General features: G+C 36.6%; 2 protein-coding genes across 2 annotated transcripts; one reads left to right on the forward strand and one right to left on the reverse strand.

The window, feature by feature from the left end:
* Nucleotides 1–30,819: 30,819 nt before the first annotated feature.
* On the reverse strand, nucleotides 30,820–96,338 carry LOC149777680 (pappalysin-1-like). Its single transcript, XM_089938725.1, has 21 exons — nucleotides 95,693–96,338; nucleotides 87,579–88,635; nucleotides 85,583–85,728; nucleotides 81,104–81,406; nucleotides 78,995–79,116; nucleotides 77,767–77,950; nucleotides 72,746–72,866; nucleotides 71,743–71,896; nucleotides 70,757–70,926; nucleotides 69,730–69,858; nucleotides 67,195–67,286; nucleotides 66,027–66,226; nucleotides 65,450–65,530; nucleotides 63,628–63,853; nucleotides 44,920–45,166; nucleotides 43,459–43,649; nucleotides 42,423–42,633; nucleotides 41,630–41,795; nucleotides 40,605–40,734; nucleotides 32,507–32,673; nucleotides 30,820–31,532 (listed from the first exon to the last, which is right to left on the reverse strand). The coding sequence occupies exons 1-21, from the start codon at nucleotides 96,165–96,167 to the stop codon at nucleotides 31,293–31,295; spliced, it is 4,812 nt and encodes a 1,603-aa protein (XP_089794851.1). The 5' UTR covers nucleotides 96,168–96,338; the 3' UTR covers nucleotides 30,820–31,292.
* Nucleotides 96,339–132,615: 36,277 nt separating this feature from the next.
* Nucleotides 132,616–140,029, forward strand: LOC149777681 (uncharacterized). The gene is made up of 3 exons (XM_089938235.1): nucleotides 132,616–133,145; nucleotides 134,814–134,909; nucleotides 137,112–140,029. Exons 1-3 carry the CDS (start codon nucleotides 132,635–132,637, stop codon nucleotides 137,198–137,200), a joined length of 696 nt encoding a protein of 231 aa, XP_089794361.1. The 5' UTR covers nucleotides 132,616–132,634; the 3' UTR covers nucleotides 137,201–140,029.
* Nucleotides 140,030–144,179: the final 4,150 nt, after the last annotated feature.

Consider the following 144,179-nt stretch of genomic DNA (forward strand, 5'->3'; position numbering starts at 1 on the left):
AGTAACAAATAAATATGAAAACATATGTAAAATGTTTCTTATGTCAATGACGGCCAAAGAGTTCAAATAACTGAGCATTGCGTACTGAACGAACCCGCATACATTCGCGGAGTAAAAAAACTAGCTCTACAATCATTGTTCTCAATGTATACACTGCCTTCGATGTAGATTCACTCAGTGACGACTCAGTCAACGTCAGCGACTTGGGTTTTTCTTGCACAATATCCTACAATGATGTTTGACGTTTCTTGTCATACACTAAGCTTGGTCGAGGTTACGTCGGTGTTCTTCTAATAGAATTTCTAATTCGATTAGTTTATCACGAATCTCCGGAAACGTAGTTCAAAAATATCATTCAACATTTTTTGACTCTCTTTGACAAATCTGTGTATGACGCATTAAAGCGAAATATTTGTATCATACATTTATGTGATGTTACAAACATTCCATTGTTCGAGCAATATATGTTTCCCGCATTAGATACGCTCATAAATTCATTCGAAATACGATACACATTATTTCGTCAATATATATATATATATATATATATATATATATATATATATATATATATATATATATATATATATATATATATATATATATATATATATATATATATACGTACGTAGGAAAATACATACTTACATACATACATACATACATACACACACTACGGTAATTGTTTAATAGAATATTCGCAAACAATCTCGGCAAGGTACAAATTATTGCCATAGAGTATATAAACAAAAAATCAATATCATCATAATAGTATATACACAGTATGGTAGCGATCAATAATTCGCTTCAAGCAGTATATTTTAGTCTCACATAGTAGAAAGAGTAATAATTCGTACCAGTTCGCTAGGTTATTAATCTTCGAAAGGAGAAAATCAAGATGGAATGAATGAATGAGCGTTAATACAAATCACGATTGTTTTCGTGTACGTGAACGTGTGTGTATTTGTATATATACTCACGTTGTACTCATGTAGTACTCGCGTTGTACCCGTGTAGTAATCGCGTTGTACTCATGTAGTAATCGCGTCTTACCAGTTTAGTACTCGCGTTGTACCCGTGCATTATTCGTGCATACTTGTGACAGCAACGGAGTTTATGTCCCAATCTCAAAAACAGACACACCATGGAAGCCGACTCGAGCTGATCAGATGGCGGATTCGAACCCGCATCTTTTTCGGACACGAGTCCAGGATACTAACCAAATGAGCACGTGGACTTTAGTATGAATATAAATAAATATGAACTTAATTTTAGTTTGATTACTTAAAGGTACAATGTCAGCTTGCTGTAAAAGTGAAACGTCACTGAACAAACCACAAGAAAATAATAATATGGGAATCCCTTGTTATGTCTAACTCCCTTATGAGTTGCAAATATTCACAAAGAGAAAAGCTTTCATTGTAGTAATGTTTACCTTTCTTTCACACTTCACCTAAACGAATATGTGATGGGAGAAGAAACTTTAAGATATACGACAAGGACAAACAAAGCAATGATACGAGGGTCACATTTTGTGATTGAACAAACAGCAATCTCATACCATGGGATGGAACGTTAATGCCAGGTCGTAACATAGCCTGGAATCATGGTTCCAGGCCGAAGCATGTGCTGGGATTATACAGCAATTTCACTTCAGGACTGAACGAAAAATGAAATCTGACATCGCATAGAACGTGAATTTAATTATTAATTTATCACTAAATCGTTTGTCATGGAAATCCTTCATTTCATAATGTGATCGATCAAATCCCGTCCGTTATATTTAATTGCCTTATTTTGTTAGCATCACATAAAACTTGTAAAAAACAAAGCTGTAAATTTTGTCTCACATTACTAATATTGTATGCCTAATTTGATCTTTGCTTGGCATAGATGAAAATCCGATGTATCCTGGTGCACGTATGCCAGATAATTCCCTAATTTGCATTCTCATTAATGTAAGATTAACGATTGTCATTCAAACATAGCACGTACTTAAAGCGTATTGCAGTCCAGTTTTAAGCGCTTACATGTGGGCAGATTTCATTACTGTTAGAATTATGTTCACCAAAGGTGGTCTGCACTACTAATTGGATCATTTTATCAAAGCCTATTGTAAGCAAATATTTATTCCTTTAATAACATCGGGTGGTCAACAGGAATGGAATGTATTCAATGTGGTTGTTTGCTATAATACTCCTTCAAAACATGACGTTTTATATAATGAATTAAATTGTTTGTATTGAAGTAACTTCTGGCACGAATTGCTTACATAATAAAGTCCAGAACATGGCTGCGAGATATTTCAAGTGAAGTGATTACGAAGCACTTGACGCTGTGTAAAAGTAACATAATGGAGAAGGCTTCGTTGCATTACTAAAATTAAATACACACGTTACTACATGAAAACGAAACTTGTTATCCGCATGTGTAGAATAATTCTCGACAAATTTAGAAACGCAAAATTCCCCCAAAAGGATTTTTTTTGTAGTTTTGAAATATTTGACAGACTGTTGCATTTCAACGTTTGAAGTGGACGATGTCCACCATATTGTTATACTTAATTTTGCATTTCCATTCATCTGCCTTTCTTACATCTCCGTTTCTAACTCATATGATCCAGCAATGATTTTGTTTGAGATCTTGCACAATGATAGCAACATAAATATTTTAACAGAAATACTGGATCTTGATAATTAATCAATTATATTCCTATAATTTTGTTATTTGATAATAAATGTCTTTGCATCTACGAACACTCCCAATTTAAAATTAATTTACATACACCTTGTAATTAAAATTTATTATGAAAGAAATAAAAAGGGAACAGTAAAGTTTTTGCCCTGAAAAACTTGGTTTGGAATCTTTGCATGTGGTGGGTGGTTAAAACGAAGTTTTCCGATTGATGATATAAATGGTTCCCTGCAAAATATGTCACTCCTTGTCACTCACCTAAGGCTGACAAGGTGAAACTTTTCATTCGGATTGCTCTTTCGGTTATCTGGAGAAAGGATCAACGAACATTTCAATCTGTTTATTGCGTTTAAATTAAAGGGACAAAACCTGTTAGACGAACGTATCAAAATATTATCGCAGTTTCCACACACATTGAAACTTCTCGGACAACCACATCCTGTCTCGGAGGAAGCACTTAATAGTATATTGATGGCTACACGTTATATTAGTCACTATCCACGTTATATTAGTCACTATGTCACATCAAATTACACCTACACCAGTACATATAGAATATATGTTGGGGTTTGGACCAAGACAAGGAAATCGCAGTTAAGGGGTTATATTATTTGTCTCCCAATGAGGCTTGCCCGAGTGGGGAGACATATAATGTAACCCCGCGACTGGGATTTCCTTTTCTCAGTCCAAACCCCAACGTAGAATATTTTTCTCACCCAACAGTTTCCTTTAAAGTTAAAAGAATTCTTCACTAGTGTTCTCGTCCAATGTTTACATGCGGCGCATGAATATAAATATGTTAATGAGGGCTGTGGTGTGACCGTTACGTCCGAAGTACACAGTTTATACTCGTGAACAAAGAAAAATAACAACATACAACGTCGCATAGTAATGAGGTATTATTGACAATAAATAATTAATATTTATTACATGAAACTGTTTTATTTTCATTAGTTCCAATTTTGAAATTTTATATTGTAAATAATAAAACGATATTGGCTACTCAGCTCTACTGTAGTTATACTTAGTACAAGCTGTATTCATCGGTAATAGAGATCTGTGTCACTATCGTATATAATTATTCTTATCTTTGGAGGAGGTGAAACTGGGTGTAACATACTTGTGTTGTCCTTAATATTGATTGTAAATTTATCCCCGTGTATAGTAGACCCTCAAAAAACGGGCTCTAGCGGATAACCATGTGCTAAACTTTCAAGTTCACGGATTCTTTGAACATTTATTTTTCTGTCCTGGAAATATGGCAAGCGCTACAGTGAAATCTGCTTATGGATTGATGTGTTGATGGATAAATGATTCCTTCTGGCTGGTAAGTGCAATTTTTGTCTTTAAATATTGTAGGTATATTTTTGATTCCGCCGGGGCACAATGGAGATGCTTAACAAAATTAGAATAAAGCATGTTTGATATAACACTTTTCTGGCTGTTACTAAGTTTACCGTAGTTGTTAAGAGAGTTGGGAGGCTATGAAATGTATTGGTCTATAGTCTATGTGCATGGATCAGTGTTTTGTCATAGTTCATTTCACACAGCAATGAGAATTTTATCCTATCTGTAGCAGTCATTTTTCAGGTCAGCGGCATTAAATGTAGCTAACAGTATATAATTATTTTCACACGAAGTATTTAAAACTAGTTAGGTAGCTTTAGCTACATTAATGAGGCTGACCTGAAAATATACTGAGCTAGTCCTGTATATAGCATAAAACTGGCCATGCTGTGTGGAAGGAACTAGCATAATACCAAAAAGCTAGACATCGTATGCGTTTGTGTCTTGTTGTTGTTGTTGTTGTGGGGTTTAAGGCCATTTTTCAGCACACGATAGGCTATGCATGGCGGCCAGTATCAATGGTGGAAAAAGAACCCGGGAAAACCCCGGGAAGAACCACCGACCCACGAAAAGCTACTGGCAAGCTTTCTCATATACCCACATCGGCCGAATCCTAGACTCGAACCAACGCAGACTGAGGTGAGATGGCAGTGATCTGTAACGGAGAGAGCTTTAGACCACTCGCCCGTTCGGGTTCCCGCGTTTGTTCTTTGTCTTTCTCAAAATGCTTTTTATGGTGTTTTCTCAAAGACGGATTTACCTTAAGTTATTATGTTTTTGTTATAGATTTGTTGTTGTTGTTGTTGTTGTTATTTGATTTTAGTACAATTACGTAAGGCAGAGCAGAAGACAACAAGAGTTTCTTTTTTAAAAGTAGTTCTGAGCGCGTGGACACTTTGACTGAGACGACTGGTCTGAGATAAGAAAAGTAAGGTTAGCAAAACAGCTAGATTTCTCTGTCGCATGGGTGAGAAATTATAATGTAATGATGTCATGAACATGGGCTCATATTGTAATTTAGGCGGACTACCATATCCCATAAGAAAAGTAAGGTTAGCAAAACAGCTAGATTTCTCTGTCGCATGGGTGAGAAATTATAATGTAATGATGTCATGAACATGGGCTCATATTGTAATTTAGGCGGACTACCATATCCCACCGACGCTCCTCACAGTTTATGGTCTTGCAGAAAAACATGGCTACCTGAAGTCTGTTTTGACTGCGGAGTCATATGTGCCTTAATATGTTTAGTACATGTCCCCGAGCTTTAGTACACAATCAGTGTGACTGGTTCTTATATCAATTTTTATTACAAAGAATGAAATGCCGTCATAATAAAGTGTACAAGAACCAGACTGTGTATGGTAGCACCTAAACGGGTCGCTGTAACGTTGTTGTTATATATTGTGAACCCTTACATGTCTGCCCGCTCGTCTCTACATAGTCTCTGCCGTTGTTCAATATTGAACATTCCACTGAGTCCAAATACAAATAAATTATATGTTAAATTAAAATATCATCAAACTCAAGGTGAAGTTCTTGTCTTGGGTTAACTGCACTTTTTGAAAGATCCGTGGAAATTTAGCATTACGTTTGGAAGGGAACGGTTTAGTTCTTTATGGAAATTCAAAATGACAGGTAGGACTTTGGAGACCTATGAATATTTAACGTTACCCTCTTATTAGAGAAATAACCATATTTAAATTTACTAATATTTCGTCGTCAACTAATCGCTGATACACTTAGCTGAAACAAAGGACACAATATATAAATTTACTCTAACGCTTATGTATGGCATGTCATGGTGCTAATTGTTTCACAGAGAGAGAGAGAGAGAGAGAGAGAGAATTCAGCCAACTCAATAATTCCAACTAACAAGTAATGAAGACTAAAGCTTAGGACGAATCCTGATTATAATCTACAAGGCTTAAAGTAAGTCAGTCTATGGGTTAGAGGGTATCGTAAATAAAGAAAATACGCACGATATTGTTTACAGGCTTATTTTAGTGTATTTTGTTTTACTTTGTAAAGTGCCCCTTTTTATGGCTTCTAATATAATCGCCTATAAAAATTACAAAAGGCGATGCGTTTTTGGTTTCTTCTTAGAAACCATACTTCAATGTGCCCCTACTCAACTTATTCACTTACTAACAAATAACGAAGACTGTGGATACGGCAAATTCCTTGTTTTCATGTATAAGGCATACGTTCTAATTAGGAAAGTGAATGGAGATACTATATGTACAATACTTAAGTTCTAAATAAGAATATGAACGGATATACTATGTACAAGCCCAGAGTTCAAAATGGAAAAATAAACTGAGATACTATGTACAAGGCCAGAGTTCAAAACGGCAAAATAAACTGAGATACTATGAACAAGGCCAGAGTTCGAAACGGAAAAATAAACTGAGATACTATGTACAAGGCCAGAGTTCAAAACGGAAAAATAAACTGAGATACTATGAACAAGGCCAGAGTTCAAAACGGAAAAATAATCTGAGATACTATGTACAAGGCCAGAGTTCAAAGTGGAAAAATAAACTGAGATACTATGTACAAGGCCAGAGTTCAAAGTGGAAAAATAAACTGAGATACTATGTACAAGGCCAGAGTTCAAAGTGGAAAAATAAACTGAGATACTATGTACAAGCCCAGAGTTAAAAATGGAAAAATAAACTGTGATACTATTTACAGGACCAGAGTTCAAAATGGAAAAATAAACTGAGATATTATGTACAAGACCAGAGTTCTGAAGAGAAAATTGAAACAAGATAATATGATATGCACAATGCCAAAGTTCTAAATAGCTAAAAAAAATGAATGGAGATACTATGTACAAGGTCAAAGGTCGAAATGGAAAAATAAATTGAGATACTATGTACAAGGTCAGAGTTCAAACAGAAAAATAAACTGAGATACTATGTACAAGGTCAAAGGTCGAAATAGGAAAATGAGCGAAGAGATTTGTACAATGCCAAAGTTCTAAATAGCTAAAAATAAAATGAATGGAGATAGTATGTACAAGGTCAAAGGTCGAAATGGGAAAACTAAATGATACCTTGTACGACATTTAATGGATGCACATGTTTGATGAGTTGACAATGTTGGTTACTGAGACATAAATTCCAATATTCGTCCATGATTTCGTCTTTCCATCGAACTACGCTGTCAAGCTAAAGTTGCGACGTAAATTTATATATCCGACCACTATTTCCTCTTACCACTGACTAAATAATCTACGTTGTCAAGCCAAAGAAAAGCGATTGTCATAACGATGAAGAAACATTTCAGTGACTTGTGATTGAGGGAGTCGAAAGCTTCTGTAATGGAGAAAAACACAATGCATGTTAACATCAGCTTTCTGGTAGCTATGGTGTCTTAGAAAATATAACATTAGTGTTGGGATCTCGGAGTATACGGGAGTTTAAAATTATGTTTCGGTCGGTATCGAGTCTCTGGAAAGTTAACATTACGGTTGGGACGATTTGCGGCCTTACGAAAAATTAATCTTACGGATGACACTATATGTGGTCATTTGAAAAATTAACCTTATGGATGACAGTATTATGATACTACTGACATTAAACATTGCCGTCTAATTACAGCCCACGACCACAATGAAATTCACTCACACTTTTTAGTCGCGATAGCATTCATTGATTTTTCAGAAATAAGGTAACAAATTATAAATTCGCCAAAATGTATATGCTCTTTTCACGTCCAATAAGAATTAAATTAATTTTTCGAAGTATATTGTTTCTATTTTCAAGATCAGTATAGTTTAGATGAAGAATATTTATACTTGCAAAGAAAATAAAATTTGTATTCAAAGTTGGATAAAATGGGAAGGAACGAAATCAGCAAACTAATGAAAACTTGGAAATTGAATAGACAAATACACAACTAGTATACATATAATCAAACACAACAACTAGACAACTAGTATACATATAATCAAACACAACAACTAGACAACTAGTATAAATATAATCAAAGTAGTTAAGTGGGCCACCATAGGGACAATGGGACTTAGCATTAAAAACACCCCTGGGCAACTCTAGGGACAATGGAAATTTAACATGGAGAAAAACGCTGGGTCACTTTAGGGACAATGGGAATTTAACATAGAGTTTGGGTCTGTCTAGGGACAAGGGAAATTAACATGGGAATAGAGTTTGGGTTTGTCTAGGGACAAGGGGAATTGAATATGGGATTTTTTTTTTTTAAAGTTTTTTTAAATTTAAATTTAAATTTAAATTTAGAAAAGGGGTAGGCAATGGAAAGGCTATCTCTTTTCGAGAAATATGGCTGGCCCTGAAAAGGGCCTTTGGGTTTATGTTAATATTAATATTAACATAGATGGCATCTGTCACATCTTCTTCTTCTTCTTCTTAAACTCCTTCTAACTACCGGTCCATACACAAGTACCCTCTTGAGACATCCTTGTCTTTCTATGTAAACTCTCCTCATCCATTGACTAGTATCTGTCCTATCAACAACAGTCCACTTGGACCTGACATACATGAGCATGTCCGTCCTAAACATCATGGAAGACACAAGGGTGGATGACTCAATGAGCGGGTACAAACACAAACACACAAACACAAACACACAAACACAAATACACAAACACATACGCTAAGAAACAATAAACAAATCCATAATCTACTATCCACACAATCGTACGTGAGCGGGTACAAACACAAACACACAAACACAAATACACAAACACATACGCTAAGAAACAATAAACAAATCCATAATCTACTATCCACACAATCGTACGTGAGCGGGTACAAACACAAACACACAAACACAAATACACAAACACATACGCTAAGAAACAATAAACAAATCCATAATCTACTATCCACACAATTGTACGTGAGCGGGTACAAACACAAACACACAAACACAAACACACAAACACAAATGCACAAACACATACGCTAAGAAACAATAAACAAATCCATAATCTACTATCCACACAATCTTACGTGAGCGGGTACAAACACAAACACACAAACACAAATACACAAACACATACGCTAAGAAACGATAAACAAATCCATAATCTACTATCCACACAATCGTACGTGAGCGGGTACAAACACAAACACACAAACACAAACACACAAACACATACCCTCACACTATCTTAAAAAAGAGTTAGTGTTTATATTCACACTACTCTACCTACACATTGGCAAATTGATGGTTATTTCTTTTCTAGAGTATTGGGTAGCCCTGAAAAGGGCTGTTTTTTGGAACTTCATGGACATCTGGTTAATGGTGGCACCTTCCAGGCCTGGCGCCACATACACATCTTATCCCCCAGTTACTTTTTACTTTTTGGGGGGAGAGAGCAGAGGCAGGATATGTCGCTTCAGAATCCCAATTTTCGCTCTCTGGGATTCTGAAATTTATTCTTCTTCTCTTCTTTTCCTTCTCCTCCTCCTCTTCTTTGTTTCTTCTCTCCTCCTCTTTGTATCTTCTTTCCTCTTCTTCTTCTTCTTTATATCTTCTCTCCTCCTCTTCTTTTTTCTTCTTTCCTCCTCCTCTCTTATCCTTCCCTCCTCCACAATGGCTTCCGCGGCCAGTTCATTCAACAGGCGCCTGGCATATTCCAGATGCACATGAAGTTCCAACAGTTTAGACAGTCTCGTGTTCATTTTTGGTGTTGATCAATCAACAAGGGTAGCTAGACTGCCCAGCGAGTTTCAATTTATAGTGAAAGCGCGGACGTGAAGGAAAACATCCCCCTAAAACAACATAAAATTGATGTTACCTACATCATGACCAAAAACAACAACGCGCGGACCTAAAAGAAACACTCACTCACTTTTTTATGCTACCCATCACTATTTTAAAATTTTTTATAAATCACTTCAATAGACTTTCCACATACGCAAAGCAATCCAATCTAACTCCAAATATACACCTCAAACACCAAAAAAACATGATTTTAATCTACTATTCATACCAACTTACTTAAGCACTTACTAACACACAAACACATACCCTCATATTTTTTAAAAAAGAGTTAGTGTTTATTTTCACACTACTCTACCTACACACATTGGCAAATCGATCGTTATTTCTTTTCTAGAGTATTGGGGTAGCCCTGAAAAGGGCTGTTTTTTTTTGTTTGCTATGGCATTCTTTTTTTAGTTTCTAAGAATGCGATGTCCTCTGAGGATAGACTTTCTGGCGATAGGTCTGCTTCTTCGGAAAGAAAAGAAGAACTCTTTGGTGTCGATACGGCAATCGACAAAGCCTCTGTCAGGTTCAGGTTGCTGCTGCTGCTGCTGTTGTTGCTGCTGTTGCTGCTGTCTCTGAAGTCTGTACTTCTCTGTCCATTCTTCCTTCTCCCTGTTCATTTCTTCTCTGAAGAGCTCTTCTATCAGGTCTTCAGTGATTTTTAACATTCTCACATTCTCTATTTCTTCTGGCTTCGGTATCAGACTGTGTCTGACCCTATGCAAATTCACGTAGGCTTCGTTGAGTTTAGCTAGTTTGGAGCACATCTTCTTAGGAGGATGAGTCGACAATGGATGGTTAGACTGGAATCAACCCGGTTCTTAAATTCAAAGCGCGGACGTGAAGGAAAACATCCCCCACACGGTTTTTGAGTCGCAACGTTTAGTGAGTGTCATGAGAGGGATAGTAAGAAATGAAAGAGCATCAATCCAACATTCTTATAGCTAAACAAAAGACAAAGGCATTTTTTTCAAAACACAACATTTTTTATTCAAAAATCACTTAACACTAAACAACAACTCTAACATTTTTAACAATAATCCAACATCATAACATCAAACAATTTTTTTCAAAACACAACATTTTTTTCCACAGTCTCATCACATTCCATCTTTAAAGTTTCTCCACTAGGTATAGAGGGATAACAGTCTTCCATGGTTTCTAGTAATCTAGGATGACTTCTCTCAAACTGTTGATTTCTATGGTATTATCGAATTCTGCATACAGGATGACGTTCACCGTTTCATCAGGGTCTCGGTCTTTAAACTGAATTTCCACACGAATCTGGCCGGATTTTATAGGGTGGAAATGTCCCTCGTCGCTGCCTCGGTCTGGAGTGAAATCGAAAGCCCACAAAGCGTAGCCTCCTGCATAATCCTCGTACGTAATGCCGTGACTGGTATTGGTTCCTAACTGTCCGGTGGCTTCGTACAGGGACAAGTACGATCTCAAGTAGTTCTTCTTGGTAAAGTCAGGTTCGAAAGGTCGGGTACACAAGGTCTTGCCATCGCGACTGACTTCGATTTTGGACACGCCAAAGTGTTGAAAGTAGAAAGGATTTTTTTCGGCAGCTCCGTTGAAGGCTGTATTCTCGACGATACCAACGATCAAACGTTTGGGTAACTGTCCTTGGAACAGATGATCTTCGATCATGGATCGCTGTCCCTTGGGAATGGTGAAGGTTTTCACTTCCACGCGTCGTATGGGATACTTGGCGGTCGTTCTGCTCAACGTCTGACTGATGTCGTTTCCCACTTTAGGTAACACTTCCACACGGCGTACGTAGAGTCTGGCTTCTAGGATTTTGGTTTTGTAACCGTCACTATCAGCCATCAAATGGAAAGCGGCACTGCTACGATTCAGTCTCAGGCGGACATCCACCCCGTTCAGCAAATACTTTTCTTGCAACCACATGTCCAAATGCAAACGATCCATCAGTTCTAAACTTGTGTCGGCTCCCGTGATTCTCTTTCTTCGTTCTACAAATCCATCATTGTTGTCTTTCTTTTCATCAGTTTCCAATATTTCAAACTTGGTAGGTTCGTCAGCTTCCCATACCACACAGGCATTGAGATGAGTGTTCTTGGCATCTATTCCGTACGTCAAGAGATTTTCCAGGTAGGAACGATAAGGGTAAGTATCCATGCTGCTACTGACCAGTTTGTTATTCAAGTACAAGTCCACTCCACTGAACAAGGAATGCATGAAATTGTTGACGGGAGCTACTGCTTCATCGTCTATAGCACCTCCAGTCTTATCTAGAATTTTGACTTTCAGGTACAAGTAACTGCTATTCAGATCGATGTAATCTTCGGGCTGTCCTTTGATTTCAAACTCGATGGGAGCGGAATCGGTCAGTGAGGAGACGGGGTGAAATTCCACCCACTGGGATTCTTGCATGGTCATCATGGTAGGGGGCATGGCAAACAGATCCAGTTCCGTCTTGGAACAAGCTCGGTGCATCATTTTTTTGGTCTCTTTTCTCAATAATCGAAAACGTCTAAGTCTCGAACGGTTCTTCTTTTCTTGGCCTTTCTAGCTTGAAGTCTGGTGAAAGGGTGTTTTCTTCGTCGTCTCTTTCTGCCTTGTCCTTGCTGAATGCCTGACTCGGTAGCGTGCAGGGCAATTATAGGTGTTTCTCGTTGGCCTAAAATGTCTTTGCCCGTTTGCAGCAAGACATTTTTGCCTGCCCTCATGAAGGCTTCTTTAGGGTTTTGTTTGTCGATGATGACATTTTGGAGAAATTCTTTGCCTTGCGTCAGTGCCGCATCTTTCAAGGCGTGCAATCCGCGTGTCACCATCGGTTTCAACACCGGGGCCACCGAACGAAAGGCCGATTTTAACATGTCTCCTAAGCCGTGTCCTCGCTGTCGAGCAACCCCTCGGTACACTGGATACATGACTTAAGAGTCGTGAGAGAACCGTTTTCGAAAATGGAGTTTCACCGTGACTTTTCCTTTGGTGAATGGAATATTTTGTCCCAAATCTCCTTTTATAGCAATGTTGACCGTGTCCAAATACGACTTGCTGACCGGCAAATAGTGAGGATGGACAAATTCGCGGTGGACGTGGTAAGTGTTTCCACCTTCCTCGTCAGTGTTCGTGGCAGAATCCACTTTGAAAGGAATGACACGCAGTAACGGTACGGAGGTGTGTCCCACCACGTTGTACTCCACCACATCGGAATACACGAACATCAAATTCAGTCCTTGGTTCAGTTCTACCGGGGCACGAAATAACTTGCTAAAAGACTCGTTGTCGTAAACGATGGGTAATTCGTTTTTCTTGAGCATGGTCTTTCTCATGTCCATGTCTCCGCCCAACATGTCAAACAATTCAGGACAAAATAAAATGGACAGGATTTTACTCCGTTCAAATTTCATCATGAAGCGACGAGCTGCTTTGTGGTACTCCATGGTGACACTTTTGTTGACATGCTCCAAAGCTTTCAGAAACACGACATTAAACCTGGAGGCTATGGTGCTGACCAAATGTTGACCACTAAAATAATAGCTTGGGGGAATGAACAAGTGATAGGTGGTGTACTTTTGTGTACGGGTTTTCTTGTCATATTTGACATTGCTATCCATCCACGGTTGCATTTGCTCGTCATGAACTTCCACATCAAAAAAATTTTGATTGGGAAGGACATTGAGGACTTGGGTCGGGTGAATCATTTCTACTAAAGCCACTTCCCAATGGGCTTCGTGATCTAACTGGATGGCTTGAGGTAATTTGACCGTGTAACAGCACAACGTGTTCTTGGGAAACACCTCCATGGAACTGTCACTGGGTAAAGTTAAGTAAAATTGGTTTTGGTGACTCATAATTCCAGAGTTCTGTGGCTGTCCGAGGGGTTACTGGACGTCAGAGGCGTGTCTCCACCCAAAATGGGGTTCTGGTTGTGATTGAAGTGGTGACTGGCACTGGCACTGGACACAAGGTTCCCGGGGTTCCCGTTCGAGGTGAATTTCAGGGAGGGATTAGGAAGCAGGTAACCGATGCAACTGCTCAATAAAATGGTCCACAATTGTTTGTCTCCTTGTTGCAAACTCAAATTGGCGATGGCTGCCCCGATGACACAATACACCACGAAGATTTGGCAGAAAAAGACGATTTGCGTTTTAGGCACACGTTCTCCACACCACACCCACAAGGATTGTTTTTGTAAATCTTGCACAGAAGAACTAGGTGAAGGAGGAGTGGTCGACGTAGCTGCGTCTGCTGTGTGAAAGGGCATGATGGTCACTTCTTTTTATAGTCGATGACTTGCGAAGCGTCGATCCAAGAATCGAAACTGGGTGGATATCCTTTCCAACGTACTTTGACTTCTTTGACACGTCGTTTGCCCACTTTACGGGTTCTGCGTTCGAGAATGCTTTCGATGTCGTACACGTCGTCTTCTTTTTTGGTGACACGTTGTAACTCGGGCAAATAAAACGTTCCTTTGAGCACTTCTCCGTTCATGTTTTCCAATTTATAGACGGCAGGATGACGGCCATGCACTCGTCCAGTGACGCGAAACAATTCGGTCGTCCAGGTAGGTAAGTAACCTTTGTCGAAAGTGCGTTTGGTTTTGCCAATGCGCACCCAATCTCCTACGACCAACATTCCACTTTTCTCGGGGACAGCCCTCGTCGGGGACGTACCAAACAGACGCTCAAACACCAACACTTCGTTCTCGGGAGTCACGTCTTGCGGGGCACGTCCGATGCTTCGATGGTAAGATTGGTTGTACGCTTGCACCAGGTGCGGTAAGATGTCGATGTACTTCAGAGTGTGGTGATGCGTAAAATATTTCCACATGCGTTCTTTCAAAGTGCGTTGAAAACGTTCCACGATGCTGGCTTTGGTTTCGGAATTCTCGGTGGTAAAAAAATGAATGTCACGTTTCTTTAATTCTTTTTGGAAAGCTTGGTTCAGAAATTCGGTGCCTTTGTCCGTTTGCCATCGAAGAGGGTGACGACCGCTTTGTTTCAACACCCGTTGCAGGGCTCGCACTAACTCGCTGCTCGATTTGGAAGTCAAGGGCACGACCCAGGCAAATCTGGAAAAGACGTCGATGACACAAAACAAATATTTGTAGCCACGATTGTAGCTGGCCAAATGAGAGGCATCGGCTAAATCGGCTTGCCATTGATGATCGATGCCTTCCACTCGGGTGCGACTTCTAGCAAACTTGCGTCGAATGGGTTTGTGTAAAGTGTAGGTAGCTTGTTCTTGTAACCATCGTTGCACTTGAGGTAAACGGAGACTTTTCAGTCGAGTTTTGGCAGCACGATACAATTTTTGAACTCCTGCGTAACCTGCAGGATGGGAGGGATCGTAGTAAATGCTGGCTAAGACTTTTTCCATTTTTTTGTGTTGGTTGGTGTGTTAATAAGACACCCACTCTTGAAGGATGCTACTCTTTTTCTCTTGGGGTATTTTCTTGGATTGCAATGCTTTGCGTGTGCGGCCAGCAATAGGTGTCGAAGAGGAGAAGGATGTCTGAGCGGGGGATATCGGTTCTTGTTTCACTTCTGTCTTCACTTCTGTCTTCACTTTCTTTTTCTCTTGTGATGAAGAAGGGGTGGCTATCATCTTTTTAATCCATCCAATTCTGGAGGTAGGTGGTGTTGTTAACTTGCGTACTTTTTCTGGTGGAGTTTGAAACCCTTCCTCTTCTTCTCCTTTTTCTGTCTTGGTCACGGGTACTGGTGGTACTGGTACTGGTACTGGTGCTGGTGATGGTGCTGGACTTTTCATCAAGGTCTTAAAATCTTTCAGAGTGGGTAGAGCTGTTTCGTCTAAAGCTTTCTGGTGAAAGAGTTGCAGTCGTTGCAAGAGTTGACCGTACTTTTGCGATTTTTCTGTTTCGGACAAATCTTGGCGATCCATCAAGGACTGCAATTCGTGTTGTAACTGGGACATCTCGCTCAAATGGGGATTGGGAGGTAAATGCGGGGTGTGTTGTTCTTGCCACCGATGGTATTCGATCCATCGTTTGTAAGGCACTAAAGCTAGTTTTCGTCCTTCCATGGGGTTGTCAGGGGTCGATTCTGAGATCTTGGGACTTCCGAAGGCCTTTTTATCTTGCTCCCACCAGTCCTCCCAACATGGTTCCCAAGACTCCTTTCAGTATGGGGCCTAACAAGAGAGGTAAAATACCTCCACGTTGCACTAACATCTTTTTTTGACGAATGGGAATTTTCTTTCGAACCATTTGGCGAAGAACGTGACGATGTTTGCTTAAGCATTGTTTCTGGTGTTTGGACAAAGGGATCGTGCCTTTCAAAACGTTCAAACAACATTCGCACACGGTATCGATGACCTCTTTGGAGGCTGTTTGAATGAGTTTTTTTCGTAGGGGTGGAGAAGCTTTGGACAGGACAGATAACATGTCCCCATGTTTGGCTAAACGTGGTGGCAGTCCTTTCCTTTTCTTTCCTTGGGGTTTTCTGGAGGGTGACATCTTTGAGTCTTCAGGAGCACCAAAAAAACACTGATACCCGACTTGGTCACAGGCCTTTTTTATACTGGAACGCGTCGCCACTGATTGTCTTGACGTAGTATCAGTTTGAGGACAGGCATGACACGTCGTGCAGGGGTACGTAACGGACTAAATCGAGCCAGATCTTGCTTGGACAAATCCAGTAAACTTTGTAACATGCCCGATCTTTCTTGAACTTTGATTTTGGGAGAAGGTACTTTGTGAGCAGCAGCCACTGCCACTAAATTGGAAGGTCCTGCCACTGGGGAAGTTCTTTTGGGGGTCATCAACGGAGAAGTTCTTGGTGTGATCAACGTCTCCAAGTACTCTTCAGTTCTGGGTGTCATTAACGGAGAAGTGGAGAAACGTGAAGCTGCCGGAGACGCAGTCACCGCCGTGGCAGGTCGTGGTTTGCGAGTGTAAGGTTGCGTCCTGGCCGAAGTGCCTCTCTTGCGACTAGTTTTCTGTGGACTTTTCTTTTTCTGGGGTGGTGGTGGTGTCTGGTCAGAGGAGGGTCCTGCCACTGGAGAAGTTCTCCTTGGGGACCTGGTCTTTTTCTTCTTGGGGCTTCGTTGGACTTTTGTCTTGGGGATAACTTTGGGGGTATTAGGATCCCATCTTAAGAGTGAGCGAATGATGACCCCTCCTAGAGTACCGCTCCCTCCAGGTTTCAAAATGATTTGTTTTTTGGTTTGAGTGTCGATGCGGGGATCAGCCAGTTGGACCAAAGCGACTTTGTTTCGATCGAAAAAGCGTTTGGTTTGATGAGGAATCTGAATGATTCCTTGGAGTAATTGACGTGCCGTCACCGTGAACCATCGTAAGACTTCTTTGAGACTAGCTTCTAAGACACGAGCTCGTGTTTGAGGATCTTTTTCTCGACTGATGCCATACAAGGCACGAATCAATTTGACGGGAAGATGCGACTGAAGGGACGTCATGTTCACACTGTGTGAGACAGACGAAAAAGGGTCTGAGGTTTTTATAGATTTTTTGATGGGGAGTGAAATGAAGTCGAGGACGGAGACGTGTACAGGACAGGCCCTCCGTCTTGGCACCAGTGGTGAAACAAGTGGGTACGAAATCGCAAATCCTCAGGAGTCGTAGGTTTCAAATCGACGAGTAAATAGGCGTGTGGCGTTTGAGTGGCATCGTCGTACGCCTGAGTCAGCCAAGGCGTTCCTAACTGTTTGGCTAAGACTTGCACTTGCGATTTATCTCGAGGGCTTTTAAACAAGACCACGTAATGCGCATTGAGACTGATGGTGCGATGGGCTTTACTTTGTTGAAACAAATTTTGGGTGATGTAAACGACACTGGCATTACGGTGATGCCCTTTGCGCGTGAACCACAATTTAATTTCTTCTTCGTCTTCTCCTAACATGTCGTCGAAAATGACCAAATGGGTTTGACGGGAGTCAGAGACGATGCCGTCGTCTTCTTTAGGAATGCCTTCCACAAACACGATGGAATCGCCTTGACTTTCTCGCAAGAGGCTGTACGCCGATTGCCACTCTTTGTAACACCACACGATTCGTTGAGGGGGTCGATCGATCAAATGATGTTTATGTTCGATCAAACGTTTGACGAATTCGGTTTTGCCTGAGCCGCTAGGTCCAGCAATGAGCATGTTAAAGGGATGGCGAAGATACAAAGCCTCCCAACCGGCACGATTTAAGTGTTCGTCGATGACTTTGACAGTAGAGGAAGAGGGAGCAGAGACAGCAGAGGTAGCCATGGTGTGAGAAATGTCACTTGTGACACGAAAAACAAACAAGACAAGAGTTTATATACTTTTTCAGAACACGTTTATTGAATGTTTCAAACATGAATACGAAAAACAAAAATGCATAAAAGCCAAAGGCTTAAGTACAAGAATAAAAGGCACATGATAACCATGAACGTGGAATAAACACAAGTGTCTGTACAACATGTTTTGGGTAAAGTTCTAACCAGTTCTATGGTAGGGGTAAGGTCACACAAGTGTCCTCCCGAAAGGGTCTTTCAGGCCTGTCCACGACAGTCCTGTCCTGGGTGACGGGTTCTTCTGGCACCGTCACTAACACAGGTTGAAAAGTAACTTTTTTTCCTTGAATAACTCTCGTGCATACTGGGCCACCTCTTGTGTCCAAGCCTCAAAACCCTGATCTCGGTGATGTCCAACATTTGACTCCTAACCAATCTGGTTTCTTCTTCGTCAACGACATGGTAAGTTACTTCAATGAACAATGAACTATCGATCTTGGCTAGGGTTCCTTTTCATATACAGACCAATACCGACGTGACCGTACGGTAAGGTGAAGTGATTGGGAAGTCGCACTCGCTTCTGGTATACAATTTGATAGACTTTTTCCAAGGGTCGACTGACGATGTGGTGAGTGGGTAAACGTACAATCTTGTTCGGTTGATAGGTGGTCACTTTAAGGTTTCCATCCTCTCCCGATTGCAAGGCTTCTTTCAATACCCCAAAGTTGACCACTCGACTGGTACGATGATTCAGAGTCAGTCCTTTCACTTTGCACGTCGTGTGCAATTCTCCTTGTTTGTCCCGGTATTCGTAGCCGTAATTTTTGGGACCACCACTGACGAAACTTAGAATCTTGTCGTCGGGATGCTCGTCTGTCCAGGCTCCTAAACGGTCTCCTTCGATGTCAGGGTGCTGTTGAATCGGGTGATGGATGTAAATGCAACTGTCCGTGTCAAAGTACAGGACGCGTTCTTCTAACAGTTCTAAAGCTTCGTACAATTTTAAGCGAGCATGAGCTGTCACGTAAGCCGCAATGATGACGTTTCCAAAAGGGTCGTCTTGTACAAAGTCCAGATCTTCTTCGTAATTGACCAAGATCAAATCCTCGCGAACGACGTCCACGTGTTTCATGTATTTGGTTTTGTCATCTGAAAGTAGCGGGAGGGTTCTGTCAAATATTCCGTCTTGGGTAAACACGGTCGTTGTGCCATTTTACCCCACAAGCAATTTAACATCACTTTGGCAAACGATCGCCTGCCTTCGTTTTCCTCGATGTGGTCTAAAGAGATGCCTTCTTGTGCGTAGTATTTCTCTTTGAATTGTATTTGGTCTTCGGGAGTGTGACACCAGGAAGGATAGCCGCTGGCTTCTTGTTTCAGTTTCAAAAAGGCATCCACGTAGTCGGCGAAAATGCCTTTCTGAGTAGGGTCACCCTTGTGGTACTGTTGTGTCTTGGGAAAGTGGCAAATTTCGTACACTTCTAACAGTTGGTATCCCATGTCCAGAGCTTTGAACAATTCCACACTGACCCAGGTTCCCGTCAAGGCACGTTCTTCCTGGCTGTGATGGCAAGGTTGGTCCTGGTTGCACGTTTCGGCACAAGTACGGCACAAGGGAAACATCAGTTTGCCTTGACAATGGTGAGGTAAGACGGGATGGTATAGGTTCGTGGGAGGCAAAACTTTACACTTGATTTTTAGTGTCACGGTCAGGGTAACAGACGGGACATCCGTGAAATAAGCAACCGTTAAACTCGTACACGATCTTGGGGTTTTCTAAGTCCCAGCCATCTACCGAATACGTTCCGATGGTCTTTTCGCCTCCTCCGTTGCGGGCATGCTGAATCCATTTGTCTTCCTTGTCGCACAAGTAATGTAACCAACGTAGGACTTTGACCGAGTATTGACGCTTGACATAGTGGGTCGTTTGAGGACTGATGACAGCCACGGTGTTTTCAGGCATGAATCGTTTGCGGTACACTAAGGAACACGCTTTGGCAATGGTGCAAGCTTCTTTCAAAGGATCGACCCCTCCGTGTTCCATGAACAGTTCTCGAAATTTTCCACAGCAACGCCGTAAAATGTCCACGTCGGAACGACAATACTTTAACATTTCTTCCTGAAAGTCGAAAGGGTCCGAGGCGTGAGCTTGGTGCCAAGCGTAGAAAGCTTCTCGTTGTTCGGTACGCATGTTGTCGGGGTCGTAATAGTGAGCCTCAGATAAATGGGGTAGAACGGCATGTTGATTGGCTTCCGTATTGAAAAAGTGTGGAAAGTACCCTTTAGCCATTTCTGTCATTCCAAACGTTTTAGGCATTCGACTCAAAGGCATGGCCAAGTAACTCATCGAATCTTTAAACTGTACTTGTCCCACTTGCATGAAAATGATTTTGGCTCCGTTCAAAATCACTTTAGGACGTTCGGTGCCATGTTCCGTATAGTACCTCAAAAGAAACTGTCCATCGTATCCGGAGAAATTGTGAGCCATCACCGTGGCATGACGATGACAATCTCCGTAACGTTCGATGTCCTCTTGGCTCCACGTCTTGTCGATGGGGTCTAAGACCCATTGGGCAAAATCGGCTAACGTGTTCGGTCCCCGAAAGATTTTTTCACGTCCTCCAGGAATCTTGCTGCAGTGAGGGCAATGACTGAAGATAGGTTCTTGAATGCACTTCTCGCACGCTCGATGAGCCACGCAGAAATTAGGGATGTGAATGCCAGTCTCTTGCATGCATTCGAAATCGAAAAAGATGAAATTGCCTTTCTTCTTGTGACCGTCCTCTTTCTCTGGTGGGGGTTGGTATTTTTGCACGTAACATTCGTGTTCCAAGTCCACGATGTGGTGACAAATGTGACATTTTTTCTTTCCTCGACATACGTGTGCCTTGGCATTGTTGGTACGTATGCCTTGTCTACACGTAGGGCACAATCTCAGGAGTTGACAAGCACATTTCTTCTGTGAACCTTGTGTTTTCAAATGTTGTTGGTAACAGGTAGGGCTGACAAACGTGCGCAGACAAGTCGAACAAGGCACTGGTTCTTCGCTCAGACAGGGTGGAGAGGCCAAACATCCTGGGCATTTCCATCCACAATGCTTGTGTTGCTCTCGATTATTATAACCATAGTCACATTTCTCACAGCAATATCTGTATCCCAGGAATCCGGTGATACTGGTAATGGTATCGAAATGGTCATCGTGATGATAAACATGAATGTATTTTCCGTCCTTAAAGTCTTGGCCTCGAAACAACAGAGACCCGCGCATTTCTTGAGGGGGCACTTTCAAGGTGTAGCGTGGAGCTAGGGCATCTTGCAATTTTTGCATCTCAGGAATGCCACAGGGTGTGTCTTTGGACAGGCCAGCTTGTTGCAACAGGAGTTCTGCTTCGTTTCGTTGTTTGGTTCGGTTCGATTTTCGAATGTTCTCCCAGGTTCTTTTCCATTCTGTCGTGTCGTTCTTGTTGGCATAGGTTCGTCCCACCACGATGGCACGGGCTAAACACATCTGGTCATGAGGATTGTGAATTTGGACAAGACTTCGCTTAATGCTGCGAAGCTCGTTCACCAATAACATCTTTTTGCGTCCAGTCCCTTGAGGAAGAGAGACGTGGGCCATTTTCAGTGTGGCTTTACCATCGGTGATGTCAAACTGGTCATTAGATTGTTGTACGTGTTGAATCTTGTCCATGATTTTGGAAGGGGTTAGTTCTGCAGGTCTGCTAAACTCGATCCAAACAGGGGATTTCAAACCGTCGTGATCTATGGATAGTGTCAAGCGATCGTCTTCTTTGGGTTGACATTGTCGCTTGAGTGCGGTGAGCAAAGAATCCCACATCTCGGTGATGAACCCTTCTGCTTTCTCCAAGGGTACGTCGGCCTTGAAATCTTTAAACTTCACCGTGTAGGTGTAAGCCGTGGTTCTAAATTTTCTAGAGGAGCGCTTTTCCGTCTCTCGAATGGAATAGTATTTTTCAGGGTTGACTAAGGGTGACGAACTTGGTTTAGAGGTTTCAAATTCTGGTTCACTCATGTCCTCTTCAAAATCACTGGCATGAATCTGTGCCAAGATTTCATCCCTGGTACGAGGCGATAGATCACGTTTCTGCCTCTTACTTTCTTCTTCTTCTTTCTTCTCGAATGAATGGGATCGTTTCAAAACGTCAAATGACTCAAGTTTAAACACCATAGACTAATTTATAGTCTTGGCAAACCAGCGTATATAAAAAGGGTGTGTGTCTTGTCCTTTCACTATTCATTTCACTCTCAAGCTGAGCACAACGATGGAAGAGACTAACCAGATGGAACGTTTCGTCAGAGCTTTGCGAGGGGTCATTAGAAAATTCTCTTCAGACCAGCCGACGGACTACTCTCCTTCCTTTCGAGATAAAAGTCAAGATACTTGCTATATCTGTCAGAAGAAAGGGCATTGGCCTTCAGAGTGTCCAGACCGTCAAAAAAGAACAAAAATAGGGACTAAAAAAGACAAAAGTCAAGATACCTGTTATTATTGTAAAGAAAAAGGACATTGGTCTCCAGATTGCCCAAAAAAGAAACAAGAGGAGTCAGAAGAAAAGAAGGATTCTTCAAAAGAAGAGAGGGATTCTTCGGAAGAAGAGAGGGATTCTTAGTAAGAAGAGGAAGAAAGAAGACAATTCTATTTAAAAGAGGCAAAGAAACAGGAGAAGAAAAGAAGAAGGGAAGAAAACGAGGAAAAAACGGTGAAGAAATTCAAAAAACAGAGAGACTAAATAATGAAAAAGAAGAAGTGTACGAACTTTTTAAAGTGTTCTGTGGTGAATTGTGAATTGGATTGTAAAAAAATGGATAAAAGAATACATGAATGATATAAGGTAAGTGTCTTTGAGTTTTGATTTTAAAATAAGAAGCTACACTCACGCACTGATACACAGACACGTACTATAAGGGTAAAATGGGTGGGTTTATTTTTGAGTTATTGGCAAATTGAAATTGTATTTCTTTTCGAGAAATGTGGGTGGCCCTGAAAAGGGCCTTTTTTCTTTATGGTGTAGGAGTGAGTTTAACCAATCAACTTTAACTGCCTTAAGCCTTTGCCACGGCCAAGGCCTACTTCTGATGATTGGGTTGAAATCACTAAGGGTGGTACGACAGGCTTAGTCACAGGGTTGGCGTGTTTAGCTCGGGAAGGTCGTATTCTCTTCGGTCGTGATAAAGAAGTCTGATACATTTGTTTCAGACTTCTTAACTCCGCTAAAATGTCCAACAGTACCGTAGCCGTTTGATTTTCACCCTCTTGTTTCTTTGCTGCTACTTCTTCTTGCTGTTGTTGCTGTTGTTTTTTTCTTACCTGTTCTTGTTGCTGTTGCTGTTGCTGTAGGAGAAAAGCTTGTTCCGCTTCCTTTTGTCGTTGCATAAATTTCTCCAATTCTTCTTTCTGTCTCTGTCTAAAATTCTCCACTTGCGGTAATGAAGAAGGTAACGAAGGTTCCGGAACAAATTCTTGCGAGGTAAGAAAATCCACAAAATCCCAATGTACCTCTTCTGAAAGTAAGTCAGGGTTTCCTTGGGCAGTCTCTCCTGCTGGTGCACCCCAATGGATCGTTTTCTGAGTTTCCGTCATGTTGAATCACTGTCGCATAGATTGACTGCACACAAGCGCTAGCGAATCTATATAGACCAACTGACGTCACAGACTACTCTCTTCGGATTGGATGCGGGCTGACTGAATTTTGTAACGCGTGTTTGGATTGGTGAATGAACTCAATCCGTTTCAATCCTGCCTCTACCTATAAATAAGCGCAGTTCAGTGCATTGATTCACCTGTTCTCGTCGCTTCAAGATGTGGACCGATGTGCAATCTTCTACGCTTGTGTCTTCCATGATGTTCCGGACGGACATACCCATGTATGTCCGATCCAAGTGGGCCGTTGTCCACAGGACAAACACCAGCCTGTGGATACGTAGGATCTACGTAGAAAGACAAGGATGCCTGAAAAGAGTGCTGATTTACGGACCAACAGTGAGACGTAGCCTAAGGACAAGAAGAAGACCAATGCGGTACCATTTATGTTAATGAATACATTAACATAAACCCAAAAGCCCTTTTCAGGGCCAGCCATATTTCTCGAAAAGAGATAGCCTTTTCATTGCCTACCCCTTTTCTAAATTTAAATTTAAATTTAAATTTAAAAAAACTTTTAAAAAAAAAATCCCATATTCAATTCCCCTAGTCCCTAGACAAACCCAAACTCTATTCCCATGTTAATTTCCCTTGTCCCTAGACAGACCCAAACTCTATGTTAAATTCCCATTGTCCCTAAAGTAGCCCAGCGTTTTTCTCCATGTTAAATTTCCATTGTCCCTAGAGTTGCCCAGGGGTGTTTTTAATGCTAAGTCCCATTGTCCCTATGGTGGCCCACTTAACTACTAATCAAACACAACAACTACGCATGAAAATAGTTTTATATTATTTCAATATGCTCAGTGACCAACTTTATTATGTATTTTGACAATCCTGAAAAATTATTTCATACTTTAAGATGTAATTTCGTGCATACTTTAAGATACATAATTACTGAATACTATAAGATACAATAGTATTGCATAGTATAAGATACAATGTTATTGCATACTATATGATACAATATCGTGCATACTTTAAGATACAATATCGTTAATAATTATTAGATTATTACATACTATAAGATACAATAGTATGACATACTTTAAGATACAATATCGTGCATACTTTAAGACACAATATTATTGCATACTATAAGATACACTAGTATGGCATACTTTAAGATACAATATCGTGCATTTTTAAGACACAATATTATTGCATACTTTAAGATAAACTATTATGGTATACTTTAAGATACAATATCGTGCATTTTTAAGATACAATATTATTGCATAATATAAGATACAATATTATGACATATTTTAAGATACAATATCGTGCATATTTTAAGATACAATAGTATTGCATACTATAAGAAACAATACTGTGCATATTGTAAGATACAATATCGTGCATACTTTAAGATACAATATTATTACATACTTAAAAGATACAATATCGCGCATACTTTAAGATACATTATTATTGCATACTATTAGATACAATATTATGGCATACTTTAAGATACATTATCGTGCATACTTGAAGATACAATTTTATTGTATGCTATAAGATACAATATTATTGCATACTATAAGATACAATATTGTGCATATTTTTAAGATACAATATCGTGCATATATTAAGATACAACATCGTGTATACTTTGTGATACAATATTATTGCATACTTAAATATACAATATCGTGCATACCTTAAGATACACTATTATTGCATACGATAAGATGCAATATTTTTGCATACTTTGAAATACATTAGTACTGCATACTTTTAAGATACGACGTGTGATTTGTTTTTCAATTTATAAAGAGTATTACTATTTTTTGACATTCTGGAGTTCATTTTTGTAACTTGTTCTTTTCCTCTTTAATTTTTTCAATGCATAATTTTATACTGAAATAATTGTCAAATTACTTAAAAATTGGTTTCTTTAATGGCAGTCTTTTTTAAGGAAGCGAGATATAACAAAAAGGGTTTTCATGCTATTTTTACAATCGTCAAGTACATTTCACATGTAAAGATTGCAAGCACTACTCTAAATCAGTTGTAATTGTCTTTGCAAGTGGTTTGCTTTTTGTTTTAGCGATGCCATTGTTTTTCATCTTGAGCTTTGCCAACGATACGTCATAAAGCGCCGTCATCTCTAATTTCAGCCAGGATTTGATCTAGTCTACACACACTGTTGATGAATTCAGTCTTTCCCATCTCATTTTTACCGATGAGATCATAATTTTCGTAATTTTCTTCGTCCCTCTTTTCTTTCTGTTCGTTTCATCGTTTCCTCTTTAAAAGAATTGTCAGTAACTCTTCTTTTTGTTTCCTTTGATTTACGTAACCCTGTAACCCTTCTCTTTGTTTCTTTTGAAAATCACCGTATGCTATCTACGGTGCTCTCAGTGACTCGTAAAATTCAGGTGAAGACAACATACCGCTGATAGCCTCATGTCCAATAAACCTGGTTTAACTGATGATGCCACCGGTTGAGCCGCAGCAGCAGCATCGTTGCCATCAATATCGGCATAAGTTATGATCACAGATCCACCCCTACAGATAACGTTAACACATTAACCACTGGAGGTTTTTGTCGTTTTCGTCTGAAATTCGAGTAGGAAACACAATTTGAAAGCTATTTCTGAATACATCCTAAAACACCAACTTCCAGGTGATCTTCCTTTAACATACTGCCTAGTTGTGTTAGAAACATCGTTTTTCATTGGCTATTTGGCTCGCGCATGAGCAGAAGGGTACAAGTTGGGGTTCTTTTTTCTTTTTGCTTAACGGACCCATTATTTTCGTATCGAGACCACTCTTTATTCCTAATGCCCATCTTATCCTACTTTTTTGCAAAGGTTCATCTGTCTGTTTGCAGTTCATACCAGTCTGCCTTAAATCTGAGACCAAAAAGTCTAAAATTCGGACACAAAAATCAGATTCCGAACACGGGCGAATTTTGGGTATAACAAAATCGGGACCAAAAATGAAGTTTTTCGTCTGTATTTTGTAGTGCAACTAGAAATTCCAGATCATTTGGTATCACTGTAGAGCTATCTACCTTTCTATAATACCACCCACTTTAGTGTATCATACATGACCTTGACGCTACAGAGCTCAGAAGGCTACTACCTCCTACCACGTAAACTCGTCACCAGGGGTTAATGTGTTAATCTTCATCGAGGCCCTTGTACGATGTTATACTGTGCTATAATACGCTTCCATCTGTCAATGTTATTGGTGGAAATAGTATTTTTTAATACCAAATAAAAAAAAACACGATACCCCGCGTTTTGATTGATATAAACCATGCTCATATTCAACCAGAGGTGTTCAGGTTGACGGGGCCAGGAAAAATACGCTCAGGTTGGCAACTGAGCAAAACTAATACCGATATAAAGTGAGATTTTTCTCTCGTTTTACTATGCTTAGTTTACCTGTGAAAATATGTACCACTGATAGATTATACCCTACCTTAACACATTTGGAAAAGGTGAATTACACCCTCCCTTCATTGCTTTGAAGATTGGACCTGATAAAATCAAACTGAACGACAATGGCCAGTATAGTATTAGTCCATATTAAAATATGCTTGAACTTACGTTTAGACATGCTAGGAGAGGAAACAGAGAAAGAAAGGCAGCGGAACGCACTTTTAGCATCAGTAATTAGCACAAGAAGAAACTTGGGAGGTAAGGCATTCCAGCCTCGTTTTAGTCCCCTTTTCTTCAAAAGGGCTTTAGAATCGAGAGAACTGGTGTAACAGCTGCCCGTACCACAATGCCCCACCCAAGACGCGCAGCTGCCCAAATAATTAAATCATCAGCCCTTTTCATTGGCACCCAATTCAGGACCGGATTATCCATAGGGCAAAGTAGGCAACGTGCACAGGGCCCCCGGGGCTCAAAGGGGCCCCGTATATTATCGTCTGATTTCACAGGCAGTGTTGTTAATAGTACTGTAACCATATCTATGGACAAGGAAGGATAGCTATGGGCCCCTGTGTTGGCTTTTCAGGGCCCCAAAGGCCTTATTCCAGCCCTGACCCCAGTATTCCAGCAAAGAGAATATTCAACATTTTTGTCAGATGGGTTTGTGTTTCTCTGTTTTATTGTGTAATTGTATGTGATTGGCATGAAAACATATAATAGTCTACTGACATTTCCATGCACTACTACCCTTTTGTATATGTAATTCTGGGTTAGTATAAAAAAAATGATTTGATTGGGAAAAAAAACATCAGGCCACACCCACATTTCATATGTGTAATGGTGTCTGTATGAAAAGGTATTCTCCCTTGGTAACTTTTGTAAGTGAAAAGTGTTTTTATGAAAAATATATACGCTCGTCCATTGCTCTACCCACATTTGTACGCGAGATTGTGCTTAATATGAAAAAATATCAAACTCTATTCGCTTATTACATGTGACATTGTGTTTAATATGGAAAAATATCAAACTCTATTCGCTTATTACATGTGAGATTATATAAAAACAAAATCAAAGCCTACCCACCTTTTTATATGTAATCGTTTCTAGGTGCGAACGAATTCGTATGCCATAAGGTCGAATGAAATTTGGTTTCTGAGTATGCAAGGTTTGATATTTGGTCCTAAACCGTACAACATTACATAAGGGATTATATGTATAGGAACTACTTTTGGTAGTGAACTTCTTTTGGTAGTATACTTAACAGCCAATTTCATTGGAACTACTTTTGGTAGTACACCTAACAGCCAGTTTCATAGAAACTACTTTTGGTAGTATACCTAACAGTCAAGTTCATAGAAACTACTTTTGGTAGTGAACTACTTTTGGTAGTACACCTAACAGCCAATTACATAGAAACTACTTTTGGTAGTATACCAAACAGCCAATTTCATAGGAACTACTTTTGGTAGTGAACTACTTTTGGTAGTACACCTAACAGCCAATTTCACAGAACTACTTTGGTAGTATACCTAACAGCCAATTAGGGGCCCCGAGTGGCCGAGTGGTCTAAAGCGCTCACCGTTACGGACCACTTCCATCTCACCGCTGTCTGCGTGGGTTCGAGTCTTGGGCTAGGCCAATGTGAGAAAGCTTGCCGGTAGCTTCTTGTGGGTCGGTGGTTCTTTCCGGGTTTTCACGGGTTCTTCCTCCACCATTAATACTGGCCGCCATGTATAGCCTATCTTGTACTGAAAACCCTACAACAACAACAACAACAACAGCCAATTAAAATCGTCTGAGATAAAGTGATGGTTCATTTGCCCCAAGACAAGACGCTTTCGGAAGGAAACGTTCTACATGTACCCTGACGGAGTTCTATATGTACCCAGACAGACAGAATTCTAAATGTACCCTGACAGCCAGAGTTAAATGTACCCATACAGAGTTCTAAATGCACCCATACAGAGTTCTAATGTATCCTGACAGACAGCGTTCAGAATGTACCCAGAGTTCTAAATGTACACAGACAGAGTCCACGTCATTTGTTGTATACAGAACCAAGCATCTGCTGGCAAAAGTTACAAACTATGCAAAGATTAAAATTTTGCTGAAACCAGAAACAAATGCACGATGACACAAGCACGTTAATTAAATGTTATAGTGATATATTGATTGATTGATTGGTAGGTAGGTACATTCGTACATATATTCATAGAACTTTGATAAAAAGATAAAAGGATAGATAAATAGACATAGCAGATAGACGTTTATCCAGATAGGTAATCATATGACAGACAGACATATATATAGATAGATAGATAGATAGATTAATTGATCGATCGATTGGTCGGTTGATTGGCTGGATGGTTGACAAACATATATAGAATGGAAGATACATTTAGATTAGTGATAAAACGTTTATGACTATTTTGGATTTAATAATAAATGCTGTAAGTTCCCCTTAAATGTTTACTTTGTAAATTAGGAAAATAAATTTATTTGTAGATTTTACAAAACTTGTTGATTTCGCTACTTTCTGTTATTTAGTTTAAGATCAGATAGTCGTAACACTAGTATGTATGTATGTATGTATGTGTGTGTGTGTGTGTGTGTGTGTGTGCAAATTGACTGATAGATAAGAAAGAAAACAATATGTATGCAGGCATGAAAGCATCGAGTAGTTCATCGGATAGATAGATGGATGAACAGACTGACAAAGTAATATTTAATATTTTGCTTATGATAAAGGAGAAATCAATCATGAACCAGTCAAATAACTAGGTTCATTAAAGAATTACCGCCTACTTCCTTTTGTACCTATGTCTATAGTCACTGACTGAATTCCAGACTAGGCTCTACAAAGAGAAATCTCAAGAGTTATTTGACTGTTTGTCCTACGTCACTTGCATTTGCAAGACGTCTGGTGGTCAGTGATGTCTTGATAAAAGCACATAATGATTTTTGTTTAATTAACATTACAGTTTATCCTAATGACGCTTTTGGACGCCAGGGTCGTATAAAGTTTAAACAGATTTCCGATCAATGCTTTGGCGCCAAGGTTGTCAAAACATTAGTCAATTTCTTGTTACTGCTTTGTGTTCAGGGTTGTAAAAAGATTATACGATTTCTGTTTAATGCTTTGACGCCAGGGTTGTAAAAAGATAAGACGATTTCTTGTTTACCAGATTTGTGGTTATCCGTAATCTAAGATTTGTTGTTGTTATTGTTGTGGGTTTAACGCCATATTTAAGCACACGATAGGCTATACATGATGGAGGAAGAACCCGGGAAAACCCCAGAAATAACCACCGACCCACGAGAAGCTACTGGCAAGCTATCTCACATACCCACATTGACCGAATCCGAGACTCGAACCCACGCAGGCAGAGGTGAGATGGCAGTGATCCGTCACGAAGAGCGCTTTAGAACACTCGGCCACTCGGGGCCCCGTAATCTAAGATAAAGTCTTGATCAAAATTGGTATATTTGGGACACGTTCTGAATATAGAAAAATTATACATATCGTTAGACTGTATTCGATCCAGATTTAAGATAATAATTTTTCAAGGCTAATCAAAGGTCGTCTCCAACTTCAACGAGCAGAAATTATTAGAAAACTATTTACTGACATTGATTTATTTTCAGCAGCATCGTTAGACAAAACGCGACCCATATTTAGGTTAATAATTTTATAAGGTTAATCAAAGGTCGTTCCCAATTTCGACGAGCAAAAATAAATAGAAAACTACTCACTGAAACTGATTTATTTCCATCAACATCACGACATTTGAGTTTCCCTTGGCACAAACTATCATCACAATCTGGGTATACAAGCTATAAATAAAACGGTGTTTTTTTATAAGGACAAACAATCTATAATCAAGAACTATGACTTAAACCAATCGTACAGTAAACATTTTTTTCACAATTTTCACATAACTAGTGATCATCATATATTCACCCACCCACCCACCTCTTTTACGCTGGTGGAGAAGACATAAAAGGATGAAATAATCTTAAATTTACCAGAAATTTAGCTTTAATTTTGTAGTAAAAAGAAAATATGCAACTAAAAAAATCAAAATTGCAATTTAACATGATTAAAACCAGTACACAAAAACAATTCTTTACGTGATACGCGTCTTTAGTATTTTCTGATTAGAGAAAATCATTAATTACCAATGAAAACAAAAGCATTTCGACTACTGCATTAATATTTATATTACTCATCATTATCAAAGTCCTTATCAAAGTTTAGTCGTATAAATTTCAATTTGTCATGACGACGGCGTCGGCGTTTATTCTCTATTGCCATTGGATCTTTACATTTGCAGTCAGTCGTACAAGAGTCATCAAGGGAAATAACTCTCGCCCCACTTGTTGATGGACAACAATCTCCACCATCCCAGTCACAGAATTCTCGGTTGTTGATTCCATCACAGAATTTGTCCCCCATGGCTCCCTTAAACAAACAAAGAAATTATAGAATAATGCACGGGTAGCAGGACGGTAAGGCGCACGCTTTGCACGTCTCCGTCTGTAATTCTATCCTAGCGTACAACACGTGCAAGGATAAATGTATTTGCTTCTCCAGGTCTGCGATTGTTTAAGGGTTTCACGCTTTTCTTCTTCATAAAATGAGAGCTAACATCGAAGGCACATTTGTATCAGTTGGTGTATACTTTTATTCAAAAGACGTGCAACAAAATAAAGTTATACACCATCTCCTCTCAATAAAATTAAAAACAAAACCAGAAATAAAATAAAATGATGCTTGGTATGTTTTTCTGTGTTCGTATTACCGAAACAGATTGAAAAGGCTGGTTAATAAAAAATACATAATTAAGCGATGTCAGAGCAAACGATATCATGCAGCAGAAGGTGACGAAACGAAATGTTGTTAATTGTGACCTTGATGAAAATGTTCAATATCAGAGACAATGAAAACTTTGATTTTGTTTTTGTCTGTGGTACCCGAAATTTTTAAATGAACTTAGAAACCATCATATGTCATTAGTGAGCAAGAAAATGTGGTTGTTTAGTACTATTCGAAGCGCAATTACCATCCTGTTATATTCCAAAATAAAGTCTTACAGACAACTTTCATGCCAGCTGGGCATTCAGTCTCAACTTCAACCAAGAACACCAAAGTTACCCGCATGGATAAACAAATTTGGTGAAAAAATGGCAAACAAATTTGTGGTTTTTATTTGGTTCCTAATCTCTCTATGATGTTTGGATATCAACTAAACTTACAACACAGGCAAAAACACAACGATTTACTTATTTGTCACGAGAACGATACATTTCTGAAAGGTTGTAATTCATAGAGTATCAAAACTTACAACACAGGCAAAAACACAACGATTTACTTATTTGTCACGAGAACGACACATTTCTGAAAGGTTGTAATTCATAGAGTATCAAAAGTATTACCTTAACACAAGTGCGTTCGCAAACAATATCTGATGGGGCTGGTAACCATGACAATGATGAGGTGCACGTTATGACGTCAACCTTATCACCGGCGTCTACACTGAAATCGGTTCCATCGTATGTCGGGACGGAATCGTAACCTTCGCAACGCACACTGCATGTTGAACCTTAAAAAAGACAGGGCTCGAAAACATACATTTAAAATTACAAAAAGTTCTTTCTTGAAATATTTATAATTAGAACTCTGTCTATCTGTGTCTGTCTGTCTCTCTCTCTCTCTCTCTCTATATATATATATACATACAAGAAGTTCTTTATTGGAATATTTGTCTCTGTGTCTGTCTGTTTGTCTCTATATATAATGAGAGAGAGATACAGACAGAGACAGACAGACAGACAAAGAGACAGAGAGATACACTAAATAGAACATAATGTCCTCTTTCGTGGTTACTACAGAAGGATCCGTGATTATATGAGATGAATGTTTAAATATGTAGTAAAAATGTTTTATCAAACAAGTTATATAAATTTTAATTATTACTCAACTAAAATTCGAACCCTATCTATTTTTTTTATAGTATTGTTCATTTATAAGGATTTGGACACACTGAAAAGTCTAGTGCTGAGAAACATGCTGTGAACACATGTCGAAAAGAACGCATTATTATAATTTGTTATAAAATCTGGAAACGTACGAATCTTTGTTCATTTTTTCACCGACATCCTTTCTAGGAAAAATCTATTACTTTAAACGCTTCGCAAAGAAATTTAGCAACCATATATTTTTTACTCTCACATAAGTTAGTATATACTGGACACACTAAAATAAACTCATAGTCATCCTTAATAACGTAGCTGTCACGTGACATAACATATCTCGCACCTGTATTGATTCTATTGTTTCCATACCGCCACCCCAACCCCCAGTTTCAGTTATCGAAGTTTGAGATTACACTGGAAGTTTTGTCAAAGATCATCTCTGTAAATGGTTACACAAGCATTTGAAATCATCTTCGTGGCAAAATTCAGTTTTAATATGTTTATATAGACACAATTTATCCGGATTTTGCAATTTATTCTTCCAGTCTGATAGAAAAGCATCAGTAATCTTTTGTTCGAAATTTGGAATAAACTCTGAGCCATTCACAGGATCAGAAAACAACAGTATCGCCGATTTGACGATATGCCAGCTGATGTTTTCAAACAGTCTATTTTAATATGCCAGCTGATGATTTCAAAGTCTTAATTTAATATGCCAGCTGATGATTTCAAAGTCTTATTTTAATATGACAGCTGATGACTTCAAAGTCTTATTTTAATATGCCATCTGATGATTTCAAACAGTCTATTTTAATATGCCAGCTGATGATTTCAAAGTCATTTTTTAATATGACAGCTGATGATTTCAAAGTCTTATTTTAATATGTCAGCTGATGATTTCAAAGTCTTATTTTAATGTCAGTCGATGATTTCAAAGTCTTTTTTTAATATGCCAGTTGATGAGTTCAAACAGTCTTTTTTAAGATGCCAGCTGATGATTTCAAAGTCTTATTTTAATATGCCAGCTGATAATTTCAAACAGTCTTGTTTAAGATGTCAGCTGATGATTTCAAACAGTCTATTTTAATATGCCAGCTGATGATTTCAAAGTTTTATTTTAATATGCCAGTTGATGATTTCAAAGTCTTAATTTAATATGCCAGCTGATGATTTCAAACAGTCTATTTTAATATGCCAGCTGATGATTTCAAAGTCTTATTTTAATATTCCAGCTGATGATTTTAGACAGTCTTTTTTAAGATGCCATCTGATGATTTCAAAGTCTTATTTTAATATGCGAGCTGATGATTTCAAACAGTCTATTTTAATATGCCAGCTGATGATTTCAAACAGTCTGATTTTAATATGGCAATCGGTGAATTTAATCAGAACGATTCCTATGTAAACAGTAGTAGTTGTTACTGCTACTACTACTACTAAAATTGTATCTTGGAAACTTGCAAACAAACAGCGGTTAACTATAAGAATGACGTCATTAACTATCAGAATTACGTCACTTTTTCAATCGAATTGAAACAACGTTTACTTGTTTATACAAACTTGGGAAGATGTCGGACAAGTAGGTTTCCATGGAAACATGTATGAAGCATTTAATTTTAAGAGTAAACGTTCAAAACTTAAAGATGGACATGAAAAAGACTCCAGCTAAAAATTTATTTAAACAAATTTTAGTGACTAGATTTGTTATTAGGACGTAAATGAAATCATACTGAATTTAAACTGGTCACAAAATGCTTTTAACACACTTGTAGAATTAGACCGTCAAAATGCGCAGTCATGAGTTGGTATATACTTGTTTTCGTTTCATTTATCTAGTAATTAACGACGTAAATAAAATAAATTGAAGTTTAATGTAAAATAAGTAAATTTTCTGAGACAAAAAAAGTTCATAAAATGCTGTTGTATCATTCAGCGTTCATCTTATTGCACGTTTATTTAACTTGCATGATCCAATATATATATATGATCAAAAATATGTGTTTAAATTGAATGGTCCAATTTTAAAATTATGGTCGAAAACATAATTCGCTTATAATACAAAGCCGTTAACTTAGGACTATGTTGTATTTAGGCGAACATATAATTTTAATTTTTATCTTTGCTATCAATGCTCTGATGTGTGAAAATTGTTTGTTTTATCTCTGTCTCCGTTTCTTCTTTGGCCATTTATAATATAGAGTGTGTTTGTGTGTGATAAGCTAACTTATAAATTAATATTTTCGTGCAGTCTCTTCCATAGATGACCCTGAAAAAGATTAACTAGAATCTAACACCGCTAAAATATGACACTCTCAAAATTAGCGAAAGTGAAATTGTAGCATTAATTTAGTCACTACAGACAAATATCGCATTTAGTCCAGGCAATATCTGCAAAACGTTTTTGAATTATACAATGCTTTTAGTCTAGACTATATATATATATATATATATATATATATATATATATATATATATATATATATATATATATATATATATATATCATCATCATCATCATCATTGGCCACTCGGTCTCGAAAGACCATGCGAATAGCGCCCTTGGGGTGTTGTCTGTCTCTGTTGGCATCGTCTGCTGGGGCTGTGCATGCCTATACGTGAGTGACAGTCCCTATTGCAGTAGGTGCAGACATACTGGGAAGTCTGCGTTACTGTGGTTGCTGCTGCGTTCTTCTTTCTCTTACGTTTCTCTGCCGCCAACTGGCCTCTCCTCGCATCAGCGACTGATATGCCATTGTTTACCATCAGTCTCCAGGTGCCTCGGTCCTCAGCCAGCTCTTCCCAGCCATCGGGTGAAATGTTGCATGCCTTCATGTCCCTCTTGCACACATCTTTGAAACGGAGTGAGGGGCGTCCGACTCTTCTCATGCCAGTGGCCAGCTGTCCATATAGGATGTCCTTTGGCAGCCTTCCATCCTCCATGCGTCGGACGTGACCCAGCCATCGAAGGCGGCGTTTAATTAGCAGGGAGTACATGCTGGGGGTACTTGCACGCTGCAGGATCTCGCTGTGTGGAACACGGTCTTGCCAGCTGATTTTCAGGATGCGTTTTAGGCACCGTATATGGAAGGAGTTGAGCCGGCGTTCTTGCCTCATGTAGGTACTCCAGGTCTCACTTCAATATAGAAGGGTGCTGAGAACGCAGGCCTGGTAGACTCGGACCTTGGTGTGCTCTGTCAGCGCGTTGTTTTCCCACACCCTCTTCGTTAATCGAGCCATGATGGTGTTTGCCTTTCCAAGCCTTCTGTCCAGCTCCATATCAATCGAGAGAGTGCTGCTGATGGTTGACTCTAGGTAGGTAAAGTTGTTGACTGCTTCCAGGGTGACACCGTTGATTTTGATTGAAGGGGCAATGGTGGTATCTTGCACGCTGACATTTGTTTTTTCCAACCTGATGGTGAGACCAAACTGCGTGCAGGAAACAGCAAAACGGTCTCCCAGTCTCTGGAGGGCTTCCTCGGTGTGGGCCACAAGAGCTGCGTCATCTGCAAAAAGCATCTCCCTGATGAGCACAGCTCTCACTTTGGTCTTTGAGCGCAGTCGTGCCAGGTTGAATAGCCTCCCGTCAGACCTGGTGTGTAGATATATGCCATCCGTGGACGTGTCGAAGGCGTAGGACAGGAGCAGGGAGAAGAAGATCCCAAAAAGTGTTGGTGCCAGCACGCAGCCCTGCTTCACACCACTGTTAATTGGGAAGGAGGTTGAGGAGGATCCATCATACAGGACTGTTCCCTTCATATCTGCATGGAAAGAGATTATCATGCTGAGGAGTTTTGGGGGGCAACCGATCTTACTCAGAAGTTCAAAAAGGCCCTTCCTGCTGACCAAGTCAAAGGCCTTGGTGAGGTCAATGAACATCATGTAGAGTGGTTGACCTTGCTGTCTGCTCTTCTCTTGGAGTTGTCGTAGGGAGAAGATCATGTCTGTCGTCGACCTGCCTGCTCTGAAGCCGCACTGTGATTCCGGGTACACACGGTCTGCCAGCAACTGCAGCCTGTTGAGTATCATGCGGGCGTACACTTTACCAACAATACTCAAAAGGGAGATCCCTCTGTAATTATTACAGTCACTGCGGTCGCCCTTGTTTTTGTAAAGGGTCACAATTGTGGCATCACGCATGTCTTGGGGGACTACTCCTTCCTCCCACCAGCGGCAAAGTAGCTCGTGCAGTGGTTTAATCAATGCTAGATTTCCACGTTTGATAGCTTCGGGCGGGATGCTGTCACTACCTGGTGCTTTGTCGTTAGGAAGGCAGTCGATTGCTTTGCTGAGCTCCTCTAAGGTTGGCACTTTGTCGAGCTCTTCCATGGTGGGCAGATTCTTTATGCTGCTGAGGGCTGCATCAGTGACTGACGTTTCTCGGGAGTATAGTTCTGAGTAGTGCTCCACCCATCTGGCCATCTGTTGCCCACGGTCTGTGATCTTCTCTCCCATCAGGGATTTCAGGGGAGCGACCCCTTTCACTGTAGGGCCTAGAGCCTTCTTGATGCCACTGTACATACCTTGGATGTGTCCGGACTCGGCACTGCGCTGGATCCCTTCACACAGTTGTTGCCAGTACTCGTTCGCACACTGTCTAGCAATACGTTGGGTGTTACTTCGGGCACTTCTGAGAGCAGCGAGCGTCCGTTCATTAGGGCATTTTTTGTAAGCTATGAAGGCTTTTCGTTTCTCCTCGATTTGTGGTTCCATCCTTGATAGGTGTGCATTGAACCAGTCCTGGCTGGGTCGTTCCTTCTTGCCAAACGTTGACATAGCTGTACTGTAGATGGCACCCTTCATAGCGTTCCACTTGGCTGTAGCGTCGTACTCAGGCAGGTCCTGGAGAGCCTTGTTCAGGGCAGACACATACTCCTCCACCTTGGCAGGGACTGACATCTGCGCAGTGTTTATGCGAGGACGTCCTTTTGGTTTTGAGCGGTGGAGCATGTGTGGCTGTAGTCGCACTCTGCTGCTCACAAGGGCATGATCGGAGTCACAGTCTGCACTGTGGTAGGTTCTGGTGGAGAGGACGCTGTTAAGGGCAGAGCGCCTGGTGATGACCAAGTCGAGTTGGTGCCAGTGATGAGATCTGGGGTGTTTCCATGACACTTTGTGTTGTGGCTTACACTTGAAGAAGGTGTTTGTGATGCACAGGCCATGGTAGGTGCATAGCTCCAGCAGTCTCTGGCCGTTTTCGTTGGTCTTTCCAGTGCCATGATATCCGAGGCAGGTAGGCCATGACTCGTGGTCCGCACCTACTCTGGCATTAAAGTCGCCGAGGAGGAATAGTGGTTCATATTTGGGGCATCCTTTGATCTGTTCGTCCAGCTGCCCATAGAACTGATCCTTCACTTCTTCTGATGACGTGAGGGTTGGGGCGTAGACACTGATGATGTTGACAGGACCTGAAGCAGTGGTGAGGCGGATGGACAAGAGACGCTCAGTGCCCCCTGTGGGAGGTTCAGCCGAGGCCAGGAGATTGTTTTTGATGGCAAAGCCCACTCCGTGCTGACGGGGCTCCTCAGGTTCTCGACCCTTCCAGAAGAAGGTGTAGTTTTCCTCTCTGAGGGAGCCACTAGAGGCGAGCCTGGTTTCCTGGAGGGCAGCTATGCTGATATTTAGTCTGGTGAGTTCTCTATCGATGATGGCCGTCTTTCTGGTGTCGTCCACTTCTCTGAGGTCGTCGGAGATGCCTGTACACATGGTGCGCACATTCCAGCTTGCAAATCGAAGAGCTGGAGTCTTCTTTATTGGTTTCTTGTTTCTTTTGTCTGGTGTGGAATTACCGTCTGCTTGTCATGCTGAACAACACACTGAGCTCCAGACACCCACTGGAGCAGGCAGACGATGGCGGGTCAACACCTTATTGACCGGGGGCTGCCCGGCTTGAGGCGGGCGATAGTTGGCCAGTGGGACACGATGATCCCTCCCACCGTCAAAGTTGACCCGTGGCGCCCCTTCCCTACACCAATCGGGTGGGACTTATAACCCGTAAACTGTCAGCTTCCGTGTTGTTTCCTCACTCAGTAGCGAGACTGGAGTGTCCGATTATTCATGATAATCGATATATATCGCTCGCCTACACGCTCACACTTATTTAACGGTGGCGAACCAGTAAGTTGGAAACCTTGTTTACGATCCGTTTACTATGCATAATATTTCTCTATGGCAAACACTGTTTTTCATAGTTGTAACCATGGTGATGATTTCCTTATGGTGAATCTATTGCTCGCTATAGCCTTTAATAGTTGTAATGATTGCGTACCTTTAATCTTTTTCACATGTACTTGTAATACTGGATATATCCCTTTTTACGCCCACATTGTACTCACAAGATGAACTTTTTATCTCATGCATTGTCTTTTTAGAAAGACCAACACATGAATTTAAGGCCCACCTGAAAGTAATAATGACTAAAAATGCAATGTTGACGTCTGATTCACGGAACTCCTGAAAGTAATGCTGACCTAACATGCAAGGCCGGAATTACCATTTCTTTGATGACGTTTATCCATGGGTTTAGCTTTCGTGTTACAGCTCTGCTTATGGCATCTAGTCTTTTATTGTATAATATGCCTTTAAACCTCCACAATACAACCGTCTAGCGCTAAAAAAAATTGCATTTTATTTCCATTCAAAGTTGAAGACTCAAAGGAACTACGTGAATAATCTCTTCGAAAGAAAAAGAAAATGCAAAGAGCGGTCTCTCATAGGTTGAAAACCAGTGATGACGTTCTGTTAAAATTGTGGATTGAAAGCAGACATTGCCCACGTCAAAAGTTTGTATACCGTTCAAGTTACGTAACATTATTTTCTGAGTGTAAGATAGTTAGCAATCACAATACTGATTATTATTTGTTTTTCGCTATTATCTTTGGAAAACCAAACACTGAAAGTTGGATATTTAGCAGTCACTATACTGATTTTGCTTTTGCTATTTTCTTTGGAAAACCAATATTACTATAATTGTTCAGAAAACAAGATATAAAAGAATGGTCTCATAAAAAATACTTTAATCTAAACACGTCAGAGATGGCGTGTTTAGGATCGTTCCTGGTATACATTTTGCATGCGAGTTCTAAATCAGACATGCGATATATGCATATCGTTTGATATATGGAATACCGTGCTATACTGATTCGCGTTATAGTGAGTGCCCACTGTAATTTAATTTGCTTTTCTTTTACGACAAGGTCATTTGATCACATTGCTTTCTCGTTGTATTTTTAAAACTAAAGCTATGTATAATAGCCGTACTTTTCTCCATATTCTGCAAAAGTGTCTCTTCCTAAGAGCTGGATAATAGTTTTAACCCTACCCAAAACCTCCTCTGCCAGGGGATGGATACAAATTATAAAACTGTTGTGTTCATTTAAAGATCATACAGCTCCCACGTCTAAGAGTGTAGATGGAGATAATCGACATAAAACACGCACGGACGAACATGATCACATAATCCTCAATGCATTTTCTTTAGAAATCACTGGTTTAAATTAAAATAAATCACGTTTGGTTGGTAAATTCCCCTGTCATAACATTTGAGACTAAGTTTACTTACCAACTCTGTGACTATCACAAGAAAAGATCAGGTCAGAAGGTGATGAAATTCGTGGACAATTATTGAATGCTACAGCTGGACACAAAACAAACTTTCCGTCCCAATCGCCATCCGGGTCACATTTGATTGTCTACAAAAATATTTAAATCCGATTGATCTAACTTACATATTGTATCGTTTGGATATATGTACAAACTATACTGTATAATATAATGTACTTATGGAACAGGTGCGTGGTCCTTTTCCTTTAATACTATTTTTAAAAATGAAAGTCTCAGTCGAAAAGTATCACCCAAACCCCAGACAATGTACACTGGATTTGAGGCACAATATACGATGATAAATATGCGATGACTATTAAATTATGCGATGACTTAAATTATGCTATGTCTATTAAAATATGCGATGATTATTAAAATATGCGATCACTATTAAATATGTAGACAGAAAATGACAAAGGTATCTTATTTCTTTTTTTCTATGTTTTGTTGAAAAAGCAATTTCCACTGGAAAAGACAATGCCAGCCAATACACATATTTGAAGCGAAAGCTGCCAATACACATATTTGAAGCGAAAGCTACTAGTCGCATTCAACAATGACACAATGAAAACAACATTGAAATAGTAATCACAGCTGCTTACTGACACAACTCATAACGTATGACAATAAGTACAACATTGCAATAATACTCACATCCGCTTATTGACACAATCTATAAACTTATGACAAGATGTACAGCACTGAAATAGTACTCACAGCTGCTTATTGACAAAATCTATAAGCGTATGACATTTAGTACGGCGTTGAATTAATACTCACAACGGCTAATTGACGCAGAACATAAAACTATGGCAAGTAGTACAAAATATAACACTATGACAAGTACAACATTGAAATAATAATACCAACTGTTAATTGACGCAAAAAATAAAACTGAAGACAAAAAGTTCAACATTGAAATAGTAATCACAGGTACTCACTGACACAAAACGTAAATATAGTTAATTTTTATTTCATAATTACCTGAAGGTTTCCAGGGCAGCTCATTGAGCATATGCTTCCGACAAAAAGCCCGTCAGTGCACGTGTAGGCGCCACTGAAGAGTATAGGAACCATCGGGCAAGAGTTTCGTACACAGCGTGGACCATACCAGTAACCATCGCTTCCACATACAAATTTAGATGTTTTCCTGTAATGAAAATGCGCTTATGTTGCAAAAACATCGAAAGATTAAAATTTAATATTTTGTTTGACACAAAACATGACGACATTCGAGAGACAATTTTGTATATGAAGCCATATAACTGTAGATAACAGTAACTGAGATGTTTAGAGTTACATCCCTTCCCTCATTCCTTGGCAGTCAACGGTTTTATTTTCAATGAGACGGTTTTTTCGTGTGTTCCATGGTATGTTTAGGGGGCGTAGATTCCCACTGATCAAAACTACAGAAATTCTGAGTGATGCTGTGCATTTTCTGGTAAATAAGGCGATGACAGATATAAATTCCGGATTTCACCGGTTACTTACACAATAAGTTTAACGATAGCTAAATATTCATTGCATAAATAAGCACAGTGCAAGACAGGATAATCTCTATAAAAACAAGTAGGGCGAATCCCATTCACAAAACAAATTGGCGAAAATGTCAATCTGTTAAGTTCTATCTACATATCTAAAAAGTAATACGTACAGAAAAATTGTATTTAAATCTAATATAAAATTCAGTCAGCAAATTATTAAAATCATTTTGTTCCGAAAAGTTTGTGTTTATAATTGCCTCTTAAAGCCTGCAAATCGATACAGAAATGTTTACTTTTTCATCGACTCTTCCTCAATATGATATCCCTCCAGGCATCTGATCCGACAATGTTGTCCAACCAGCTGTTCTCCGGAACTGCAGGATAGAGTTCGGAGTTCGGCCTGGACCAATGCATAAACCGGAAGAGGGTCGCACACCACTTGACAGAATGCTCTGCTTAGTGACCATGTGCCATTAGCCAGACAGGTAAGCGTTGTGCCTGTACCTAAAAAAGATATACAGAACTAATATTTCTGGACATATACCAAATGTACTTTATTTGTCTCAGTATTATATTCAACTAATTAGGTATAGCGCGAACGAACTGTGAAGTCGCTTAGGCTCCACGTGCAAGTACCCAAATGTGACGACGAAAAAGTGTGACACTTCGTAAAGGCAGAACTTTTGTCATGACAGAAAGAGAGAAAAAGTTGAAAATATAGAGGAGTATACTTTCCTATGAAGTGAAAAAAAACTCCTCCAACTTGAAGTGACATATCTTCCACGTAGCCTTGGCTTTGCGAGGTCTCTCGTGACGACATCATGCTTCTTGGCACGAGCGGAAGTCATAACTAACATATCCTTACGCATTGCCGCCAAGTCTTATATGTAAGGGGATATCATTCTGCCCACCGCCAATGGATCGGCATTCAACTTTTACCTCTCTTGAGCTAAAATTAGCATCAGGGAGGGCTGGATTTGCGAGGTAGTGGTAGTTCTCCTAAGATATTATGATTGTTAATGTATTCGAAGAAGAAAAGAAAGGACTCCTAAGAAACTAAAGGCAGGATAGATTCATTATGACGTTCCCCTACCCACTGCCCCAGAAGAAATTAAAGAAAAAAGAAGAAAGGACCAGTTTGTTGGTGTAACTAGAGTTACTGTTACCATCTGCAGAAAGTTACTGATGATACAACATTTACATCCCCAGCACAATTACAGATTGTCTAAATGTGGTCTGTATCGTTATGAACAAAATGATGAACATTTACAGATGAGTCGAAACTTTCCGATAGATTGTTTACATCTGTTGGCGAAAATCAAAACTCACCCCTTAAAACTGCTGGCTGGTCGCACTTAAAGTTGCACTCTTTTCCGAACGTTGTACCGTCGGGACATGACACAGTGGCCAGAGGGATAGAAGGTTTTTTGCAGTCCTTAGGGGAACAGTGGTGTGGACCTGATGACTGCCATTTTCCCTGAGAACATATTGCTTCGTTATTACCACCCTGGACAAAATACCTGTATAGAAGGAAGGTAAAAAGGATTGGTTACCCTGGACAAAATACCTGTATAGAAGGAAGGTAAAAAGGATTGGTTACCCTTGACAAAATATCCGTACCGAGGAACGGTAAAAATGGATTGGTTTCCCTGGACAAAATACCTGTACACAAGGAAGGTTAATTAAAAAAGACTGGTTACTAGCGCAGTTTGGCTGATGCATTGATAAACTAATGTTAAAACGTAATGATGAAATCTTTAGAAATTCAAAACTCAGCGGATATGACCAGTATTATGAAATATATTCAAAAAAGCATTTACTCTGTCTCATGGCAGCAATGGGCTGGGGTTATTATTGTTTGGTTTTGTTTTATCCACACGTTTTTTTAAATTTGATTACTCTAAAGAGAAGTCATGTGGTTTTTGTACAGCAGTAATTTTGGCAAAGTTCAAGTTACAATAAATTACTGATACTTACCTCAGAAATATCATTTTCAAAGAGAAAACATCTCAAAATATTTTCTTTATTTAGAGAAAACAATTGACTCTTGAGTTGAATGGCATCATAACTGTCAATTTTCAAACCGTTGAAAAGTTGAAATATTGCGCATGCGTTTATATAAATATACATTTGCAGTGTACAGGATATCACTTTACATAAATTGCACATATGCATGTTCCGTGCTGATCAACCCAACGCTGCGATCAAGTGCACGTTGGTCCCGTGCTGGTCAAACAAAGTTGATGCAGGCAAGCTGCTAGGTTTTTAAAGAATTATTAAACAAAAGATTAATTAGTGAAGATGAAAATAAGTAGGACATAATCTTGAACAAAACGTGAAACAAACAGCAATTATTTTTTTAAATTTCGGCCAAACAAGAATTAAATGTGTAATTTGTAAATATTAAAGTAAACGTAGTTTTATGCTATAATATGAATTTCGGTTCAGTACAAAATACAGCCATTTCCAAAACGAGGCAGGAATGTTTGAGTTTTAAATTAAGTTGGACAAATTCAAAGTGTCCTGCACTAACAACGTACATCAGAGTTAGAGAACATCCATCACTCGATATATTGGCATTCATTTCTTAGTGGAACAGAACCGAACACAATTTAACACAATATATCCTTAAGATTAATACAGTGAAATCCAATTTTTGTTATAGCAAAACAGGATTTTAAGAAAAAGAAACAAAATTACTGATAACATTACAAATATAATTCTGAACGCACAGATTTATTTATGAAGTAGTCATGGCACTATCACGTTTTGAAACTCGTTAATACTGACCCATCGTTGCATGTGATCTTACACACAGCGCCATCGTGGTTTCCGGAGCAATCTGCTACTCCGTACTTGATCAAAAAGTCGTCACATCTGGACTGCGAGCACGTACTTGGTATGCACCGCCCAGCTCTGGGGTCATATAGTTCCTTGTCGCTGCATGAAGAGATCATCACTGGATTTAAAGCGTTGGAGGACCGCACTCTCAGGCCTGATATACTGATATTAAAGTAACTGAACCGGATTCTAACACCTATGAGGAAAAATAAATAAATAAATAAATAAATAAATAAATAAATAAATAAATAAATATATTAGCATGTAAGTGTAGGTGAGAAATGTTAATCATGGCATGGATTCCAGAAAATAATACTTTGATATGTGACTTTTGAAAGGTACCAATTGCGTATTTTTATTTTATTTTATTTTAACACAGTGAACTAGATTCTTAAAAAATGTAAAACAATGTTTCTTCAATGCATCATGACAAGTCGTTCACTATTTTTGGATACAAACGTACAAGGGTTGGTCGTGTACGAGTTGATATGCTAAATAATGGGTAACTTGGCCTTATGAACTATTGGATAAATTGTATCCTAGTAGAGACCTCGCATGTTCGGTTGAGGAGAAAGAACGGTTTATTCAGCAGAGCCTGAGGTAACAGTAAAGATTTCTATCCAGATAAAAGAACCGTACAAGTCATGGCCGTAAAATCGTTTACAATCCACTGGAGTATGGTCAGGTTTCTCCAATATCAGAGCAGGTATGGCAGGAGATAAAAGTAAGGCAGAATGAAGCAACCAGTAGATCAATAAGAGACTAAACATTCCTCATATATATATATATATATATATATATATATATATATATATATATATATATATATATATATATATATATATATATATATATATATATATATATATATCGTGTATTTCTTGGAAAACGAGTAATTTGCGATAGAGCATGTCATTATTGTTAATTTCACATGCTCGCGTTACGTGGTGGCTCGGATGCTGAGAGGCTTTGGCTTTCCACCAGACTCACTATTCATAAGTAAATCTATGAAGCCTCTAAGAAGGAATCAGCCCACTACACTACTAAGATCATGGAAAGTTCCAGCTGCAAAGAGCTCTTCGAGATTACTAACAAGTTAATGTCAAGGAACAAATCTACACCACTTCCAACTACCTTCTTTCCAGTCGACCTTCCGGACATGTTTGCAAATTTCTTCCGTGACAAAGAACAAATCATTAGAGATAAGCTTGACACCACAATTTCAATTGACTCGTCGTCACCATACAGTTGGGATACAGAATTTGAGCGGCAACCATTAGCAGCATTTGAACCTTTCTCTATGGATTTCATACTTACAATCGTGATGAAGAGTGCACCAAAGTCATGTGAACTTGATCCAATTCCAACATCACTGCTGCCTGAGTGCTTAGATCCAGTATTGCCTTCACTAACTGATGTTATTAATACCTCTCTTTCATCCGGGGAATTCCCATCAGTTTTCAAAACTGCCATTGTAAAGCCTCTACTGAAGAAACCAACACTAGACCATAACGATTTAAAGAACTACCGCCTAGTTTCTAATCTCCCATTCATATAAAAAATCTTAGAAAAGGTTGTTCTATCCCAGCTTGTACCTCATCTGAATTCAAACAGTCTTTTTAGCAATGTACAATCTGCATAACGCACATGCCACAGTGCTGAAACTACTCTTCTAAAAGTAGTTAATGACATTCTCTCTGCGTTGGATAACGGAAAGATTACAGTCCTCACCCTCCTTGATTTGTCTGCAGCATTTGACACAATAGACCATGATATATTACTTCACCGTCTCCAGCATGTATTTGGCATTCATGATACAGCCTTATGTGGTTCAAGTCCTACTTGGTCAATAGGACACAAATTGTATCTGCAAATGGAATACACTCCAGCCCAGTTGATCTATGTTGTGGTGTTACACAGGGGTTTGTTCTTGGACCTGTTCTCTTCATTCTGTACATTCAGTCGCTCTCAAGTGTCATAGATCATCATCCAGTGTCTCACGAATTGTACGCTGATGACACCCAAATATACAAATCTAGCCACCCGACTGAAGTTGATGCTACCATCCAAGGTGTAGAGAGGTGCATTTCTGATGTGAAATCATGGATGACATGTAACAAGCTGCAGATGAATGATGATAAAACTGAGGCCATTCTGATTACAACACAAACACTTTCTCATTCACATCCTTTACCTCAAAAAATAAATATCAGCAGCACCAACATTAAATTCACACAATCAGTACGAAACCTAGGTGTTACTCTGGACAGTACTCTCACACTGCAACAAACATGTCATGAACATATGCAAGGCTGCATATCTTGAGCTGAGACGCATCAGCTAAATTCGCAAATATCTTTCAGTTGATGCCACTAAAACACTTGTGTGTTCATTAGTACTTTCAAGACTGGACTATTGTAACTCAATTATGTCTGGTTCATCTCAATATCTGCTCCAGAAACTTCAAAAAGTTCAAAACACAGCTGCTCGGATCATACTTAGAGTACCAAGATCAGGGCACACCTCCCCGCTGCTCTGTACCTTACACTGGAGCAGCAGAGATGGTGAACAGACCAAATTACCCGAGCAAAACCCTTGTGTTTAGACCAAAAAAAATCCGTGCTCGTTCATATAGGTCATACCACGTCTACGATTATTGTTTGTCCCAAACAAGATTGTAGACGAACCCTCTCTGCTGCTATTCATGTTGCAAAAGAAATTTTTACCACCATATCAAGTTTGATGAATATTTCTCAACGCGTTCTCCTCATCTGTTTCATCTTTATTTGTTCTATGTTTCAAGTAATATTCAAGTTCTGGTGGTGGTTTTGGATTTATGTTCTTTCTTTTTCTGTAATAGTTCATCAAACTTCTGTATCGATCTCCACCGCAATTTGTGCAAATCTGATATAATCCTCTAACGCCGTTGTTACATCCAACACAACTTCGTGGACCAGCATGAGGATTTTTCTTTAAAATATAATTATGTTTTTTACAATATTCTCCACGGCATCTTTTGTTGCATTTATCTGTTGTTCCTTGAATTAACCACGCACAGTTGTTCATTATATGAATGATATCTGTTTAATTAAATTTATTAATTTATCCAAATATTTTATCAAGACCCACACGATATCTTGTTCTAGGGTCGTGCAAATTTATTGTTATAAATCCACGCGGAGTAGCTTGCGCTCGTGAAAAGAAATTTCTGAATTTAATTATATCCATGTCACCGCTGCACCAAGTTTGATGAATATTTCGCAGCGTGTGTGTGTCTACGCCATTAAACACAACTAAAATATTACAATTGTCCCTGATTACTTTTGGTATTTGTGTATATCGTTGAGTAACATAGATAACATCTGTATTTTTATGTCTGCCGCGAGAAAACATCCTGGCTGGATTTGATTGTTTATCCAGCATCACATCATCATACACAACTAAATTATTAATAAATCCGTCTAAAAAATCAACGGACGGTGCTTCATCAATATCTGTTATAAACTCTATAATATCATTATCTTCGTCCAGTAATCTTGCATTTTCGTTAAAATCTTTTAATACTTCATAACATCGTTGATCACCAGCGGATGGTGCTACCAAATATAATTTATCCCATTTCAACCATCTCATTATCAGATTAAGTAATAACTGCGTCTTACCCGATCCAGATGGTCCTATGATAATCATTCTGATGGAATTCAGTAGCGCAGGATGATGCTTAACAGGTTCTCGCTGCCGAGTTGCTGAGAAATCAATTATATCCATATATATTATAACATGAATTTATATTGTTTACGCTGTAGAGTTAAAACTCCAACTACTGATTTAGCTACAGTTATAACAAAAAATAAAAAATAGCGTACGGTGGAAAATGTGCTGTATGCGGTAGAAAGAAATTTTCATTTTTACCTAATAAGCGCGGTGGTGATATTGCTAATTTGATGTCAAAGTTTCCAGGTACTCCATGGGCTAAATACCCAGTAGAAAAACATCTACTAGGATATAATTATTGCGGTCCTGGTACTCGACTCGATATCAGGCTCGATAATCAGGATCAACCAAAACCAGGCGAGGAACGAGTAAATGCTATTGATCGAGCTTGTCATATTCATGATGTAGCTTATAAAAGTAAAAATCTACAGGATAGGCATATTGCAGATGTGAAATTAATTCACGCGTTAAATTCCATAAAAAATAAAAATATCAGAGAATCATTAGCTAATTGGTTAGTAAGATCTGCGATGAAAAGTAAATTAGCGTTTGGGTCTGGTAATATATAATGGAATTAATTTATTATTCACCAAGAGGATATTGGAGAGGCAAAGCAGCAATTGGTAAACTCGCTGATGCAGCAGCGGTTAAACATTCTACTGCCAGCGCGTGGTTATCCAAACAGGCAATATGGCAAATTTACCTACCACCACCGAAACGAATTCAGTACGCGTATTTCGATGTTAGTGTTCCTAATGAAGTTCATCAAGCTGATATTCTGTTTTTACCACATGATACTGTGCATGGAAAAACGTACAAGTACGCGTTAACTGTAGTTGATGTTGCAAGTAGATATAAAGAGGCAGAGCCGCTATCAACGAAAACATCATCTGAAGTAGCCGATGCGTTTGAACGAATTTATCAACGAGGTGGTGGACCACAAGGTGGTCTGCGATGGCCACAGCTGCTACAGGTTGAACCTGGTAAGGAACTTCTTGGTCCAGTATCATCGTTGATGAAACGACATAATACCAAAATACGACGAGGTCATACTGCAATTCACCGTGATCAGGCAATTGTTGAGCGATTTAATCGAACACTCGCTGAGCGGTTATTTGGATATCAATACGCGAAGGAATTTATTCAAGATAAAAGATCTCGTGAATGGGTTGCAAGATTACCAAGCGTGATAGCTGCATTAAATAGCGAGATCACACGAACAACCAACATGAAACCCATTAGCGCAGTCACAAAAAAAAAATATACCAACACAACGAAAAGGTACTGAAAAACAAAAAATATTGGGTGATGTTACAGTTAGATATTTATATGAACCGGGTGAACTTGAAGGTGGTAGCGCGAGAGCGACTGGTCCTATTTGGAGTGTTACCACACACAAAATATCCACTGTGACAAGATCGCCAGGTAGACCTGCAATCTACAGATTAGATTCGGCTGCTCCTCAACGTGGATTTGTACGTGAGCAACTACAAATAATCCCCACGGATACACAACTACCACCGCGATCACTTAACTAGCACTAGTGGCAGCACCCAAGGCGCTGCCGCCTCTACGTCGATTACACTCAAGACAGGTCAACATGGTATTTTCTCGTGTATGACCGCGACTATTAGCTTTTCTGTCTACGGTAAATTGTCTTGAATCATTACTCGAATACCGCCATAACATTATACAATTGCAACTTGCTCAATGATTATTCTGCTGCTGTTTTAACTCAATAATAAATTCAACATCAAGATTAAAGTCGCGTTTATTTTTTTTTATCAGATTGTTTGTATCCGATTAATTTTTTTCTTATTATATCATCATCAATGACGTTAAATTTATTAACGATTTCAGGAATTATAATTCTCCGTAATTGAGATATATTTTTCACCCTCGATACCGCTAAATAAACTAAATTTGACCACTCGATGTGATCGTCTACAATCCAGACTCGTGTGTCAGAAATAGTTAATCCCTGAGACGAGTGGATCGTCATAGCGTATCCCAACACCCATGGAGATTTGTCAGCGTGTAATGCATCTTCGACCACACTGATATCAACGGCGACAATATCATTTAATACGAGATTTTGATTCTCAGTCTGTCCTGGAATATCAACATTAATATTCTGTTTTCGTGTATCTGATGGTCTATAACACAACGGTACGGGAATTCTGAATATTTTTCTTTATGCAGCTGAAATAACTGCTGTTGTAAATTGTCTCTGATTATTTTTCTGCTTGCTACGATCAAATCGTTGGGTCTCCATAAATTCAAAAAATCACTCATTGAGGTCTCTGAGATTACTCCGCGTATTATTTCACACTGAATTTTGTTTGATTGTAATCTGATTAATTTTTTAAATTCCTTTAAATTTGCATCAAGAGCTCTATGATCATCGTCTATTTCTTCGTAATAATCGACGAAATTTTTTAACCAATCATGTGGAGATGGTCCAACAAAAGGCGGCCGTTGACCATGATCGCCACACATTATTATAGCGGTATTTTTCGTCAGCAACCAATCAAGAAACATTTTTAATGTATCCAATGACACCGTACATATCTCGTCCCAAATAATTATTTTAGGTATATATTTTTCTCCCATTCGTTCAGGAGTCCATGTATCCCCGCGCCACCGAAAGAAACTATGATACGTGCACGATTGTACTTGCCGTTGTTTCATCTCGCGTGCAAGTCTATGTGTGGGTGTCAGCACGATTATATCTGAATTTCTAAAAACATTAATCGCTCGAGTCGTTTTGCCGCATCCACCAGGTCCATTGAGATATACTGTCTTATATCTAGTTATTGGATCACTCAACGATGGCGCTTTCGACATTTCTGATATTTTATTGCACTTACGATAAAAATGTCTCATCGGAACATCTGCTGATTCTGTATAATTGTGTAATATTTCCTTTTTTATTCTCCACGAACTCCATCGTTCATCATTACTTGTAAATTTCATAACAGACTCTAAATATTTACTCGAAATATAAAACGAATCTGTTGCAACTCTGACTGCGGTCTCAGGAAATCTATTAATCATCAATAATAAATTTATAGAAACATAAGCCAACATGGAAGATCTTAGATGAGCATACTGTGGGGAGATATCATTTATGTAACTAACGATCGTACCCAATTTTGTTCCGTCGGATAAATAAACACTTTCTCGATTTACAAATATATTTCTTGCTGTTGTATCAGCGATTATAAAATCGTACTCGGCATCATCTAAAATTAATCGTGTGTGATGTCTTTTATGATCATATGCACCACCCTGAGTAAATTTACCTATAATTTTTCTACCGAGATCTTTTGCGGTTTTGAGTTTAATCTCGAGAATTTTAGGAGCGTCTTTGATACTATCATCTTCGGAAACATCAGGACATTTTTCCTTAAACTCGCTAATAACTTCATCGACACTGATAGAATCTGGCATGGGCAACCAAACTTCGGTCTGCGCGTGATATGATATAATTGCATCACTAACCACCAACGGTGTCAGTATCGCACAATCTAGCAAATATCGTAATAAAACTATAGGCGCCCAACGTTTTTCACAAAAATGTCTGCCAAACCAAACATAACAAATCTTGTGAAGATTTTCCTTAAGCTCGAATGATTCAACACAAGCGAATCCAGTCAGATCAAAATCAGGTAATGGTCCATTAATTGCCACTCGCGTCATCTCGTTTGTAGGGTGACCGAATCTTTTAAAGTATACAGAACAATCTCCGTATCCTAGAAAACTTCCTGGATAACATGCAACCATATCAACCGAAATAACATCGTTGTAATTATACTTGGTATTCCGCAATCCGCCATGTCCGTATTCGACGCAACTTGCGCGTACATCCTCGAGTAAATCAAATCGTGCTGGTTTCCATGAATTTCTTTCTCTAGCGATATGAGCCACAACAGATGGAACGGTAAAGCAATTAGTAATTTTTCAGTATTTTCCGCGTGTTTGCACTCTAAAAACTTATCCGCGAGATTTTTCATCTCGTCATGGAGAGATTCTGCGCGATATATTTCACCGTTTGGTCTAACAAACTGATCAAATTCACCTTCCTCATTACTTTTAAATAACCATACCGATACAGGATCGTTTTTACTTATTTCGTTGATAAAATCAAACATATCTGCCCCAGAATTATCTGGGGGATAAAATCTAATAGTTCGATCACGTGGAAATATTGTTACTGCGCTGGTCCATGCGTGCGCCTTATGATCAATAATATTTATTGAAGCTCCTTTCGATTTATATATTTTGATTCGTACAGTACTTCTCCCGTTATTGTCGCTACGGTTATTGGAAATTTTAATATTTTTCCTAAATCAGCAACATCTTTTATTGTAGCACCGGTATCCTTAACTGAATCAGCCCACGAGTTTATTTTTTTACGTCTTAAATCAGTTAATCCATTTCCAAGCATCGCGTTTGTAAAGTGTTCTATTACTCGCTCGGCTACACAATTTAACCTTGAAAATTTCATGGGTGTCAGTTTATCAACGTTGGGTTTTTTATTTATCTCATAGATTCCATAAATAACCGCTGTTACAGGATACGCTCGCTCATAATACGGTTTGTCAATACCCGTCAATAGACCCGGTCTGGAATTTTTACTTAATATGGCAATTTTATTATTGCCAAGGACAGGATCATATTTATCACGGATAATCCAACTACCTGTTTCTGTTAATACAATAAATTTTACTCTGAAGAAATATTTTTGATTGCCCTCATACTCAGCGATGTAGTTAATGATAGTTGCCGCTCGCTTGTCATTCATTGTGGCGTCCTTGACAGTATTGCGTATAATCTTGAACGTTGACCATGTATGATATGCACCATCCGTGTAAAATTCTTTCTTGGCGTCGTGAATTTTATTGATCAAACTTTTATTTTTCGGATCAACCAAATCTCGTGCTGGTAAATCAGAAGATAGTCTGTCGAGGTTGAATTTATATTTAACAGGCCTAGTTTGGGATAATCTCTCAAACTCATTCATATAATTAAAACAAATATTTAAATAAAGAAAATTATATATATACAATGTTTCATTGCAAATGGTTGATGATCGGCTCAGCAAATCGATGCACCAAATCCTGCAGAAAGGAATTTTGTTGGATGCACTTACAAAGTATACGACGAGGAAGTCTAGGACCAATACCGTGTCTGCGATGTGGTATTGGAGTGCGAGGAAAAACAGGATTATGTGGAAAGTGCGGTGGAAAACGGTTCAGAGAACTTAAAAGATATTATGACAAAAAAATTAATAATAGTGAAAACGCTATAAAATCCGTGGAGGATTATATATCAAGATTTCAGACAAACAATGATTTAAACAAATAATATTATTGCATATATGGAGCAAAATATATTTGTCCCACATCCTCTCATCAAGAATTACGAATCAGATCGTAATGGCATGATCAGACACTGTAGGTTGAGGAGACCAGTTGGTCATGTCATTAATTCTGGTTATCTAGCGTTCACATATGAGGGAGGAAAGAAAAGCTATCTCTGTCATAGATTTGTGTATGAATGTCATAATGGGATGATCAATGACGGTCTTGTTATTGATCATGCTGACGGGGATCCTCAAAACAATAATTTATCCAACCTTCGTGTTGTCACACAAAGCGTGAACTCTGCATGTGGTAATACTGGAAGATGTAAAACAATCGGAAAGAGGGCGGTATATTCCACAGACACAGAAACTGGCGAAGTAATTATATTTCGTTCGATACGTTCTGCTGCGAAATGCTTTGATATTAATCCGTCTTGAGTACAAAGAGTAGCAGAAAATATAACCAGATCTGCTTTCTCAAAAAAAATATAAGCAGAAAATCACCTTTCAGTACTGTTAACTATCATCACCACCTCGAATTATATTTATTTTTGGGGGGGTCAGAAATGGTCATTATTATACTACTTATTTTTTGACTCATGAAAGGGAGGTAATTTATGGTCATAATCATATACAACATCCAAGGTCTGTGATGCCTGGTGGATACAGTATGCATTACAGATTTCTAACTTACAGTTCGTGTATTTTTCTGCCCTATTAGAACAGCGCAACACATAGAATACATGTATATTTCATCCTAACCTACAGAAAACCGACATGTATATTCCAGCCTACTGAGTGCAGAATCCAGCGTATAGTATGTATCGTGTGGCAATGTACTGACTCATAGGTCCACGATAGTATTTGGAATTAAAAATCAGTTGCATTTTCCTTGTTCAGTGCAGAAATATAATGCGAGATTGTGTATGTATGTGTGATTATTTATTTATCGAGTAAACTCCCTTTGACCAGTCTAGCAATTAGATGATCTAGACCGGATGTTCTATCATACATGGCGTGGTATAGTAAATAGGAAATTCCTTAATTTAGCTTTGTTTGGTAAAAATATATCATATAAACGTATTTCTTGAATTCAGAATTGTATTATTCGAAATTAGTTCCTTTTCAATGATTATTAGCTATATATTAACTTTCGAAGCATATGTTTGTAACAAGATTTGATAGCTCAGTCGGTATCGTATTGGAATGTGACGCTCGCGGTCCAAGATCGAATCCCCATGGCTGACAACATGTCGGTGGTTTGCGCATAATTACGATTTTTATAATAATTGCGGGCTCCGCCAGATCCCCCCGCTCAGCAAAACTCATACATATTTTCGTATCACCCACGGGCTTGATTATTGTGGGTGGGTTTTTGCTGAGCGTATATGTTTGTGCCGTCCTTTATTCAATTATTCATTGTATATATTTCATTTCATACTTAATGAACTTGCTAAAAACTCGTTTCATAATATATGTTTGTAATGTCCTTCATTCATTGTACACACCCATTTCATTGTACATACCCATTTCATTGATACTTAATGAACTTGCTAAAAAACTCGTTTCATAATATATGTTTGTGCCGTCATTCATTCATTGTATATACCCATTTCATTGTACATATTCATTTCATTGTACATACCCATTTCATTGTATATATCCATTTCATTATATATCTTCACCAAACACTTAATGAACCATGAAAATATCAAAGACATTATTTCTGCTATTAAAAAACTAGAAGAAAACGGAATTAATATATCTGATGAACTAAATCCTGAAAAAATAATATCTGATTTTGAAACGTTAAAAGAACTTAAAAATGAAAATAAGTATGTTCTATCATCTCAATATAAGTTCATAAAGCGGATTCAGGCAGCTATGTTTCAGTCACTGGCTATGGTGAACGATGATCAAGTAAATGAATTTATTCCTCTTTCTGTTGCAATAGAAAAGATCAGGTCGGAATTATCCAGCGAATACAAAACAAAAAAAAAAAAACAATCAGTACCCGCATAAGATACTTCAGAAAAATTATGTCAGCGGGTAACGACCAAAGCAACCCTGTCTGAAATATTTTATTTATTCTGAGATTATATTTATTCTGAAATATTATATTTGTTCTGAAATATTTTATTTTTTATGAAATATTATATTTTTTTTCTGAAATTGATGGGCTAGTTGGCACTCAGATTTATGTAAAATGATCAAATTTGCAATTTTGATGGGTTAGTTGGTACTCAGATTTACTTATTCTGAATATTTTATTTTATTTTCTGAATTGCCTATTAGATCGTCGGGTAAAGTTGCCTGATTCTCTAATTGATTTTAATTGAATAAAATACCAAAATCAATAAAAACCAGTAAAAATTACAAAAAATCAGTAAAATTAGCTCAAATATCAGTAAAATTATCTCAAAAATATGTAATTTTTTACTGATTTACTGGTTTTATTGATTTTGGTATTTTTTTTGTGATGATATTGAGCACACCTGCAATCGTTGTTGCTGCTGAAATACAAATAGTTACGGCTGCTGGTGCCATCATTGTCACCGCTGATAATATCACACCGGTTCCAGCAACAACAGCGGATACTGAATAAACAATGACATCAACGATAACTAATCGTCATCGATATTTTTGTACTTTTACTGTATATAACGCGGGGAGATCTTCTTCCGTAAATATCAACCATTATATTTTAAGATCCAAGATCGCTTTACGCGCAACGAATCGGTTGCTTGCATAATCATGCATAACTTTATGTGGCGGTTTGGATGATTTTTATATAGCGTCGAGTACATTAATTACTTCACGGCCGCATATTGGCGGATCTGTCATTGTTTGTGTGGGTAGCGTTGAATACCAAACTTGCGCGTGGAGTGGTGCGACATACTTGATAAATTCAGCAGGTGGAGCTAACCCGTATGAATCAAAATAAACGATTCCACGTGGATCAACCGCGTATGATACCCAATGAGTACCGGGTCCTGAAGTCGAGTCTAGATTAATAATACCTGTTTCGAGTTTGTTTGGTTGTTTTGGTAATTGATCTCGCATAAAAACACCTCAAAAGGCTTTCATTTTTAATCGTTTAGCAGCATCAAGGAAATCAAAATTTGATGCTGGAACATCTAACGTGGCAGCCTCAGACCGCTTCCCCAGCGAGATCCCGGTAATCTTAGACCGCGTCCATTTTTTTTGCTATATCGTCCACCAGTTGCTTTCTTTAGAGCCATTACAGCAGCTGTTTCAACAGCACCTAACGCGGCTGCTTTTGCTACGGCTGGAGCGGCAGCAGCTATTAACGCTGGAATAGCCGCAAGAAGTGGAAATATACCACCCGTTTTAACCATGTCTTTGATGGCGCTCGGAGAAAGACGTAATTGAACTCCAGTTTTTGATTCTAGGGCTTTATTGAAATGTTTAATCTGATTATTTGTCAACGATAATTTGTTAGGACCACCACCCATCTGATCTCGTTTTAGTGATATTTTAGTTCCGCATTTGCTGGTGGTTTTTTATTGAAGCTTTTTCACCTGACCGGGAGTCAGAGTAACATTAACATGACTATACGACATTTTTATATAAATAATATTTTTCTGAATAATTAGAGATTTTCCACTGGTGCATCAACGACTCTCATTCGACCCTTACCACTTTCAAGTAACATGGCTTTATCGCTGACTATGACCGCGATTGCTCTATAATTAGCACCACCTGTATTCAATGTTGCTTTAAGATGTACATCAACGACAGATTGTTTTGATAGATCAAGATGTTCCAGTGAAAAATAATAAATCGGATACAAAGTTCTGAAATCATATTGTGATATTTGCAATCCGGTATCAACATTTTGATCACGTCCCATAAATGACATTAAACGATGATATGCACGTCCAATACGATTCTGTTCATAATTTAGTTGTATATTTTCTGCTGGTTCTTGTTGTCCGTTTATCCGTAAAGAAATATCTGTGATACCTAGTTTATCAAATATCATATGAGAGTGAACTTGTGAGCCTAATCGATTAGTTTCCTGAAACGCAACAAAAATATGTCGCGGTGCAGAAACACCCTGTTGTGATGCTATATACCATGTAAACTGACCGTTAACGTTAGTTTGCATACTATCTGTGCTTGTTGTTAACCATGACAACAAGGATTTACCACCAGTGTCCATGAAAGAAATTAATTTTTGTTCTACTGCGATCGTTGGAGTCATTACCGGCATCCACAGTGAAAGTTTAGACAATATTACTTTACTAGCATCACCAACAGGTCTCCACAGAGCATCGTTATCATCACCTTTTCGCACAAGAACAACCGTGTGTCTAGCTCCAAAAATAACCTTTCTAAAATTTCTACAAAATCCAAAAATATGCGATAGTGGAATTGCACATGAAAATCTTCTATTGTCTCCTAGTAACATACTTCTACGTGCTGCAAATCCCAAGTTGAAATTTTCGCTAGAACCATGAACCACTGGGGCCACATCAGCATCAGCGTTATTGGCAAAATTTCTTGGTCGTCTTATATTATACGGATCGCTTTCAGGGTTATTGGAGTTATCTTTCACAAACATCATTGTAGGACCTGCTGATCTTGTATAATCATCAGAATATCTTGCTAATCCTATTATTGTTGTAGCAACGTCTACATCTTTCTGAATCGATTCAATATTTGTTCCATCGATCATATAAGTGGCGCTATCAAACAACGCCATAATCCCATTGTTGACAAAACCAACTTTTACTGCACCTCCGTAATTAGTGTCATCCGTTTTTATAATTGTACCTTCTACCTCAAGAAAAGCCTCAGCGGGTAAAAAGTATCTACTTGTATCATGAACTTGCAGTTCAATTCTTCCACGTTGATCTGGTATTCGTGCCTCATAAGAATAAAACTGATAATCACGTACCGATTCATCTTTAAGGACAGGTGCCTCCATATCAGATGCTTCATCGGATTCACGTTTAAACATTTTATTATAATTATTTTCGTCTAAGACGAAAACCGTGTTTGGAAACTCCACTTCCTGATATCATGCTTGAAATATTATTTCCTGATTCACTGAGTCTTTGATCTATCAAATTTGATGTTATATTTCTTTCTGCCTCTTTAGATAATTCCGCTAAGTTTTGATTTGCAGCCTGATTTATTATTTTACTTACGTCTGCGGACATAATTCCAGTACTTGCCAGTTTCACTGGTGGTCGTTGTTTTCGTCGCAATAATCGTGCTAGTCTTTCTTTGATTGCCGAAAACTCCTTACCAGCAACATTGACAATTGCTCCAGGAGCTTTTTCACGAACAATATCGATAGCTTTCATCGATATTTGTTTTGCAACGGGTGCTGCTTTTGGAGCTATCCTTGTGAATAATCCCCGCACAACATCACCAAGTCCATCTCCGTAAGTAGCTCTGTAGATTGGTAATCGTGAGTTCACCGCTCTGACCTGTACAGGTTTAAGATGATTATTATGTATGATCATCTTTTTTAATTTACCATTTATTTAACAACTAGTCATCAACAAGTTCGTCGATAAGTTATCGGTAAACTCCGATATCCATGATACCACCTTGAAATAATCGCCGACAAATATCAGCTGCTTCATTAATTATTTCTTGTGAATTATTTCCGGCACGTTTTCCTCCTATGAGAACTTCTAACCGTGACACATCATTAATGATATTATCAGGACAAACAAAATTATTTCCTTCTGATGTAGTCAGGAACCCACTTCCTACAGCGCTTGGAGGATTATCGTCAGGATCTCTTTCTTTACCCAGTGAACGTAATTTCTCCTGATGTTTAGTTTCTATATCTCTAAATATTTCTTCTCCTTGTTTCCATTTTTCTTCTGCTTTTTGCTTCATTTCCTTTGCCATCTGCTTCCTTTTCTCTCTAGATGGTTTCAACATCAATTGCTGTTGTTCTATTTGTTGTAAAGGTGGAGGAAGTTGATACTGGGCGAGTTGTTCTTGTTGTTTCAGTCTCTCTCTATAAAGTATTTTTACTTCTTTATTAAGATTTTTATATTCTTGACCTTTAGCTTGTTTTTTTGTTGTAATATACGCGATATATATATTTAATAAGATTATCATCATTTACTTTTTCATAATGGGGTTTTGAAATACTAGATTTATCAAATATACTATTTAATATTGCTTCGGGTAATTGTTCTTCTTTAGTATTTCTAATTTCTTCAACAACCCCCTTCCTAAATTTTGCAATCAATTCTAAGTTTTTTTCTACTAGTTCGGGTTCAGGTGCATGTTCTTTTTGCACGTCGGCGACTTCAGTATGAAGTTTTCCAATACTTTCAAGTATTTCCTCACCAACAGGTGGAGGTTGAGCCGCAGCTATTTCCCTGGCTATGCCAGGTGGAAGATCTCGTAAAATCTTCTTTGTCTGTTTAGTTCTTCTTGCTATTTTTTCAGTTTGTTCTGCTGTTTGTTTTGATACCGGAAGAAGATCTTCTTTGATGACAGCTGTAACCTTTTCAGTAGCTGCAGTGACGGGTTTAAACAGTTTTTTAGTTTCTTCTTCGTACTCAACTTGTGCTTCTTGCTGCGCTTGTAGATTTTTTCTAAATGAGTCTCTGACAGGAAGAAATTTTTTAATTGCTTCTAATCGTTCTCGTGCTATTCTTGCAGTATGAGATTCTGGATATACCATTATTTTTAATATAACAATTTTTTAATTTATATCAGCAGAAGGGGTGTAAATTTAATTAAACAGATATCATTAATATAATGAACAACTGTGCGTGGTTAATTCAAGGAACAACAGATAAATGCAACAAAAGATGCCGTGGAGAATATTGTAAAAAACATAATTATATTTTAAAGAAAAATCCTCATGCTGGTCCACGAAGTTGTGTTGGATGTAACAACGGCGTTAGAGGATTATATCAGATTTGCACAAATTGCGGTGGAGATCGATACAGAAGTTTGATGAACTATTACAGAAAAAGAAAGAACATAAATCCAAAACCACCACCAGAACTTGAATATTACTTGAAACATAGAACAAATAAAGATGAAACAGATGAGGAGAACGCGTTGAGAAATATTCATCAAACTTGATATGGTGGTAAAAATTTCTTTTGCAACATGAATAGCAGCAGAGAGGGTTCGTCTACAATCTTGTTTGGGACAAACAATAATCGTAGACGTGGTATGACCTATATGAACGAGCACGGATTTTTTTTGGTCTAAACACAAGGGTTTTGCTCGGGTAATTTGGTCTGTTCACCCTCTCTGCTGCTACTGGTTATCTATTCAATCCAGAATCAAACACAAAATGTGTTCTCTGTCCTACGTTTCACTGTCGGACTCTAGTCCAACACTCCTTTCCGACCTCACCCATGTTTACACACCAGCAAGATACTTACGCTCCTCTTCTGACAATCGTATACTCATTATTCCCACTATGAAAACAAAGTCATATGGACAGCGTTCTTTTGCATACCAGGGCCCAGCAACGTGGAATGAATTGCCCACTGAACTTAGACACAAAGACACAGTGATCACATTCAAGAGGGCTCTCAAAACTCACTTATTTCGACAGCAAGAACAAGCTTAAAGACCTAATAATGTTTCCTGCCTGAACTATTTTCAGCATGTTTTTTTAAATGTTTTCTAATTTCATGGTGTTTGTATTTGTAATCATATCATTATATGTTTTTTTTTATCTTATAGGTGTTGTCTAATGTTGTAAAGCGCTTAGAGCTTCTAAAGATTAGGCGCTATACAAAGTCCTTATCATTATTATATATATATATATATATATATATATATATATATATATATATATATATATATATATATATATATATATATATATATATATATAATGTATTTCTTGGAAAAAGAGTAATTTACGATAGAGCATGTCATTAAGAATATTGTTAATTTCACATTCTCGCGTTACGTGGTGGCTCAGATGCTCCGCTGTGCCTTAAGAATGTTATTGCAGTAAAACTGGGTAATCGTCTTTGACGGTCATGCAGATCTGTAACCGAATATTATCGTCGTGAGTGCAGACAAAGACTTGCCGGAGCGTCCGTCACGAACAAAGCTAGCGATGTCAAGGAAATTCCCGACGATGTTATTAAGGATCCAAAATAATTGTTTATTAGTTAAAAGCAACTAGACATTAATGTTTTCTTATTTACCAGCATGATTTCCGTTAACCACCTCAGGCAACTCGGGCGAGAGTGCGGAATAATATCAACGAGAGGTGCAAGAAAATGCACACATGCTTATAATATTAAGCCCTTTCCCGGATTATCCGCATCTGATTGTGAAACAACGGCAGCACAGCTATGTGTCAAATTTCATTTACAGGTCAGGCAAGCGGAAATCGCACGTGTACTAGGCGATAAAAAAAAACACGTCATATCGCACGTGCTATTGCTGAAGAGGCTGTTGAGTAAAGTCCTCGAATAATCAGATCTCCAGAATTCAAGTTACAAAAAACGCTCCCATGATCGTCAATATCATGGGGCAATAATTCCAATAATTTACAAACTAGGCAGAGACGCTTTTCTCGAATCTATGTTTGGGAATGGTATCAACGTTTCAGCACGTGCGTGAGACGGTGATGTCTTTCTGATTCAAGGTGAACATTGTTCTCAAGGTGGAATTTACCATGTTTGTTTATTAAGCCAAAGGAGGCTTCGCATAATCTATACTAGTGCAGTCATGTTTTCATAGTGGAGCTTGTATGATCTTAAACTATGAAGACACGGAAGCGATCAATGATGAAATTGATAACGTTTATGCAAAGATCCTGGGGAAGTTTGAAACAAACTCCGGAGGAGGTTCGAGATGATTGCTTTCCAGATACTTGGAACTTCTTTCTCATATTCCTGGTTAGAACCTTTCCGAGGCTCGAGTTATATTTGAACGCATAAGTATGTTCCGCCACGGTCAGCGACAAATCCGAGAAACGACAACAATATATGTTTCTAACGGATGATTTTAATAATATGTCATGTACTGACGCGCATAGTCGTGCAAACATTCACTGGGTTTGGTGTGTCACCAACCACTCATTGGATGAATTCCGTAATATGTTTAATATGATTACGGAGGTCACCCAGGACCCATATAGTTCCCTCACAAGTGGCTTGACCAGTACTTCTGGAAAATATCGCGCCGGTTTGAACGTGGCAATTTAAACGATTACGATAAATATAATATCAAAACCTGCCAGTGATATCAGAACCGAGTATGGAAAGCTATGTGATAAAGCTGCTCGCGAACACATGAAACTTCATCATGTTACAGCCGACCGCAAACGTGTCAAAGATATGTTAAACGTGTCAAAGATATGTTAAAGTCACAACAGACTGCATATGAAGATCTTAAAGAGGTTTTCGAGCAAACGTTCACACCGCTGATTAAACCCGCGCGCGAAAACAAGGAAGTCGTGAACGAAGTCGTGGCGGTGATAGGTACAGAAGAAAAACTGGTTCCAATTCTCAGGACAAACTGGCACAGGATCTGTGTTATAAATTATTTTAGCACAGAAAGATACAAGATGTTCAAACAACGCTTACCTTTCGTTAATACAAATTGTTTGCTTAGATCCTTTGCGATAGTAATTACAAAGGGGTTTTCTTTGCAGTCGACTAAGCGCTCTGTTTGATGTTCTTTAATAATATTTCCCTCAGGATCAATCAGATCTACAAAGATAGATTTTGATTCAGGGCTAGACTCCGATTTCCCATCTGAACCAAGGTACAAAATGACTGCAACTGCCACCACCGGTCTTGGAACGTAGAGCTAAAAACACAAGTTTAATATTTACTTTTTAAACAGGTTGCTTGATGTCTACAAATTAACCAGGCATATGGGTTCTGTGTGCAGACTGATCTATACAATGATCTATTAATCGGCTGCAGATCTGGATCTTTGCAGTTTACAGATGGACTGGATTTATAACCGAGTATATACGGTAATATATACGATATTTCTCATTGATTTGCCCTAGAAGAAAATGATGCTTTTCGTTCCTATACGGTAATGTGTACGATATTTCTCATTGATTTACCCTAGAAGAAAATAATGCTTTTCGTTCCTATACGGTAATATGTACGATATTTCACATTGATTTGCCCTAGAAGAAAAGGATGCTTTTCGTTCCTATACGGTAATATGTATGATATTTCTCACTGATTTGCCCTAGAAAAAAATGATGCTTTTCGTTCCTATACGGTGATATGTACGATATTTGTCAAAGATTTGCCCTAGAAGAAAATAATGCTTTTCGTTCCAATACGGTAATATGTACGATATTTCTCATAGATTTGCCCTAGAAGAAAACGATGCTTTCCTTTTATATACTGTAATATATGTCCTTTTATTTACTTTCCATATTGTGATGTCAGTTTATGATTTGGAACTCCAGAATGAACGAACTTTAGTTTCATAAACTTTCGCTGCTTGACATTTTAAATCAGTATGGCAGCCGATTCCTTTACATAACAAAAACGAAACTGCATGTACAGAATTTAAGCTTGGTGATATTGTAGAGATGAGTGTACACACACTACCCACATACTTGTTGTCACTCTAGAGACCAATCCACGCACAACAACTACATGCTTGGTGATATTATAGAGATATAACCACACACTACCCATATGCCTTGTGACATTGTAGAGATCAATCTACACACACTACCCATATGCCTTGTGACATTGTAGAGATCAATCTACACACACTACCCATATGCCTTGTGACATTGTAAAGATCAATCTACACACACTACCCATATGCCTTGTGACATTGTAGAGATCAATCTACACACACTAGCCATATGCCTTGTGACATTGTAGAGATCAATCTACACACACTACCCATATGCCTTGTGACATTGTAGAGATCAATCTACACACACTACCCATATGCCTTGTGACATTGTAGAGATCAATCTACACTCACTACCCATATGCCTTGTGACATTGTAGAGATCAATCTACACACACTACCCATATGCCTTGTGACATTGTAAAGATCAATCTACACACACTACCCATATGCCTTGTGACATTGTAAAGATCAATCTACACACACTACCCATATGCCTTGTGACATTGTAAAGATCAATCTACACACACTACCCATATGCCTTGTGACATTGTAAAGATCAATCTACACACACTACCCATATGCCTTGTAACATTGTAAAGATCAATCTACACACACTACCCATATACTTGATGACATTCTTCATAAATCAGAATCCACTTCAGTCCGTTCGTTTTCATTTTTATTTGAAACTATTAATTTTGAAAAAAGATATTTTTCATTAAATTCTTTTAATCAAGGGACAAATTAATCTACTAATTGGTCAAACATCTATTTGCTTATTGTTACCGTTATCCAAAAATCTCCAATATCTTCATCAGTCTTGCATGGGGTCCACGCTTCTCTGGGGTCCAACATCATGCCACATTTCTATAAAGCAAGACAACGGAGACAGAAATAAACACTTTCGAATAATTTAATTACTTTTAATAGAACAAAACATTTGGAATCCACTAATATTTGAGAGAAACAAATTATCCATCTAAACTTGTTCACATTTGAATTGGATTCAGGTGTGCGAGATTGCAGGGAAGTAAAAATAACCAGACCTGATGATTAAAAATATCTATTAGAATCAGGAAACTAAGCATGTTCCGATTCCTTGGTATTAGAAGAAGCTTTAAGTTACTCACACTTGGGTCTGTCAGTCATAAAGCACACATTATAGACACTGACAAGTGCATGAAGGTTTTTGTCTTCAATTCGCCGACATGTATCGCCACAGAAAACGTGAATAGTTAACTAAGAAATAAGTAATGGGCACAACATTATCCATAGGACACAAATTGGAAGGAAAGATGCATTCATAAATACAATTTCGTGAATAACTGTTAATTATTTTGTTTGTTTTCGTTTCTTGGTTCACCTGATGTCTTGAGGGCTCTCCGAGTGTAACTGTCTCCGGACATTTGGTGTCTGCATACTGCGGGTTTACCTCTACCTCGCTTGCCCACTGGTCAGTATAACCCTCAGGTGTGTAGAATCCGCATTCCTTCTCGTTCGCATCCAGCTCAAAGTTTTCACAAACGCCATCATCCTTGTATCGATAACACAGACTGAGACTTCCTTTTTTAGAGTTTGAACAAGTTAAACATTAATTAAATTCAATCTCATTGGGCTAACTGGTATGAGTTATGTTCACTGCATCAGTACACAATTATTGTATTATTTTAATCCTTGTCAGTAGCAGTTACTTTTTATTTTCATTGCATCGTATTTTAGACCATGTTAAAACAAATATTACAGTTTAAATTGTTTTAGAGCATATGTTAGTGCAAATATTATATGAATTGAATTGTTTACAAAACATGTGAATTAAAAAATTATACGATTTAAATTGTTTGAAAGGACGAAATAATACGTCTTCCACCTATCTAATCCTCGGGTTCTCGGGAGAATAACGCGTGTTTTTTTTCTTTTCTTCAATGATACAGAATCAAATCTAGTTCAGTACACTCGGACTAGAACTGAATGCAATTTCTTTGGAGAAAAAAATCATAACATGAGAAAGAAAACAAGGATCGTTAAGAGAAGTGTTGATAATCGATGACACTGGAAACCAGGGATCGTTAGGAGAAGTGTTAACTACCGATGACACTGGAAACCAGGGGTCGTTAAGAAAATTGTAGATTACCGATGACACTGGAAACCAGGGGTCGTTAAGAAAATTGTAGATTACCGATGACACTGGAAACCAGGGGTCGTTAAGAAAATTGTAGATTACCGATGACACTGGAAACCAGGGGTCGTTAAGAGAAGTGTTGATTACCGAGGACACTGGAAAGTAGGGGTCGTTAAGAGAACTGTTAATAATCCAGTGACTCAGGAAAACGGGGATCGTTATGGGAGTTGTTAATATACCAATGACTCTGGAAAATTAGGGTCGTTACGAGAATTTTTGATTACCCGATGGCACTGGAAAACTGGGGACGTTAAGAGAATTGTTCATAAACTGGTGGCACTGCAAACGAAGTCCAGTTGCTCAGATGGGTCTGTTTGGGAAATAAGTTTAAATGAGTTAAAAAATTACTAACCTTTGCAACGGTAGTCTTTTTCTACGGAGCAATCGATTGAGCATCCATCACCATCTCTGGCGTTCTTGTCATCACATTCTTCTTCCAAAATGCTGTCATAAAATTAAGGGAATCTATTTTAGCCTGTTACAAATAAAAGCGATTCTGGACAACACTAGAACTACTTGGACGTTGTGCCCGAAGCACAGTGTCGCGACATATTACCACAGTAACAGTGTCACGACCTAGTTTCACAGAATCTGTGTCACGATACTGTTCAGCATAAATAGTTCTACAATATGTCACAGAAGTAGTGTTATGACATTGTGTCACTGAAGCAGCGGCATGATATTGTACCACCAAAACAGTATCACGGGAATGTGCCATATAAGATGCCATGGCACACTGACACAACGTCAGAGTTTATGTCTTATGCAGACGAAGCAATTCAATGTTACAACATTATGTTACAGAAGTAGTTTCACTAAATCGTGCCACTGAGGCAGTGACTACATTGTGTCACATAGGCAGAGTCACTACATTGTGTCACTGAGTCAGAGTGAAATGCATTGTGTCAATGAGGCAGTCACGACATCATACACAAAACCAGCGTCACTTTGTCTGTCTCATCAATGTCTAGTCTTTAATGTATGACGTTTCTTCTCATAGCAGACAAAATTTAAGCAAGGTGGTAATAAGAACAACGTAAATAATAAAAGTTACAGGCACTTAAGATAAATTTTAATAAAAAATATGGCGGATATTTGCTTGAAACGAGTGAATATTTCATAAAGTGGGTGAAAAACTCTGTATTTCTCCTTCCCAATTCAAAAGTAAAATAGCATATAAAGAAAACAGTATAAATTGCGTCTTGTTGGATTTGAACTAGACTTGTCTTTAACGGGAGGCGGCCTTGTTTTTTTTTTTTTTCTTTCTTCTAGGAGGTGGTCATATTTACAGCATGGCTAAGTAAGTATCTAAGAATAGTTTTGAATTTCATGATTATAATGTTATTCGTCTCTATTGACGGCAGAGAAAAAAAATAAATATTTTTCTCTCCAGTGAATTAAGATTTTTTTCTCTCAGAAAATCCAGTAATTAGGAGCCTAGCACAAAACAGAACAGTATGAATCTTTAATAAGTTTTAGTCATGCCAAATAACAAAGTGTTATTAACAGTAACACCCATGCCAACTAACAAAGTGTTATTAACAGTAACGCCCAAGCCAAATAACAAAGTGTTATTAACAGTAACACCCATACCAAATAACAAGATGTTATTAACAGTAACACCCATGCCAAATAACAAAGTGTTATTAACAGTAACACCTATGCCAAATAACAAGATGTTATTAACAGTTTCTCCCATGCTAGATAACAGGGTACTATTAACAGTTATGCCCATGCTTAATAACAAGGTGTTATTAACAGTTACACCCATGCCAGGTAACAAGGTGTTATTAATAGTTACACCCTTGTCACATAAAAAATCTTTAATCAATGATAACAGTTACAGCCATGCCAGATAACATGTTAATCAATTTAAACAGCTCCATCCATGTCAGAGAACAAGGTGTTAAATATAAACAGTTACATCCATGTCAGATAACATGGTGTTAATTAATATAAACAGCTTCATCCATGCCAGAAAACAAGGTGATAATTAATATAAACAGTTACATCGATGTCAGATAACAAGGTGTTAATTAATATAAACAGTTACATCCATGCCAGATAACATGGTGTTAATTAATATAAACAGCTCCATCCATGCCAGATAACAAGGTGTTAATTAACATAAACAGTTACATCCATGCCAGCAAACAAGGTGTTAATTAATATAAACAGTAACACCCATGACAGATAACAAGGTGTTAATTGATATAAACAGTTACATCCATGCCAGATAACAAGGTGTTATTAACAGTTATTGTCATGCCATATGTTCAACATGCCCAAGAGTATCTCTGACTCGATCCAAAGATTTCTCGTCTTCGTCTGACTCACCTCCCGACGTAGGCCAAAATAATTTTTAGAACATTTTTGAAGAACGTCTTATTCAAACAACACAGCTTGATGCATACCAGGTCGCAGATTTTTAAAAGTCTTGAAGCACGACACTTAAGCTCGAGACTCAAAATGATATATAATGTTTGGTGTACATTTGTCAAGTTTAGCAGTCTACCAGAGGAATTAAAGTTTAGAAAATTCTTAAAGTTATCTTTTTAATATTAATAGCAAATGTATTGAAGCTATATACTGTCTAAATTTCGCATACTGTGCATGAGCTTGAGTTTAGTTTTCTAATAGTTTCGGCAAGATGAAATCAGATTCGAGAAAATGACATCAGATTTGACAGAAATTATAATATTACTATTCGAGGTGTTATGCTCAGGTCATCTCGAGATATTCAATGAACGGTGGTATTGTCAGGGTGAATGCCAAGTAATACGGAATTTAAAACGCGGAGTATCACCGTTAAAAGTACAACGTCTAACATTTGTCTCTTGTACCATTAGCATTGGATATTAAGCAAACTACAAGTAATAAGACATACCTGTCGACTCTTCCATCTCCACAGAATGGATCCCCATGTATGTATACAAGTTCAGGTGATAGTTCACTATATCGATTTTCAGATATCACCTGTACTCGATATGCGTAGGTGGTCCCCAGTTCCACTTCCCTGAATAAACAGTAATAACAATGTAGCAATAATATAGCGAATGTTTGGCTCCTGGAAAAAATTCGGCAAGTATATTAGTCGGTTTAGTTTCGTCCAAGTTGTATTTCGCATAAATCTAAAATGTCAGTGTCATTTAGGATTGCAATGTATGGTATCAAGATGACGAAGGTATGTATTAAAATGGACTGTTCGCGCTCGAAGTTGCATTTTAACTAGCGATCGTTACAAAACAATATTTTCTTGCTTTGTTAAAAAAAATGCTCGTGTACTTACAAAATCAAGTTCGTTTTATGTCTTGTTTTCTCGAATTGCATGGCATTCCTCGAGTATTTAATGACTGACTTATCGTGTTAGCAACCGGAATGACACGGGTTCCATCCCTTCTTAGACCAGGCTGGATCAGCCACCATGGCTCGATTCTGAGCAAGGAAAGATAACTCCAGTTGTCTCGACATGACAACCGTTCCGTGTGGTAATGCGGCTTAACAGGCCCAATCAATCATGTATAAAGAGCAAACGAAAGCGTGGAATCATATTTCGGCACGTTTAGTGTTTCTATCCCTACTATTGATTCTAACAGCTGGACAAGGAATGTTTTCTTTTCAAAAGGCACAAAGGTCGATTTTCATGAATACATTATGAAGTCATTTATTTTCAAACGAATCAGCATAGGCGAAGCAATGGCGGAACAATCAAACACTGATTCTCACCTTGTTCTGGGAAAGGTTTATTCTGGGGGTGGGGAGTGGGCAAATATGAGACAGAAAATATGTGTGCTTTAATTTTAGTCTTCGACCAAAGAGAATTGTGTGCGAGGAATGTAGCAGAGACTCACGCCGAAAAAAAAACCCAGAGCCGTCTGTTGAACTTATGGTCATATTGCGATAGTTTTACATACCCGTCAATAAACTCGGTGTCAGCGGTGACTACAAATCCAGTGCGGAGAGGAGGATCACGAATTATTTTGTACTTCGTAGTTTTACACGACAGACAGTCTGTGTGATCAGGCTGAGAAATTAGTTCGGCTGCGTCAATCGCAACGGAAGGGCTGGACACAAACACACGTACCTGAAAAAGTTAAATAAAATACCTGAAGTACAATGCAGTGAAATAGAACAATAATAGCATGAATAAAATTAGGATATCCTGAAGATACGGTTTTGTAAGTTCTCAAAGATATTTGCTAGAAAAAAAATGACTTTAATGTGTGTGGTTTCTTATCATTAACCCTGCAAAAAGAAACGCTTGCTATTTGACGCTCATTGCCCAGTTCATTCATGAATATTTTGTGAATATTCTTCAAGCAATTTTTGGCGAAAACTCTCAGTTTAGTCACAGATTTCGTATCCAAGATACAAACTTGGCACGTAAAACCTAAAAAAGTATTTTCTTGAACTGTTGTCATAAAGTAACATTCTAAGTCTCATATGACAACTGTGAACCTTATTTCGGTATTAGTGACAAATGGTAACTAGGGATCTTATTTCGGCATTGGCGACAAATGGTAACTAGGGACCTTATATCGGTATTATTGACAAATGGTAACTAGAAACCTTATTTCGGTATTAGCGACAAATGGTAACAATGGATCTTATATCAGTGTTAGTTCCAGATTAAGCTGAAAAATTCCTTCTTTTTCTTGAAAGAGTTATTCATAAATGGATTGTCAACAGATCGTTTTCCCCTGTAAATCTATTTAAACACCAGTATCAGGACGTTTTGTTTCAAATTTGCTCGTGAAAAAATCTGGTGTTGCTCTGATAGTAAGTGGCAAAAGAGATGTCTATGCTTCCTAATCCAATGACGAAAACCGAGATGAAATAATAGAGCAAAAATCCGTTTACACTGCTTGCTTTCGGTTTGCGGCACATAAAAGGCACCTACCTTACTAACAACCTTATTGGTGTTAACTCTCAACGTGGTCATTATATCGCAGTTGGCGGTCACACGAACGGAAGGACCCGATGTACCATCGTCAGGTACAAACAAAACATCTAGAAACTCTCCAGCATCAATATGAACAACCCACAAAACAAGCCTAGATATCAAGAAAAGCTTAAAAAGCAAATGAGTACATTATAGCGCATGCTTCATATAGATAAACGAGTATTTTATAACTTATGCCTCATTTAGACAAACGTGTACTTTACAGCGTATGCCTAATATAGACAAACGAGTCCTTTATAGGGTATGCATCATATAGACAAACGAGTAGAGTATGCCTAATATAGACAAACGAGTACTTTTTAGCGTATGCCTAATATAGACAAACGATTAGTGTATAGTGTATGCCTAATATAGACAAACGAATACTTTATAGGTTATGTTTCATATAGTCAGACGAGTACTTTATAGGGTATGCTTCATATAGTCAAACGAGTAGAGTATGCCTAATATAGACAAACGAGTACTTTAAGTACATGCTTCATGTGGACAAGAGAATACTTTACAGCGTTGTTTAATGTAGAAAAACAAGTTCTGTGTAGGGTATGCATCATTTAGACAAACTAGTTCTTTATATCGCATGTTTCATATAAACAAACGAATACTTTTCAGCGTATGTTTAATGTAAGCAAAACGTGTGGCAGCCATGTTCATGTTTCTTTTTAAAAAAATAACCGAATGAAAAGAAAAGTGAAATTAGTTGTTACAAATAGTTATCTAATAAATATTTATAAGATAAACAGTGCATAAAATGTTCTCAGATTGTGCATCAAAGGAAACAAAGTTATTTATCAAATAAAACAAAAGTTCAAAGATACAACTTTAGGCGTAAACAAATGTTAACTTATCGTAAACAAACATAAGAAGAAAATAAATTTGATTGAAAAACCTTTTTATTTTTTAAAATTATGAATGCGTCAAGATTCTTACAGAAAACACATACCTATGAGGAATTACAGGGAATGGAAAGTGGAGCTCTAACCAACAGTCATTTGTCCGGCACTTTAGCGTATCCGGCATCCAAGCTTTTACACTCATTTCACACGGTTCTGCATCTGGGGGACCTGAATTAAAGGGATACCATTCAAGATGCAGGAAAATCAGCCAGTCAACAACGTCATGTCGGAAGGCTTCTGGTTTGACATTTTCTCACAAAAGAGGTCCTAAAAATATTGTCTATTGGCCCATCGCAAAGACATACACATGCTGAAAATATTGTTATTGAACGAACATCCACCAAATATGTTGACAACTCGCTGAACATAAAGTACCGAAGACAGGGTGGTTGATTCTAATAAGAACTGGAGTGTGGATGTTGAGAAAGACAATCATTAATCTACCTAAAGTCGGATTTATTGTGGAGCAAATGGAGCAGGTACTCTAAGGCCCCCACACAGCAGGGGTCACCTCAAAGCAATGAAATAATTTTGGGGATGACAAAGGCCCGCGTTTTGAGAGGTAATTCAGGGGTCTTACCACCTTAATTTAACACTGAATTTACCTCTCAATTTGTCACCTTAATTTGACCTGAAATCTACCTGTCAAATTATCACCATAATCCGATCTTGAATTTACCTGACAAATTGTCACCCTCAACCGGCCTTAAATCTACCTGTCAAACTGTCACCTTAATCCAGCCTTGAATTTACCTGTCAAATTGTCGCCTTAATTGAATCTACCTGTCACCTTAATCCAGCCTTGAATATTCCTGTCAATTTGTCACCTTAATCCGGGCTTGAATTTACGTATCAATATTTTACCATAATCCGGCCTTGAATTTACCTGTCAAATTGTCACCTTTAATAAACAACAGCCTGGATACTGAAAACCCTCCGAAAAATTATCTAATTTCGTTTGTATCGCATACTTCACAAACATGTCAATAATCAAATTTTAAACGCAATAAAAAAATCAATAGTTTTTCCCAAATAAATTGAACCATGTACCAGGCATTTTCGCTAATGACTTGAAGCTGAAGCTGTTAACCTTACTAGGTGTCTTATGTTGCTGATTCAGACAGAGTGATCGGCCTTTTGAATGATCACGGCAACGTCTTCATTTAGGTGGCGCTCCACAGTTTCGTATTTTGCATTAGAATTTTAAAGAAAAAGAATTTCCCCGGCTTTTCTCACTGGTTATACTGGCTATTTAAAAAAGACATTGTATATGTTAGGTATAATTCAAAAAACATTTAATTCCCTTTTTTTGTGTATGCTTGATGGGTGTAATATGGGTTATAGAGCATACAGCTTGGCCTTACTCCAGATGTGCATCTTTCAAAGAAGTGCTAGTTCCACTTGGTCATTTTCACTTCCTGAACTTCAGAGGTAAATTGTATAAAAAAAAGAGCCGATAACTATTTTTACATTTTATATATTTGGTAATTCATTCATTGCACTTTCAGAAGCTGGTATTGTCTAGTCTGGCAAAATTCATTTTCCCTATTTTAATTGCTGCTATGGATAGTGTACTCTAGACTAACTCAGGCTGATTTTTGAGCAGAAGGGAGCATTCATTTTAGTTAGCAGTGTGCTTAGATCATGTACAGTTTCCAAAAGTACAATATCCAAAGAAATATAATCCACATTACACTAATGTATCATAGAGGTATGCCAACATTCTCTCCATTGTGCATGTATTAAATGCAAACAAATTCACCTTACATACGTAACTCTCTCAAAAGTGGGGCCCCGAGTGGCCGAGTGGTCTAAAGCGCTCTCCGTTACGGATCACTGCCATCTCACTTCTGTCTGCGTGGGTTCGAGTCTAGGATTTGGCCAATGTGGGTATGTGAGAAAGCTTGCCAGTAGCTTCTCGTGGGTCAGTGGTTCTTTCCGGGGTTTTCCCGGGTTCTTCCTCCACCACTTCTGCTGAAAAATGGCGTGAAACCCCACAACAACAAAGAAAATCTCTCAAAAGTACATAATAACTGGTGAGCGCCCCATTAAAAACTTGCCAAACATGACCAGAGTTGGTAATAAGCCAATATCGTACATAATGATGCTTTTACGGACACTCCTAGTGGGCAGTGATGGCGTAAGAAAAAGCTTTTCCATTTAATGGCTGTTGAAAACCAGGTTTATTTTCCCCCATAAGTATTGTTTATAACCATACTTCAATTTCGATTGAATCACACACACACGAGAGAGAGAGAGAGAGAGAGAGAGAGAGAGAGAGAGAGAAGATAGTAGATATATAGATATGTTTGTGATTGTGTTTCTTGAGTGATATTAAATATCAATTGGAACGCTAATTTTTGTCTTCGTTTATTTGTGTTTATATATATATATATATATATATATATATATATATATATATATATATATATATATATATATATATATATATATATATAAACCCATTAAGATAATGATAACGTGTGACACTATATTCTCTGAAAACATGCTCAGGAGTCAACGTTTAACATTTTTTCCGCACATGAGTACCTCTAGAAAACTATCAATCATTACTGCTATTGCTAACGTCATCTGAACACTTGACAGTCACATTGTTAACCAAATGGCCATAGTTATGCCAACTGGTCTGTTATGTATCTATGTAACCATAGTTCTGACTGAATGTATGCAAACACGCTTTCCTTTGTGACGTCATAATATTTACAGATACGTCATACACTAAACATCAAACAAACACTAAAAAGTCTCGCAACAGACGAAGTCATAACAACTTTATATATAATTACAAAGAAAATTAACTGAATCTCTATTTTCAAAATACAATACGAGTAAAACGTCATTTCATTGCAATTATAAGAAAAAGTTTGGAATATAGAAATTTATTTCTCTCTCGCAAGGATATTATCCAGTGGAGTATATCATGAAGGAACACACACACACACACACACACACACACACACACACATATATATTGCGGAAGAGCATTAATAGTTATAGAGATAGTCTATATTGCTTCCATTTCGTCTTTTCAGTGCTCTACCTATCAGTTTTGGAACTCATATTTGGCCTTTTAGTTGCTACGAGTTTTCCAAACAGTTCTCGACTCGCAGCATTTCTTCTTATGGCCATGAATTTTGGAGGTAGTTTTCTAATCATTTTAGGTCTTTTCATGGCCATGAGTTTTGGAGGTAGTTTTCTAATCATTTTAGGTCTTTTCATTGCCATGACTTTTGGAGGTAGTTTTGTAATCATTTTAGGTCTTTTCATGGCCATGAGTTTTAAAGTACTTTTCTACTCATATTAGGTCTTTTCATGGCCTTGAGTTTTGAAAGTAGTTTTTATTAGGCCTTTTCAGGGCCATGAAATTTGAAAGTAGTTTTCATTAGGCCTTTTTAGGGCCATGAAATTTGAACTTTTCTACCCATATTAGGCCATTACATGACCATGAATTTTGAAAGAAGTGTTTTGCTCATATAATGGTGTTTCAGGGCCTTGAGTTTTTAAAGTTGTTGCTACTCATATTGGGTGCTTCATGGAAATGGGATTTGAAATATGATTTCTACTCATATTATGCCTTTTCATGGCCTTGAGTTTTGAAAGTAGTTTTCTACTCATATTATGCCTTTTCATGGCCTTAAGTCTTGAAAGTAGTTTTCTACTACTATTAGGCCTTTTCATGGCCTTGAGTTTTGAAAGTAGTTTTCTACTACTATTAGGCCTTTTCATGGCCTTGAGTTTTGAAAGTAGTTTTCTACTACTATTAGGCCTTTTCATGGCCTTGAGTTTTGAAAGTAGTTTTCTACTACTATTAGGCCTTTTCATGGCCTTAAGTTTTGAAAGTAGTTTTCTACTACTGTTAGGCCTTTTCATGGCCATGAATTTTGAAGTAGTTTTCTACTACTATTAGGCCTTTTCATGGCCTTGAGTTTTGAAAGTAGTTTTCTACTACTATTAGGCCTTTTCATGGCCTTGAGTTTTGAAAGTAGTTTTCTACTACTATTCGGCCTTTTCATGGCCTTGAGTTTTGAAAGTAGTTTTCTACTACTATTAGACCTTTTCATGGCCTTAAGTTTTGAAAGTAGTTTTCTACTACTGTTAGGCCTTTTCATGGCCATGAATTTTGAAGTAGTTTTCTACTACTATTAGGCCTTTTCATGGCCTTAAGTTTTGAAAATAGTTTTCTACTACTATTAGGCCTTTTCATGGCCTTAAGTTTTGAAAGTAATTTTCTACTACTATTAGGCCTTTTCATGGCCTTGAGTTTTGAAAGTAGTTTTCTACTACTGTTAGGCCTTTTCATGGCCATGAATTTTGAAAGTAGTTTTCTACTACTATTAGGCCTTTTCATGGCCATGAATTTTGAAGTAGTTTTCTACTACTATTAGGTCTTTTCATGGCCATGAATTTTGAAAGTAGTTTTATGCTCATATTAGGTCTCTTCATGGTCATCCGTTTTGGAAGCGGTTTTCTATTCAAATTACGCCTTTTCTTGGCTATCATTTTTTAAATTAGTTTTCTACTACTATTAGGCCTTTTCACGGTCATGAATTGTGGAAATAGTTTTCTATTCCTATTAAGCATTTTCATGGCTCTGATTTTTGGAAGTAGGTTTTCTACTACTATTCGGTCTTTTCGTGTCTATTAGTTTGGGAAATAGGTTTCTACTCAAATTAGGCCTTTTCGTATCTATTAGTTTGGGAAATAGTTTTCTACTCAAATTAGGCCTATTCATGACCATGATTTTTCATCTACTATTAGATTGTTTCGTGGCCAAGAGATTTTGGGAGCAGTTTTCATGCATGAGGTGCAAAACGTATTTCTCTGCCTTATCATGAACTTATATTGATTTTGCAATAGATCAAATTAATGGCACTGGGAATGAATGATTGTTTCCTATACGACCGTTTTGTGCGATATTTTGTTTAGAATTCAACTTTTGTTGTATAAAGTATTCATGAAAATTTCACAGGAATATACTTGATTTGAAGAAGTTGCTATGCTAATGTGTTGAGATGTCAAAACAAATGATGAGCAACACTGAACTAACCTGTCGCTTCTTCTGCTTGCCAGAATTCCAGAGTGGTTGAATGGGCCGAGGTTGCCTTTGATGCATACTGGCGCAATCTCCTGTCTCTCTCACAAGCCCCGCACACGGGATCCGATCTCAATCCTCCCGCACCCAATGGTTCCAACCATGCGATATGTATGGAATCTAAGTCTGCAGAAATTATCTGCAGTGGAAACAAACTTCGAACAAACTGCATTCTTTTTTCTTCCACAGAGACACAAAAACGAGGTACATTCTAGTCACCTTTAGGTTTTCCATCCTCTGGGAAACTTGCAACCACTTCAAACCTTTGCCCACAACAAAGCCAAGTGTACAATGTTGATTGAGAATGGTGACTTGGCCATAATAGAGTCATGTACCAAATGCTGATTGGAAATTGTGACTTGGCCGTAATAGAGTCATGTATCAAATGCTGATTGGAAATGGTGATTTTGCCATATCAAAGCCATGTATCAAATGTTGTTTGGGAATAGAGACTTGGCCATAAAAACCCACGTGTTAAATGTTAATTGGGAATTGTGACTTGACCATAAGAAAGTAATGTATCAAATGCAGACTGGTGCTGGTGACTGGGCCATAACAAAGCCATGTATCAAATGCATATTCAAAATGGTGACTTGGCCATAAAAAAGACATATACAATGCCGATTTGGAATGGTGACTTTTGACCAAGTATATATAAGAATTGGACTTCATGCTTGACTGGATTCGTAAAGTCGTGAAATCATACAGTTACTGATTGATCGTCCTTAAAGAAGCGAATGACATCATTCTTGTGCAACTGATTTTCAACTTCATCAATTGTAAATTATCGCGTTGAATCTTTTAATCTCAAGTAGTTCTACAAATAATAGCGAGTCTCAACAAATAAATAACAGAGCTTTATTTTAATCACTGTTCATAAATGTTGTCCAAACAAACACAAAAAGTAGTTCTTTTGTGGTAACATTAACGGTTAGCTTTTTGTTTTCCGTGTCAGATGTCGCGATTGTAACCAATCTAAATGTTTCAAAGGCTGTCTAAAATGATTAATTATAATGGAGACCACGTTTGTCAACGAATGTTCTCTAGTGCTTAATTTCTTGACATCTATACTTAACAAGAACGAAAGAAAAGGTTTCAGACCATCCTACTGTGCTGACCTATAAAATACTGAAAAACATAGCATAGCCTACTACCAGTCCGCTCAAACAAACAAAAATCTTACCCTTGGTGCCAGAGGAATCGGCGCGGGCGTCTTCATTTCTCGCAGCGGCTGATACACAAGGTCAAGGTAACAGTGCATCCGGGCAATTTGTTGAGGTGTAAAATGATCCGTACATGCGTCATCTGGGTTTAAGAATGAGGCAAATCGTATAAAACCAAATGTTTGAACGTATTTCGGGAATTTTGATGTAAGTTATCATTATGATAGAATCCCTAGAAACACAGACTGATATGCATCCGGTGAGTATGTGTTGAGCTGAGTATCAAATGCCGTTTGCTCTTTTTGAGGTATGTAAATCTGTGGTACACGTTTTGTAAACCGTACTGCTTTACTATTTAAATATCAACAGCAAACATAAAAGCGTCCCTGTATTTGCGAAAAATATAAAAATCTATTTGTGAAATTTATCTGAATCTGCTATGGAACATAGTTTGAAAAGAATAGACAATTTTACAAATTCTACACTGGATCATTACTGTACTGAATTTGCCGTTGATCACTACTGTATACAATTTGCCCCACATCGTTATTGCAAAAATGTACCCTTCATCATTACTGTACAAACCTTATCTTTTATCAATAATGTACCCTTCATCCTTACTGTACAAACTTTACCCTTCATTAATACTGTGCTCTTCATCATTACTGCACAACATATGCCCTTGCTCTTTACTGTACAATCTATGCCCTTGTTCCTTACTGTACAAACTTTGCCCTTGGACGTTACTATGATTTTTGTAAACAACTCTTCTGCTTATGTTCAACACAGCGATACAACGTACATTTGTCGACTCCACGTACGTTGAAGAATGAACTGCTGCTAATTTTACTTAAAGAATGGTGACCATTTTCCATTTTATAATTTTTAATCTTGGCTTTCATTTCACGCTTATGACTTAACCTTTCCGTCAGAATCGTTGCATGTATACTTGTAGAAATCATTCAGTTCATCGAGTGAGGCAGACATCGAATGAGACAGACATCGAATGAGACAAACAAGAGCACACAAACAACCGCTTTGTCAATCACAAAAAAGGCTTAAAAATACTAGCACCAACATAAGGTTTCCGATTACTTCAACTGGTATTGCTTGCGTAAGGACGAGGTCACCACTGTGTTTCCATTCACATGTCAGTGAAGTTTCTAATTTAGTCATTGCTCTCAAGTCATAGATGTAATAAGTAGTCACTTAAAGTTTTTAACAAAACAAACATAGCTTTCGTATGACCAGACATGTTTCCCAGGTGATCAAACGTGGTTTCCATATGATAAAACATGGTTTCCTTCTGTTCAAATACGACTTCTATATGAACAAACATGGTTTCTACATGATCAAACATGATTTCCACATGATCAAACATGATGATCAAACATGATTTCCACATGATCAAACATGATTTCCACATGATCAAAAATGATTTTGTTTGATTTCCACATGATCAAACATGATTTCCACATGATCAAACATGGTTCAATATGGTCCAGTATGGCTAACATAAATGATGCATATATTTTAAAATGTGATGTGTCACATTGTCTTTTTCTTTTGAAATGCGTGATTTAATGCATATATATATATTACTAAACGAAGTTAGTTTAATGTGCATTCTTATTTTATGCAAGCATATTAAAATACAATAACAGAAAATACAATAAAAGAATCATCTGTCTCATCAGATAACGCTGTCTTAAAGGTCGCGATGAAACTAGATAACGATCTACGGCAGCCTTATTCTTAAGACTGCGTCAGCTGATATGTGTATCACAAAATCCTATATAGACCTTTTACTCATGGCGTCATCGGCAGCCATATTGGTGGGCTACTGACAAGTTTGACTGCTGAGTACAAACTAAAATAAGTTATGTGAATTTCAAGTAAAAGAATACAGAAAGAACAAAAAAACAGACCATCTGTTGGTGTCTATATCAATAATGTATGTGTTAATTTGTGCTGAATTTGCTTTGGTATATGTGGCTGGCAGATGTTTATATCCTTATTTATCATAAACTGCCAGTTTGTCCAGCATATAGGTAAATGCGACACAAATTCACATGCCAGTGACCGCAGTAGAAAAAAATCTATATAATTATTTGGGGATGGGGACTTACTTGCGTAACTCATGTAATTGGTATATGGGGTATTCTTGAACGTATTGACTCCACACACGCCCTCCGTCGGATCCGGATCTCTACACTTGTGGTTGGCGACCGTGGGGTTCGTATCAGAACACATGTCACCCAGGGTCATGGAGGGTTTTATTTCCTTACATGGATCGTTACACGCCAGTTCTCTGTCCAGCTCTGACAGCCCGTGGTGCACATGCCAAAGACCTAAGTTATGTCCAATCTCATGAACGAGTCCCTCAGTTCTGCCGGGCATACCAAAGTTTTCTGGATGTACAACCGTACCACCTGTAAATTATACGGCAGATTTAAAGTAGGTAGGCAACCAGTCTTCAGAATATTGTCAGGAACTGGTGACATAAACATGCAACCAGTCTCGAGTTTAAAGTTATGTAATATACATTAAGTGTGCATTCCATTAAATGTTTACATTTTTATAATCGTTGATGAATCAGAGTGTGGTATTGTTTATAGATGAATCATTATATGGGATTTTCTATTGATGAATCATTAAATGGATTTGTCTATTGATAATTCGTTATGCGGTATTGTCAATTGATGAATCATTATCTGCTATTGTTTAATTATAAACACTTATGTAGGATTGACTATTGATAAATTATTATGTGTAGTGTCTATTGATAAATCATTATGTGGCATTGTCTATTGATGAATCATTATGTGGTGTTGTCTATTGATAAATGATAAATCTTTATGTGGGATTTTCTTTTTATAAATGATTATATGGAATTTTCTACTGATGAATCATTATGTAGGATTGCCTATTGATATATCAAGATGTAATATTGTCTATGAAAAAGCATCATGTATGACTGACTATTGATAACTCATTATGTGGTATTGTCTATTGATAAATAATTATGTAGCATTGACTATTGATAAATTATTATGTGGTATTGTCTATTGATAAATAATTATGTAGGATTGACTGTTGATAACTAATTGTGTGGCATTATCTATTGATGAATCATTATTTGATATTGTCTGTTGATACATAATTATGTGGAATTGTCTAGTGGGGAATCATTATGTGGTATTATCTATCGATAATTAATTATGTAGGATTGACTATTGATACATAATCATGTAGGATTGACCATTGATAACTTATTATGTGGTATTGTCTATTGATGAATCATTAGGTGGTATTGTCTATTGATAAATAATTATATAGGAATGTTTATTGATAAATTCATACGTGGTATTGTCTATTGATAAGTAATTATGTAGGATTGACTATTGATAAATTAGTATGTGGTATTGTATATTGATAAATAATTATGAAGGATTGACTATTGATAAATTATTATGTGGTATTGTCTATTGATAATTAATTATGTAGGATTGACTATTGATAATTAATTATGTGGTATTGTCTATTGATAAATAATTATGTAGGAATGTCTATTGATAAATTCATATGTGGTATTGTCTATTGATAAATAAATAATTATGTAGGGTTGACTATTGATAAATTATTATGTGGCATTGTCTATTGATAAATAATTATGTAGGATTGACTATTGAGAAATAATTATGTGGTATTGTCTACTGATAAATAATTATATAGGATTGATTATTGATAAATTATTATGTGGTATTGTCTATTGATAAATAATTATGTAGGATTGAATATTGATAAGTAATTATGTGGTATTGTCTATTGATAAATAATTATGTAGGATTGACTGTTGATAAATAATTATGTGGTATTATCTATTGATAAATAATTATGTAGGATTGACTGTTGATAAATAATTATGTAGTATTGTCTATTGATAAATAATTATGTAGGATTGAATATTGATAAGTAATTATGTGGTATTGTCTATTGATAAATAATTATGTAGGATTGACTGTTGATAAATAATTATGTGGTATTGTCTATTGATAAATAATTATGTAGGATTGACTGTTGATAAATAATTATGTAGTATTGTCTATTGATAAATAATTATGTAGGACTGACTGTTGATAAATTATTATGTGGTATTATCTAAGTTACGGAATTGTATAAATCCCTTTATTTATTAAATATATATACTCGGGTTTCTTTTCTATTTTTGTACAACAATATCCGATGGTAATTTATGTAGATTGGACAATATTTCGAAACAGTGAGTTCGTTTCATCCTATGCCGCACGTGCGAAGTGTTTTTGATGGGAAAAACCGAATACTCCTAGCGCACAGATGTATGACTGCATCGTCTTTGTATAAATGCCTCACAATAAGACTAAATCTTCACATTACGGAACGTCTTGTCAGTGAGCGGTCTACTTAAGGACTTGCACATCTTCAGCTGTAGAGGTATGTGAGATATTTATTAATATTTGTGTATAAGTTATAATTATTGTACTACCACGTTTATTTTTGTATACTTTATATGTAGCTTCGGCTGACGTAGTATAATGCAATTTTTTCTATTCTTGTCTGTGACTTAGCAAGAGATTTAGATTATAAATACATAAAGTTACATTTTTAAGAAACGTTTAGTACCACAGGATTCTTATCGGGTACGGGTAGGTTCACTTCTGAACCTGTTTATTGTTTTGCAATTATTGTGCCGAAAAAGTAATATGTATAGCTTACCGTATATAAGGTCTTTACATTTTATCGTATATGCCCGAGTCATACATGGTACACGGTGTTAGATGTATTTGCAGCTGATCGGAGTCGCTGCTGAAGAGCTCATCGGAGTCGACGTGGTACCAGCTGTAGAGCTAACCATAGCAGTTGACCATAGCAGCTGTAAAGCTCAACTATAACAGCCATAGAGCTGAGTGAACAGTGTTGTTGGTCGAGTAGCAGGTGATCGGGCGTTGCTGACCGATTGGCAGGCTCTGATTGCTTGGTTAACCAAGTAATTGAATGGTGGTCGGTGACTACCAGAAATACTGACTGCTTGGTTGACCAGTGTGACTGGTAGCCAAGTGTGCTAGTGACAGAGTGTGTACGTCCATACATGTAATAATTTTGGGATTTGAGTAAAATACCTAATTTTTCACTGTATGAGTGAATTCCTTTTTGTTATTTGAGTAAAACACATCATTTTTTCGTCGTATGAAATTATAACCTGGTGTTGTCTATTGTTAAATCATTACCTGATGTTGTCTATTGATAAATCATTATGTGGATTTGTCTATTGATGAATCATTATGTGGTATTTGTCCATTGATAAATCATTATGTGGATGAATCATTACGTGGTATTTGTCCATTAATAAATCATTACGTGGTATTTGTCCATTGATGAATCATCATGTGGTGTTGTCTATTGATAAATCATGATGCGGATTTGTCTATTGATAAATCATTATGTGGTATTTTTCTATTGATGAATCATTACGTGGTATTTGTCCATTGATAAATCATTACGTGGTATTTGTCCATTGATGAATCATTATGTGGTGTTGTCTATTGATAAATCATGATGTGGATTTGTCTATTGATAAATCATGATGTGGATTTGTCTATTGATAAATCATTATGTGGATTTGTCTATTGATAAATCATTATGTGGTATTTGTCTATTGATGAATCATTACGTGGTATTTGTCCATTGATGAATCATTACGTGGTATTTGTCCATTGTCTATTGATAAATCATGATGTGTATTTGTCTATTGATAAATCATTACCTGGTGTTGCATGTTGTTAAATCATTACCTGGTGTTGTTTATTGTTAAGTCATTACCTGGTGTTGTCTATTTATAAATAATTATGTCCGATTGCCTATTGATAAATCATTATGTGATATTGACTTTTGATAAATCATTATATGGTATTTTCTATTTATAATTCAGTATGCGGATTTATCTCTCGTTAAATAATTACATGGTGTTGTCCATTGATAAATCATTATGTACGACTGTCTATTGATGGATTATTATGTGGTATTGTCTATGAAAAATCATCATAGAGGATTGAATATTGATAAATAATTGTGTGGTATTTGTCTATTGATGAATCATTGTGTGATATTTGTCTATTGATGAATCATTGTGTGATATTTGTCTATTGATGAATCAGTGTGTGATATTTGTCTACTGATAAATCATTACGTGGTATTTGTCTATTGCTAAATTATTACGTGGTATTTGTCTATTGATGAATTATTATTGATATATTCTATTGTAAAATCATTATGTGGTATTTGTCTATTAATAAATCATTATTGATATATTCTATTGTAAAATCGTTATGTGGTATTTGTCTATTGATGAATCATTTTGTGATATTGTCTAATAAGGAATCATTGTGTGGTTTGTCTGTTGATGAATCATTGTGTGTATTTTCGATTGATGAATCATCATGTGGCATTTTCAATTGATAAATTAAGGAGACGCATTTTTTAAAGGTAAAACAACAATAACATCAAATCATTTAATTTTAAAAAGGAAACGCATTAAGTCGGTCGGATAAATTGACAAAGGAAAGTCTTACCAAGAACACCGTACACCTTCTTTTCCCAGGGGAATGTAGATACGCCAATAAATTTCACTAGGTTCCAAGTGGCAAAAAAGATATTGAGGTGTTGGTAATTGTCAAGGTTTACCATGGTCTTGAACTCGTCCATATCTATGTAAGACCTAGACCGGAAAATAAATGGGATCAATATGTGCGCTATTCAAACTTCACACGGTTTCATATGACCTGAATATATACAATTTCATTTCTGTACAACCTAATACTTATTTTAAAATCGTGGACTTGGAAGCAAAATATAAAAGAGTAAAAGAATTTGTGGAAAAATGTTTGATGATAATCAAAACGAACAGTTTCGTTAAGAAATGGTGGAAATACAGGCTGGTTAAAGAGTATGCCAGAACTTAACTATATCTAAAACAAAATTCTTGAACAAATATAAACTTCTGGTCTTTGTTTTATTCATCATTCAACAATAATTGCAATTTTCTGCGAGGCATAGTAATAAGCATTTCGACTGGTTAAAATTGCAGAATGTAACACAGAAAACGCAACACATCATAGTCCAGAAAGGAACTTATCGTGCATTGGCGCTCCTTTCTCGTCCTTCTTGACACTGTTTGTAAACGGTGTTTAATTTTAGATCCGGTATTTATTTTCTTGAGATTAGTTATTATTTTATAACTATTTATAACTGTAAAAGAATTTAAAGTTCATATTCTCCAGGAGTCCTGAAGTCATGAAGTATAAACGTCGACACACTCTTCACGAACGACTTTCGCTGCGCCATGGTGCTTATGCAGTGTGTAACCGATTTAAACCTTCGTGGCTTCTCGGATCAAATAAAATACAAAGCTCACTTGTGTAAAACTATTGTTGTTCAAAACGTCAAGATCGTCTGTGTAACAGATGTAAAAAACTAAACGACTTTCTTTTCTAAATACCAACCGAAAAGTAATGGCAAGGAGACTGGAAAGGTTAATGACGATATAATCGTATTAACTTGTTATCGTTTTGATACAGAACTAAAACATGCCTTGTCTGCATGTATTAGGCGTAACTCTTGACATGCCGTTTATAATTTGTTTAAAAATCCCAAAATTGATTCAGAAGTCTTGAAATGATGGAGCAAGCCTCTCATCGATACTAACCATCTCTTAAGGTGAATTCAACTGTTCAAATCAACAAACACTTTGTCTGCTGAATATCAGGCTACATTATTACAGAAGCATACTAAACGATAGTTCTTGAATGATGGCCATCGTCAGTATCAGCAGCAGGAATAATGGAAGTGTGTGTGTGTGTGTGTGTGTGTGTGTGTGTGTGTGTGTGTGATCTGGATTTTGAACGTAGCTTTAACAATTATTTCAGTCATATCGCTACGATGTCTGCAGTGTGACAGTTTATAGTGATGTCTAGCACTGGGGCATCATGCCACAGACATGTAGCTTGATGTCCCATTCACATTATCCTGGCACCAAACCGACCAGTCCTTACACTAACCTCATAATGCTAAGCGCCAATCGAGGCAGCTGTTAGTACCATTTATAAATATCTTTGGTATGACACAGCCGTAGTTCGAACCCGCGACCTTCCGCATCCGAGGCGGACGCTTTAACCACTAGGCCACCGGAGCAGTAAAAGTGGAAGTAGGAATGGTGTTTGAGTTCATGCAGGCAAAGGTGAGATGGGATAACCCAAGGATTTGAGTCTTCTGGGTCATATCTCCAGTAAGAAGAAAACAAATGTGTGCCATGGCAATGCAGAAGAAAGTTCAACAAATTTTACAAGATACATATACGGATAACTTGGAATTTTGTTAATTAACTTCAAATTTCCCTTGTCTTTTGTTTCGTTAGTTTTGCCTATAAATTAGGTTTGGTAATATCCTCTATAACGTTTTAGTAGATATAGTATAAATCACTGTCGCGACAGTTGTCGTCATAATCGTTATAGTGGTAATAGCGGTGGTGTTTAAAGTAATGTTACAAGGAGAAGGAAGCAAAGGAGTTACCTCATTGGCTTAGTTGGATCAATACACGTTTTGTGAACCATATCACCCGGTAGACAACAATCCCCTTTATCGTAAAAATGAATCGCTTTGTTACACTCAAAGTTGCAAATTCCATTCCCCAAGCTCTCAGATTTGCACTGGATTGGAAATAGGTCACAATCACCGCCGTCATTTCCGGTAGTGCCATGCGCACACTCCTGCTGGCAGTTTCCATCTCCTATCTTGCGAGGATCGCAGCCTATCATTATTACTCGTTCCCGTAGACTGGTATTTCTGATATTAACTTGATTAAGGTCAAAGGTGATGTTGTACGGTTCGAAAGCCTTTAGAAGTGCCTTGTGTTGAACACGAATCTGCTCATTCGTCACCACTGGTTTCGTCCCGTCATCATTCATAAGATTAATGACTCTGTATCGTATCACCTTCTCATTCCTTAGTTCATGGTTATCTCTGTAGCTCAACATTGCTTCTGGGTCGTCACAAACAGTTTCTCCACAAGGTGGCGCTTCAAAATGCATGTCATGCGATATGAGCGGCATGGACGAAGGACCTATTTCAGGAAGATTACCACGTTTAGAACGCCATGTTTTCAAATCTTGGAAGTCATCTGAAATGATCAAATCTGCTCCATTATCAAACCTTTCTGGAATCGAAAACATACAATCAATGATATCTTTATGGTCAAGGGCAATTTTGAACAATGTAAACTTATCCATTTCTCCTCTATAAAAAGTATCACGCATGAAGTCTCCTCCTAGAAGGAGATCTTTACATTTTCTGTCAGTTTCGCTGAAAATGTTTCCCTTTTGTGATGAACCTACAGCAACGTTGGCTCCATTAATATAGAGCTTCATTTTATCTCCATCGTAAGTTGCTGCCACGTGGGACCAAGTATCTGGTTGGAATGTTTTATCAGAGAAAAGTGTACTGTCAGATGATGAAGATTCCGTCCTCAACAGGAAGGTAAATTTCGCTTTCGCTGTTCCTCCGTTTTCCGGTCGTATCCCAACCATCCATCTACCGTTAGTTGACTTCCTGGAACACTCATCGAAAAGATCTGGAAACATCATGAAATGAAAATGAAAATGAGAATTATTTGAAGTTTGATATATATGGTGAAACGATGGATGTGAATAAAAATTACAGGTGTTTAAATAAACCATCTATAGATCTAAACCCTAAAACTTAACTTAATATAGATGTAAATAAGTACAGACATATAAAGGACATTTTAAGCACTGATTTAAGGGTGTATTTGTTTATCGATAATCCCCTCCCCCTAAATGCACCGGACCACTCATCCATACCTTAATCCGGCTCTTTCTGGGCCAAATAATAGTAATGCGTGGTTAAAAAAACCCACCCCACCCATGCATATTCATGAAATTATTATTTGTCTTTATCCTTCCAAACCCCGTGTATGTTCACAGGCCGACTGCTCTAAGCTCTCAATAAATTCAGTTTTAATGAGCATTCTGGTAGAGAGTGAATAGAAAGACAGGTCTGAGATATGTTATGGGTACGAAGAATACAGGTCCTGGCATAATCTATTTGAAGAGGAAACGGAAATGAGAACACATTGAAATATTAATGGTTACAGTTGGTGCTAACACATTCCTAACTAACATTGTTGAAGGTATTCCTCTACATAATCATTGCAATAAAACTTTTTCTGGTGTAGTAAATCAGAGACATTTACAAGAAGAGTAATTAGGGGACGAAGGTCACTTCTGAGTTCGAAAAAAAGTTACGGAAACACTGGCAGCATTTAAGAGAGATATTAGAAATATCAAGACACACATTCTGTGTACAGTGTGGAATGGCCAAATTGATAGAAATATCAAGACACGTGTACAGTGTGCAGCGCGGAATGGCCACATTAATATAAATATTAAGGCACGCAGGCTGTGTTCAGTGTGGACTGACCACATTAATGGAAAAATCAAGACACATAATGTGTAAAGTGTGGAATGGCCGCATTAAGAAAAAAATGACATCTACTGTGTACAGTGTGGAATGGACACATTAATATAAATATCAAGACGCAAATACTGTGTACGTTGCGGAATGGCCCTAACAATAGAAATATCAAGACATATACTGTGTACAGTGTGGAATGGCCACAATAATAGACATATCGAGACACGTAGAATGCGTGCAGTGAGGAATGGTCACATTAATAGAAATATCAAGACGCATGTACTGTGTACATCATAGAATTACACATTAATAGAAATATCAAGACAAATACACTGTGTACAGCGTGGAATTACACATTAATATAAATATCAAGACACGTAGACCGTTTATAGTGTGAAATGGCCGCATTAATATAAATATCAAGACAAATATACCGTGTACAGTGTAAAATGGCCGCATTAATATAAATATCAAGACAAATATACTGCGTACAGTGTAGAACGGCCGCATTAATAGAAATATCAAGACACATATACTGTGTACAGTGTGGAATGGCCACATTTATATAAATATCAAGACACATATACTGTGGACAGCTTGGAATGGCCACATTAATATAAATATCAAGACACGTAGACTATGTGCAGTGTGGAATGGCCACATTAATAGAAATATAGCGACACAGATAGGGGCCCCGATTGACCGAGTGGTGAAAAGCGATCACCGTTTCTGATCATTGCGATCTCACATCTGTCTGCGTGGGTTCTAGTCTCGGGTTTGGCCAGTTTTGGTATGTGAGAAAGTTTGCCAGTAGCGTCTCGTGGGCCGGTGGTTTTTTTCACCGAGTTTTCCCGGGTTCTTTCTGCACCAGTTATACTGGCCGCAATGTATAGCCTATATTGTGCTTTAAAATGGCGTGAAACATTATAAAACAAAAGCAGCAAGATACATATACTGTGTACAACACGGAATGGCCAAATTAATAGAAATATCCCAACACACATACTGTGTACAGTTTTCAATAGCCACATTAATATAAATATCCCGACACATATACTCTATACAACACGGAATGGCCAAATTAATAGAAATATCCCGACACATATACTGTGTACAACACGGAATGGCCAAATTAATAGAAATATCCCGACACATATACTGTGTACAACACGGAATGGCCAAATTAATAGAAATATCCCGACACATATACTGTGTACAACACGGAATGGCCAAATTAATAGAAATATCCCGTGTACAGTTTTTAATAGCCACATTTATATAAATATCAAGACTTATGTGTAATGTGTGGAATGGCCACATTAATATAGATATAAAGACATATACTGTGTACTGTGTGGAATGGCCACAATAATAGAAACATCAGGACATGTATTGTGCAATGTGTGGAATGGCCACAATAATAGAAATGTCAAGACATATACTGTGTACTGTGTGGAATGGCTACATTAATAGAAATGTCAAGACATATACTGTGTACTGTGTGGAATGGCCACATTAATAGAAATGTCAAGACATATATTGTGCACTGTGTGGAATGGCCACATGGCCACATTAATAGAAACATCAGGGCATATATTGATTACTGTGTGGAATGGCCACATTGATAGAAATATCAGGACATATATTGTGTACCGTGTGGAATGGCCACATCAATAGAAATGTCAAGACATATACTGTGTACTGTGTGGAATGGCCACATTAATAGAAACATCAGGACATATATTGTGTACTGTGTGGAATGGCCACATCAATAGAAATGTGAAGACATAAACTGTGTACTGTGTGGAATGGCCACATTAATAGAAACACCATGACATATATTGTGTACTGTCTGGAATGGCCACATGGCCACATTAATAGAAACATCAGGACATATATTGGTTACTGTGTGAAATGGCCACATTGATAGAAATATCAGGACATATATTGTGTACTGTGTGGAATGGCCACATCAATAGAAATGTGAAGACATATACTGTGTACTGTGTGGAATGGCCACATTAATAGAAATGTCAAGACATATATTGTGTACTGTGTGGAATGGCCACATTAATAGAAATATCAGGACATATATTGTGTACTGTGTGGAATGGCCACATTAATAGAAACATTAGAACATATATTGTGTACTGTGTGGAATGGCCACATCAATAGAAATGTGAAGACATATACTGTTTACTGTGTGGAATGGCCACATTAATAGAAACATCAGGACATATATTGTGTACTGTCTGGAATGGCCACATGGCCACATTAATAGAAACATCAGGACATATATTGTGTACTGTCTGGAATGGCCACATGGCCACATTAATAGAAACATCAGGACATATATTGTGTACTGTGTGGAATGACCACAATAATAGAAATGTCAAGACATACTCTGTGTACTGTGTGGGACGGCAACATTAATAGAAACACCAGGACTTATACTGTACACTGTGAGGAATGGCCACATTATTAGAAATATCAGGACATATATTGTGTACGTGTGGAATGACCACATTGATAGAAATATCAGGACATATACTGTGTACTGTGTGGAATGGCCACATTAATAGAAATATTAAGACATACTCTGTGTACTGTGTGGGATGGCCACATTAATAGAAACACCAGGACTTATACTGTGTTCTGTGTGGAATGGCCACATTAATAGAAATATCATGGTAGATAGGGGCCCCGATTGGCCGAGTGGTGTAAAGCGCTCACCGTTTCTAATCATTGCCATCTCACCTCTGTCTGCGTGGGTTCTAGTCTCGGGTTCGGCCATTGTTGGTATGTGAGAAACCTTGCCAGTAGCTTCACTTGGGTCGGTGGTTCTTTCAATTAATGTGGCCATTCTTTACAGCGTGGAATAGCTACATTAATTGAAATATCGAGACACATATACTGTGTACAGCGTGGAATGGCTGTATTAACTGAAATATCAAGACACATATAATGTGTACAGCGTGGAATGGCTATATTAACTGAAATATCAAGACACGTATACTGTGTGCAGCGTGGAATGGCTACATGAATTGAAATATCAAGACACATATACTGTGTACAGCGTGGAATGGCTATATTAACTGAAATATCAAGACACATATAATGTGTACAGCGTGGAATGGCTATATTAACTGAAATATCAAGACACATATACTGTGTACAGCGTGGAATGGCTACATGAATTGAAATATCAAGACACATATACTGTGTACAGCGTGGAATGGCTACATGAATTGAAATATCAAGACACATATACTGTGTACAGCGTGGAATGGCTACATGAATTGAAATATCAAGACACATATACTGTGTACAGCGTGGAATGGCTACATGAATTGAAATATCAAGACACATATACTGTGTACAGCGTGGAATGGCTACATGAATTGAAATATCAAGACACATACACTGTGTACAGCGTGGAATGGCTACATGAATTGAAATATCAAGACACATACACTGTGTACAGCGTGGAATGGCTACATGAATTGAAATATCAAGACACATACACTGTGTACAGCGTGGAATGGCTACATTAATTGAAATATCAAGACACATCCACTGTTTACAGCGTGGAATGGCTACATTAATTGAAATATCAAGACACATGCACTGTGTACAACGTGGAATGGCTTCATTAATTGAAATATCAAGACACATATACTGTGTACAACGTGGAATGGCTACATTAACTGAAATATCAAGACATATACTGTGTACAACGTGGAATGGCTACATTAACTGAAATATCAAGACACATATACTGTGTACAGCGTGGAATGGCTACATTAATTTAAATATCAAGACACATATAATGTGTACAGCGTGGAATGGCTACATTAATTGAAATATCAAGACACATACACTGTGTACAGCGTGGAATGGCTACATTAATTGAAATATCAAGACACATATAATGTGTACAGCGTGGAATGGCTACATGAATTGAAATATCAAGACACATATACTGTGTACAGCGTGGAATGGCTACATGAATTGAAATATCAAGACACATATACTGTGTACAGCGTGGAATGGCTACATGAATTGAAATATCAAGACACATATACTGTGTACAGCGTGGAATGGCTACATGAATTGAAATATCAAGACACATATACTGTGTACAGCGTGGAATGGCTACATTAATTGAAATATCAAGACACATATACTGTGTACAGCGTGGAATGGCTATATTAACTGAAATATCAAGACACATATACTGTGTACAGCGTGGAATGGCTACATTAATTGAAATAACAAGACAGATATACTGTGTACAACGTGGAATGGCTATATTAATTGAAATATCAAGACACATATACTGTGTACAGCGTGGAATGGCTACATGAATTGAAATATCAAGACACATACATTCATGCTTAATTAACCTGTTGGATTTTTCTTTTCATTATGATAGTTATTGTTTCAATTTATGGGGAAACAACACAATGCCATTGGTATCTTTAAACAAATAATAAAATGTTCAAGATCAAATACGTTTAAATTCGTGCGATGCACTTTATACATGTTTTGCTATCAAATAAATTAACATTTTCGTCGGTAATGGCTAGTCAGCGCGCTTGCGCGCGTCTGTGTGTGTGAAATGGATTTTTAACGTAAACAACTTGTCAGTCATGTCGCTACGATGTCTGCAGTGTGACAGTTTATAGTGATGTCAAGCACTGGGGCATCATGCTACCGACATGCAGCATCATGCCCACTCAGTCACATTATTTTGACATCAGGCCGACCAGTCCTAACACTAACCTCTTAATGTTGAGCGCCATTCGAGGAAGCTGTTAGTACCTTTTCTTATGAATGTTGAGTAAGACTCGACCGGGCTTCGAGGCAGACACTCGAACCACTTTAGGCCACCGAAGCGGTCCGGTCAGCTTGTGTATTGTTTCTGAGGATCAATTAGTTACTTAGGCTACTGCTTGCAATAAGTTGTAATGATAAACCCTGTCAAATCAGAAAAGTGATACCACTCTAGACACAGTACACTCTATTACAAGTTTTATTTACTGTGTCACTTTCAAAATAGTAATCTCACCAAATCAGGACAAATCCAAACAAATAATTTTTAAAAAAAAATCAAATAAAATTACTTTTAGTCAAGTGAAACTTTAAATATTTGACAATAAGTGATAATAAGCAATAATGCAGACAATATAATAATGCAGACCATAATAATGCAGACAATAATAAAGCAGGCAACGAAAGACAAGATTGTTATATTTGCACATACAATAAATTTAAGTACGCTAAAACTTGATTCAAATAAATATTAACGAAACTTGATTCAAATAAATATTAACGAAACTTGATTCAAATAAATATTAACGACATTTTAAGTAAACACCAGTATCTCTTGAAGAGCAAGAAGTGTCCATGCTAATATGATGCAGCTTGAAAAGGAAAGGTCAAGACAAACAGGGGTCATAACTCCACGCAGTTCTTCGGAAAAGTCACAAAAGTCTTTCAGTTAAGCCCTTTTAATATAAATCTCATATCAAAGTTGGTTTGATAGGAAAATGATGAACTTTCTTATATAAAGTCGCATAACCCTGTAGCTGACAGTGTATTACTTAACCAAAGGATATGAAACACGAACTACAGGTCATAGTATTTTTAGTAAGAGGATGTTGCACGCGTTGAAAGATGCTAGACACGATTTTGTATCGCCCTGCAGAACAATATTTGTGATTAAGAAACTGACCTAAACGCAAAATAACCAAGGTAGATGTAGCACGAAATATAGGTCACGATGGTCAACTATTTCAAATCATATCCTCTAAGAGGTGCAAGCACACGCGCTGGCATGAGCCTGCAGCCAGAAGTTCAGGTCACGACAGCCTTCGTTTGTGGAAGGCTGTCACAATCACCAGCACATATGCACACAGACACTGGTATGAAACTGCAGCAAATGTGCCTTGATATTCTAACCTAACAGTAAAAAGTAACCAATGTATGAAGTTAGATTCGACAGACGGACCAGAGTGACATTATTTCCCCTTCCACGTTCTGTAATGAGTCACAAACGTAAGAGAGGTTTACTCGAAGTGAAAAAATAATTTTTTTTTTTAGAAGTACCATTCGAATATAGTATATACAGAGAATTGTTACAGAAAAAGAATATTTCAGCATCTGGCATTGAATACAATTACTAATCTTACCAACAATAGAAACACCGTCTTGCTGTCCACCCTCAGGACGGATCCAAAACATTACTGTGAAGGCGCCATTGGGAAGCTCAATTTTTCCACTCTTAGATAGGAACCGAAGTTTCAGGATTTTTCCTTGACCATCGAAATAAACAGCTCTCCCGAAACTTTCTTTGCCTGTCAAGTGCTTGTTTACTAATTTTTCAGTCTCTCGTTTCAGTCTGGAATTGTTATTTTTGCGATAAATAAAATTAACCTCTGGCATCGGATTTCGTGGATGCCGCGAAAAATGCAATAGTTTATCCATTTTTCTTTTTGGCGTAGTACACGAAAATGTATCGTCGTGTAACATCTCTCGCACTTCATTGGCAATAATTTCTTTCCTTTTAGAAACTGAGTCCACCAGATCAGGCTGGGAATCTTCTACTACACGTGCTTCAGTTAAAATTACGCAAAGCAGTACGCAAAATAAATTTAACAATTCCATGCTGCTCTTCAGAACTTACTTGTGTTATTCTGTCTCCTGAGTACGTTTCTCTGTCAGGTTTAAATTAGATTCATACAAAATTATGGATAAAATTTTGACTTGCCTTATCCAACGGTAAAGATAAGACAGAATGTTGATTGATAAATATACGTTTTTGCGTCTCCTTATATAGGTTGAACCACGCATGCTTAAGCCGGTCTTTACAATTTGTCGGTGTTAATAAATAGAATGTTGTGAACAGTAAAATTCCGAACCCTTGGCCGAAAATACTACAGTGAACGTATAGAATATTTTTTTTTGAAGCTTTGACCTTTACTGCCGGTTAAACAATATCACGTTCATTGTTGTAACTATTTCTATACAATCAACTACAATTAGATTCAAATTATGACGCTGCATATTAATCTGTCACGAAATAAATGGTACCAACTGATTGCTGTAATTACATTCTGCGATCGACGCTAATTAGGTTTTGTATGGTAATTTTTCGTTCCATGCGTTGACCTTCGCGTAAGGAAAACACTCACTACACCGGGGCATAATGTGGACTTTGAACTTGATCTTAACCCTGCTAGTGTTATATTTAGTACTAGATCAATAATCAAGAGATTCAAGACTAAATATACATCATATTCTACTTAATATAGGCTGGAGTAACTTCGTGATTCTCAAATAAGCTATCCATGCATCCATATTTCAGTTATACTGGATAGAAATATCTGAGTTCTTTTACAGACACTAGAGAGTGTTTATAAGCCACTCCCACCCACCACCTCTACACCCACCACCCCAATCGTTTAGTCTCATCCTCTGAATCTATGTTATAAGTACGGGATCTGGCTAGATTCCAAGCTCTGACCCAGGGGCCACATGGGTTTAATTAAAATACTCCATCTGAAATGCGTTGACAATTATGTCGTTGATCATGTGTACTAAATCTCATCCATGTAAATAATTAAAAGTTATTTTATTTTTTGTAAAGAAGACAGAAAGACTAAAACAAACACTGTGAAAACTCACATGCACCCACTGACGGAAGACACGATGAAATTGTCTTTCCTTTAAAAGTGCAGTAATAAGTAATGACTTATGCAATTTTGAAAGGAAATTGTTCAAGTGCTGTCTTTTATAATTTGTAAAGCGCGCTCAAGGTTTTTGAATATTTAGTTGCTATGAGTTGTGAAACGATGTCGGTACGTATATATGATCGATTCAGCAGAACTGACGGAATGCAGACAGAACGAAAGTTCGGAATAACAAAAAAAAAATGAAAGAAAAAAAGAGAAAAAATCGTAAGTACTTATTTGAGGAAGTACTTGTATATCAGGAAACCCTTTCAGAGGCTATATTGTAAAATTACAGTGTCCTCCTCAGGCAGTGAAATTAAATTCGCATCAGCTGATAAACACTTGTTTTTAATTGCTAGAAAAATTACGATTAATAAGTCTTGCTGTCTTGTAACTGATCTCTAATTGTGCAAAGCGTGACCAGGTCGCAAGTGTACAAAGTGTAACGAGATCCATGTGTACACAGCGTGACGATAGGGAACATTTTAAATATTCATTCATTCATACTTTGTTTCCTCTATGAGATTCAATGTACGTAAAATATACCACTTGAACACATCATTTAATGACATAGAGACAACCTGAACATCTCATTTAATGACATAGAGACAACCTGAACACATCACTTAATGACATAAAGGAACCTGAACACGTCACTTAATGACGTAAAAAATAAGGTACTTGAACACATCATTTAATAACATAAAACTTAAAGGCAACCTGAACACGTCACTTAATGACATAAAACATAAACGTAACCTAAACAAGTCACTTAATGACATAAAGGCACCTAAACATATCACTTAATAACATAAAACATAAAAGCAACTTGAACACTCCACTTAATGACATAAAACATAAAAGCACCTCAACACATCACTTAATGACTCAGAGGCAATCTGAACACATCACTTAATGACTTACAGTCAACCTGAACACATCACTTAATGACATAAAACATAAAGGAAACCTGAGCACATCATTTAATGACTTACAGTCAACCTGAACACAACACTTAATGACATAAAACATAAAGGCAACCATAATACATCACTTAATGACTTAAAACATAATGCAACCTGAACATCTCACTTAATGACTTAAAACATAAAAGCAACTTGAACACGTCGCTTAATGTTATAAGACATACAAAAAGACCATACAAATACCACTGTATTATGGATGCTATAGACCCTTATATGTACATAATATATACAATTTGTAATACCTATCTTTATATGTTGGTAAGAACATTTAGAGTTGGTAATATCTAACTGTATCCAACGGTTAAAAATAATAATAACAGCCTATATCCATTGTTATGCACGTCTACAGTTGGTAATACCAACCTATACCTAATGTTATACACATTTACAGTTGGTAATACCTACCTATACCTAATGTTATACACATTTACAGTTGATAATACCTACCTATACCTAATGTTATACATATTTAGAGTTGGTAATACCCACATATACCTAATGTTATACACATTCAGAGTTGGTAATACCTACCTGTACCTAATGGCATACACATTTGCAGTTGGCGATACCTACCAATGCATAATGGTATACACATCTACAGTTAGTAATACCTACCTGTACCTAATGACATACCCATTTACAGTTGGTAATACATGCATATACCAAATTTATACACATTTACAGTTGGTAATACGTACCTATACCTAATGGTATACACACTTAGAGTTGGTAATACCTACATATACCTAATAGTATAGACATTTACAGTTGCTAATACCTACCTATACATAATGTTATGCAAGTCGACAGTTGATAATACCTAATTATACCTAATGGTATACACATTTATAGTTGGTAATAACAACCTATACCTAATGTTATACACAATTACAGTTGCTAATACCTACGTATACTTAACAGTAAACACAATAACGGTTGGTAATACCTACCTATACCTAATGGCATACACATTTACAGTTGGTAACTCTTTCCTATACCTAATATTATAAACATTTATAGTTTGTAATACCTAACTATACCTCATGTTATGCACATTTACAGTTGTTATACATACATATACCTAACGGCATACCGAGTGACCGAGTGGTCTAAAGCGCTCTCCGTTACGGATCACTGCCATCTCACCTCTGTCTGCGTGGGTTCGAGTCCAAGGCTCGGCTAGCGTGGGTACGTGGGAAAGCCTGCCAGTAGCTTCTCGTGGGTCGGTGGTTCTTCCCTGGGTTTTTCAGGGTTCTTCCTCCACCATTAATACTGGCCGCCATGTATAGCCTATCGTGTGCTGAAAAATGGCGTTAAACACTACAACAACAACAACAACAACCTAGCGGCATACACATTTATAGTTGGTAATACGTACATATGCCTAATGGTATACACATTTACAGTTGGTAATACCTACATATGCCTAATGGTATACACATTTACAGTTGGTAATACCTACTTATACCTAATAGTATACACATTTACAGTTGGTAATACCTACATATACCTAATGACATACACATTTACAGGTGATAATACCTACATATTCTTAATGTTATGCATGTCGACAGTTGGTAATATTTAATTATATCTAATGTTATAATCATTTACAGTTGCTAATACCTACCTATACCTAACTGTATACACATTTACGGTTGGTAATACTTACATATACCTAACATTATACACATGTACAGTTGGTAATACCTACCTCTACCTAATGGCATACACATTTACAGTTGGTTGTTGTTGTTGTTGTTGTAGGGTTTAATGTCATTTTTCAGCACAAGATAGGCTATACATGGCGGCCAGTATCTTTGGTGGAGGAAGAACCCTGGAAAACCCCGTGGTGGAACCACCGACCCACGAGAAGCTACTGGCAGGCTTTCTCACGTACCCACGTTAGCCGAGCCTGAGACTCGAACTCACGCAGACAGAGGTGAGATGGCAGTGATCCGTAGCGGTGAGCGCTTTAGACCACTCGGCCACTCGGGACCCCTTTACAGTTGGTAATACCTACATACACCTAATGACATACACATTTACAGTTGGTAATACCTACCTGTACCTAATGGTATACACATTTTACAGTTGGTAATACATATCTAACTCTAATGTTGTTCGGTTACAATTGGCAAATGCATACCTCAAAATAATGTTATGCAAGCCATCAAACTCCCATATATTACATACTTGTTTTTACGGGATAAAAACGGCATAAAAGCGGCTATAAAAGAGTTCCTAGCCGTGTGACATGAAACACCCCTACAAAAATAGGTGGGAAAAGTCTCCTACAGAAATAGTTGGGAAAACTGTCCTACAAAAAGGGCGGGAAAACTAGTCTGCAGGAATAGGAGGGAAATCTCTCCTACAGCAAGCGGTGGGAAAACATTCCGACAGAAATGGGTCGGAAAGCTTCCTAAAGAAATAGGTGGGGAAAACTCTCTTACAGAGAAAGGTGGGAAATATAGATTAGCACTGCGGTCGATTCCGACTGGAAGAAAGGTTACAATACAACAGAATGTTCCAAGATTTGATTTTGTTTGAATGTCTACCACAGAATTCATCACATATATAAGTTAATGATATTGAACATAAAGGCAGCCCATACATTCACACAGACACAACACACACAACTGAAAGTTTAATAATGCAGTAACAAACATTATGCAATCGAAAAAAAATCGTAAAGTTCTGTTAGATTCCTGACAACCAGTATGCATAAAATTAGTTATGACATTATATGCGTTAATAGACTGTATTCGAAAAATTACAGAATCTTTGCCTGTCAGCTTCAACTTGTGTTTTTTTTTTATTTATTGTTGACATAACCTTTCTTATTGTGAATGTGAGCCATAATTTAGCGTTGTTGACCTACCGACAGAAGCCATAAGTGTAAATATGGTCGTGCCAGGAAGTAATTAATTCAAATTGCTGGCGATTTATATATATATATATATATATATATATATATATATATATATATATATATATATATATATATATATATATCAGTGAATGATAAGTTGACTGATCTCTTAAGTTAAAAATACAAGCAGATAACAAAGTAACAAACGTTCTGCCTGTCACGTTTAAAAGCATACTTAAAGTACGCTCAAAAACATATAGCATCAAAACACTTGTCCATCAAACCAAGAAAGTGTAGTTGCTAAGACATAAAGTACTTTTCAATTCTTTCGGTTGCGAGTCCCATTGGTGGTATGCAACACCACCGTTTTGTTCTCACAGTCTTATACTTAGTTTTATGGACACCACTAAACTATTTGGTATACCAGTTTTACCGACACCACGAAACTCTTAGGTATACCAGTTTTACCGACACCACGAAACTCTTAGGTATAACAGTTTTACCGACACCACGAAACTCTTAGGTATAACAGTATTTACCGACACCATGAACCTATTAGGAATAACAGTTTTAATGACTCCACGAAACTATTAGGTATAACAATATTTACCGACACCACGAAACTCTTAGGTATAACAGTATTTACCGACATCATGAACCTATTAGGAATAACTGTTTTACCGACACCATGAAACTCTTAGGTATAACAGTTTTACCGACACCACGAAACTTTTAGGTATAACAGTATTTCCCGACACCATGAACCTATTAGGAATAACAGTTTTAATGACTCCACGAAACTGTTAGGTATAGAAGTTTTACCGACACCACGAAACTCTTAGGTATAACAGTATTTACCGACACCATGAAACTCTTAGGTATAACAGTATTTACCGACACCACGAAACTCTTAGGTATAACAGTATTTACCGACACCATGAACCTATTAGGAATAACTGTTTTACCGACACCATGAACCTATTAGGAATAACAGTTTTACCGACACAACGAAACTCTTAGGTATAGAAGTTTACCGACACTACGAAACTAATAGATATAACAGTAGAGGTGATGGCGGTAATTGGTTCTGTTAGCATATCCGTGTTGTACCTAAACCGGGCAAATTATTAATTCTACTGAATACAACATTTCTTTATTTCACATTTCAGACCGGAAAAGTATGTGTCCTCTGTAAGTATATGATTTTTTGTAGCGGATATGAACAAATACATTTTGACCAATCAAGGGTCGTGCCTTTCAAAAACTTGAATATATATTTTTATTAAACAATATGGTGTTGATCAATTCATTTTACGACATACAATAAAAGGATTTTGAGGTGAGCGTGGCCATTTGACCAGCTTGCCATACTGACATAAAAGCCGTGTCTTTGCAATCAAATTAGTTGTAAATTTTTCAGGGGCGTACTAAGGGTAAATTGCGCTCGTGGCGATGATGATGGCCGATAAGGAGTTTTGGCGCCCCAAGACCTCCGGCGCCCGTAATTTTGGTCCTACAAGACCTTTGGCGCTCCGGGCAATCGCCCCGTACCCCTCTCCTTTGTATGCTACTAGAACTTCTTTAATAATTGTATTGACTTCCAAAGTACAGTGACTTATTGTGTCACGTGCACAAAGCTAAATTTGGAAAAATTCAGACTTGCGTCTTCATAGCCCAATTACTTACAATAAACCTTTTATCAAGTCCTACAAATCATTCAAGCGCGGTGGACCATGACTTTATTTAGGTTTTCAAGGGATAATTTAATTCACCATACCTGTGGATTGTAACTAGAATTAAAGGAATGTGAGAAATACATAAACACTAAACATCCAGGAAGAAAATGTCACCCTGCGATATATACAATCCAATCAACAGAGTCATGCAATATTAATGCCTGAATCTCACCTACATACATTTTTCTTCCTGATACCGATTAGGATCCAATCTTCAAATATCAACAATGTCTGGGTGTTAATGTCGGGGTGTTAATGTCTGAGTATGAATGCTTTCAGACGTTTTCTTCCTTAAGACTTTTGATTTGTCAAACTTGAATTAAACTTAAATTACTTTAGACATAAGTAAAAGACATAAGCGAAAGCCAAGGCTAATATTCTATTAGAGAAATCCATGCCAGACGACTTGGTTGCCATGGTTACCAATTCTGCACGACCCATGATTGAGAGATAATGTAATTCATGTCCGATACTTAGTTACATCCGGCGAGGAATGATAATATGATAATAACCTTTCGAGTCGAATCATTTTTAACCATAGCATTTTCAATTGGTTCTGCGTCCCCAGTTTTTCCATCTTTAACGAAGGTTATTTTCTATATTTATTTTAAAGTGACGTAGCTGTGAAGGTCATCTTTGTTTAGCCAAAGAAGCGCAATGACATGTCAGATTTTGCATCCACAATTATTCCACCGTCGTTTCACTATAATGCAACTAATAAAAGTGAGCCAGTTGAATCTCTTTGTTAATTTGAAGATGTGATTTACTAAATTTTAATTTATATTTCTTTTAATTTTATATTTCATCCTCTGCCGTTGATAATGAGCAGAATTCTTTCTTACGTTTCATTATGCGTAGAAATCGCAAAAAATATTTTGACATTTATTCATAAGCTGTTCTTTTATTGATTCGATGATATTCCATGATTATGCTGCATTCCGGAATTTTAGAGCGGACAATTTTAGAATATGCCGAATGTTTTAACTTGTTCCTATGTAAAACAAAACAAACACAAATGAAACGAAAACAAACAACAACAAAAAATACACAAACTAAACAAAACAAAAGTAAAAATACCACCCACGCCCCAACAAACAAGAATTCCATAACAAATGCGTAGCTGTCAATATCTGATACATGGTCTGGTCACAGAAACCTACCGTTCTCAGGTTTATTAATAGTGTTATAGGAAATATTTTGCATCGATATTTTCAGCAAAAATTCACCGTCTTTACTTTAATGAAAATTTCCATTTTAGTATTGTTGAATCACATTTTGATACGCTATTGAAAACATTAGAGTCGAATTACTTAAAACTAATCTATTTCTCTCTCTAAGATCTCCGATGTGAATCGGCTTGTTGCATGAACTAATCGAATTGTAATTAAAACAGAGATTTTCATTAGAAAGATAATCTGTAAAACTGACTTTGAATATGACTGTCACAAATATTTGCAGCGAAAGATTGACTTTACATCTGAGAATCCGATTTGATTCTGAGTGTACGTGCACCCCTCCACTGTCCGAGCAAAATATGCTTTCCAAACAAAAACGGAAGGTACTTTGTACTGGTTATTTAATGAACGTTTAACGTCACATCATCACACGAGGCTAGAGGAGCAACGTTTCTTGCTCAGAAACACGCCACTGTAGTTGACCTTGACCCTGGATGTTTTGAGTGGGATTCAAATTCACAACCAACAGATAGTAAATCAAGGATATTACCATCAGATCTACTACAGATCCCTACAGGTACTTTTGTATCTGTCAGGGCCATCCAAGGTGTTCTGGATCTTTTAGGACCACTCAGGAAGTTCTGGGTCAATCAGCACCAATCAAGGTCGTTAACAGGGGTTGTATATACGCTGTAAATGAGCACTTTCGTATCCCCATTAGATATAGCTCCAAACAACAAACAATTTCAACCATTTCACGATTTCGCCTTATCTCACAAACTGTGTAATGTTCAGTGAGAAAAAAATAAAGAAAAATAAACAATCTGTCCAACCTCTAATCAATTTCGTTTTGTTTACTTCTCATGTTAAAGTTTCTTACTTTAAGAAAAAAAATATTTGAATAAGTCAGCTGTAATATCTTGCAGTGTATGATTATATGTGAATGTATTCGCTGTAAGGATGCGAATCTCCGGGATAGAATCCAAGAGTATATTTAGTACTTTCGAATATGGCACTGTTTTCCATGTCAAATTAGGTCACTTAAGAGATGCATGGTCCCGTCACACTGTACTTTCGTGATTGACGATTTTTTAAATATTTATTTCGAAATTAAGTACAATTTTATCACGTAAGTCTTCCAAGTTATGGTTTCTCTTTCTTTCTTTCTGATGCGTATATGAACTGACATGGTTTTTGTAATATATGTTTAATCGGTGTTATTATATTTTAATTCCGTTTCTTCACTGACTGAGTGACGTCTTTGAATAAAACGCTTTTCGAACAAGGAAGTCACAGTGTCATTTCTCTCGGCCCTGGTCGGTTGATGTAAAATATCACAGGTAAGGCAGTATAACACAATATAAGGCAGTATAATACAATATAAGCTTGTGATGATCCAGATATAAAAAAATTAGGGAAAAGTAAGTATATAATTTTATCTGAAAATGTATTCCGTATGTAGAATATTCACATATTGTAGAATCGAGTCAAGACAGAAATCAATTAGGCTAATTAGTTTCTTTCTACATCTTATAATATTCTCAGTGTTTAAATGTTCAGTTAAACGTACTGTTTTATCAGTACTCAAATACATGCATTTATTTCAAAGTTAAATGTGCTATCCTTTTAAATTCACTCCTCAAATTATTTATTTTTCTCTTTGGGTTTACTTTTAATAGGTATAATATTGTCTTTTCAAAAGGAAAATTATTTTCATCCACCTGTTTAAAGTTAATTAAAAACCTACGTTTTCACAGAAAAGAAAGACAATAGTCTTTTCAGATAGCAGCAATACCAATCGACTTGAATCTGTTATGACACGGCCTTAACGAATCTCAGTACTGTTAATAGATTATTATATATTTTGCTTTTAGGAGGACGTCGATGATCAATTCGATCGTTTAGTTTTGAAACCCGTCATGGCTTCAACTGATACAATGTAAGACTCTCTCTCTCTCTCTCTCTCTCTCTCTCTCTCTCTCTTATTTTATAAAGGAATACAAGTAAAGTCATTCAAATAAGCGTCGAATTGGAATAGCTTTGTGATGAGACTTAGCTTTAAGTTAACTTGATAGCATGTTACAAATCACCATATTATTTTATTCGTTTTCGAAAAAAAGGCAGCATTTATTTTCAAAATGATTATGCCACTACAATATACAGAATCACGTCACAAAATCACCAATGCTCATTATAATTAAAAAATATTGAGATTTGGCGCAAAGAGAATCATATTACTGTACACTCTCACTTATGACAACTTATATTATTCCAATACCCTGTATTATCCGAATTGTTCATCTGATAGCGGCTGAATTTGTATTCATCTATATCTTATAGAAACAGAGCATAAGAATAACTGAAATGGGACTTTTGCTTTTTTTCTACGGAAAATAGCAGTATATATAAAGTGCGCATTTCCTCTTGAGATGTATTTAAATTTTCATCATACAAAACGGAGAAGAGCTAAAGAGTGTTATGTTGGAAAAGAAATGTATTCAAATTGATGTACACTTTCACCTTCATGACCTTCGGTTATTATCTGAAGCTTTTCGTCTAGTCCCCAGACTTCGGATAATCACGAATCTACTGTAGTTACAGTCCGGAACACCTCTGGGTTTGCTGCAATCCACTTTATACTCTTTATAGCTGGTTACATCTCTTACGTTTCAAATAATGTCATTGCCACTACAAGTTGAAATCTGTTAGCTACTTGTAGAAATGATTTTTCTCAGTTGTAATAAACCAGTGCATCTGTTAATTTTAGTTAGGTCTCTGTTTATAGCTTAGGTAGATTATAGTTAATGTTGGTTAGATTATGAGGAGTCTGTGTTGGGAAGATATTTCTCAACCCAAATAATTAGCCGATTTATAGGAGCCGAAGTCATAATGTACAATATTATGAAACTCTATGACAGCATCGGTTAGTTTCGTAAAATGGACCATCTCTAATTTCTTGACACACAGAATCATCTGGATAGTTTTAGGTATACATGTTTTGTAATTTCAGATAAGAATACTTCTTTGTATTGAGTGTATGGTTCGTGTTTTCTATTGCATGAAGTGAAGTACTAATATTTGGCTTAGACATGATTACTGGTGAACCATACAAAGGTGAAACAAGAAAAGCCATGCAAGTGTGAAATTGTTATAACTTCGTAAAGTGTGGATATCAAGTGATTTGAGAAAATTATTTGATGTGTTCGCTAAGTTAAGAACTTTACAGTTGTCAGCGAGTTTCGTTTTGTTGTCCTTTGAAATAAATAAAAACATGGACTCACGCAAATGTTTGATTCTCTAAATATATGAGACCACTTGCATGTAACCTTATTATAACATTAACATCTTACTACTCCACTCCATTGGAGTGGAGGTGATATAATGCTAATATTGTTGTATTGCAAAGTCACCAAACGAGATGAAATGGAGGAAAACATTATACTGTATACATTCTTCTTGTGTTGGAAATAACTTGATTTGGAAGAATCAAAAGCGTGTTTTTGATGATTAAACATTAACATGTATGTGCGGTAGGACCATAAAATACAGATGTTTCCACCAGCATGAAGAAACAAAATGATCAAAAACTGGAACAGAAAAAAATAACATGTTTACAATAGGATTGAAGGAACGAAAACAAAAGTAGAGAAAAAATGCAATGAATATATCGAACAATAATGAATACAACGAAATAAGTGAGGCTTATAGTAAAATATAGAAAGATGTAAAATAACGGCAGCAGGAAACTATAGTTCATTTAAATAAAAAAGATTTGCAGTGTTTTGCGTCATATTTCAAAAACGTTAATAATTGGTAAAATGTTTTAGAATAGCAGAAAAAGCAGCATTAGTTCGAAGGGGAAGTACTAGTATGACCGATTGAACCACCGTATCTTACTGCAGGTGTTCTGACTTATTTCATGACGTCGCAAAGTCGTTTTAAGACCGTATAGATGCCGTAAACTTACTATTGTTGTGAACCCGTTAGATAAACCTTCAAAACAGCGTTAATTGTATATACTGTAATCTATATAGCTTCCTCTTTTATAAAAAAGGTTACCAGCTAAAAGTTATAAATCCTTTTCATCTTCATTTCATACAAGAAAACGGTCTACATTGATCAAAAGTAGTGATTCTCTGGTCCTGTTTAAGTCACAATTGTGGGTATGAAATAGATTACTCAGCTCGACAAGGAAGGTCCTAAACGGTCTTTTGTGCATTTTGAGAGTGTAAAGTACCTTTTGTGCATTTTGAGAGTGTAAAGTACCTTTTGTGCATTTTGAGAGTGTAAAGTACCTTTTGTGTTGAATATTTTTAACTTATAGCCGTTTGTGAAAGGATGTATATTTGCTAAATATGTAAATAATGCTGGCAAAATGCCTAGACCAAGTCACATTAAACCCCACACACTGTGAAAATCCAGTAGAAAAGGTACAATAGAATTAATGACAGCTGTAAGGTGATGTATATAAGACTTATGCGTTCATCGAACTAGTACTCTCTGTGTTAAATAACGTAATAATTAAATCTGTATATGTAAAAAATGGAGAGATAGTCGGATATAGATGACTAAGAAAGAGAAAGGGTAGAAATAAGTGGGAAAGCCATAACGCATGACACTTCAACATATACTTTCCAAAATGTACAACAACAACAACAACAAACGAACAAACATCAACGACAACAAAGCAGTCTCATTGCCTTTCTACGTGCGTTAAATCATTTTTGTAACCTTTTAAAATGTTACAGTGTATCGAAATTAACTTTGCATTTATGTGGGATTAGGAAAATACAACGAAAGTTAAAGAAAACACACCGAGCCAGATAAAAGAGATATTCTTATGCTTACAATATTTATGATAGGACAGAAAGGTCATTGTTTTTCATAAAACATAAAACCCGTCTATCACAGAAAGGTCATTGTTTCTTATAAAACATAAAACCAGTCTATCACAGAAATGTCATTGTTTCTTATAAAACAGAAAACCCGTCTATCACAGAAATGTTTTTGCCACATACTATGAAACTATTGGCGTGTCTTGGTTTGACACGGAAGGCAATGCAATTCCTACCAAAAACTAAATGTTCCATTTGACCCTAACTGGGAGATTTGAATTGTTTAGAGATCTGTTCATAGGTCAACTCCTAAACTAAATATACAACAGCTGATTTATTAAAGGATATTGTAAATTAAATTGTTTTAAAAGATTATTTTTAGCACGAGAAGCAATAATAAATGGCACTGATAAATTCAACAGATTTTCTTCTTCATATTTATGACATTTTCCCAAATTAATGTGAAAATTCTTTGACTAAATAGTGAAGTTGTAGAAATTGTTCAAAGCATATGCTCATTGCTGAATGTGAATTACATGATCGGTCCAACACTCTCTTTTTAGATTTATATGAATACATATATGTCGTATAAAAAATAGGTATCATAAAACGAAGTATGCGTTCAGTTGCAAATCAAAATTCTAAATAAAAAATTGTATTATCCCAATCATTTCTACGACCAACTTACCAGTTGTTTCCAGCGAGCCATCTTCTGTGCAAAGGTCTACAGCAGTGCTGTCCAACCCACGACCCGCGGGCTGATTTTAAATAGTCTGCCAGAGCTTGAGCAACTATATAGTCGTTGCTTTTCAGTTTTCTGCCGCGGCCCTCGGCTTCAAGAAAAACATTTTTCAGTGGCCCATGGTGTCAAAAAGGTTGGACAGCACTGGTCTACAGTAACTAAAATTACATCCAGTCAAGCAGTTATTTGTTAAATGAACAGTCTATACAAACTTGGTATCAGGTGTTTTTTCCGTTTCGTCCATTGTGGTGATTTTTCAGAACAGAAAGTGTACATTGTATCATCTCCATGTAACGGTGTAAAACGATTTCAATGTTTTGAATACTCAATGTTATGGAGTAGTAAAATTTCAATGTCAGTAGCAAGGTCAAGGAGCATGCGCTTTCATGCAGTAAGGTCCAGCCGTAACGTCTTCTTCTTCTTGTTTGTTTGATTTTCAAGAAGTACTAAGATGGGGGATCAAGAAGTAATGGCTTAGAAGATAGTAGCGGTGTAAAAATGGGCAATGAAAATTATAATGTTTAATTAATTAGTTAGTCATTTTACTTAATTTAAGCGATGCAAGCGAGTATGTAATAAACATGTAAGTGTTTTACGTCATGTTATAAAGAACAGCTTTCCATTTTGTATAAAGTATTTGCGAATTTGCGGAATTGTTTCAACTGTTCTTAGTCATATCAGGCTTGAGATGAGAATTATGATTCCTTTGACATTTAGTATAATTTAGAAATCAAGAAACAGAAATTGAATGAGATTCATTATCATATCATATTGCTTCTATAAAAAATCGGCGACAACGATTACATCATGTTTACAAAAAACTATTTGCAATCAAAACTGTTATGAAAACAAGCTATCTAAATGCTCAAATGTTGTTTCTGAAAATGTTTAACTGCACATAAATTCAATAATAATAATACAGATGACCGACGTCACTGACACGTCACTGACAATCGAAATATGTGACAATGAAACAATGGACGTTCTTGGCATTCACGAAGGAAATTGTAGTAAATCACACAGTATATCTTTAATTTTTGGATTTTTCCTTTATCCAGTAAAAAATATATACTTGTTATTTGTTTGAAACCATTCTCCAATTCTGTAAACCCAAAATTTTGCCTATCACAAGACTATCCAAAACCAGGCAAAAGTTGTCGTTGCTAACAGAAAGTTATGTCTTTTGACGATGTGTAACTTGTAAATATACAAAAAAGGAATAAGTTTTCCTTGCCTACCCCATTCCCGCCCTTCGCTACCCCCATAAAAAACGAGCGTTAAAGTGGCTCAATGAATTTTGAATAAATCGAGAAAATGATTCAAGAGTTTTTTTTTGGGGGGGGGGGGGCAAAATTGATAACATAATATGTCATGACCTTTTCTGAAGTGTTGAAGTTGTAAAAAACGTAATATCCAACGACAAGAAAGCAAAAACAATCCCAACAACAAAAACAATGAGTAAGCGAGTATGTAAGAAACATGTAAATACCAGGAGAACCACAAGAAAAATAGCTTAAAACTATAATAATAATAATGATAATAATAATAATAATAATAATAATAATAATGATGATGATAATAGGATCGATGCTACAATTGGCTTAATTGACTTGGAATCAGTGATTTATCAGACAGGCCAGCCAGTCTCATTGAGCTATCAAATATCGTCAGTAGGATAATAATAATAACAATAATAATGATAATGATGATGATGATGATGATGATGATGATAACAATAATAATAATAATAATAATACACAATCGTTTGTTCAAAATATACAGTCAGCCTTCGAAAAGTCCGCACGTCGTTTTCAGTGTTTCATATCTATCATGCATTTAAATTTAAATTTAAATTGAATTTCTTAAATCATAGCCATTGATTAGTTATACAAAACCAAATCAGCGAAGTCTCTTTAACAAAGTGTAGACATATGTGCAATGATGGCTGCTCAAACTTGTGGTTTAAAAAGATATGCCGTGTTTCCATTTTTATATTAAAAACATCATTGACTTTGGGAAATCAGTTACAATTAAGATTTAACGCGAAATCACCCATTTTGCGAGACTACATATATTACAGACAACGGAAATATTCTCTTTGTCTCGTTTTGATTAATCTCGCGAGACTCGTGATTGGATGTTACCGAAAGGAAACAATCTGACTGTTTGTAACAAGCTACACAGTATTACTGTTCGACAGAGTAGAAATCATAATTAGGTGAAATAACTAAAAATCTTCGCTCTTTTCCATACCCAACTCCGTTCCGATTTCTTGATAAACTTCCGGTTAACAATACGTTTCAAATAATAAACTATGACAAATATGTACATGTATATCAGTGTTATCATAGGAGCTCGCTTGGCGACTCTTGAGATGAGCTTGCCGCTCGGTTTTACACAGATTAGTTCATTATGTATTTCCTTCATTCTTCTAGATTATCTATGAAATGCAGTGTATTAATTACTAGTTCAGTTGCACCAGAACTATTTTATACTAGCACTAAGCTTGACACAACATATCAACCAATCAGCAAAAGACTATGTTGCATCTTCCACAAATCGTTGCATTTGAATGAAATGACTAAAATTTACTGAACCAGCCAACTAACCGCTGTTTGATTTGTCATCATCCGCAAAAGTCAAGAGGTTGAATAACGCAATACCATTCTATTTTATGTTCAGTATTCAATACAGTTAACATTCTTCACTAGTTATGAAATTTCCGGGAAGGAAAATAACCAGAGGCAAAATATCAATGATTTTGTAAGGATTACAATTTTATACAGTATGATACAATAACAGTGTACTGCCCATTTAGTGTAGTAATACCTGGAAGAGATGCAAGGGGACCTATTTTACAAATTTGTTTTTCTTTCTTTTTTCCGTGACAGCAGTATTATTACAAATAGAAACAATAATAGTAATACACGTGAAAGTAAAAGCACAAACGTATTGTTGTAGTTGCAAAGAAAAAATTGGTGAAGAAGACAACCGTTGTGAAGGTGACGGCGGTGATTGGTTTTATTAGCATATCCGTGTTGTACCGAAACCGGGCAAAATATTAGTTCTACCGAATACAACATTTCTTTATTTCACATTTCAGACCAGAAAAGTGCCAGTGCCCTTTGTAAGTATATGATTGGTTGTAGCGGATATAAACAAGTAAATTTTGACCAATCAAGGGTCGTGCCATTAAAAAAACTAGAATATTTATTCTTATCAAATAATATTGTGTTGATCAATTCATTTTACAACATACAATAAAAGGATCTCATGTGAGCGTGTAGACATAAGTAAAAGCCATAAGTAAAAGCCCAGGTAAATATTTTGTTATTGAAATCCATGCCAGACGACTTAATTGCCATGGTTACCATTTCTGCACGACCCATGATTGAGAAATAATGTAATTTATGTCCGATACGTAGTTACATCCGGCGAGAAATGATAATATGATAATAACCTTTCGAGTCGAATCATTTTTAACCATAGCATTTTCAATTGGTTCTGCGTCCCCAGTCTTTTCGGCTTTTCTATATTTATTTTAAAGTGACGTAGCTGTGAAGGTCATCTTTGTTTAGCCAAATCAGCGCAATGACACGTCAGCATTTTTATCCACAATTATTCCACCGTCGTATCACTGTAATGCAACTAATAAAAGTGAGCCAGTTGAATCCGATTGCTAATTTGAAGATGTGATTTACTAAATTTTAATTTATATTTATTTTAATTTTATATTTTATCCTCTGCCGTTGATAATGAGCAGAATTCTTTCTTACGTTTCATTATGCGTAGAAATCGCAAAAAATATTTTGACATTTATTCATAAGCTGTTCTTTTATTGATTCGATGATATTCCAAGATATTGTTGCACACTGTTCAATCCAATGTAGAAAAGCACATATACATGAAAACGTCATTGTCACAGTCCTTATACATTTTCATTTTGCGCTATACATCGTTTGACGTAACGATTATTGACAATCGTGACAGTCAGCAGAACTGAACGAAGTGCCATCTCGTAAAGTATGCAATTGCTGATTATCTGATCCGTTTTGTTTAAATTTGTTTTTTTTTTTCTTAATTTGTTTCATACACTTGTTTTGGGGGAAGTGCCTTCTAACACACTAGCGGAAACACATACCACAACTAGAATAATTCTGATACAAGCATCAAATTTAGTATACATCCCATCTATGCATACATAAAAGGTTTATTTAAGATAAGTAGTTAATGGCAAGTATTTTACATTATCTTTAGACGGGTATCAAGAAAGAAAGACTGATGATACCTTAAGATATAAACTTTGGCTGATTAATACATAGATAATTACATGCTGTGAAATTTGTGAAGAACAAAAGTGAAAAATAAACTAGCGAAATCAGTCATTTTGTAGTATGTATAGCAAGAAAGTTTACAGCTTTTTTTATTATTATCGGTACCAACTATAAATGTACTTTAAACATGGAAAGATTGATAGCCATCGGGATACAGGTATGCGTGTAATGTGACTGTCCGTCAAGGGACCGGGTTGACTTCAAGATGATCAATATAGCAGCCCCATTTCTTGGCATCGTGATGTTTGCCACACACATTGTACGCAGGACCCAATGTATATGAAAAATGTAATACCCGTTTAGTCTTGATTATTATTCATGCAACAACATAATTACAATATAATAGCTCAATACTGTATCAATGTTGTGATATACTGTGTGTACAATACAATATTACATTGCATATTCAAGCTCCAATAAGTACATTTTCCGCATATCAGATTGTACCGCAACATTTAAATTAAAGGTTGTTTTCAGTTAATAATAAATAGCTTTAAACTTTGAACGTACTGTTTGACTATACCACACCCACCCACCCGTTAAGTCAATTCGTATTACCAATAGCCCTGAAACAGAAAATCATTCGGCCAGTGTAGGATTTAGGAAGGTTAAGCAAATATTTAAATATTGAATGTTATATTTACGTATTTGGCAGATTTTCAATCGTTCACAAAAAGGACATTGAATATTAACAGTCAAATCTTTTACTCAAGAGGTAGTTTAGAGTCTCAGTCGCACACGAGACTATGTGTCTCGTTGTCATCATGTTGAATAGACATTCCAAGTTAATAGAATAGACAAGAAGTACATTATGAATCGACGGACGACAAATGTTTGTCCTGTGTGCACAATAATCCTGTAAAGGGGAATAGTAATTATGTAAGTAAACGTAAGAAATTGAATCAGGGATACGAACTTCTGAGCCACCACATCTTGCAGGTGTTGGATTTCCTAAAAAAGTTCATTGAAGTTGCATTAAATCAAAATGTGTAATTGTTCTTCTAAAATTGCAATACTAGTACAGTTTAACCAAATGCTATTCAATCCTGATTATTGTTAGATCAACGCGTAGTTCCCTGCTTTTTTTTCTAACATTATTGGTGGTTAAGATCAACAGTGTTTGGCATCGTTTGTTCGCAATCCAACTTCTAAGACAAAAATAATGCTGACTCGTTGAAATTTATTTGAACTTAAAATTAGTTCTTAAAAATAAAATTCATCAGACGTTGGACAATTTGTTTACTTTTCTTTATTGTTTCCTTTACCTATTACACATTTTAAAAATTAATATGAAAGATATTTTACGAACAGTAAAGTTATGGAAATTGTTTCTCGTGTTTGTGTTCATGTATGTTTCTTATTTGATTTACAAGTAACCCCTAACGCGATTTTCATTTTCGAATTTTGTAACGCCTATCACCCTTAATTACGACATATTATCTAGTTATCTATTATTCGAAATTCTGCCTTCTTTCATATTAATTTACAATCACTCAAGTCATATCTGGTCACGGATAAGACCGCACGCGCTTTGCATATCATACGCTTCATAATATACCGCTTATGGGAGGATGTTTAAACCTTTGGTTCATGTAATTCTTAATCCATTATTCCCGTACATGAGTAAACGAGCACGTTGTCTGGATCCTACCTTTCTTCTCTGCTCGCAGATTTAAATCAAATACACAATGAGAACAAAGAAGACAGCAAGGTAATGCGCCTCAAATGCATTTCATTGTTACGTCATCTTTATATTGTGACGTGTGCCGCGTGATAACTAATAACATCGTTAGCCTTGTCTTACACTGCTGCTGCAAAAAGAAAATGATAATAAATACATAAAAAATTTAAAAAATAAAACAAATCACCGAGTTCTTCATCCTACAATGTTTGCAAAATCTGTATATTTTGCACTGAAGTCATTATCGAGAAAAAGAATGCTGTAGATGCAATCAACATTGAGCAGGATGCACTTTTCAAAGTCTTCACTTGTACTAAGGTGGCATTTCAACATCGCTTATATCATCGTGGAATAGTACTATTAAAAAAATGTATAGCATTGCAGAATGGTGTTATTCAAAATAAAAATGGCAACCTACGTTGAGGAGTATGAAAAATCTGCACTCAACAAATTACAAATCCATATATTGGTACTTTTCTCGTAGCGGCACATATATGAAGACGAAATCATTATAGTCATACCAGATATAATGTAATAATTTATTAACAATGTCAAACTTTATCCTTATTGATCTGTTGATATTCAATTCCCAAAATCATTTAATGAATTATTATTATTATTATTATTATTATTATTATTATTATTATTATTATTATTAAGATAAATCTATTGGCATCGCTTTCTTAAGATAACATCTAAAACTACGCAAAAGTCCGTATTCTAAACTGGGCAGAGGGCATATATAGACCGACCTCCTGCCTGATATCGACTCTTTCATAAATCGAATAAATATATGTAAAAGCTTGAAACCAGTTTTCTCTCAAATCCTTCTGGTAAAAAAAAAAAAGTTTTGATTTACTCGGAACGACGGCGCATTTTTCATCTTTCTAAAAGTCAGCTCTGTCTAGTGTATATTCTTATTGCACACAAATGTTACATATTGTCGAAAGGTTATGCTTACGTATGCACTTACATACACGTTAACTTACACATATGTCTACATATTTAAATTTAGTTTTCAGTACCAGTCTGAAAAACTCCGATATTCTATAAATACGTGATCATGCATTGAACCTCGTCTTTTTTGTAGCTGTCCACGTTGTCGTCTAAAGTTGTAAGTACGAGATTATTGAATTGTTTTCTTTTCAGCGTTATGTGCTCTGAAAATGCTTCAGCGTGCTTTTTATACTTTTTGTATAAATGGACCAATAAACTTGTTGTGCTAAAAATAAAGTTATTTGCTTTAAACTGCTCAGTAGAACACGATTATTGAAAATGAACTAAATTTGATTATATGGATTTTAAGGTGAATTAACACCCCAAAAAATCATCGAAAGGAATGACAATTTTTTTGCTATCGATATCGGATTTAAATGCACTGGTTGACAGATGTGGTCATTGAGCATGTGAAAAAACAGGCATCGTTTGCACGCTTCACATTGACTCTCCATACAAATGAAAATGTGTGAAAAGTACAGGGCAAATCTATGAATTTGAAAACTTACTTGACTACATATATGGACAGATGAATTAGAAGTACATAAATGTATATGACATGTTATAGATGTACATAAATGGGACATGACTTAGATGTACATATATGGACATATGAATTAGATGTACATATACGGGCACATGAATTAGATGTACATATATGGGCATATGAACTAGATGTACATATATGGGCATATGAATTAGATGAACATATATGGGCATATGAATTAGATGAACATACATGGGCATATGAATTAGATGAACATATATGGGCATATGAACTAGATGAACATACATGAGCATATGAATTAGATGAACATATATGGGCATATGAATTAGATGAACATATATGGGCATATGAATTATATGTACATATATGGGCATATGAATTAGATGAACATATATGGGCACATGCATTAGATGTACATATATGGGCACATGAATTAGATGTATATATATATATATATATATATATATATATATATATGGGCATAAGAATTAGATGTAAATATATATGTATATGAATTAGAAGTAGAGTTAGGAGTAACTATATGGGCATGTGAATTCTAAGTATATACACAGAATACAAATGATAAGTACATAGTCGGTTAATTTGAAGGGGCTATTGGCTCAGTTTTCACTCTTTTATGCCTTTCAATTCAACCAAGATTAAAATCTTTTTAGACCGCGAGTTTTGTTTTGTGTCTTAATAATCATTGCAAGTAACATGTTAATATTTACTCCCAAACTTTACTAAGATTAATTTTGAGAATTTTGGGGCCAGTTGAATGATAAGACCAGAGGAAACCAAATGTTTGAATCAGGGATGAGGTCCACTCTAGCCGAAATTTTAAAATTATGCATTTGCTTTCAAAGAGCTGCGTCACGCAGTTAAAAAGAATGTTTCTGGCTGTAAGTTAAATAGTTTCGGTGGAGAAAATGGTCGCGTTAATGTTCATTGTTTTGCCTGCATCCTTTTGTTTATTTTACTGTGTAATCTATAAAGACTGTTGGATAACGTTATCCAGACTGGGTTGTCCAATTTAATGGTGGACTAGTATTCCAAAGACTGTTGGATAACGTTATCCAGACTGAGATGTCTAATTCAGTGGTGTGATAGTATTCCAAAGACTGTTGGATAACATTATCCAGACTGGGATGTCCGATTTAATGGTGTGCTAGTATTCCAAAGAGTGTTGGATAACGTACGCTATCCAGATTGTGATGTCTGTTTCATTGGTGTGAGAGTATTCCAAAGCGTTGTTTTCAAACGTCTGGTACTAATTTGTTATTTCAATAATAAGCTGTATGCTGAAATTAGGTGTCAGCAGTTTGGGATAAATTGTAAGCTAGGATCATATATATATATATATATATATATATATATATATATATATATATATATATATATATATATATATATATATACACATCTCATGCAATATAGTTTCTTCTAATGTTATTGAAGCCTTGAAAATATGAAAATAGAGGTATTAATTATTATTATTATTATTATTATTATTATTACTATTATTATTATTTAACGCAAATCATTATCTTCATCTTTTGCACCCAACATAAATGCATCCATTATTGAGCCACCCATTTGTAAAAAATTTTTTTATCCCAACGTTTATATTGTATAATTATTTAGAAGTCTTTGTTTCTAGTAACCAAAGCTGAAATGCAAGTTAATATTTTAGATTTATTTATAAGTCTCTATTTCGAGTAACCACATCTATATACAATGAGATGATGAATACATCGTATGCTTGGGAAAGTTAAAGTTTGTTTGCTTGAAGTTATAAAATCAAATAAAAGCGCAACGGTGACAACACATATTACCAAGTTTGTGCTTATACTAATGACACAGAGAACAGAAGTAGATGGATAAAGATTGAATGAAATAGAAAGACAGACAGACATACAGACAGGTAGGCAGAGCGCTAGATGAATTTAATGGAAGAAATTGACGGGGAAACATTGATCTATGGATGAATGAGACGATAACTAGATACATAAAAATAATTATGTATATCTGTCGTTACAGATGCACACCAAATCAATCGAAACGGTAAGTAAATATCTGACATCTGTCGTTACAGATGCACACCAAATCAATCGAAACGGTAAGTAAATATCTGACATCTGTCATTACAGATGCACACCAAATCAATCGAAACGGTAAGTAATATCTGACATCTGTCGTTAAAAATGCACACCAAATCAATCGAAACGGTAAGTAAATATATGACATCTGTCTTTAAAGATGCACACCAAATCAATCGAAACGGTAAGTAAATATCTGACATCTGTCATTACAGATGCACACCAAATCAATCGAAACGGTAAGCAAATATCTGACATCTGTCATTACAAATGCACACCAAATCAATCGAAAGGGTAAGCAAATATCTGACATCTGTCATTACAGATGCACACACAATCAATCGAAACGGTGTGTACATATCAGTAATAAGTTTCTAATGAAATAATTCTTATTATCGGTATAACCAATAAACAGTCTGTAATTAAATATTCTTTTCTTCTTTGAAGGAGAAGAAATATGATAACTTGTTAAGAAACGTGTCTTTTTTCGAAGTATTGAACGTAATGCAATGCCGATCTATACTTCTATTTTTCTAAATGCTCCAAATACACAGAATATTTGAGTGAAAAATAATTATGCTATATGTAGTAACAAAGCAAACAAACAAATTATGTAACTAAATCTAGAGAACAATTCTTTGTTTTAAATAAACAGATAGAAAAGGCTGCCAAAGATTGCCCTTTCTTCTTTAAAGCTGATGGTCAAATGCGCGTGCTCCTTCCAACTAAAAATTACCGAATGCTATTAATTGTGTATTTTGCCTCTTATTATCAAGGAATGTAATTAAAAAATAAATTAACATGCAAATAGAAATTAATAATCCATTCGTACTTTAGTTCAGATGTGACGTAATGGTATATATGTAGTAAACGTTATCTGTAATTTATACTTACCCATTGCTTGATGATGTACATAATGTATTGCAATTTATTCGGTATTTGTGTTTTTCCGCTATTATTACAAACATAAATTCATACATGTTTTTATTTATTTCACAGGTGTCATCATACTTTCAACGCGTGAGTATACATATACTGTATTTTTATGTCTGTATATGTGTATGTATGTGTGTATATGTGTGTATATGTGTGAGTATGTGTGCGTATGTGTGTATATGTGTGTGTATGTATATATATGTGTTATATTTGTGTATATGTGTGCGTGCGTGTTTTTTTATCACATCAGATACAGCAAATTATGATAATATAACTTTCGAGAACAGCCTCAAAAAGGACATTTTGGTGCTGACTGTTTCTAGGTTTTCTTAATGGGCAGGGATATTGTATTTTGTAGCGTCTACGTCCCTCCGTCTGTATGTTTGTCTGTCAGTCAGTGATACTTCTAGGCTTTCTTAATGGGCTGGGATATTGTATTTTGTAGCATCTACGTACCTCCGTTTGTATGTTTGTCCGTCAGTCAGTGATACTTTCTAGGCTTTCTTAATGGGCTGGGATATTCGATTTATAAGCATATACATACTTCCTTCCGTGCGTTTGTCTGTCAGTCCGTGATATTTTCTCCTTATAAACGGTTTTTATATGTAAGCGTGATAAAAAAGTTTTGCGACATGTTTTGGGATGTTGCTGGTCAGTGGTTGATCGTGTGAGTGGGAAATTAAAACCTCTATTGTTATGATTTTAGATTTAATGCAGTCACGTTGTGCGTCAAATGAGAGGTTACCATGAAAATATATTGTAAATTCGGCTTCCTGGTTTAAAATACAAACAGAAGCGCCAACGTATAGGATAGCGCCCAGTGAGCTTGCGTTGTTATTAAAGTCTTAAAGACTTGTATTCATTCCTTGTAATATTCAGTACAATCTATTAAATTCTAAACTCTTGCATTTGTATCCTGCCTATTTGTAAATTCTCTTTCCAGGCATTTGAAACCACAAAATGTCAAGCCAAAGAAAGAGTAAGTCTCCTTATATACACCTATTTTGATAACCACAGAATCTCAAGCCAAAGAAAGTCTCCTTATATACACCTATTTTGATAAATACCATCCAGATCTGGCTGAACATTTCTTTTATGTTTTCTCTAGAAATTTATAGCACGTTGCTGTTAGTGTTAATTCGAATTGCCATGTTATTACCGAATAATGTAAACAGAATAATGCTAATTTTTCGCTAATAACATTGCCCTAAAACGGCGTTTTTATTTAAGCAAAGGTTGTTGATGGTTTACAGGGTCAATGACACTTTTAAAGTTTACTGATTTCATTTCAAAACATAGTACACACAGTTAAAAAACGACGGTGCGTGTTTGAGATGACAGTTTACACGGCGTTATATTTAATAAAATTATTCTGAATCGTACTTTTGTCCAATTTTAACAAGCAACGTAGAGTATGCTCTTTTTCTTTTGAACTCGTGAAGTAAAATACTTCATAGCCGCAAGAGAGTAGCTTTCAATAGATTTCATTGGAATTGACGATTCAGTGGTTTTAATTAAAAACATTTCTATTCAAATACTCCCAAGTAAAAATTACTGGCTTCTATTAATATACAGTGATAGTATCTCAAAGAAACTTCAACACAGGGGCTGAATAAATCGATGGAACAATCGGAAAAGACGGAAGATAGGAACAAATATTACGTAGAAAGCCTGAATTGCGAACTATTTAACTTTTATGTAATAGGTTCAATTGGTAAAAACTGGTCAAACTAGAAAGAGAAGCTTCCTCAATAGTAAACAAAAACACATGAAACGTATGACATTCATGATAACTTATATTTCAAATAAAGCAGAAATTATTTGGGCATATTCGTTAGATAACTTTTTGTTGACGAATGCTTACAAATTAATTGCTTTTATAAAAATTGTAACACTTGTTATTGTTTATTTAACATTACCGTATTCAACTGTGAATAACGTGCTCAAGTTTCAAACAACAGTATTCACTAAAATATTTCTTCATACTTTTCGGCATATTTGTTTATGCCACTAACATGCACGAGTGCAGCTACATGTGTGTGTGTGTGTGTGTGTGTGTGTGTGTGTGAACATATATTGCAGTAAGATTTCTTGCACGTTCTCATGTTAATATCATTGATTTACAAGGGCTCCGGAGTGGCTGTGTGGTCTAAAGCGCTCGCGTTTACCGATCCCTGCCATCTCACTTCAGTTCGCGTTAATTCGAGTCTCAGGCTCGACCAGTGTGGGTATGTAAGAAAGCTGCCAGTAGCTTCTCGTGGGTATGTAAGAAAGCTGCCAGTAGCTTCTCGTGGGTATGTAAGAAAGCTGCCAGTAGCTTCTCGTGGGTATGTAAGAAAGCTGCCAGTAGCTTCTCGTGGGTACGTAAGAAAGCTGCCAGTAGCTTCTCGTGGGTATGTAAGAAAGCTGCCAGTAGCTTCTCGTGGGTATGTAAGAAAGCTGCCAGCAGCTTCTCGTGGGTATGTAAGAAAGCTGCCAGTAGCTTCTCGTGGGTATGTAAGAAAGCTGCCAGTAGCTTCTCGTGGGTATGTAAGAAAGCTGCCAGTAGCTTCTCGTGGGTACGTAATTCTTATCGGTGCTTGGCCGGGTTCTTCATCCACCAGTTGTACTGGCCGCCGGGTAGAGCCTATCTTGCCATAAACCCACAACAACAACAATATTGATTTTACTTTATTATATCCAACAGAGCTTATACACCTTGATAAGTACTGGCCTTTACCTTTACCTGTGTGCAAGTTAGTGTAATTATGTTTTTCATCCTGTTTAAACAAATAGCAGATTATTCACACTCTTTGAACTGAATTTGTCCTGAAAATGAAATGTTTTATAACTGCAGAGAGTCGAGTTTAATAGATTTCATCTGAATAGGCGACACATTGGTATCTCTATTCCACTGCCCTTTCAGGAAGAAATCAAATTGATTTTAATAAATAATAATTATCTTGCACAAAGAATTCAAACAGAACGGCTGAATGTATAAATGGAAATATAGGTAAGAAAGAAAATAGGAAGGGATATTGCGACTGAACACCATTTTCAACAAATTTGATCACATGCAATACAGCGATAAATGCAATTATTATTATTATTATTATTATTATTATTATTATTCGGGGGCCCCGAGTGGCCGAGTGGTCTAAAGCGCTCTTCGTTACGGATCACTGCCATCTCACCTCTGTCTGCGGCGGTTCGAGTCTAAGATTCAGCCAATGTGGGCATGTGAGAAAGCTTGCCAGTAGCTTCTCGTGGGTCGGTGGTTCTTTCCGGGGTTTTCCGGGTTCTTCCTCCACCATTAATACTGGCCGCCATGTATAGCCTATCGTGCTGAAAAATGGCGTTAAACCCCACAACAACAACAACAACAAATTATTATTATTGACAATGTTGCTTGCGATAATATGTTCTCCCGAAGCGTTACGCGTTCGCAGCTAAGCGTATCTGATTTACGAGTAAGAAGGATCCCTCTTTTATAATCACTGGTGATCAGCAGTGGCCAATCTGCAATTTTGTTTCTCCCGTTTTTCCACTGACAATTATTATGCCCCAAAAATATGATCTCTACGCTAAGTAAGGCGTAATAATAAAGCGTCTCACTGTTCCATTCAAAAGATAAGATGTGGATACACGGCTAACATAAAGTGTGGATACACGGCAAACAGAAAATGTGGATACACGGCAAACAGAAAATGTGGATACACGGCTAATATAAGATTAAGATATAAGGAAAAGAGATGTGGTAACATGGCACGTAGACGATGTAGACAACTGGCAAATAGAAGATGCGGATATCTGGCAAATAAAATATTTTGATACATAGCAAACAGATTTAAAAACACAGCAAATAGAAGATGCCGATCGCGGCACAAAGAAAATGCGGATATAGGGCAAATGGAAAATGTGGATACACGGCAAAATAAAGATATGAATAGTGGCAAATAGAACATGTGAATACACGGGAACAAATGATGTGGATAAATTACAAATTGGAAATTTGAATATACTGCACCAAAATATGAACAAATTATGATTTAGCATCTCATTTCTTTGGATGAGAATTTTATTTTTTTAATACAGAAAACCTGACTTATTTATTTGAATCGTTTAATTTATATTTTCAGAATCGTTTATCTAACTTTCTTCTAGATGAATATGATATACAATATATTTGCATGCTTATTAAAAAAACTAAATAATTAAAAGCATTCTTAAATCAAGCAAATATTTTTTTAAAGCCCTGAAATATAGTGGTAGAAATGAATCAGGAAAATAAAAGGGTGACAGGTTACATCATATTAAAATAGAAAATGGTCTGCTGCCTGTGACAAAATGCAAAGAATATTCCCAAGCATGACAAAAAATAGTCCCACGCATGACCAGTAAAATAATAAATGCATTATTTGCTTTCATAAATTTAAATCTTTGAGTGGATTGTGTGCATAAGCCTCTCAGTCTGTTGTTAAATCCCTTTCTTCTTAGTTACACGTATATTGCAGTTGTTTGTGTAGTCATCCTTTTTCGCAGTGGTTGCGTAGTCATCCTTATTTGCAGTGGTTGTGTAGTCGTCCTTGTTTGCAGTGGTCTGTGCAGTCGTCCTTGTTTGCAGTGGTTTTTCCACTCGTCCTTATTTGCAGTGGTTTGTATAGTCATCCTTGTTTGCAGTGGTTTTTCCACTCGTCCTTATTTGCAGTGGTTTGTTTAGTCATCCTTGTTTGCAGTGGTTTGTGTAGTCATTCTTGTTTGCAGTGGTTTGTGTAGGCCCTATTGGTCCTGTTTAGCAGTGGTTTGTGTAGTCGTCCTTGTTTGCAGTGGTTTGTGTATTCGTCCTTTTTGCAGTGGTTTGTGTATTCGTCCTTGTTTGCAGTGGATTATGTGCTCGTCCTCGTTTACAGTGAAGGTATTACTATTAATATCACCTTATTAATTATGATCACCAACTGTAAACAATTATATATATTATTAGTGTTATAAAACTTAGTTTCCGTAAGTAATACAGAATTTAGTATAAAAGTACTTGAAATGCACTCCCCTTAAAACTTCAGGATTTATTTTCATATTTAATATGTTTACTTATTTCGACCCCATTTTCTCTCTTTTCATTTAGAGAACCAGCAACAAAGATGTAAGTAAAACAAGTAGAAATATACATTGCATACTGTGTATTACTGTAAAAATATTTAACTTAATTTCGCAAAATAACTGAAAGTTTTAGCACCTAAGCATAATCCCTTATTCGTGTGGGTGATTTAATCATATAACTACAAATTTAAACAAATTTCAGAAGATATGGTTACCTAATTTTAGGAAATCTCAGAATGTTAGCAGAGGTTTATTATTTTTCTATCAATGTGACTGACTGCCAAATAGATTGAGAGATGTTAAATATAGGAGGCAATGGTTACAACGCAATAATTTCTGCATTTTACCAAAGTATAGCAAATGAATAAGTGCTCTTAATCTCACTGTTGTATAATCCGAACACTTCCATAAACTCTTTAAGCATTAGAAAGCATCTAATCGCTTTGATAATGCAAGACTTAGCTGTATTATTATTGTCTTATTCGAACACTTTCGTAAAGTCTTTTAGCATTACAAAACAACAAATCGCTTTGATAATGCAAACTTAATTGCATTCCACAAGCGCATAAATTATATTTTGTATTTTTACTCAACAGCGGACCATTACCAATCGCGTAAGTAGTGTTTCTGTTATTATGAAATTTAACAAAAGACTTATTTTTATGAGTTTTATTTTTTCCTATTAAATTTTCCTTGCTCTGCATTAATTTTGTTGTATATTATTCCTTTCATCTGAATCATTCACGTGGCATTTTTTCCTCTTAAGTGAGGGATAATCTTCCTCTGAGGTAAAGGATAAAAGGAACACACTGATCGCTGACGTCAGCATTCTCGTTGGTACTTTAAAAGGGATAAAAGGAACACACCGATCGCTGACGTCAGCATTCTCGTGGGTACTTTAAAAGGGATAAAAGGAACACACTGATCGCTGACATCTGCATTCTCGTGGGTACTTGAAAACATTTAACTGTATCTTTCATTCAATAAAAGCATACAACCATATTTTGGAATATCCAGGAACCAATATGTTGAATTGCTCACTTGAAATTTGAGTATACAGTTGTGATCCCTGTAATAACCGGTTCTACGTGTTGAACAATGTACGATGCAAGAGCATCACATTTGGTGTTGATAGCTTGTATATTAACTCACTGAACCGTTCGGTAGTCCCCTGAACCAACATGCGTCCCCTTCCCTTCTTTACACGAATATGTCTGCGTTATAAATGTCGACCACCATACATTTTTTGTCGATTCCTACTCTTTTATATATAATAGGAAACCTTTAGTTGTTTTTTCTTTTGAATTTGTTCCATGCTGAAGCAGAATAAAAATTAAAATCACTGATGCAAGTGAATGACATAATATTAGTTCTTACTTTTGTCTACTTATTAAAAGCACACACACACACACACACACACACCGCAAGAATACTACATGATTCGTCTAATATGAACACAGTTTTTGCAGGCAGTTATTTCAAACTGTCCTGGCAGAATGCAATTCCAAAGTTTTATTGCTCGTCAGGGTTTTTACATTATGCAAGTGTGTTTTCAGTTGTACAAAACAATCACAGGATAACAACCTGTCATTTACTGATATTAATAATTATAGTGTATTCTGGTCATAAGTCATCAGAAAGCCAGTTGCTTGGGTGGAAAATCGTTATGCCAGATTAACTTAAAATATTGTTACTTTAACTATTCGTTCGGAAGAAACGAAGTTATCTACCTATCTAACTATCTACCTATCTAACACTCTACCTATCTATCTACCTATCTAACACTCTACCTATACTATCTACCTATCTAACACTCTACCTATATATCTACCTATCTACTCAGTAATCTATGCATCGATTAACCTGCGTAACTACCGAGCTTTGCTTATATATATATATATATATATATATATATATATATATATATATATATATATATATATATATATATATATATATATATATATACCCAAAGCTCAAAAGAACTGTGTGCCAGTCCAAAGATAATAGCATATGGCCTTAGTAGTGACTGTGATCAACTCATCGCTGTACCACTTGAAAACGAAGAAAGATACGGATTCTTCGAGAACAACCCTGCAATAGACCTGAAGAAAATGAGGATAACTTCCGATTTATTCCACATCAAAGGAGGTGCTTTCGACTTCAATGAAGACATAAAAATTACCATTGAGCTCAATAAGAGGGAGAGAAGAAAGTTTGAGGACTTTTTCATCTTTGCAAGACATGGGGGAGAATGGTCTGCAGTGAAAACTAAGTACGACATCAAGGTAAGTTTCAGAAAGGTTTTAAACCTTCTGATGTGTAGGGAGCACAGAGGGCATGTCGACATTTTTAAAGGTTTCTGGAAAATATTGACAATACATGAATTCTCTTTGTGATATTGATATAACCTCCGTTTGTCCGCCAGTTCATTTGCCCCTTTTGTCCACCAGTCTATCTGCCTATCTGTATGTCCATTCGTCTGTCCGTCGGTCTGTAACTCCATGACCTCAAAAACCAGTATGTCGAAATTAATCAATCCCAATAATAACTATCTAGTTTGGGTCCTTGGGCCCCTAAGGTCCATAGAACGCGTAAAAAGTGAAATATAAAAAAATTGAAGTTATACGGCGACATTTTTAAATACCAGACATATATATTTTGATTACAATCCCTGGGTAAAGGTCAAAAGAGGCTATGATCAAGGGAAAATATAGATAATAAAATTGTGGCAAGCCATAGAAGAAACTGCAGTCAAATATGTGTCCATTCATTTGGAATGAGCAAGTTGCTGACAGTTTGATATTCTGAGTCCCTCCTAACTATTCGGTACCCATTATGACCCTCGGAACTATTCAGTACCTTTATGACTCTCGGAACTATTCAGTACCCTTTATGACCTATTCAGTACCCTTTATGACCCTCGGATATATTCAGTACCCTTTATGAGGAACATGGAGCTGCAATTATAGATCCTTCTATTGTAGAAGTATGAAAGAAGTTCATCAAATGTTGTGTCCATGGAACTTCGTGTTTTTGAAATGGCGTCTTTGAGGAAAGTTAAGGTCATTGATGAAGTACTGAACTTAGTACTACAATTTTACTGCTATATTGATAGCACAGAGATCGTGATTGATTTTGAAATTGCACATTTAATTTGAGACTAGCTGATGGGTTACATATTGTGATACAGTTGTACTGGTGAAATGTGCCTGGAAACCATGGATTGACTGGCTTAAGGTGACGTTAAAATAGTTCCTTTTGTTAGGGTATAGTTGTATAGTTTCTACGGCGTGAACTGCTGGCGGTACGGAAACCTAACGAAGAGAAACCATGAAGATGTGCGGCTGATAGATATTTGGCAGGTTGTGAGATATGTGGTCTTGCATTGATTAGAGTAAAATTTATGTATAGAACAGACACGTCGGGCTTTCTAATTCACAACTGAAGTTGTATGGAAGTCTTTGGAAATTTGGGATAATCTTATGACTTCTAGCGGGAATCGCCCAGGGTTTTGACGTCGCTCGGTCAAGTAAAGACCACTGGCTTGTAAGAATGTGATTTACTGATAACAGTACACCTACGACAGATTTATATTTTAATCTTAGATCCATTTATTGTAAGCATGTTTTTATGAAATACAGTGGCCTTTTTTCCTATTTTTACATTACGAACAACAATATATGCATTGACTGCATGCTCTGAGTTCTAAAAGATTAACCTGTTGTTTTGTATTGAATAATTCTTTTCTGTTTAAAGATTATGAATCTAAAAATATCTGTTTGACATGTACCTAGCAAGTTTGATTTTCAGGCGATTGTACCTTTAAACTTCGATGTCATTTCGTGGCAACTACATGGTTTTATAGAGACGAATAATCTTATTCTTATAACTAGCTATTGAAAGTTGATATTCAGCCTTTATGGATAGTTTTTATAGCACTTTTCTCTTACACGTATTTTTCAGGTTAAGAAATTCCTTTATCTTTATGAAGTTTATCGGAGTATTGCTTCGTGTTTGCACGACGAAAATTAAAATTTAATTGGAACTACAGATTTTGCCCATATAACTTTATTATGCTAATGTGCAGCCCATTTTCGGAATGTCATAAATATACGAGAAGATAATTTGACAATTCTTTGCGGAATAATTAGCTATTTATGACGGCTGGAGATTTCCTCAAAGATCTTTCAAAAATGTCTGTTCAAAACGAACACAGAGTTTTCAAAATAACCCGTGGTATTCAGCCGGCATTAAACCGGTGGATATCAGAGTTTCAAAATAACACAACAAAGATTTTGGTCTCCGTCTGAAATTCTGATCTAACATCCATGCCGATTTAAGACATATTCATCAGCTGAAAACATCTATGTCCATCAGCTTAACAAACCCAAATACAGTAGTACCGAGCGATTGTGGGGGGCAAACAAATTTTTTCCCATGTACCAAGCGATTATGGAGGGCAAACTAATACTTTGATCCTAAGTACCAAGCGCCAATCGATTATGGAGGGCAACATAATAATTTGATCCAAAGTACCAACCGATATTGGAGGTCAAAATATTACTTTGATCATAAGTACCAAGCGGTTATGGAGGGTAAACGAAAAATTTGATCCTAAGTACGAAGCCATTAGATTATGGAGGGCAAGCGAATAAGTTGATCCTAAGTACCAAGCGATTATGGAGGTCAAACGAATAAGTTGATCCTAAGTACCAAGCCAATAGATTATGGAGGGCAAGCGAATAAGTTGATCCTAAGTACCAAGCGATTATGGAGGGCAAACAAATAAGTTGATCCTAAGTACCAAGCGATTATGGAGGGCAAACGAATAAGCTGATCCTAAGTACCAAGCCAATAGATTATGGAGGGCAAGCAAATAGGTTGATCCTAAGTACCAAGCGATTATGGAGGGCAAACGAATAAGTTGATCCTAAGTACCAAGCGATTATGGAGGGCAAACGAATAAGTTGATCCTAAGTACCAAGCCAATAGATTATGGAGGGCAAACGAATGAGTTGATCCTAAGTACCAAGCGATTATGGGGGGGGGGGGGCAAAGGAGACTAAGAAGATTAGGAAAACTGCCATTGTATTAGCATTGTTTTGCTACAGCACTAAAATACGTTGCACATGCCCATAGACACGCGATCTTATTATAGGATTGCTACAGTGTGTATGCAGTATTAATTTCATCTCTTATTTTTCAGACTGGGATTCTGACGTTTTCCATTCGTTGCATGGATGCGTTCTTCGCCTATAGTAAACAAAAAGTAACCCAGTTAAATCTTACGCAGAATGGCGGGATGTTTGTGGCAGCTGATGATAGCACAATCAAAGTTGATTTTCCGAAAGATGCAGTCAATGAAACGAGGAATTTATCAGTCAGGGTACGCATTATTGCTTCATAATTATTTGCAAATATTCAAGTTTAGAAAAAAAGTCAAATGTTTATTCTAGGATTTCGTGATAATGCTGTAAACATAAATTGACAATGCGCCTTTTAATATATCTGTTTGAAACGTCTAGATTTGACATACGTATTTAATGCCAGACTCTAATGATAATTATAACTAATTAGTTATTAATCTCTTGTCGAATATTCACTAAATGTTAAAACAATACTGAGCTGGTTTACCTACTATTGTTATATTATATCAACACCAGCGATTTAACATCAAAAGATCCTATCGTGTACGAAGCATATTGTGACAATAGAGGCAAATGAAATCCGTTCTTAACTCGCCAAATCGGTCTGGATTCTTTACTGTAGCGTCATGTGTGCCTTTTTGTGAGGTAGAAGTACCAGGTTCGATCTATGACGGCGGCTATGTTTCGTTCTTATTCGACTTGAGACGCAATCAGTTGTTGGTAAAACTGTGAGGAATGCGTTTCGACCACTCTGAGATGGAATTTGAGATGAGATTCAGGGTTGAATCTTAAAGTAGTATGTCGAGGTGTTGCGGTCCAGGTATATGAGGTCAGAAACTAACAGGGAAAGTTGGTCCGAATTCTTTTGTCAGGTTATATGCGAGTCTGACTTGGATAAAACAGTACTGGGTTCATGTTCTCAGTCGCAGGTATGATTTCTTTCCTTACTACGGTATTCTGCTATATATATATCCAAAATATTTTAGGTAACCAAAGTAAGCAAAATTGTTTCTTTTGCAGGTACTCGATATCGACAAAGGACTGCAAGAAACAATGGCTTCCTTTCCAAATTTATTTGGCGTCACTTACATGTCACCCTGTGTCTTTGTGGATCACGACATGAAAGATAAGCTGAAACGTCCCGCCACAGTAAAACTGCCATTCATTCCCGAGAATATTCCTGAAGATCAAGAATTAGTCAGTTTTCATTGGGGAAAAGATAAGGTTACGATTGAACCAACGACTGCTATTTTCGGTAAAGGTGTCTGCACGTTGGAAGCTGATGAATTTAGTGGGTATGTTAAATCTTACAAAATCAGAAAGAAATTAAAATTGATTGATAACACAGATTAAATACCAGTTTTTCAGCCTCACCAAACATAATCTATGTCCAGGTTACTAAGCAACGACTGGATATAGATGCGTATTATGTGATCCAATGTCATCCATGGGTAAGGGTTCGTGTGCATGAAAAAGGCTTTGCCACCATTCTGACTAGATATATAGCTCAATACGAAGCTCAATAAAGCACCAGAATTTATCCCATAAAACGCAAATCTATATCTGCTTTATGTAAACTGATATGTGGCATGTTTAGACGACCATTTTAAAATAGAATTGTAAAAAGTATCTATTTATGAACAATACACAAAGCATCCATTGACAGACTGTATATTGATGCATCTGTTTCTCTATATACTTATTTGCTAACCTACCTACATAATTTATTTGAAAGTCCTCTGACCACCTGGTGAAGGAGATCAAATCAACATTTGATGGAACTCTGTACTCCTCAGCCGTTACTTAAGTCACATTCCCAATCAATTTCTCTTCAAGTGAAATGAAATAGACTTAAAGAAAATGGGTATCGAAGTTGTGCAACATTCGTGTCTATAGAGAATCTTAGAAATCTCTGCACGTGTTTTAGTCTTTGGACAGTAAGAGTACTGTACGTATTTTAGTCTTTGGACAGTAAAATTACTGTACTTAGTTTAGTCTTTGGACAGTAAGAGTACTGTACTTATTTTAGTCTTTGGACAGTAAGAGTACTGTACGTATTTGTTTCTTTGGACAGTAACAGTACTGTACATATTTTAGTCTTTGGGAAGTAAGATTACTGAACATATTTTAGTCTTTGGATAGCAAGATTACTGTACGCTTTTTATACTTCGGACAGTAAGATTACTGTATGTATTTTATTCTTTGGACAGTCAGAGTGTTGGTGTGGCAAAGAAGGGTGGAGTTTCTGACTTCTCACTAGACAAACAAGTCAGAATGAGTAAAGGAGAACTCAAGCTGTGCAAGATTCTGACCTTTAGAGACCCAAGAGACAAGAAATCGTTGTATATAGATTGTTGTCAGTTGATAGAAATGGACAAAAGAGTATCTGATCTTAGAAGCGAGGGGCTAATGGAAATTCCTTTGAGCCGGTCGAAGGACCTTTACCTTACTGAAGCCGAAAGAATCAAAATTCAACTCAAGGGTTCCATTACCTACGTAGCCGAAGTCCCCAAACATTACCATTGTATCACGTATTTGAGCACGTGCTCCGACGTTCACACGACGTTTCCCGTGAAGTCAGCCAAGAAAGCTGCTGCAGATCCCCATGGTATCCTTGTATTTGAATCCCATGGCGCTAGAGCCGATACATTGCACGTGGTGCACTATGATCCAGACAGACTAGATGACGCAAAGATAGCTTTCATGCCGAAGGCACCTGGAGATTACTATCAAGATAGAAGAACATTTCCTCCAGACACAGAGACATCCAACAGAAACGACAAAGGTAAGTTAGCTAACCTTTTGTATCTTTAATGCAGTATGCACAATGTTCATACAAAACCTGGCCACTTTGACCCAGTGTGAACAAAAGATGTAATTAACAGCAAACGAGGCTTCCATATGGTTGTGGTGGCCAATTAATACAAGTAATCAAAGACTATATCTTCAAGGAAATGTAAAATAGGTGAATAAGAAACTTCCAGCTTTGAAACAGTCTCCGGTTGTCTAGACTACACAATCACCATGACAACAGACATTTACATGATATAAGCAACTTAATCATTATAAAGTATACAAAAATGATACTGTCCATGTAACTCCATCGCAATAAAGCTATGTTTGATCTAGTTTAAGGAAACAATCATATATTATTACAGAACCAATGAAATAAGCTTTGTGTTAAACAAATATTAAAATCCGTTGAGACTGAGAGTCTGATACGACTGATATAATATGTAGCATGGTTTTGTTATAGGTCAGAATTTCCGTTCATTAGTGCAGATGAAATATGTTAAATCATGAAATAGATGAAACATGTTAATCGTGTATTGGATGAAAGAAATTAAATCATGTTTTATGGAATTATGTATCATCTGTTGAATTTATAGTATAATTCTTATCAAAGTCGTTTGAGAAGTTATATTGTAAATCATTTAATTAAATGGTTAGTGCTATACTAAAATTACTTGTATACTTCATTAGGACAAGGCCTATGGCTAATGTCCTAAGGTGAAATCAACAATTAAGCAGATCAGGAATGACATGCCAGTATGAAGTGGGTCACGTAAACAAAGCATGTGATTCAAAGAACAATTGCCTTATGGAGAACTAACACGAGCGTTCTAGCATTTAATTGGTTCAGTGAGATTTGAAGATCAGAATAGGACCGTTTGTGTATGTTGACGACCAATTATTGTCAAAGGGATTGATACGATTTAGATTATTTCATAAATATCGTGAATCAGATATTGTTTATTTAAAACGCACTTGGACACACTATATACTGACCATACACATTATTTATTTCATTCTTCACTTATGCTAGTGCTCGTAAGAGCCACTGAGAGGAAAAAAGTGATTTAAAATTACGTGTTTATTGGATATAACGAAGTGGATATTTATTGGTTTAAACAGTCAGTACTTTGGAATTATGTGACTATATTCAAGGACTTGAATATTTCAATTATTTAATTGAATTATGTGAAACTTTCAAGGACTTCTGTGATATTCTTTGTACACGAGATTACATTGAAGTAAAACTTTTGGATTAATAATTGTGTTAAATTCAATGTTAGCACGGTAACTCATAAGCAATATAGAAGCTTCGTTCGGAATACTTTAGTGAAAAATTGATAGTACACTTAGGATTTTTAGGATTACACACTAGGATTTCATACACTGTAAGTTATCTTTAATTCTTTCACTTTCTTTAATTTTATATTTTATTTAAATGGAACAGATGAAACATGTTAAATCATTCAATGTGCAACTGGAAAAGATTTTGTCTCAGCTAGGTAAATGATAAAATTCAGAGAAAAACTTTTCCATTTTAAAACGTTTCCTTTATTTTTTCTTTATTCATTTGAAATTGTCTAATTATTTCAAACTGCATTTGTGCTCGAAATCCCCCGAGATTACTCTTTAAAATGAATTGATGCGTTGCTTATTTCAGCAAGGGACTCTAACAACAAGGTTAGTGAAAGATGGGATCCGAAGATCGCTGTAAAGAAGGCACTGAAAACTGCGAGGAAGCAAAACTCTGGAAAGGGTAATTGCGCTCTTTGGGAATTAAGTATCGGTCTTGATTGTGAAAGGTTTCATTAGGCTTTAAGTGTCGGTTTTAATTGTGAGAGGTTTCATTGGGCTTTAAGTGTCGGTTTTAATTGTGAGAGGATTCGTAATGTTACAAGAGAATGCGTGCTTCACGTTAATTCTACCATAATATGAGATGAATTGGGATTATTATTTGTTAATTCCGAATATCTAGTAATAGTGGAAAATATGTCAACAGGATTTTCTTATTTTTTGTAAAGTTATCTTAAAGTTTCGAAAGTACTGAATATATTTCATTCCAGTAAATGACATCGTAACATGGTATTTCAAGGTGTTAATTGTTAACGTTTCGACAGTATTGAATATATTTCATTCCAGTAAATGACATCGTAACATGGTATTTCAAGGTGCCATCTGTGTATGGTTATTTCTTACAATCTTTACTTTCGGAACATGCTATGCTTTCATTTCCATTTTCTCCCGTCCCATTCATCTTTATTTCGTTCTGTTTCATATTCATTTGTTAGGGTATGTTATTGCTTCTGTGTTTACAAAACGTTTCTATTTTTAGGCATGTATACCCTCGATCATTGTAGATATATATAGATAAATTCTTTGTATACACAATTTCCACAGTGACTGAAAGATAGCTATTTACATTCTAAATAAATTTAAAGTTAGATCCTTTCGTTTATGTATTACATCAGTCATGTCCGTTTATCGATATATCGATTTATCGTTTATCGATATGCTACGAGCTGCCAAAGTGACTTGAGCATGTTTCTTCTAATAATTGCTGGTATAATTTAGGAACAGAGAGACATGAAAAAGTTCAGGACAAACCTGCAATCTTTCAGTCAAATGTCTTCACAAAACTATAACAATTAAAAAAATACTTGAAAATTTTGTTGCAGGTTAATCACTTGTTTTAAACAATAGAAGTGTGATGAAACCATTATGAAACATCTTACATATAATCTTGCATTATCTACAAGCATTTCATCATCTGTCAAAATAAAGGACCGATATACTAAACGCTTCTTTTTATTGACAGTCAGCAAAGAGAAAATAAGTCATAAATACAACAATTTATCAAATGTGAAGATGAGACGAATAGTTAGCCAAATAGTCTAAACAATTACCGGGAAAGAAATCATTAATTTGAGGAAAAATCCGAAGGTTTGGCCATTCTGAAAGCACGTTTGTTTTAGAAATGGGAGTTATTCATTCAGGTGTAGAATGGAAGATAGTACACAAGTACACCAAATTTCATAGTCTCTTGTAAATGAAAAGGGTGAAACAATTGTTGTATTTGCCCTTCATGTTTAATATTTCAAGTATTGTAGTAGTTAATGTGCCATGGGCCTTAATCTTTACAGTCCTATAGAAGTTTATGAACCCTGGGCCTTAATCTTTACAGTCCTATAGAAGTTTATGAACCCTAGGCCTTAATCATGAAAGTATTGTAGATGTTTATGAACCCTTGGCCTTAATCTTTATAGTCCTATATAAGTTTATGAACCCTGGGCCTTAATCGTTACAGTCCTATAGAAGTTTATGAACCCTGGGCCTTAATCTTTACAGTCCTATAGAAGTTTATGAACCCTGGGCCTTAATCTTTACAGTCCTATAGAAGTTTATGAACCCTGGGCCTTAATCTTTACAGTCCTATAGAAGTTTATGAACCCTGGGCCTTAATCTTTACAGTCCTATATAAGTTTATGAACCCTGGGCCTTAATCTTTACAGTCCTATATAAGTTTATGAACGCTGGGCCTTAATCTTTACAGTTCTATAGAAGTTTATGAACCCTGGGCCTTAATCTTTACAGTTCTATAGAAGTTTATGAACCCTAGGCCTTAATCTTTACAGTTCTATAGAAGTTTATGAACCCTGGGCCTTAATCTTTACAGTCCTATATAAGTTTATGAACCCTGGGCCTTAATGTTTACAGTCCTATATAAGTTTATGATCCATGGGCCTTAATGTTTACAGTCCTATATAAGTTTACGAACCCTGGGCTTTAATCTTTACGGTCCTATATAAGTTTATGAACCCTGGGCCTTAATGTTTACAGTCCTATATAAGTTTATGAACCCTGGGCCTTAATCTTTACAGTTCTATAGAAGTTTATGAACCCGGAAGCCTTACCTGAAACAAATTTATGGTTATTGGCATTATTTATTATTATTCTCTAGAAAATGAAGAGGAAAGAGACAGCGGTGAAGATGAAAACCAGAAAATGTCAGACGAGGCAGATATACCATCGACTAAAAGCAAGCGATAGGTCAGTTTGTGACGTAACCATCTACATGACTTCCGGTAGAAATCCTTTTTAAAAGAAGTCTGTGAGAAAGCATTACCAAGAAAAAGCCGTTCTTTTAGTGTACCATATTTTTTTAAAGAAATCAAAGACATTTATAATTTTATTAGTAGCCGAGAATATAATGACACGCCAGCAATTTTTCGTCTGAATTATTTGTAGCCTAGACTATAATGCCTCGCTTGGTGCAAAGTTTGTCTTGTGAATTAGTTAGCAAGGACACAATAACAAACGACTTAAATAATAGTAGCAATGTGATGGCGATCCTCTAGCAAGGTAAAGTCCTGTAGATGTTTGCATTCATTATGATTTCTTAGTAAGGAACAGCAAAATTAATTGGCAGTATTTTGCTTTAAATCTGTGTACCATGAACAGTTTTATTGGAACATTATATGATTAACTCGGGTCATTAGATAAGTATGTAATAACAACATTAGATAAGTATGTGATAACAACATTAGATAAGTATGTAATATCAACATTAGATAAGTATGCGATAACAACATTAGATAAGTATGTAACAACAACATTAGAAAAGTATGTGATAACAACATAATTACAGAACCATAATCTGTTATCCAGGGTCTTGTAAAAAATCATATATGCTTCATTATTTACACTTTTGCAAATTAAAATACACACACATCACTGACATAAATTAAATATATACTTCTTGATTAGATATCATTCTTTTTGTTGCTTTTAAATTTGCAAGTTCATATGCCACCTATATCGAATATATTCAATTTAGTCCATCAGTTTAATTCTAGCGAAAGTAATGTTTTTGCATCTAGTAAACAACCGAGAAGTTTCATTATTTGTTTTATTCCTCCATATTTTCTTTCTTGTTCTCTTTTTATCACTGATTTATTCACCATGAGATGTTTACTAAAATGGAACTTATCGTTTTAGAGATATGAAGATAGTTTTTAAATGAGTCCTTCCTGAGAGAATTCTTAAGGCTGCACTGATGTGGTTCTTCCCGGGAATTTCCCAGGTTCTTCCTCCACGAACTATATTAGTCACCATGTATAGTTATCATGGGCTGAAAAAATTCCCAGGTTTTCCTCCACGAAATATTTTATTCACCATGTATAGTCTATCTCGGACTGAAAAATGGCGTTAAACATGAGACCAGAAGAGAGTAGGAAGAAGGGTTTGTAAAGAGGTTTGTAGTCAAGTCTATCATGGGCTGAAACATGGCGTTAAACATAAGGCGAAGAGAGTAGGTAGAAGGGTTTGCAAAGCGACGTGTGGTCAAAGTTGTTTCGCTTTCCCAGTCTGTCGATTATATATTTGGCCAATCTAAAGAGTGTTATGCTTAGAGAAAATAAAATGTATTATAGATATAAAAGTCCATGTATAATAAGATCCACACGACTGTAATATAGCTATAAAAGTCCATGTATAATAAGATCCACACGACTGTAATATAGCTATAAAAGTCCATGTATAATAAGATCCACACGACTGTAATATAGCTATAAAAGTCCATGTATAATAAGATCCACACGAATGTATTATAGCTGTAAAAGTCCATGTATAATAAGATCTACACGAATGTAATATAGCTATAAAAGTCCATGTATAATAAGATCCACACGACTGTAATATAGCTATAAAAGTCCATGTATAATAAGATCCACACGACTGTATTATAGCTATAAAAGTCCATGTATAATAAGATCCACACGACTGTATTATAGCTATAAAAGTCCATGTATAATAAGATCCACACGAATGTATTATAGCTATAAAAGTCCATGTATAATAAGATCCACACGAATGTATTATAGCTATAAAAGTCCATGTATAATAAGATCCACACGAATGTATTATAGCTATAAAAGTCCATGTATAATAAGATCCACACGAATGTATTATAGCTATAAAAGTCCATCTATAATAAGATCCACACGACTGTATTATAGCTGTAAAAGTCCATGTATAATAAGATCCACACGACTGTATTATAGCTGTAAAAGTCCATGTATAATAAGATCCATACGACTGTATTATAGATATAAATGTAATGTATAATAATATCCATACGATTGTCTTATAGAGATAAACGTCCATGTATAATAAGATCCACACAAATGTATAATAGATATAAAAGTCCATGTATAATACGATCCACACAAATGTATTATAGATATAAACGTATCCACAAAAATGATCCAATTAAAACATATCATAGATGTAAACGAATCCACAAAAAACGGTCCATTTAAAACTTCTGAGCGCAATCAGTATCATATTTGTTTTGTCCAGAACACCTGGTGTTAATAAAAAAAGAATCAAGCCCAACTGGCAGATCTGGGTGTGCTGAACCGCCCGATCGCGGTGACTTGGTCTGGTCCATCTGGATGGACTGGTCTAGCCGATCTGGGTGGGTTGGACTAGTCGATCAAAGTTGACTGGATTGGTCAATCTGGGTGAAGGTTTTGCAAATCAGACTATCGTTTCAAATAGTTATGACTTTAGAAATCATATATTATTTAACAGTAGTTGGTGAGTTAGTGCGGCTTTAAGAACACTGAATGGTCGACAGACACGTCCATAAAGTCCGATTTTGAGGTAAACATTTCAAAATACAAACCTTAAAGTTTGTGGCAATAAAGCGAATCAATGAAATGAATCGTTCAGAAATAATGTAACTTTCATACAATGTGTAAAGTTTGCATGACACGTTTATAAATAATGTAACTTTCATACAATGTGTAAAGTTTGCATGACACGTTTATAAATAATGTAACTTTCATACAATGTGTAAAGTTTGCATGACACGTTTAGAAATAATGTAACTTTCATACAATGTGTAAAGTTTGCATGACACGTTTAGAAATAATGTAACTTTCATACAATGTGTAAAGTTTGCATGACACGTTTAGAAATAATGTAACTTTCATACAAAGTGTAAAGTTTGCATGACACGTTTAGAAATAATGTAACTTTCATACAATGTGTAAAGTTTGCATGACACGTTTAGAGCACAAAACAAAAATGGTAATTTTAATTTCAATTGACAATGGGAATGGTATTTTGTCAAAAAAGGAATCAATAACCACAACGAACTAGATGACCAAAAGGAATCAAATGACTACATGGGACTAAATGACAACAAGGAACCAAATGACAACAAGGAACTTGTACACATTATGTGATACTTTTTAAATTTCATCACTTATTAATTAGCACTGTGAAATGTGGAAACGTTTTAAAAATAAATTTCAAAAAATGATTCTTCAGCATATTTTAATGAAAAAAAAAACCCATTAAGACGCTTAATTACTTTTCAAAGTAAATGCAACGTAGCCAGGTAAATGTTCAAAATATTGTTGATTAACATGTACTATGCAGTTTACCTGGATTGGAAAATTAAAGCTATTGGAAGCCGCCTCTCACCAAAAATGAATACCACATCTGCAGTGAATGGAAAATTCTATGTACTATAAGCACTCTTTTATCAGGCAAAACTTAAAAGATTTTTATCACAGTATAGCTTTAACATAATAATGGCAATAATAGACAGACCAAATACAGGTATTTCTTGTGCTAATTTTATATGTATGAAGTTGGTTTCAATCAGGGAAAATACAATACGGTTGGTTTAAAAGATTCTGAATAAATCTGTAAACAACCAGTCAATGTCCCTTAAAAGGAGCTGAAATTATAACAAAGGTATCAATATAATGCTACATTAGATGTCAATACAATGCTACATTAGATGTCAATACAATGCTACATTAGATGTCAATACAATGCTACATCAGATGTCAATACAATGTTACATTAGATGTCAATATAATGCTACATTAGATGTCAATATAATGCTACATTTTGATGTCAATACATTGCTACATTAGATGTCAATACAATGCTACATCAGATGTCAATACAATGTTACATTAGATGTCAATATAATGCTACATTAGATGTCAATATAATGCTACATTTTGATGTCAATACAATGCTACATTAGATGTCAATACAATGCTACATTAGATGTCAATATAATGCTACATTAGATGCCAATACAATGTTACATTTGATGTCAATATAATGCTACATTTGATGTCAATATAATGCTACATTAGATGTCAATATAATGCCACATTAGATGTCAATATAATGCCACATTAGATGTCAATATAATGCCACATTAGATGTCAGTATAATGACATATTATTCATATTATATGCTGTTTTTATGTATTTTATATTATGCGGTATTATTTGCATATTATAGTCATATGTTGTATATTATAGTATATCACATTATTGCATTATAATATTTTGTATTGTATTGAACTGTATTGTATTGTATTGCATTGCATTGTATTTTAACTGTATTAGATTACTTTGTGTCGTACTGTTCTAATTCTATCCTTGTATTTATTATATTGGCCAAAAAGTTAAACATGAAAGAGGCCAAAACTGCAAAATATCACACGTACACTTCCAAGTTGCGGCACACTGCGGATGGCTTTTGAAGTACCGAGTTTCTATGCAATATTCACTTTAAATATGAATGTTTGGTTAGTGGTATGAATGTTTGGTTAGTGGTATGAATGTTTGGTTAGTGGTATGAATGTTTGGTGGTATGAATGTTTGGTTAGTGGCATGAATGTTTGGTTAGTGGTATGAATGTTTGGTTAGTGGTATGAATGTTTGGTTAGTGGTATGAATGTTTGGTGGTATGAAAGAGGTGACAAAACATGAAAAAAATATATTACTAACTGCTAGCATCAGTAGGTTTTAACAAGGGGAAAACCACTTCTTCGCTAACAATTGACTTTCCTGTTACCTTCCTGTGAGCACAACTCTCAATTCTAGCAAATTTTTTTCTTCGAATTTTGTCATGGGATATGCACAGATACATTTATCATTATTGTAAAGGCACGTAGTTTTTATTTGTATCTTTAATGGAACGTTCTGTGTTATTTGTATATGTCTTTTAGCCTTCAGGGTATTTAGAAAGCAATTACACAAAGCATTTGCCGACTCCAATACATTGAAAACTGTAAACTGACAGAATCTGTTTTCTGCATGTGTATATTCCAACAGAATTCTCCTTGTGTCGTAATCAGATCGTTCGATGCACAATACAGTCACTAGAGCAAGGTCCCTCATAAATGTCACCCATCGCATATGTGGCCTGTATATTTCAAATAAATTTATAACTAAATTTGTGCTTATTCTCCACGTTAATTAAAACTCATTAACACCTGCATGTCTTGTCTTTGATCTTACTTTAATCGTACTCGTGTATCTAATTAATCACTGTAATCCTATCGTAACTGAATTTCCTTTTAACTTTTTGTATTGCATATATCATACGCAACTCAATCATCACAGTTGTTTATTCATAATTGAGTTTTGAATAAATTAGGTTGTTGCTTTATACATTTTATATTTCTCTGTTTCCTGAAATTAATTTTGTGATATACGAATCAACCATACATAGCATATCCTTATTCAATACATAAACACATATTTTATATACACTTTACACATAAACATTTATTGTATATACCTTATTCACATAAACGCATATTTTAGAAACCTTTTACACATAAATACTTATTTTATTCACCTTTTACAAACACTTATTTTATACACCTTTTACACAAAAGAACTTATTTTAGAAACCTTTCAAAAAGTTTTCACATCTTTACCTTTGATTTTTACCTTTTAGTACTTTATGCTCATATTCATTTAGAATGAGTTTTTCTTCAGAATATTGCGTTTTAAAGTTCTTTATATCCATTTTAGAAATAACTGATAATAGGCAACATATAAGTACATGCATACATACATACATACAGACAGACAGACAGACAGACATATATAAACTGGGGTTAGTTGTCAGTAGCTACATAGTGTTGCACAAGGTAGGATGGCATGTGAACATTGTTTGGACATATTCGACCCACCTGTCGGAAATAAATATGAAATTACAGCAGGAATAACTGAAAAATGTTTGTTTTGAATTCGGTAAAAAATGAAAAAAAAACCCAACAAATAAATGATTACAAGTCTGAGTTAAAGTCTGTAAAATGCATAAATTCTCTGTCTGTCTGTCTGTCTGTCTGTCTGTCTCTCTCTCTCTCTCTCTCTCTCTCTCTCTCTCTCTCTATATATATATATATATATATATATATATATATATATATATATATATATATATATATATATATATATATATATATATCACAAAATATTTATTATGTAAACGAGTGTAGGCGGCGCTGGGAGTAAAGTTTTCGAAAGGTCAACCATGATCTATGCATACAAAAGCCCACCATGATCAGTGCATACAAAGGCCCACCATGGTCTATGCATACAAAGGCCCACCATGGTCTAAGCACAGACAAAGGCCCACCATGATCTATGCGTACGAAAGCCCACAGGGCTCCGAGTAGCCGAGTGGTCTAAAGCGCTCTCCGTTACGGATCGCTGCCATCCCACCTCTGTCTGCGTGGGTTCGAGCCTCGGATTCGTCTAATGTGGGTATGTGAGAAAGCTTGCCAGTAGCTTCTCGTGGGTCGGTGGTTCTTTCCGGGGTCCGTTCTTCCTCCACCATTAATACTGGCCGCCATGTATAGCCTATCGTGTGCTGAAAAATGGCGTTAAGCCCTACAACAACAACAACAACAAAAGCTCACCATAATCTATGCATACAAAGACCCACAATGATCTATTAATACAAAGGCCCACCATGATCTATGTATACAAATGCCCTCCATGGTAAGTGCATACAAATGCCCACCATGTTTTATGCATACAAAGTCCCACCATGATATATGCATACAAAAGCCCACCATGATCTATGTATACAAATGCCCTCCATGGTATATGCATACAAAGATCTATGCATACAAATGCCCACCATGATCTATGCATACAAAGTCCCACCATGGTCTATGCATACAAATGCC

The sequence above is a fragment of the Sinohyriopsis cumingii genome, chromosome 17, assembly GCF_028554795.1.
Source record: "Sinohyriopsis cumingii isolate HCF-2022 chromosome 17, ASM2855479v2, whole genome shotgun sequence".
Classification (NCBI taxonomy): Eukaryota; Metazoa; Mollusca; class Bivalvia; order Unionida; family Unionidae; genus Sinohyriopsis; species Sinohyriopsis cumingii.

What these genes read in the sequence shown, in the direction of transcription:
- LOC149777680 (XM_089938725.1), bottom strand. Translation starts at nt 96,167, where the DNA reads ATGGAATTGTTAAATTTATTTTGCGTACTGCTTTGCGTAATTTTAACT. An exon ending in AAAAGACTACCGTTGCAAAG is followed by an intron (nt 66,227 to 67,194) that starts GTTAGTAATTTT and finishes ACTCTAAAAAAG; the next exon opens with GAAGTCTCAGTCTGTGTTAT. An exon ending in AAGATCACATGCAACGATGG is followed by an intron (nt 43,650 to 44,919) that starts GTCAGTATTAAC and finishes CCTTCTATACAG; the next exon opens with GTATTTTGTCCAGGGTGGTA.
- LOC149777681 (XM_089938235.1), top strand. Translation starts at nt 132,635, where the DNA reads ATGAGTAAAGGAGAACTCAAGCTGTGCAAGATTCTGACCTTTAGAGAC. An exon ending in ATCCAACAGAAACGACAAAG is followed by an intron (nt 133,146 to 134,813) that starts GTAAGTTAGCTA and finishes TGCTTATTTCAG; the next exon opens with CAAGGGACTCTAACAACAAG. An exon ending in GAAGCAAAACTCTGGAAAGG is followed by an intron (nt 134,910 to 137,111) that starts GTAATTGCGCTC and finishes ATTATTCTCTAG; the next exon opens with AAAATGAAGAGGAAAGAGAC.